Here is a 121,912-nt window from a genome sequence, read left to right on the forward strand (position 1 = left end):
GTCCAAAATTCCAAAGTCTCCCCCCAAACAACACAGCACTACCCTACTCTCTGGTACCAACTTCTGTATTAGTCACATTTGGTTGCTATTATAAAATACCATAACCAAAAGTAACTTACGAAGAAAGCTTATTTGAACTTAATGGTTCCAGAAGAGTCCCTAATGTTGGTGGGAGCCATGGCAGCAGGTGGCCAGAGCAAAAAGCTAAGCTATCACACCTTCAACTCAAGCACTAAACAGAGAGTGAATTGGAAGCCAGCGTGAGGCTATAAACTCTCAAAGGCCACCCCCAGTGTTGTACTTCATTCAGCAAAGCTTCAAGTCTCAAACATTCCACAACCTCCCCATAAAGGGTCACCAACTAGCCATCAAGTGTTCAAATATCTGAGCCTATGGGGAGATACTCTTTATTCAAACCATTACACACTGTTTACTGAACCATCTCTCCAGTTCCCCCTACACACATTCTTTTGACCATGTGTTTCTACACATTCTCAAAGCCTATCTACTCTTTTAGAGCATAACTCTTCACAGCAGTGTTAAAACACTTACTCTGTGCCACCATTCATAATGGTCCTTTTTTATTTTTTATTTAGTTACTTGACTCTTTGTTTTCTTTGTCAATTTTGTTGATGTTTTGCAAAAGCCAACTTTCTTTTGTCTTCTATTATTTTTTTTCTATAATCTAATGAATCTGTGATGTAATTCAGTCTTTTTTCTTATTGGTGACTTGTTTTTTTTTTTAGTTTTAGTTATGAAGTTGATTTGTTGATTGAAAATTTTTTTGGCATATGTATATACAGGTAAAAAACTGCTTTTGCTACATACTATAACTTGGTATGTTTTGATTGCTTTCATTCTTATCACATTCTTTAATTAACTATGAGATTTCTCTATGTTTTGTTGTTGTTCTGTGAGTGTTACTTAATGTTGGTGAAAATTTCACTTTCTGTCTACCATTTTCTAGTTTTCTTATAGTGTGATCAGAAAAGATACTTCATATCAGTTCAATCTTCTTGATTTGCTGACATTATTCTTAGTATAAGCTGAAAATGTATTTTGTAATACTATTGAGGTTGATGTGTCATATGTCTGTCATATTCAGTTGTTTTAAACTGTTCTCCAATTCCTTTATTTTTCTACTTGTTTTTTATTTCTTAGTTCATGAATTGAAAGCTTGCTAATGAAAGTATACTACTGTTGTTATGTAACTAGCTCTTCAACTGTGAAAAAAATTGTGCCACAAAAGAGCCCTTAAGAATAGAACATATTTGCCAGGTGTAGGGGAGTATGCCTGTAATTCCAGCACTCTGTGAGGCAGGGTGGTGGATCTCTGTGATTTCAAGGCCAGCCTGCTCCACAAAGTGAGCAGATATCCACAGAGGCCAGAGTTTTCAGATCATACCAGGAGCTGAAGTTACAGGTGATTGTGAGCCATCTGATATGGGTAGTGAAAACTGAACTCAGGGTTCTCTGAGAAATCTCTCTAGGTCCCCCAAATGGAATTTTATTCAGCAGCAAAGAAAAATGAAATTAGCAGGAAAACAAATGGAATTAGAAAATAACCCACATGTCTTCACTCATATGAGGATCTCAGCTTCTAGTTTTTTTTTTTTTGTGTGTGTGTGTAGGAGTGAGTATAAAGAAACTAGAAATGGGGTCATGAAAGGTATAAATGAGGCTCAAAAATAGGGGAGGTAGTAGAACATACGTGATAGGAAAATTGAAAGAAATAGTGACAGTGGAAAGGTTTAAGTGGGGATGGAGTATAGGAAGATGGAAGAAAGAAGGCTGTGGAGTGAGGATCAATCAAAACTATGATAAATATGAAAAAGCCATTAGGAAGTTTGTTACATCCTAAACAACTCACAGAAGACATGTTATTAAAGTAAAATTCTAGTGCCGGTGATGAGCTAACGCTCAATGAGTTATTGGGCAGGGAGGCTCCTCCATCCTACTGGGATACAGGCTATTGCCACTATGTTTTGTTGCCCACCATAACTAGCTGATAAGATTCTATGCTGAAGATAATTCACACTTTGTGAGACATAGAGAAAGCAAGCTGGAACTGAGCTGGGAAGGTCTTCCCTGTGGGCTAGCTTTCATAGTTCTGGAAGGTCCTATAGAAGCTGCTGAGGTGAAACTGTTATTGACAGCCTTACTTAGCAGTCGACCCTCCATTCCATACTACTGATCTGCCAGACAAGATGTACCCATGCTGATGCACCAGTAGCATGACTGACTGCTTTGGGGTAGCCAGCTGCTTTCTGACTGCATTTAAGGTGTGCTTCACAGGTGAGAATTGACATTTGGTATTGTAAACCTGGTCAAAAGCCCATAGCTGTAGAGGGAATAAGCCCTAGAGAATCTACTGCTACTGTTCATTCTATCTAATCCTCCAGAGTGTTGGTTACAAGCATGAACCACTAGGCCTGTGTGAGTGTGCACACACACATACACACACACAGACACACACACACACAGACACACACACAGACACACACACAGACACACACACACACACACACACAAACAACCGTGCATTAGTATTGGGTCAAGTACGGCCAGAGAAGTGGAGTTAGTGAAGTCGTGAGTATGTGCTCCTTCCAAGATTCACTAAACTTTGTTTATCTATATATAATCATCCTGGGTCCCTGTTTATCTATATGTAATAACTCCACCTCCTTGTTACTCTGTATGCAATAATCCTGCTTTCCTAATAAACTGTAATATACACTGAGCTTCTGCAAGCTACCCAATCACAGCACGCAAAAAACAAACTACCTGATTCCAGCTTTTCTGTATTTGTGCTTGCCCTTTCTTCACATCCTCCACACTGAAGTCAAGTCCCCAAAGCCTTGGAGGGGGCACATCAGTTTGGTTTTGCACCAGCCAGCAGTTATGGCAGAGACTCATAACTGGTTACACTGCTGAGATTGTCACTGTTGAATGCCCATCCCTAATGAGACATCTATATCACCCCATCCAAAGCTCAAGAAATACTGCAGAAAAGGGAATGAGGAGAATGTAAGAGATGGAGGAAGGGGTTGTTGTGAAATGCTGTCTTATGGGGAAGACAGGATTACTGCACTCTGGAACTCTCAAAAGCTGTGGGCCTCTGACATTTTATTTTAGATGGCTGTTTCTATTAAGGCCTTGCCCTTCCCTCAGAATTTAGTCAATTAATATTTGCTTTCTTCCCCAACTCCTCCCCTCCCCTTCCTTCCATGTATACAATTCTTTACAAATTATTGAAAAGAGCAGGGCTTATAATGGTGCATTTTAAAATCAGTAGTTCAACACTTCAGTTCATGTGTTGTACACCTGTGTATGTATGTGTGTACATGTGCAGAGGCCAGAAGACTAATATCAGATTTCTTCCTCTATTGCCATCCATCTCATTTTTGAGACAGGGTCTCTCACAGAACCTCAAGCTCACAGACTGGCTAGCTTAGCAGGCCAGAAAGCCATTGGGATCCTCCAGTCTCTGCCTTCCAAAATCAGGATTAAAGGCATACATGAGCACCTCCGAATTTTTATGTGGGTGATAGGGGTCCTAACTCAGGACATTATGCTTGCATCACAAGCACATTACCAACTGAACCACCTCCCCATCCCTGATGGTGCATGACAGTGTCTTATCAAGCGATACCAAAACCATTATAACTTATCTTCCACTTGACTGAATTAAATTTTTGTGCTTTCTGATGTTAATTCTTTTACCTTTTGCATTGCACTGACAGGATTCTGAACAAAGTATTTTGAAAAGCAAAGTCCAACTTGCTTTTCAAAACTTACCTCATTCTCAATATAGCTCTTCAATTTATACTCATCCCACCTAACCCAGGAACGTATATATATATATATATATATATATATATATATATATATATATATGTATGTATATATAGAAACACTTTTTCCTACCTCATGCTTTTCTCATTATCCTGTCAGAAGCTGTATTAGAGTAGAACTTATAGTCCTTTCTGAGTATGCTCTGAGTTGCAGTCCATTTCAACCTTTAAGATTTAATGCTGAGAAAAAAAAAATTTTGTAACAAGCATATTACTCATACATTATCTGTGTGTGTGTGTTCATGTGTAATTATATCTGTATTTTACAGTGAAGGGGACATTTCTGCTAACTTTAACAGAGAACTTTATTGAAGCACAAGACTCAAATATACATGAGAACAACAATTAGGAGGGTATCTTATTTACAAAGGCTCAGTTCACTTTAAACTCACATGTTGAACATCACAATCAACACAACAAGTATCATCCACAAATGTGTTCTCAGTTGTATATTCATTTGGCATCAGAACAATGATACAGATTACACAGAGTTGGGTAAAATTAAAGAGGTACACTGAAACACGGAATCAACTGTGAAACCAAAGCATTATTTGAGGGTCGGTCATATGACTCAGGAACACAAGGACAATCAGAGGCAAATGGTTAATCATATTAGGTTTTTTGTTCTGCTTCAGGGTGATTTCGGATTGTCAGTTTTGTGTTTTAGCTCCTTAGCAAGTTTTTCAGCCTCACGGAACGCAGAAATAAGTGGTTCCAGATTTACCACCACATCATCATCATCCTCATCATCAGCAAACAGTTCTTCTTTTTGAATATTGTTACTGATATTCTCAAATATTGCAAAAACAAGTTGAATGTTGTCGTTTGACTCCTCCTTATTAAAGAGGGTCATAAATTCGGACACTGAGCCACAAGCAAGTAGGCATTTTGTCATGAGAACGTTTTCAGACAAATTCAGTAGCAATTTCAGAACATGAAACCTTGTTTTGGCATTGCCTGAACTAAGTAAGTAGAAAAAGCCAGCCAAATAGTCGATAATCACTTTGTGATAGTCAGAAGTAGCAGTGAGGTGTGTAACCATTGTCAATCCAGACAACTGCTCAGAGGAATCCAAGATAGAATCAAAGGTATCCTCACAAATATGACACACATATGTCTCAATCATGTTTAGATCTGGATAAGGTGGAGCCAAGCGAACCATATTTTCCAAAAACCTTGTCCTAGCTCGGGAGGATGGATAGTTAAGTAAAGCTTCAATAAGTGAGACAACACCCGAGTTCCTAATGAAATCTCGGGTGAACTGAGAAGAAGATCTCATGCCCATTGCAATTTTAGATATTTCATGAATAAAAGGGTCACGATTTCTGTCCATCAGTAAAAGAAGTTCCTCAAACTCCTCAGAACCAATTCTAAGATCACACTGGATACAATTGCAAGACCAGTTCTCAGGCTGTGTACTTTCTCTGGCCTTAAGATGCTCTCGAATTTCCTGGACTGACCGGTAAGAGGGATCATACTGAAATGGGAACTCGGGTCCAGACTGATGTGAAGATTCCTGCTCTCCTTCTGGACCAAGTTCCCCAAGCTTAGGTTTCCCCCCAAACATTTCGGCAAACAGAGATGCTGCTTCTTTTGGAAATATGAAGGAGCTTAGAGATGGGAATCCAGCCTTTCCCCACGGACCAGGCTTAAACTGAACAGTGACCTCATCCCAGCTCTGAGGTCTGCGGGAAGGATCAGGTTCCTGCTCAGTTGAAGGCATAGGCTCACAAGCGGCCTTGCACACTGGGACAGGATTTGGCTCAAAACTAGCTTCATCTCCTTCCCAGAACCAGGATCCCACTATAGTTTCAGTTTCTGTACCAAGTTTACAATTATCTCCAGTGCCAGTCTTGTTAGTTACCTCATCTTTTTCTCTGGACCCAAACTCAGCAACTGACCCTTCCTCCTTTTCTGGATTGGACTCACTGATAATCACAGTTCCAGATTCTTCCTCCTTTTCTGGATTGGACTCACTGATAATCACAGTTCCAGATTCTTCCTCCTTTTCTGGATTGGACTCACTGATAATCACAGTTCCAGATTCTTCCTCCTTTTCTGGATTGGACTCACTGATAATCACAGTTCCAGATTCTTCCTCCTTTTCTGGATTGGACTCACTGATAATCACAGTTCCAGATTCTTCCTCCTTTTCTGGATTGGACTCACTGATAATCACAGTTCCAGATTCTTCCTCCTTTTCTGGATTGGACTCACTGATAATCACAGTTCCAGATTCTTCCTCCTTTTCTGGATTGGACTCACTGATAATCACAGTTCCAGATTCTTCCTCCTTTTCTGGATTGGACTCACTGATAATCACAGTTCCAGATTCTTCCTCCTTTTCTGGATTGGACTCACTGATAATCACAGTTCCAGATTCTTCCTCCTTTTCTGGATTGGACTCACTGATAATCACAGTTCCAGATTCTTCCTCCTTTTCTGGATTGGACTCACTGATAATCACAGTTCCAGATTCTTCCTCCTTTTCTGGATTGGACTCACTGATAATCACAGTTCCAGATTCTTCCTCCTTATCTGGATTGGACTCACTGATAATCACAGTTCCAGATTCTTCAGTAGCCTTGTCACTAGCCCAGAGACAGGACTTAACAGTCATTTCACCTTCATCCTCTGGCTTGGAAACACGGTTTACTCCTGCGTCCATATTGCCATTTTTTGCAGCCCAGATCAAGGACTCAAAAATTGCCTCCTCATCAGTTTCTGACCCAGTTTCAATTGTCTGTGACCCAGCCCCTATTTTGACTTTTTCAGTCCAGAACCATGACCCAATAACTTTCTCTCCCTTAATTCCAGGAGTGGACTCACAAGTGCCCCTTCTCATTGCCTCTAGACTGGCCTCTTCCTTGCCCCAGAACCAAGATCCAATTGTATCTTCCTCTTCAGATGTTTTCTTGTTGTCTTCATTAATCCTAGTGGCTGGCTGAATTGTGTCCCCATCCCCTGCCCAAAACCAAGAGCCAATTATATCTTCCTCTTCTACTTCTCGCCTGGATTCCTCTCTTTTGGTAGTATTTACAATGGTTTCTTCATTTTCCTCCCAGAACCAAGAATTGAACACATTGTCTTCTAAAGTTGGTAGTTTGATCTCTTCTCCAGTCTCATCATCTATATTTCCCTCTTCTGCAGCCCATAACCAGGACCCTACACTGGCCCTTGTTCTTGGAAAATTATTGGACCAGAGCCATGAATCAACAGTATCCTCTTTCTCTCCCAGATTAGTTTTCAAGCTTTTGCTATTGGTAGGATAAAAGCAGGGTTCTTTTGCCCAGAAGCAAGACCTTTTATTAGCACCCTCAGCTTCTGCCAAAGGCTTGCATCTAGCACCAGCTGCATAGTTCATATTGGGTTGTTCTCTGGCCCCTAACCAAGGTGATGTGAAGAGCTCTTCTTCGTCCTCTAGGCTAGACTTACTGTCAGCTTCAGCCTCCACACTATTATCTACTTTAGCCCAGAACCAGGGTCCAATTATAGGCTCCTCCTCAGCTCCTGCCATGATGTCAGGGCAAGGTTCAGTCCCTAAATCCATATGTGCCTGCTTTTCAGACCAAAACCAAGGCACAAAGATTATCCCTTTTGTAGATGCTGACCTGGCCTGTTCTTCAGCCTCTGCACTGACTTCTCCAGCCCAGAACCAAGAATCAGTAATTTCTTTTTCCTCGGACTTTGGCATCTTCTCACAACTGACTCGTACAGATCTCAAGCTGTTATCACCACTGCCCCAGAACCAAGATCCAAAAATAGACTCTTCATCAGCCTGTAAGTCGACATCTTCTTCATTATCAGTGCAGAACCAGGACCCAACAATGACCTCATCATCATTAGTTACTGGCACAGATTTAGAGGTAGCCTTAGGCCCATTTTCCATATTGGTTTTCTTCCCAGACCCTAAACAGAAATTAACTTGCTGTTCCTTAGCCCTTGGTCTGGATTTATGATAGGTGCCAGAGTCCACACTGGCTTCTTCTTCACTCCAAAACCAATCTCCAACAAAGGGCTCCTCCTCTACATATAGGGTGGGCTTCATGCTTACCCTACCCATCACTGTGGGCTCCTGGGTATCCCAGAACCAAGGTCCAATGAGGACTTCTTCCTCTGGCCTGGCCTGTTTGATACTTGCTCTGGTCTTAGTTTTGACTTCTTCCTTTGGCACTGCTCTGGTTCTGAGTTCTTTCTTTGTCTTAGACTTTGAAAAAGCATTAGTCTTATCTTCAGGCAAGAACCAAGACTCTTTTTTGCTTACATCTACAGATCCATACATGACATCACTGGAAGCTTCTCTCTTGGCTTGGTGCCTGGCCCTCATATTGACCCCTTTCCTGGCTCTGGGTTTGGACCTGGATTTGGCCTCTTCTCCAGACCAAAACAGAGATTTTGAATGATTTTCGCATTCAGACCCAGAAGTGGATTCAACATGGACTTCTTTCTTAGGCCTAAACCAGGGCCTATTATTGGGCTCTTCTTTGGGCCTAGACCAGACTTTGGTCTTTTCTTTGGGCCAGAACCAGGGAGTCTTAACAGACTCATCCTCAGTATCAGAACTAGAAATATTGTAAAACTCTTGCTTGTTTTTGTGCCTGGGCATAGGATTTGCCTCCTGTTTGGCCATGTGCCTGAACCTGGTATTGCTCTTCATGCTTTTCCTAGGACGGAATCTTGTACTGCTTTCATCTCTATTCCAGAAGGAAGAACTTCCTGAGGGTTTGTCTGCCCATTTGAAATCAGAATTCTCATATGCCTCTCCTTTGGGCATAGGCCTGGGACGGTACCAGGAACCCATATTGCTTCCCTCCTCTGACCCAAAAGAAGGCTGGAATCCTGCTGGAGAATTAGCCTTCTTTGGAAAACTCTCAGTGTCCATATTAACAAGTTCTCTATCTACAGACAGGCACTTAGCTTGAGCAACCACCCCAGAATCAGTACTGACCAGTGAAGAATCTGCAGTACTGAGCTGACATTGCTTTCCCACCTTTGACATGGAATCTGCCCTAAACTTACTCGGGGCCCAGGCCTGAGCGTCATTCTTTGACCGTGAAATAGGCATTGCCTTGGGCTTATATTTAGCATATGCCCCACCTGGTGAACTGGTTTCACTTTTAGGTTTTGTACAAGGTGTAGACTTAGGCTTTACTTTGGGCCTTGCTCCAGTCATTATCTGTGTCCTAACCTTAGGTCTGACCACCATTGGCACTTCATTCTCTGCTTCAGCAACATTCACATTCTCAGCCCCAGGCTTATTTTCTGCCTTTGCCTGGGCACCAGGCTCAATCTCTGCACCAGTCATAGTGTAAGATGGAAATAAGCCTCAATGTATACCCCTTACCAACAGTAAACTTTCAAAAGAGACCTGTTATATGACTGATCTTCACAATGCTTTTCGGAAAATGAGGCTATGAGATTCAAAGGAATTAGACTGGAATGACAATCCAGTATTCAAGAAAGCTCCTACCCAAGCAGTCTCAGTCAATAACACAGATACAGTGCAGAAGAGGTAAAAACCAAGCTGGAGGAAGATGGACAGGTCCTAGGTGGGGGCAGACCAGTTGACTGCAGTGGTCAGCGGCAACCCCAGCACCACCAAGCAGCCACTGCAGGTGATCTAGAAGAAAAGAGAAAGGGGCAATGAGGCTTACACAGCTCTGTTGCCTCCTGTGGAAACTTACACAGAGACACGAGAGCATGATGCTGACTGGCACAGCTCAGCCATGAGAAAACTCTAATGTTCCTTTTGCCTGCTGGAAAACAGGTACAGGGTGGAGAAGAAAGCACATATGCTTTGAATGGGGGAGGGAGGAATCCCTAAATCCCACAATAGTCACTGAAGGGTAACCTCTACTATCCCCCCTTAAAAGTGAACCCTCTCCCATACCAACCTTCACTGATGTGGCACGACTCTCCCCTCTTCTCTGTGTTCAAGTAGTGTTAAGACCAACAGCTGACTGCAAGAAATCCTACAAGAGCATAAAACAAAATGGAGTCTCAATGTGTGTTAGAAGGGCGAGGATCCCTGAGCCCAACAAACAACGAAACCATGCCTGCTGTCTGTCTAAAGTTTCTGTCCCTGGTCCCAGCACTCAGGTCTTGTCCTATGGATCACAGTCTAACTCACACCTATCTCAACACTCTTAGTATCTCTACAGGAAATAAAGGATGCTATAGCAGTGAGCAAATTTAGGGGACAGTAAACCTTCTTGGGTTGCAGCAATCTGAATTTGCCTCCTCAGTAGCTGGCTCCTGCCTGCACGATCCCTGAGTTTCACCAACCTCCAGAGATCAGAGACGGTCTCCTCGATGCTTCTTTCCTTTCTTGCAGAAAGGACCAGCCTTAAAGCAGGCCTGTGGACAAAGAAATGAAAATGTAAGACATGAGGAATTGATGGCAGCAGCTGCGGGGAAATTTAAGGGACAGTAAAGACATCAAACATCCTCTTGGATTGCAGCAATCTGAATTTACCTCCTTAGTAGCTGGCTCCTGCCTGCACTGTTCCTGAGTTTCACCAACCTCCAGAGATCAGAGATGGTCTCCTCGATGCTTCTTTCCTTTCTTGCAGAAAGGACCAGCCTTAAAACAGGCCTGTGGACAAAGAAATGAAAATGTAAGACATGAGGAATTGATGGCAGCAGCTGTGGGGAAATTTAAGGGACAGGAAAGACATCAAGCACCCTCTTGGATTGCAGCAATCTGAATTTACCTCCTCAGTAGCTGTCTCCTGCCTGCACTGTTCCTGAGTTTCACCAACCTCCAGAGATCAGAGACGGTCTCCTCGATGCTTCTTTCCTTTCTTGCAGAAAGGACCAGCCTTAAAGCAGGCCTGTGGACAAACAAGTGAAAATGTAAGACAGCAGGAATTGATGGCAGCAGCTGCGGGCAAATTTAGGGGGCAGTAAACACATCAAGCAGCCTCTTGCATTGCAGCAATCTGAATTTACCTCCTCAGTAGCTGACTCCTGCCTGCACTGTTCCTGAGTTTCACCAACCTCCAGAGATCAGAGACGGTCTCCTCGATGCCTTCTCTCCTTTCCTGCAGAACTGAACAGCCTTAAAGCAGGCCTGTGGACAAAGAGGTGAAAATGTAAGACAGCAGGAATTGATGGCAGCAGCTGATCTTATGGAGAAGCACAACTCCAAGGAAAAGAACCAGATCGTGTGTCCTTGCGCACTTAGGGTCCTACTGCTGGAAGGTTCTTGTTTGATTTAGTCTGGCTGCAGGGTTCTTGAGGTAACACCCCCTCTTGATGTCATACTCTTTAGTCCCTTCTGCAATTTTGAGGACTCATCGCTAGGTGGCGACATTTCCATGCCTTGCGCAGCAAAAAATGGGGGAGCTGCTCAGCACATTCTAGAAAGCAGGTTCTGAAGTGGTCCTGGGATTTATGACTCCGTCATCATCCCCAACCCATCTTTTCAGACCCCAGATTTGGGAGGGAGGGGAAGGGCAGGGGGGAAAGGACCCGCAAGGCTGTGAAAATGAGATTAGGAGATACCAATGAATGCCCCACCTGTTCTGGTCTGTCACCCCCACCCTTTTCGCATCTCCACTCACTGTCTGGTGCCCATTGCCACACACCTCCAGAAATCCACGCCATTTTCCTGCTCCTCTTTTCTCAAGCCTCTGGTCTACAGATGCTCACTGTGGCCTGTCAGAATACGCCAAACCTACCCTGCAGACAGGAGACTTTGCCATCAAGCAGGAGCCTGTGAGAAGTGACAGCACCCAGGATGCAGGGTACCAGGACCCCTCTCCTGAACCAGATCAGAGCCCTAGTAACTGAGGCGATTCACCACCCACCAGCTGAGCTGGTCCCGGAGCTGGTTACCCACCCTGCACCCAAACCCCTGGGCTCCCAGCTTGTTGCCCCCCCCCCCCCCCCCCCGCCCAACTCCTGAATCGCCATTTCTCCCGCAGCTGTCTCCTGTGGACCTGTTGACTCCCGGGGTGAACCCCCTCCCCCTCCCCCATCACACACTCCCGCTTCATTTTTTCTGCAGCTACCTAGCCCATAACCCTTACAGGGCCCAGACACTGTGGAGGGCGGGACACAGGCACCTGGAAAACCAACTGCCATGCTCTGCCAGCCTCCAGACTATCACATCCAGCCGCTCCAGCGGCTCCCTGCGCCAGCTCCCCGGCCCGGGATCCCGCCGCCTCCTCACTGCCCGCGGTCTTTGGGGCACTGCGCCCTACTCCAGGGAGCAGCCACGACCGGCGCAGCCACGACCCGCTCGCCTCCACCGGACTGTCAGGGCCCGGCAGTGGTCCGCAGTGCGCGACCGACCGCCCGGAGCCCTCGACACACTCCCACTTGCCTGGCCAGGCGCACGGCCCAGCGCTCTGGGCTCTCCCGCGTCCCCCGTCTGCTCCTGGCTGCCCTCAGTCCTCCGCAGCTCCTCTCACCGGGCTCCGACTGCTTTGAGTGCGTGTGGAACGGCAGAGATGCGTCCCGCCCCCACGCCTCTGCACCAAAGGGGCAGGGGCTGCGCAGGATGCGGCAGGCAGAGCTCGCCTAGAGGGTGTCGGGAAGGGGGCGGAGGGATATGTCGCCAGGCTCGACGCCCCCTCCTGGACCCACAGTAGTTCCGACCCGGAGTGGGCGGAGCCAGAGACAGCCTCACTCCACTTGGAGGGGTGGGTTGCACCACTGGGCTTCAGAAGACCCCTGTTTACACTAACCAGAGACCACCACCACCAATTTTTTTTTTTTGGCGCCACTACACTGTGTGGGATGTCTTGTGAGATAGGGTCTATGAGGGCTTTGGAGGGAGGGGTGGAACTACATGGAGGAGGAGGTCTGCAGTTTGGGAGCGGGAGGAAGCAGCGGATGGATACTGTACATCTTTACTTCAGAAGGAGGCTGGACAGTATCTGCTTCTCCCTGTATTCCCTGTCTGCTCCCGCCTCCACTTCCCCCACTTTTCTGACGCCAATGGAAGGGGAGGGGGGCTGTTAGTACTGCAGTCTGAGAGGGGACAGGTGACCTAGCAACAGCCAGTCATTTGGGTCCTGTTGTTTCTCCTGTGTTTTTTTTTTTTTTTTTTTTTATAAACTGGTTCATACCACCATGTAGAGAAAGGCACGTCTATATCTAAGGGATTCGAGATGGGGGCTTCCATTACATCACCCATCTACATCCTGGCCTTGTAAATCAACCTCAAATTTGAGCCAACAGTCAATTTTTGTCACACTGTGTGTGTGGTGGTGGTGTGTATGTGTCTGTGTGTTTGTGTGTGTGTGTGTGTGTGTGTGTGTGAGAGAGAGAGAGAGAGAGAGAGAGAGAGAGAGAGAGAGAGAGAGAGAGAGAGAGAGATGTAAACATGTTATTTGGCCATTGAGAATTGAGATTTCAGGTGGAACTAAGGCTGTTAACAGTGGAATTTTGCACAAAATTATGCTAGATCATTCTAGCCAATGTAACTGCAAAGGTACTTAGGTGTGTCAGGCAGAGGTGTAAGAGTCTGTATCTCAGGGAAGCGGCACTGGGAAAACAAAATAAAACCAGATCAGGCATTGTTGGTGTACAAAATGAAAAACGCCAGGACCCATGGACTGCAAGCTGTCTGCAGAAGCTATAAAAGATTCTTCCACAGAAATCCCTGAAGTAAAGGAGCTGTTAGATTTAACATAGTAAGACCTTTTCTGCATCCAGTGTTGTGGTAAAAAGTCTGTCACATTCTAAGCCACTAAATTTATAACAATTGTGATAGCAGGAACGAAATATATGCCCACCATTCTTAGGCATAATTTCAACACCCCTTAACTACCTTTACTGTACATCAATGCCCAGGAAAACTCACTTTGTATTTCAGGTTTCACCAGCATTAACACCAACCTTGTACTTTACAGTATAGCTAAACATTTGCTCACATTTGTGAAGGTTTAATGCTTTTTTTGTTACTGTGGTGCTCCTGAGGATTGAACTCTGGTCCTTAAGTATGTTAAACAAGCAATCTACCAGGAAACTACATCTACAACACTGTTCAAACACTGGGGAAATTGGTCTCATCAAGTTCCCCAGATTGACCTTCAGTTACCATGCAGCCCAAGCTGTCATCAAACTTAGAATTCTGTTTCAGATTCCAGAGGACCTGGAATTATATGTGCCCTGACACCATCTGGCCCTGGGCTTTTATTGGAAGGGAGACTTTTGATAACTGCTTCTATTTCTTTGGGGGATATAGGATTATTGAACATTTCCCTGATCTTGATTTAATTTTGGTAAATGGAATCTATCAGGAAAGTTGTCCATTTCCTTTAGATTTTAAAATTTTTGTGGCATATAGGCTTTTGTATTAAGACCTAATGATTGTTTGGATTTCCTCAGTGACTGTTGTTATGCCCCACTTTTGATTTCTGATTTTGCTGATTTGGATAGTTTCTCATTGCCTTTTAGTTAGTTTGGCTAAGGGTTTGTTTATCTTGTTGATTTTCTCAAAGAAACAGCTCTTGGTCTCATTTATTCTTTGAATTGTTTTCTTTGTTTCTAATTCATTGATTTCAGCTCTGAGTTTGAATATTTCTACTCCTCTTCGGTGTGTCTACTTCTGCATTTTTTGGTGTCCCATAATTTTGGATAAGTTGTGCCTTCATTTTCATTGAATTTTAGAAAGTCTCTAATTTCTTTTTTCATTTCTTCCCTGACCAAGCTGTCATTGAGTAGAGAGTTGTTTAGTTTCCATGTGTATGTAGGCTTTTTGTTGTTTCTGTTGTTGTTGAGGTCTAGTTTTAGGCCATGGTGGTTGGTTAGGAGACAAGGGATTATTTAGATCTTCTTGTATCTGTTGAGGCTTGCTTTATGAACGACTATATGGTCAATTTTTGAGAAGGTTCCATGAGGTTCTGAAAAGAAGGTATATTCTTTTGAGTTTGGGTGATAAGTTCTGCAGAGATCTTATTAGGTCTTTTTGATTTAGCACCTCTGTAAGTATCATTATTTCCCTATTTAGCTTCTGTCTGGATGATCTTTTCTTTAGTGACAGTGGAGTGTTGAAGTCTCCCACTATTAAGGTGTTGGGATCAATGTATGATTTAAGCTTTAATTATTTTTCATTTACAAATGCAGGTGCTCTTGTATTTCAGACATAGATGTTCAGAATTGTGATGTCCTCAAGGTGGATTTTTCCTTTGATGAGAATGAAGTGCCCCTCCTCATCTTTTTTGATTAATTTTAGTTAAAAGTCTATTTTATTAGGATATTAGGATAGCAACCCTAGCTTGTTTTCTGGGTCCACTTGCTTGAAAAACATTTTTCCAGTGTTTATCTTTGTGGCAGAGGTGTTTCCTGGATGCAACAGAATGTTAGATCCCGTTTCCACAACCCTTCTGTTAGTCTGTTTCTTTTTATTGCAGAGTTGAGTCCACTGATGTTGATAGATTATAGTGACCAGTTCCTTTTATTGTGGAGTTGGTGGTGCTACTGTGATTCATTGCTTGTTTTCTTTTAATTCTTTGTTGTGGAGTTATCTGTATCCTATGTTTTCTTGGGTATAGTTTTTTGTTTTTTTGTGTTTTTTTTTTTTTTTTTTTTTTTGTTTGTTTGAATGGAGTTTTCCTTCTAGTATCTTCTGTAGGGCTGTTTGCTGTGTAGATATTGCTTAAATTTAGTTTTCTCATGGAATATTTTGTTTTCTCCATCTATGTTGATTGAAAGCTTTGCATTTGTGGTCTCTTAGTCTGCATGACATATGCCCAGGCCCTTCTGGCTTTCATAGTTTCTGTTGAGAAGTCTGGTGTGATTCCGAAAGGTTTACCTTTATATGTTACGTGGCCTTGTTTCCTTACTGCTTTTAATATTTTTTCTTTATTCTATAGAGTTAGTGTTTTGACTACTATGTGACGTAAGAAGTTTCTTTTCTGGTCTAGTCTATTTGGTGTTCTGTAGGCCTCTTTTATGTTATGGAAATCTCAAACTGGGAAAATTTTCTTCTATGATTTTTTTGAAAATATTTTCTGGACCTTGGAGCCTGGAATCTTCTTTTTTGTTTATTCTTATTTTTCTTAGATTTTTGTCTTTTCATGGTGTCCTTGATTTTTTGGATGTTTTATTTTCGGAACTTTTCCGATTTTACTTTTTCTGAATTTCAGTAAGTGTGTATGCTGCACCTGAGATTCTCTCTTCCATCTCTAGCATTCTATTAGTGATGCTTACCTTTGTGGTTCCTGATCTTTTCTCTAAGTTCTCTAGCTCCAGGGTTTTCTCTGTGTTTTTTTGTATTGATTCGAATTCTGTTTCCATGTCTTGCACCATTTCCTTCATCTGTTTGAATGTGGTTTCCTGTCTTTCCATGATAGCCTCTATTTTTTGTTCATTTCCTCTCTCTATGCCACTACTTGTGCCTCCAAAATTGGTGAGTGGAGGGGCAGTTCAAGCCAGAACACTGACATTGAGGCTTCCTGGGCAAGAGAGGATAACCCTTAAGCTGAGACCATTTGGATCCAGGTCATCCTGGATGTCTTAGGATGACTCAAGCAAATATTCAATCCCCCCGCACTTCCCTTTGAAGGGCCTCCCTCCTCAGCAGAGGGTGCCCTCAGTGGCTGCTGCTCCAGGGACTGCTCTGTAACTGAGACAGCAGAGGCAGGCCTCCCAGTTCCTCAGCAGGGTTACTATAGGGGCCTCCCAGGTCTTTGGGTGGCTGTACAGGCTTCCCAGAGCCTGTGAGTTCTGTGGCTGTGGTGGGTGGCTGTACGTACCTCCCAGTAGGCCGCTGCACTGGCCTCCCAGGTCTGCATGCCACTGTACAGGCTTCCCAGGGCCTCCCAGGGGGCAACTGTACCAGCTCCCAGGTCTGTAGCAGCAGCAGGCAGCTGTATGGGCCTGCCAGGACCTCCCAATGGGCAGCTGTATCAGCTTCCCAGGTCTGTGTCAGCTACCCTAATAGAAACCTCCATGCTCCCTAACTGAAACAACAGAGGTGGCTGCCCCAAATAAGGGTGTCCCTGCCCAGTAGACAAACAGTGGACACCACCGAGCTTACAGATCTCCCACATTCTCATTTACCCCTGCAGGCCCAAATCTGAGAGTTGAGAACAAGGGGAACCCCTGTGTTTTCTGATTAAGCCTGCTAGTGAGTAAGTGCGCCTTCAAGTGAGTGCTTGCATAACCCCAGATCCAGGGTCCCTCTAAGCCAGCAGCCAGACATCAGATCCCTCCCACCCACACACCCACTGTGGGCAACATAGAGATCCTTGGGACAGCTTCTCAACATTGAAGTCCCTGTTCTGTAGGTTTACCAGTGGAGTCCAGGCAAACAATTCCTGGAGCCCAGACAGATCTGAATACAAGGAAGACAGTATGACAAGCCTGTACTCAGGGCACCTACACATGCACATTGATCCCACAAACAATGCCAGCACCTGCACCCCTTCCTGTGCTTAAGCCCCATATTCCAGGCATCTACACGCTCTAACACCTGGTCTTTCAAGGCACACTTCCATGCACAATCCCGTGCTTGCTTGCCCACACTTTTGCAGCTGTGCCTGAGACCAACAAAAATCAGGACATCATTGCTTCACCAACCCCCAAAATCAGTGGACATGCTCATTCATTGGAAACATAGGAAAATGATCTCAGTTCTAGGCTTATCCAGATATTAGAGGCATGTTGGTATAATATTCTTATGGAATATACCCTTGTTAATTCAAATGCTGATTTCTCTACCCCACTATCTGGATTCAATCCAGATATTGCATTCCTTTCTTTCTCAAGTTTATGTAAACATGACACAATTTGTTCTCTGTATTGTCAATAAAACAACCAGCCCCAATGCTGAGCAATGGAGAAAGGTGGGACATCTTATTCCAAAGGGGAGGAAAAAGAAGAAGGAGAATAGAGGAGAGGTTGGCAGGGGAGAATTTGGAACCACATGGAGAGATGAACCAGATCTAAGATATGACTAAAAGCAAGTATAATGGGTAAAATCTGAATAGTAGAAAACTATGCGGGTTTGGAGGTTTAGGATGGAGTAATCATTGCCCAGCATTGTGCTCTAGGTTAATTAAATAAATCCTAGTCTCTGTGTGGTAATTTGGGTATACAGCTGGATTAAGAATAACTGCTGTTTTACTCTAAATAAATCAATAATAAGGATTTATATCCACAACAAATGGCACCCAACTAATCTAAGTATCCACACCCTTTAAATCATAACATAATTTGATTGGGGGAGTGAGCTCCCAGTGATACAATCCAACCTTAAAACTCCCAGGTCAGTTCCTGTGTCTTTAAGAGAGAATCTTAAACAGGCCTAGGAGCAAAAGACAGCCTCCTGTAGGCAGACCTGAGATTTAACATAACAAAACTGGCTGCTGCTACTGTCTAACAGGAGGGGGACACAAGCATGGCTCCCCTATACTATGGCTGCCTCAACTCATCTCAGAAAAAAAGGAACTGGAGGTACAGACCTCTATACAGATCATGGCCTAAAACTGCATCTAAAATAAAAAATGCCATGGCAGAGGATGTTTTAATCCCTTTCAGCTTTGTTTTGGTTGTCATAGTCATAGATCTGGTTGCAATATGTTTAATGGTGATGGCTCTTCTCCATGCCTTTTCCAAGAAAGTTCAAGGAGAAAATGAGGGAAAATAAAACAATGAATAGAATACTAAACTACAGACAAAACTCTTCCTAATAAGAATTTGATTAATAATGGCTAAAAATCAAAGCTCTGGTTGCAAGATACTTGTCAGCTCTTTCTGGTAAAGGGTCCACCACGTCACTGTAACAACAACTAAATTCCAAAATATAACCACCTGGGCTTTGCTTGTTACAACCTAAATTGGCACAACTGACTCCAAACTTAAAATTTTCTAGTCTCTTTGCTTGATTTTCATTTAAAGGTTTTGAATTACAGTGATATTGATTTCAGAAAAATATTTGAACAAGTTGATGAAGGCACATGCCTTTAATCCCAACACAAAGTAAAAAGAAACAGGCAGATCTCTGAGTTCCAGATCAGCCTAATTTATATAATAAAAGCCAGGGTGGCAACTGCTGCTGTTTAGCCATTTGCAGAGATAAGGCTAAGATTCAAAATGACAAAATTTTCCTTAAGATTACCATGTAAGTTCTTTCTCTTAGTAATAGATGTTATGTCCTTACTCTTCTAAAGATTGGATTCATATCAATTTTAGGTTTATGTAAGGAAAGGTGATGTCACACTGCTCTAAAAAGGTTAGCCAATCGCAAAAACTAGTACTTCCACAAAACTGGTACAAAAGGACATTTTTGGCTTAAGAAGTATGTTCTTTTGGTCAATGTAAGAACTAAAATTTAGGCTGGGAGACAAACATGCAAACTGCATGTCTCCCACATCAAAAAAAAAAAAAACTTTTAAATGCTGACTAGATTAAGGTGTCACACTGCTCTGGAAACTGGCTTATCCTTTCGAAAGTGAGACATTTTCACGGGGGACAAATGTTGGTCATGCCTGACGCAAAAAAGACACAGGAGGCTTACAGGTGGCAAAGTACACTCCAGCCTATTTAAGTCCTAAAAACTCAAAAATTATAATTCATATGTATAAAAGGCGGAACTGTCCATCCCATATAAAAAAGGGAGCAACCCAAAGATAGCCACAACCAGTGTAAAAATCCAGGTACAAGATGCCTAGGATATGCTTAAATACTAAAGGTAAAAGGGAGTTTATACAAAGTTTGGCTATAAAGGCATAACTGCCCGTTTTGTATAAAAAAGGGGCAAGCCAAAAAATAGCCACAACCAATGTAAAAACCGAGGTCTAAGATGTCTAGGGTATGCTTAAATTCTAAAGATAAAAGGAAGTTTATATAAAATGTGGTTATACAGTGATAACTGCCCATTCTGTATAAAAAGGGTGATAGGACAAAAATAGCTACAACATCTATAAAAAAAACCTAGGCCTAAACCTCTAAACAGGTACAAGATGCCTAAGGTATGCTTAAACTCTAAATTAAAAAGAAGTTTATATAAAATTTACTTAAAACATGCATTTTCTATTGCTCAAGACAACCAGCTTGTCTCTCTAATGGGAGATTTGTCTCTCCCTCTCTCGGGAGACAAATAACAGCTAGGCCTAATACAACAGGAGCCCAAGAAACCAAAAAAGATATTTTGATCTATACAACCTTGTTTTGATTTCAACATGATAATGACTGTATTCTCAATAATAATGGTAACAACTTTGAAACTGACTGAGACAAAAAATGCGTCTAGCCAGAACTCCAACAATACATGTCTAATAAATCCTTGGCTATAATGGCCTCAAAATTTATTATGCCATTCTTTTAATTGGCATAGATAATACTGGTTTACAGGTTAGTTTCATCCTGAGCACCTCATACATTTATAATTTTAAAACTGTGTAATGCTTGTGAGAAATTATATGTTTGCAGAACAAAAGGACTGGATACCAGAGACGCTGGATCAAACCTCACAAAATTCATCCTTCCACCATGCTGAGACACTGACATATCTGTTCCAAGATCTTGCATGTTCCAGCATTCTGCTTATTCCTGCCTCAACTGATACCTATAATCTCAGCACTTGAGGCAGAGAGCAAAGGCAGTAGGATCACCACATGTTTGATGTTCAAGACCAGCCTGACTTATTCACTGAATGCTAAACCAATCAGGGCTACATAGCATGATTCTCTATCTCAAAATAACAGAAAGACAGAGAACGGGAAGAAGAAGAAGAAGAAGAAGAAGAAGAAGAAGAAGAAGAAGAAGAAGAAGAAGAAGAAGAAGAAGAAGAAGAAGAAGAAGAAGAAGAAGAAGAAGAAAAATGGTGTGAAGTGATTCTTCACAGGGAAACAGCCAGAAAACAATGTCCTTAGCCCATGAACAATGCTTTATCCTCGGGAAGCACAGCTGTTCTAATAGCAGCACTGGGATTAGGAATCTTCTTTGTCCTATTTCCAGCAAAAGTCCTCAACTATACATTTGTCATAATAAAGGCATATTTCTAAGTAATCTCAGAAACAACTATTTCCAAATAAACTCTAAAGCACTTTACTGTGTAATTGACATAAGGATAAAATGTATCCTAAACAAAAGAAAACATTCTCTTCTCCAACATGGCTTAAAGTATTGACTACTACTTAGTTCTGCAATCATATAGACTCTGTATAGGGGTGTTGTTTGGAAAATACAAGGGAACAGATGGAGGCACTTAAGTGCCTGGCAAGAAAGCTAATAATGGCATCAGCAGCTGCAAGAATCATGGCAAAAATCACTGAAATTCCAAACATGGGAAATACGCCTTGAAAAGTTTACAATTATAGGAACTGAGGAGGTGAGTTAATTATCTTTGTATGGATAAGAAATTCTAAGTGTACACAAATTAAAGAAAGTAATATAAATTAACAGAATGAGAAATTACTTCTCAAAATACAAAGTGTGAGAAGTCTCTATTACTTTTTTGGTGGTTCTTATTATCTAACTGTGACTTTCTGTTTCTTCATGAGAAGACCACATAATGGCCTGCATTCAGCAAGCAAAATGGGAAAAGATAGAATAGAAGTAATTCTCCTTAAAATCCTTGGTCAGGAAATGCTCTTATCATTTCTACTCACATTCAACAGACTGGATCTATTAATACCCTTTCCATTTTCATGTCACATATATTATCCTGTTTTTAATTCTCCCCAAACCTTTCATTTTCTCATGTCTCCCCTTCTTGTTTACTACCCTACGCTCCTATCCTCCCCAAACATTGATGTACACAGATAAAGAAATTTAAATCTGGAGTCCACACAGGAAAAAAAAAAAAAACACAACCAGTAGCTTTCTTGAAATAATTCAATTTTAAAAGATAACATATAGGGCAGCAAAATATCAGAAAGTAAAGACACTTGCCCTTGGGCTTAAGGACTCGGGTTCCATACTTGAAATCCACATGGTGAAGGGAGAGAATCAACTATGAAAGTTGTGCTCTAACCTTCACTGATTAACTTGCTCTATACCAGGCTGGCTTTGAAATCAGATCTGCTCGCCTCTGTCTCCTGGATTAAAGGTGTGTTTGTATTCCAGCTGGATCACACAGACCTAGAAGGTTTTTGGATGGGATCTCTTGCCAGAGCAGCCGTATCATGAATTAAAATTCCACCCTCTCATCTCTCTTGCTCTCTCCCTCACTCTCTCAGACAACATGCTTGAATCTAATTACATGACATCTGGAAATGGTAACACATGGAGACAGAAAAAGTTAGTGCTTAGGGCTTGGGGTAATGTTTACTTAGCATACAAAGTATCTTCAGTTCTATTTCCAACACATCAAGAAAACTGAGTATTTTTCCAGGCATGAAGATGCATTTCTGTAACACCACAGAAACAGGAGGATCATTACAAAGCAAGTTCCATGCCAACTAAGTCTACATAGTTAGGTCTTCCATGTTTCAATAAAAATAAACAAAACAAGCAAAAGGTAAGTGGTACCATGGATCCACTTACAGAAAAACAAACAGAAGTATTTTAGATAGAGCAGTGAGGTATTCTGTATGATATTACAATGGTAGACATATGTTGCTATATTATGTATTTGCCCAAACCAACAAAATGTATAAAACCATGAGTGAATCCTAATGTAGAGTTTGGGTGATGATGCTATTTTAACATAGAGTCATTAAGTGTACCATGTGTACCCCCATAGTTGTCATTTGGGGATGAATATGTACAGAAATACAAGGTGTATGGATATTTCTGTTCTTTCCACTAACTTCTGCTGTGAACATAAAACTTGTCTTAAAAATAATTTTGAAATAAACTCCTTTCTACCAAAATAGTTTCATCAGTACTGAAACATGCTAAACTGGCTCCCATATGAAAATAAAATTTTCCTATAACCATATCATTCAGTAGCTACTTGTCCCATTCCTCTTATCTCTTTTGCTGCAAACATCCTAGCATAGCTTTTGTAGTGATACCACCTTCTTTCTTTTAAAACTACTCAACTAATTGATCTCCAACATCAAACAGTTTCACCATTCCATTGCAAGTGCTTTCATCCAGACTGTCAATAGTCTTTACGTTGGGAAAGCAAAAAGGAGGATAGATCTACCATCATAGTCATCACATAATTTACAATCTGAATCATGACCCTTCTGAGAGTAAAATGTATGTTGTTAAATAAATACTTGTTAAACCAGCATAAACTAAAACCTAAGCTATCTGGTCACTTTATTAGTCACTATTGTTAAATATCATTGATTATTCCATCTTTGAAATACCTTCATTTAATTTCCAAGAGAGCAAAGGTTTCTCATATATTTCTACCTTGTTGGCTATTCCTGGCCACACTAGCTTCATAGCTTTCTTTGGCTTTGCTAGTTCATTCCCATCTTGTGTACTTCAATGTTAAAATGCCCATTCTTTGAAAGTCTTCCCTTACTGTCCAACATTATTTACATCCTTTAGTCATTACATCCATTCTTATAACTTTAAATATACTGTCTCTACTTTGGTGCTTCCTAAATTTCTATATAGTTTGGACCTCCCTCAAAAAGCTGAGAAGCACATGCCCAACTGACTATTTTCAATTTGCATGTAGATAGCTAAAAGGCATTTCAAACTCAGCATGTTCTGAACTGAGCTCCTGATCTCTCCAATGTCTGTTCCTGGCAGTCTTCATCCGTCTCATTAAGTGACTTCCCTATTCTGAGCCATTCAGCATCTGAATTAGTGATTCCACATTCCGACTTTATATTCAGTCTACTTACAAAAGCCATTTGCTTTCCCTTCAAAATCTTTTTTAAAGGTGGACACTACCACCATTTCTGAAACCAACTCCTCATTCAAAACCGAAATGATCACTGTGTGAAACATTGTTGTTTTATAATTACTAGTAATTCTCTGAAATTCATTCATGTTTTCCTAAAGTATATTGTCTTAGTTAGGGTTTTATTGCAGAGACACCATGGCCACAGCAATTCTTGTAAAAGAAAACATTTAAGTGGCATTGGTTTACAGTTTTAGAGGTGTAGTTCATTATCACCAAGGCTGGAAGCACGGTGGCATGCAGGCAGACATGGTGCTGATGAGGAAGCTGAGAGTTCTACATTAGCAGGCATCAAGAAGTGAATGTCATACTGAGCATGGCTTGAACATCAGAGACCTCAAAGCTTGCCCCCAGTAACCACTTCCTCCAGCTGTACCTCTAGCTTCCTTGCAAGCATAAACCTACTCCAAGAAGGCCTTATCTCCAAATAGTGCCACTCCCTATGGGGGCCATTTTTATTCAAACCACCACATACATTTTTTTTCACAGAGTAGCAAGGATCATCCTTAAAAAAAGTATTGCAGATTAAAGTGATGCGTTTGTCAAAACCTCATAATGGTTTTCAGTAAGTCTCAGAATAAAATCCAAGCTTCTTTTCACAGTGAATCTGTTTGGCTCTTTTCTCACACATTAAAATAAGCTCTGTTCACTGATTTTTTTTTTTTTGCCTTCTTCATTCTTTTCTATAGTGCTGGGGATGGAGTCCAGGGTTTTGTACATGCTAAGCAATCAGTTCTACTATTCACCAGCCACTGCTGTCTTTATTTTAGCCACACCAATCATGTTACTGTTTATAAATGTCCTCAGAAAGACTCCACCCAACAGTTTTTCATAAGTGAAGACTTAGTGTTTGGAAAGAACCCAACTTTAAGTAAAACCAATTTCAAGTGAACCTATTGCAAAGGCACACAAAAATGTTTATCAATTATAATTGTACACAGAGAACAAACTGACAAAATTAGTATCAGAAATCTTAAAGAGGGATGGATATTACAAATGGTCAGCCTTAAAGGACAAATTACATAGCTGAAGCTTAACTAGCAGAGGTCGGTCACTGTAAATTAAAAAACAAAAAACAAAAAGCAAAAAATGATGCATGACAAAATATACAATGAATTATAACACAAGGTTAGACAAACTGGAGACCTATGACAGGGTAGGCTCCTGGGAGGATATGAGCATGACTCTAGCTGACATTCCTAGTAACAGGGGTCACAGAGACTGAAGAGGCCACCCTCTAACTAGACACAACTCCCAATGGAGGGAGGGGATTACCAACCCACCCACAAAACTTCAACCCCAAATTTATCCCTACAGGAAGTGTAGGGATAAAGATAAAGCAGAGATTGAGGGAATGGCCAACCAATGCCTGGCCCAACCGGAGACCCACCCCATGGGAAACAGCCAACCCCTGACACTATTAAAAATACCCTGCTATGCTTTCAGAGAGGAGCCTACCATAGCTGTCCTCTGAGAGGCTCCATCCAGCAGCTGATGGAAACAGATGCAGAGACCCACAGCCAAACCTTGGCGGGAGCTCAGGAAACCTTGTGGAAGAGTGGGCAAAAGGATAGAAGTACCCAGAGAAGATAAGAGTGCCACAGGAAGACCAATAGAGCCAACTAATCAGGGCCTAGAGGGGGTCTATAGACACTGAAGCACCAGCCAATGACCATGCATGCATGGCTTGGACCTAGGCCCCTTACACAGTTGTAGCTGATGGCCAGCTAGGTCCTCATATGGGTCTCCTGGTAAGGGGAATGGGGGCTGACTCTAACAGTGGGCTCTGTTGCCTATTTTTCAATCACTTTCTCCTGGTGGAGCTACCTTGCCAGGCTACAGGGGAAGATGATTTGCTCAGTGCTAATTCAACTTGATATACTGGGGTGGGTGGGTAAGGGGAGCTACCTTTATTTGAGGAGTAGGGGAGGGGGGATAAGAGAAAGAAGGAGGGAGGGTAGGACCGGGAGGAGAGGAGGGAGCTACAAGGATGTAAAATGAATAAATTAAAAAAACCTGAATATTATAGAAAAGATTTATTTTTCTGTATAAGCTGGTTTTAATAAACGATTATACGGTGGTTTGTATAGGAATGTCCCACACTGGCTTATCTATTTGAATGCCTGATCATTTGGGAGTCATGCTAGCTGACACGGAATAGGCAGTGTGGCATTGTTAGAGGAAGTGTGCTACTTGGGAGTAAGATTTGAGGTCTCAGAAAGCCAAATGAGGCCCAGTGGCTGTCACTCTTACTGCTGCTTACAAATCTGGATATATAACTCTCAGCTTCTTCTCCAGCACCATGTCTGCCTGCATGCTGCCATGTTCCCTGCCATGATGAAAATGAACTAAACCTCTGAAACTGTAAGCAAGTCCTGGTTGCTTACAGTTGCCATGGTCATGCAGCCTCTTCACAGCAATAGAGGATTCAATTGACTACGACAGAAGTTGGTACCAGGTACTGGGGTGTTGCTGTGATAAGGCTGACCATGCTGCTGGTTGGTCAAATGTAGACTTTGGGAATTTGGACTAGAAAGGCAGTTTAATATTTTAAGTGGGGCTTGATGGGCCATCCTAAGTAAAAGTATGGAAGACAGTGGTGTGGAGGGTGATGTGGAATGTGGGGGCCCAACTCAAGCTTTTCAGAGGAGACAAGTATTAGTAAGTGGCCTAGAGATCATTCTTGTTACATTTTGGCAAAGAATGTGGCTGCTTTCTGCTCTTGTCCAAAGAATCTTCCTGAGGCTAAATCGAAGTTTTGAAATAATGACACTGACAGAAGAGATGTTGTGTGATTGTTAGTGCCCAATCTAATGCAGATCTATAATAAAAAGGAGCAAGGAAAATACAAAAAGTATTAATTTGAGAAGAAAAGGGACACCAGTGCTTTAAGGAAATAGATGGTTTAAAGAAAAGTTTGATGTTAAATGGACTCAAGGGAGTGGTGACCTCAGAACAAGACCACACCCAAGTCAGTCGTAGTGGAACTCAGTGTTCTTGTTGCCTGTACATCCTTTAGCACATGTGCCTGCATGCTGCCATGCTCCCCACCAAGATGAAAATGGACTAAACCTCTAAAACTGTAAGCAACCCCTAATTCAACGCTTTCTTTCCTAAGAGTTTCTGTAGTCATGGTGTCTCTTCACAGCAACAGAACAATGACTATGACACATTAGATACTTTTTAGAGTACATGATCTTTGGAATAGTATTTTTCCTCATGTCAGATCTAGAAGCAATATGCCTTTCTCAATTTATCATCTGGTGATTTTCTCCCTCATCATCCACACCAAGAAATAAATTTTTTTATTAATGAGTAGCTGTTTACAGAAACCATAAGATACATTGCATAACACATTACACAAGCTATAGTTGAGAAACCCAAACAAACACAAACATTATCAAGTACTTGTGGGAAAAGATGTTGGTTTTAAAAGTATAAATATTACACAAGTTACAATAAACCATTTGCACTCTTCTGAAACCAAAATGAGGGAAAGTCTTATTGCCATTCTGGTATATGACAAGTAACTAAACCCTGGTTAACTTACCTAATAACTGCAGTAAAATAAAACACCAAACTGCTTTAGTGTATCAGTACGACTTTGGAGGTATCATCAGAACAGATAGTAACTTAATTATGGATTGGTCTAGACTGATTCTCATACTACAAAGAATCTCTAGCATCTAAGAAAAACTATGACTCATGTTTCTTGTTATTCCTTAAAGGGAAAGACTTGATGACATGCTTATCTCCCCCTGGTTCTAGAAAGAAAGTCAGTAGTTGATCAAGACATTTAAGTAAAAAGATGACCAAAACAGACCTCAAGCAACACATACTAGGCAGATGGACATTTTGAAAAGACCATGATAAGTGTAATTCATCAACAAAATGTACTTAGGAAGGTACACCTATTTTTATAAAAGAAGAAAAGCTACAGATGGCATACTTACCATACATTTCATCTGGGAAAGCTACTGAGTGGGTTTTCTTGAAAATATTCATTGCAATAATGGTAACAATTATGTGCAAAATTCAAGGGTTCTAAATAGCAGTTAAGAGTCTATATACAGAGAGATGGCACTATCTGATTAAATATGCACGATATGGGATTCCCAGAGTAATTATATAGAAAAGTAATCAGCACAGACTCCTCTTCTATGGCTTCCTTCCTTTTGTGACAGCTTGATTTCTTTGTTCTGGTCTTCACTTTTTCACACTCTGAATGTCTAAAGAATATTTTCAACAACTTCCTAAAAAACACACTGAAGAGTCACAAGTTTTCTACCTTGCCTCAGTGAATAACATGGAATGCTTTCAAGTAAATTTCAGGTCTTCATTTCTATCAACTTCAATATCTACGTCCCCTACAAAGATGAAGCAGATGGGCAGCTTAGGCTCCAGATGGGTCCTCTAGGAAGTGAAGTCAGGACTGCCAGACATAGACTCACTTGCCAGCTTTTTGATCACTTTCCTCAGTAGGACTGTTTTATCAGGCCACAGAGGAAGAGGACGTGTTCAGTCCTGATGCAACTTGATGTGCTGGGATGCATGGGAAAGGGAACTCCCTTTTTCTGAGAAATAATTGAGGAAGGAGGGAGGGTGGAGGATGGGTGGGACAGGGAGGCAAGGAGGGAAGGGGCTACAACCAAAATGAACCAAGGACTATTCATGGAGATAACCTAGAACCCCGGCACAGATGTAGCCCAGGGCAGTTCAGTGTCCAAGTGGGTTCCATAGTAATGGGAAGAGGGACTGCCTCTGACATAATCTGATTGGCCTGCTCTTTGATCATCTCCCCCTGAGGGGGGAGCAGCCTTACCAGGCCACAGAAGAGGACAATGCAGCCACTCCTGATGTGATCTGATAGACTAAGATCAAAAGGAAGGAGAGGAAGACCTCCCCTCTCAGTGGACTTGGGGAGGAGCATGAGCAAAAAAGGGGTAGGGAGGGTGGTACCAGGAGGGGAAGAGGGAGGGGCTTATGGGGGGATACAAAATGAATAAAGTGTAATTAATAAAAGTTAAATAAAAAATTTAAAAAGTGAATAAAAATTAAATTAATTTTTAAAAAGATACATGATGTTAAAGGAGATGAAACAACTGGATGTTCTAAAGTGGATATGTGAATCATTCCACCCTGCAGGAAACTTCTAGAGCACGGGAAGAAAACAATTCAATGGATTTGGGAAGTCCCTGCTACTGACAAGATCCACTAGCACTAGTCCCCATTCCCAAGCATATACAAGGCATAAGGGCTACTGAGAGACACTCTCAGACCAGACAAGTCAGTTAAAAGAGACAGAGACAAGTCTGGAAGATGCTGATCAGCCAAACTGTCTAGAGGAATCAAAGAACAGCCAGGATACTTAGAAGAGGCTCAGACTACCTGAGCTGCCTGGAAAGCACACTCTTTAACCTGTTGTACAGCTGGTAAGCTGTGTACTGTGCTCCAGGGTATACATGTTCTGCAAGCCATTACCTATGTTGAAGTAGGCTTTGGTGAATCAGCTATCTTTCAGTCATTTCTGCTCCTATAAGTAAACCCTCACCCACAGTTTTGAAAATAACTCCGATAAAATTATATATATAGCTCACCAAGATGGATTTTGATGGTGTCCATACTTTGTTTTGTTGTCAGTTCTCATTTGTTCACATATCCCCAGGAATCTGTCACACAGCATATATACCCCTATGTGGGTTGGTGGATTATATTCTATCTTTTAAGTGATCTCTGTACTACTTTCCATAATTGATGTATTCATTTACTTTCTCAACAATGATGTATAAGAGTACCCTTTCCTTTATATCCTCATCAAACCTAGTTAGTACCCCTTCCACCTTTCTCCTCCCCAACCCCACTCTGTCTCTGTCTGTCTCTCTCTTTTTATTTCTCTCTCTCTCTCTCTCTCTCTCTCTCTCTGTGTGTGTGTGTGTGTGTGTGTGTGTGTGTATCTCTATGTACAGGCATGGCTTGGGCATGTATATGGAATGGAGGTCAGAGGACAACCTCCAATGTCAGTTCTTACCTCCCACCTTATTCAGAACAGAAGAACTTCTTGGCTACTACTGCATACACCAGGCTAGGTAGTTTTCAAGCTTTCAGGGTTCTCCTGGCTCTGATTCTCATCTTGGTATGGGAGTTCTGGGACTAAAAACCTACACAATCATGTCAAGAATCACAAGGATTCTGGAGATCTGAAATCAGGTCCTCATACTTGCACAGTAAGCACTTTACCTAATGAGTGATCCAGCCCCTCACAAGGGAGAAAAGGTGAATATACATAGTTGAGGAGATTTTTATGGTAGTGAGGAATTTGTAAACGAACAAGTATGCAAAAGCACAAAAACAAAAATTACATGGATTTTGGTTTGGAAACTACAAATCATTAAGCAAGTATACTAGACTATATAAAATATTGAGGAAAAGAACACACCAATTCCAACTTGAAATCTTGTATCCAGCAAAATGTATAAAATCACATGTAAACGTAAAGTACTTTTTTCAGAAAAAAACTGAAAGAATTTGATGCTGCTAAGCAAAAATGTTAATTCTTCAGAAAAAAGAAAAATTGCAGAAGTTAGCAATTTAGACCTATATAAGAAAATGGAGATTGTTGAAGAATGAGTAAATTAAATTTTAATTTTTATTTAATTTTATTTTTATTTTTAATAGTTGACAAATACGTTTGTCCAAAATAACAGTAGAAAGACAATATATTCCACAGTTACAGCTTATCAATATTTGATATGAATGCCAGAAAGCACGTAAAACACTTATAAAGCAGTATAGTACCACTTGAAATGGATGTAAGATATTTACTACCATATAATTAAATAAGAAATCAATAAGATGCACATATTTTAAATTAATAATTAATCAATAATTAATTAATTAGAGTAATTAATCAAAGACAAAATCAGAATTTTTTAAAGAGTGGGAATTTTGAAAAAAATGATAATAAAAATAAAGCATCAAAATCCTTGGAATATAAATAAGGCAGTGCTTAATAGTAAAATTATAGATTTGTGTATATATATTTGAAAAGGAATGATTTAACATCACCTAAAATTCCATCTTAGAAAACTAGAAAAAGGTAGAGTCTTTCAGAGGCCCTCTGTGGTAAGCTCCTGTCCTGTTACTTGTTTTTTCCTACTTCCAATGTCCATCCCATTTGTCTTTCTAAGTGCAGATTGATCATCTTACCCCTGGTCCTCTTTCTTGTTTATCTTCTTTAGGTGTATTGATTTTAGTATGTTTATCCTATCTTATAGGTCTATATAAGTGAGTATATTTTAGAACCATGAGGAATATAAATTTCCATTGTTTAAAATTTAATCAATATATGCCATTCTGTTCTAGCAGCAGGAAATGATCTAGCACAGATTTTGAAGTACAATAGTAGTAATAAACCTCCATTTAATGGATCATTTCGATTGATGTTTTTTAAAAGGGCATTTGATATGTGATACCCTTTTATAATAAAACTTGCTCATACATATGGACATAGAAAGGAACTTCATTAACGTGATACAGGATTCATGAAAAACCCACATATAACACAATACTAAGTAGTTAAAAACAACAACAACAACAAAAAATTCATAGGAAAATCAGGAATAAGACAATTATGCTCTTTTCGCCATTGTTCGTCAGCACTGTACTGGACATTCTAGCCAGGGAAAATAGATAAGAAAAAGAAACCAAATGTAGCCAAGTCATAAAGTAAGGAGAAAGGACTGGAGAGATGGCTCAGCAGAGTTTGATTCCCAAAGTTCACATCAATTGGCTCGCAACCACCTTAGCTCCAAGAGATTTGATGCCCTCTTCTGCTTCTCAGGACACTCAAGTTCATGAAAACAAACACATGCATGTTCATCTGTGCACAGACACACATAAATAAAAAGAAATGGAAGGAAGAAGGAGCTGGGATGTAACTCAGCTGGTGCAGTGCTTGCTTAGCATTCAGAAGGCCTGGATTCAATCCATAATACCATGTAGTGGCACATACCTATCTTATTTCTAAAAGACAGGTGGGGGAAGTAAGAAGGGAGAAATAGTACTTCTATGTCTAGATGATATGACATGGTCCTACATAATACAAATATTTAAAGAATCCACAAGAAAACTATGAAAGTCAGTAAACAAATTAAAAGTTACAGGGTATAAGCTCAACTTATATTTCTATATGATAGCAACAAATGATCTGAAATGTAATTTTTAATTACAGAAAAGTTGTGACTGGAAGTGCATGACTACAGTTCTATCATTTGGGGCACTTAGAAATGAGAACTACAAATTAAGATCAGCCTAGGCTATGCAGAGGTCCAGACCAGGATAAGTTATTTAGTGAGACCCTGTCTCATAAAAGTGACTCCATATATAAAAACCTAAATAAATTGGAAAATGTTCTGTGTTCATAGAATGGCAACTTAATAGTATATAGATAGTATTGTCTCCAAAGCAATCTATAGTTTCAATGTAATTTGTGTCAAAATCCTAATGACTGCCTTCATCATTATCATGCATGTATGATGTATGTGTGTATGATATATGTATGTGAGTGCAGGAATGCATGGCACTTACATAGAGGTCAGAGGACAGTTTTTCAGGAGTTGGTGGATTTTCTCCCTCCAGTAGGGGTTCCAAGGACCAAACTTGGGTCTTCCAGGTTTCAAGATATATGTTGAAACCTGTTGAAAAATGTCACAAGCTCCCAGTGACTATCTGACGTAAGCAAAAAGCTGATTATATCCTGCAGTGAACCCTAAATGTTACAACACCAATCTGTCAGGCAACCTGTGCTCATAATACAACAATGGCATGAAGGTTTTGGGGACATCCAATTGCTTTCTGATTCGATTGGAAGCCTACTCCACAGGAAGTGATTTTATGACTGTTTTGACTATGATCTGGGATGTAACCTGCAGTTATTATTTTGCTAAATGATAATGTCAAATTGCCTTCCAAATATTTCAATTTATAACAATAGATTAGAGTTTCTCTTAACATAGGCCAGAGAAATTCCTTTTCACAGTGGGAAGCAGGGCATGCAGAGTTATAACCCATCAAAATATGACTTTGACTATTGAGTGCTCGGCTCTAAATGTGACAACTACATCAACCTCCTCCTGGGGCTCAGGGAACATCTAAGAAGAGGAGGCAAAAAGACTTGACTGATGGGGAAAAACTCTGAGAAATACTGTTTTCTGAATAGAACATGGATGTTGCACTCATGTGATTAGTGTAGCTTTGGCTGCCTGCACAAGATTAAGCCAACAAAACCAGTCAACATTACAGTAAGCAGCACTAACTGGATTCAGTGGAATACATGAAAAAGAGGAAAGGACATGAATGTGGGTAAGGAACATGTTGGGGAGCTTACAGTGGTGGAACGGGGAATATTCCAGTGGATAAGATCAAGATACATTGTATACACACATATCTTAATCAGGTCCTTTCCTTGGAGCTCACAAACCACAGGAGAGGGGGAGGAAGAACTGCAAGATCCAGAGGAGCCAAGGACACCAGGAAAACACAGCCTACAGAATCAACTAAGCAGGGCTCATAGGGGCTCACAGAAACTGAAGCAGTAATCATGGAACCTGTATGGGTCTGAGCTGGTTGTCTGCAAATGGTATGGTTGTTAGCTTGGTATTTTTGTGGGACTCCTAACAGTGGTAGTGGAGGTTTCTCTGACTCTTTTATCTACACTTCGAACCCTTTTCCTCCTACCAGTTTTTCTTGCTCAGTGCTAATATTAGGATTTGTGCCCAGTTTTATTATAACTTGTTATGCCATCTTTGCTCTTTTCTGAACAAAAATGGAAGAAGAGTGGATGGCGGGGAAGGGTAGAGCAAAGGTGAAGGGGAACGGATGGAAGGGAAACAATATATATATATATATATATATATATATATATATATATATATATACACACACACATTTTTACAAAAAATGGAGTATAGGTCTAAACAGAATTCTCAATAGAGGAACCTCAAATAGCCAAGAAGTACTTAAAGAAATGTTCAACATCCTTAGCCATCATGGAAATACAAATCAAAATGACTCTAAGATTCCATCTTATACCTGTCAGAATGGCTAAGATCAGTAACACAAACTCATGGTGGTGAGAATGTGGAGCAAAGGGAACATTCCTCCACTGCTAGTGGCAGTACAAACAAACTTGTACAGCCACTTCAGAAATCAATAAGGCAGTTCCTCAGAAAATTGAGAATCAATCTACCTAAAGACCCAGTTATAGCACTCTTGGGCATATACCCAAAGGTTACTCTATCCTATCACAAGAACACTTGTTCCACCATGTTCATTGTGGCATTATTTATAATAGCCAGAAACTACAACCTAGATGTTCCTCAACCAAGGAATGGTACATTTAAAGAAAATGTGGTACATTTACACAATGGAGTATTAACTACACAGATATTAAAAAATATGCAGGTAAATGGATGGAATGAGAGAAAATCCTGAGGTAACTCAGACCCAGAAAGATAAATATGGTATGTATTCACTTAAGTAAATTATAATGAAACAACAATCCACAGACCCAGACATGATGTATAAAGAGAGGGGTCAAATAACAGATGCATGGATCTCCATGGGCAAGGAAAATAGAAGTCATTCTGAAGGTGGACTATGGGCAGGTGGGGGATAGAAGCAGGATGAATCAGGTCAAAGGAGAGAGATGTAAGGGAAGCACTTGGAAAGCTCATTAAAAACCAAGTGGAAAATTTTCTGGATCTATGAGTTTAATCCTAGTAATGGGGGATATGGAGTATGAACTGGCCATCTCTTGTAGCCAGGCAAAGCTCCCAGTGGCTAGACTGGGTTGCATTCAGTTGAGGCAAAGGGGATCCTGTAGAGATTCCTCAACAACCCAGGCTAATACTAGCTTCAGAGGGTCATTCTCTGACAACTGACAGTGGGCTCCCATTGCCAAGATCAACTTCCACACAGCTCATTGAACATAGAGAAGTAGGTGAAGTAGGTGCCTGCATGGACTCTTCACCCATATGTTCCAGTTTATCTGGTGCAAAAAGGTGCTCTACAGGTTACCAAAACAGAAATCTGGATACCAACTCAGCTAGAAAACCCACTACCTACAATCTATCCTGACTATGAGATAGGCTGGCATAGTGATGTCACAGAACTTGTGGGAATGGCCAACCAATTTTGGGTTTAACTCGAGGACCACTCTACGAGAGGGAGGCCATGCCCTACACAGCCTGGATGGCCAGGACCAGGAGACTAGATAGACCAGAGACCTAGGGTAGAAGCATAATAATAATAATAATAATAATAATAATAATAATAATAATAATAATGAGGAGGAGGAGGAGGAAAGATTCCTGTTATTCTGCTATACTAAAAGACAGGTCCTTTGTGCAGTTGTCATCAGAAAGGTTTCCTCCAGTAGCAGATGGGAGCGGGTGCAAAGATCCACAGCCTAACATTAAGTGGAAAGAGAGTCTAAATTAGAGGCCTCCATCAGGTACCACTCCTCAGAGCTCGGGAACACCATGGAAGATAGGGAGGAAAGATTGTAGGAGTCAGAGGGGATAGAGTATACCAGAAGAACATGGCTCACTGAATCAATAGGCAGGGTTCATATGGGCTCACAGACACTGGCAACTTAAGCATGGAGCCTGCATGGGGGTATATGCCAGGTCCTCTGCATATGTTATAGACGTTAGCTTGATGTTTTTGTGGGAATCCTAACTTGGACTCTTTTTCTTGCTCTTGAGACTCTTTTCCTCCTATTGGGTTGCCTTGTCCACTCTTGATATGAGACCTTTTGCCTTGTCTTATTGTATCTTGTTTTGTCCTGTTTGGCTGTTGTTTCCTGAAGGCTTGCCTTTTTCTGAAGGAAAACTGAAATTCTGTTTCTGTGGATCTGGAAGAGTGGGGAGATAGTGGGGAGCTAGGAAGAGTGGAGGAAACATAAACTGTGATTAGGATGTATTTTATAAGAAAAGAATCTATTTCAACTTAAAATAGTCTTAAGTTGTCAAAAGGAAATTGACAAAGAATAAATGATATTTTATTTAATGTTGTTATTAATTTTTTGAGAATTTCATACATTGCATTTTAATCATATTCACCTGTCTCCTAACTCCTCCCATATCTACCCCCTCCCAATTCTATAGCTATTCAACTTTATGTGCTCATTTAAACAAAACATGTCAACTCCAATTTCAGTTGCCTATATATTCTTGGGTGAGTGGCCATCCATCAGATGGTGGTCATGTATCAGGGACTTCATCAATATAGAAAGCCCTTCCTCTCCCAGCAGCTATCAATTACCAACAACTCTTCAGCTAGGGATGGGAATTCATGCCCACTTCCCCTTTCCATGCTGGGATTTCATCTGGCTTGATCTTGCATATATGCATTCACAGCCACGGAGCAGCTGTGCAAGGCAAAGGCAGATCATTACATTTTCACAAAATTGATTCAAATTAATAAAGATATTCTTCAAGCAACAGAACAAAAGGGAGCATCTTCCTTTACTAATTTAAAAACTTATTATAAGAAGGGTATGCTCGTAATTACAGCATTTAGGAGGTAGATGCAAGTGGCCTCAACTACATAGCAAGTCTGAGGATCACCTGGGCCACGTGGGACTGTCTCAAAAAGCAAACAAACAAATAAAAACTCAAAAATATTATAGTGCTACCCAGAGATAGCATTACAGACAGACAGAGAAAAATTCAGAATCTGTAAACATGTCCATGGTCAGTTGGTTTGGTCAGGGTTTCAAGTGTGTATATGGAAGAAAGAATAATCTGTTCAACATATTGTGGTAGAATAAGTAGATTTCCAAATACGAACGAATGAAGTCATCCAACTCCTTCAGTATAACATAAAAACTAATTCAATATGGAACAACAACCGAAATATAAGTTATCTAACTACGAAACTCTTAAAAGAAAATACTCAAAATACCAATACAATTCTTTACAGACCTTGAAAGAAAAATGCTGGAAGTCTATGAAGGTGACCCTACTGAGACTCCTAGTAGCAGGGGATATGTAGCCTCAAGTTGCCACCTATTGTTCCCAGGTGGGACTTCTAATAGAGGGAGGGGGACAACAACCCAGTCATAAAACGTTCAACCCAAAATTTGTCCTGCCCACAAGAAGTATAGGGATAAAGATGGGACAGAGATTAAGGGCATGACCAATCAATTACTGGCCAAACTAGAAACCTACCCTATGGGAGAAAGCCAAACCCTGACACTATTAATGATACCTTGTCATGCCTGCAGACAGAAGGCTAGCATAGCTCTCTTTTCAGAGGCCTCATCTAGCAGCTGATGGAAACAGATGCAGATACTTACAACCAAACAATAGGCTGAGCTTGGGGAGTTTTGTGGAAGAGTGGGAGGAAGGATAGAAGGAGCCAGAGTAGTCAAGGACACCACAAGAAGACCTGCAGTATAAACTAGCCTGGGCCCATGGGGGGCTCACAGAGACTAAGCCAATAACCAAAGAGTGTGCATGGGCTGGACCTAGATCCCCTAAACATATGTAGCAGATGTGTAGCTTGGTTATCATATGGACCCTTCAACAATTGGAGTAGGAGCTGTCTCTGACTCTGTTGCCCTCTTCTGGATCCTTTTCCCATAACTGGGCTGCCTTATCTGGTCTCAGTTAGAGAGGATGTGTTTAGTCCTGCTGAGATTTGATGTGCCAGGGTGGGTTGGTACCCATAGGGGCCTCCCCTTCTCTCAGGAGAAGGATAGGAGGGGAGGGGGGAAAGTGAATAGGAGAGTGAGACTGAGAGGAGAGGAGGGAGGGAGCTGTGATCAGGCTATAAAGTGATTAAATTAATTAATTAATAAAGAAAAAAAAACATTTGGCCTGTGACATGGCTCAGTGAATAAAGGTATTTGCTGCCAAGCCTGATAACCTGATTTTGATCTCTAGGACATACACAGTGGAAGGAGAGAAATGACCAAGGTGTCTTCTGACCTCCATCTATGAGTGTACTGTGGTGTACAGGGCTTGTATCTAGGGTATAAAAAGAACTCCTATACTGCAACAACAACAAAGACAAAAATCCATTTTTAAAAATGGACAGAGATCCTAAATCAGGGGATAGTAGTCTGTGATCTTAACAGTTGAGAAGTAATAGCAGAAGAACCAGAAGTTCAAGGTTACCTCCAGATTCACAGTGAATTCAAAGCCATCACTGATAGAATAGGTCCCTATATCAAAAATGAAATAAACAAAATTGCCTTTATTACAAAGAACATATGAAAATAGCCAATATGCATACAAAGTTGTTTAACATCATTAATATTTAGGGAAGTTCAAATTCGAACCACAATGAGATTGTACCACATACTAAGTGTATGGCTATCAAAAATTAATGGATGGAAGTAAAGCAAGATAGTTCCTAAGATCCTCCAGTGATCTAATTATGATTTCCTCACAGCCAGCCAAACAGGACAGCCATTCACAAACCAGTCAAAAGAGCCAAAGAAAGACCATAGCACCATTTTAGCAATAATTAGATGTGATAAATAATTTAGTAAAAATAATTAGACATGCACTGAAGAATATAGGAAAGAAGCTGAAAGAGACCGTTCATGACTTGTGATAGGAAAGGGAATTACAGCCTTAAATCCCAGTACCAGACTAATCAGAGTGAAATCAAGAGGGCAGACAGAGAGCCACAGCTTTGTGAAAAAGCCATTACTTGTAGACTGGGTTTCTAGACCCTCTTTAGCCATGTGTATAACAGACAACCTGACTCCCAATATTCATTCTCCAACACTGGACAGCTGATTAAGAAGACTATATCCTCTGTAGAATATGCTATAAAAATGAGTACAAATCTTTGCCTTGGAGTCCAATGCTGAGCCCACAATGAGACCATGTACTAAGCAGATCCCAAAGGCCACCATCTCCAGGCACTCACACAATGGAGCCTCTAGGCATATGTGGGCATCAGATAGACTCATTTATGCTCAAATAGATTAGACTTGGACTTCCTGTATTAAAGACAAACAAAGCATGGGTCTGTGCAACCCAAGCATGCCTAAGACTGTGCAGGTCTTGCAGCTGTGAGACTTGGGTGTATCTCAGCTTAGCATCAGCCTAGGCAACAAAGAGACCATTTGCATCACCCTTCCTCTAACGTTGGGTGACAGCAATGGGAACTATTCCTCCCAGATGTGGGCTAAGAACAGGTAGGTAAGCCAAATATTTTGCCTTGCTAATATTCAGTGCTAGGCTGGGAACTAGACAAATCCTTACAAACTGTATTCATAAACCAGAGGCCATATACACAACATAGAAAAGACTTGTGGCCCACCAACTGAATTTCTACTCTGACAAACTTAACCTGTGGCTGATTACAGTATTCAAGGACCAGTTTACCTCAGTAGTAAGCAACCCATACAGTAGTATGCATCTGAAGTCTACTCCTATATTGGGCAGGTCTGAGTGGCTAGTGGACTATGAGTGAGAACAAACAATGTGACACATTGGTGGCCACAGGGCAGGCAACTGTGTTCCTTCCCTAATGCAGACAGCACAACAGAGAGAGAGAGAGAGAGAGAGAGAGAGAGAGAGAGAGAGAGAGATTTTTCAAGAGAGATAAAAAAGGGATGTAGGTGACAAATCACTGTACAGGAGATAGAGATGGGATGTAGGTGACAAATCACTGCACAGGAGATAGAGATGGTCCTTGCATAGTAATTTTCCTCTAATGAGGATAGAATACCATGGTGTTTGAACACAGAGTAATGATGTGGATGTGATATCTGGGACTACCCTGGCTCCTGACACAGACTTGTAGGGACAGACTGCTAATTTTAGGCACTCCTCCAGTTCATTCTAAACAAATCCAACAACTACAGATTTAGGACAAACTGGAGCTTGTGTCACCCTGGTGTTCATCACTATAAAGTGCTAAAATGGTGGAAGGTACCACAGGCTCAGAGAAAATGAACAGACTGCTTAGGATATCTAAAAAGACATAAAGTAAGATTATGGAGATAAGAATAAATACACAGTCTTTTAATGTGCAAATATCTTCATATGCCAACAAGGACATGTTCAACCAAACTGATTGTGACTGTGGATGATTTTGTTCTGTCTTTGTATACTTTTCCTATAATGCACATCTTAACTTACTGTGTGTGTATGTGTGTGACACACACATACATCCATTTGTATGAATGCAAGAATGCATTTTTTAAGACTTGGAAAAAAAAGAGCTTTCAGAAAACTGTGACCACACTTAATGGTTAAACATAAGATGCCAGAAAACATCTATGGAACAACCAATATCTGCATGTCTCAGACGCAGATTCAAAAGAGCTGTTTTAAGGAATCTCAATGACAGGAAGAAAACATACAGAAATATGTCAATAATCCAGTGAGAAACATAAGAGATGGAAGTAATTCAGAATTGGCAAAGAGAAATTTTTGAGTTGCAAAATACAGTTAATGAAATTAAAAATCAGAAAGAAAGCATCAATAGTAGGGTAGCTTAAACAGAAAGAAGAATTAGTGAGCTCGAAGACAGGCTATTTGAAAATACAGTGGAATGAAAATGGAGAGAAGAAAAACAATGAAGAGAAATGAAAACAATGCTGGAATGATGGAACATTAAGACATTAAAAAAAAAACATTATAAATAGGTACAAAACTTATTCAAAGAAACAATAAACAGAAACCTCCCAAACCTACATACAAGGATACACTATCCAAATACAGGAAGGTCAAAGGCTACCTTCCTTCCAGAGTTAACTCTGTTAATCACCCAAATACATCTTGAAATCAAGCTCCTACAAATAAAAGAAAAAAAAAAAAAGATATTCAATGCTCCAGACAAAAGAAAAAAAAAAAAAAACTCAAAGAGGTGTGCCAATTTGTCTAGCAACATACTTAAGAAGAATCCATATATGTAAGCAGATGGTGGTAACAGATTTTTATAGTAGTGATTTTATAGTAGTGGCCCTCTGTGGTAGGCTCCTATCCTGTTCCCTGTCTTTTCCAAGTTCCAATGTCAATCTTGTTTGCCCTTCTGAATGAGGACTGAGCTTCTTTGCTACGGTCCTCCTTGTTGTTTAGCTTCTTTAGGACTATAGATGTTGGCAGGGTGGCCTTACTAGGTCACAGAAAAAGAGGACCCTGACAGTTATGATGAGACCTGATAGGCTAGGGTCAGTAGGGGAGGAGGACCTCTCCTGTCAGTGGACTAGGAGAGGGGCATAGGGGGGAGGAGAGATGGAGGGTGGGACCAGGAGAAGATGAAGGAAAGGGGCTACAGCTGGGATTCAAAGTGAATAAATTATAAATAATAATAATAATAGTAATAGTAATAATAATAAAATAAAAGCTGTCAGCAACTGTCAATCATGACTACTAGTTTGGTTAAGCTATTCTTTGAAATAAAGGAGAGATTAAAGGTATGCCCAGACAAACAAAAGTTGAAAAAACGTATTTTTATCAGACCTACTATACAAGAAATGGTAGAGACATTTCTTCAAACTGGACAGAAAAAATATTTATGAGCAAAAAGAAAACCTGGGAAGGTATAAAACACTATGATTGCTTATGATTGGATCTAAGGCCCACTCTATAGGAGGGAACTCATACCCAGTAGGCTAAGTCCAATTAACAACCCATATGTGAGGAAGTCATATGTCCAATACCAATACCAATCACTGGTATTTAACTAAATTGATGTAGAATCAAATTGCCTTCTAAATATTAATGTTTACACCTATAGCCAAAAATACTCTTCAGTCTTGGTAACAAAAGCTTCTCTTTGCAGAATAAGTGATAGTTGATCCCTAAATAAGAAAGACATTTATACCATACCTTCTAAGATTCAGAGAACATTTTGGAAGATGGGTCAGGTAGTAGTTGGAAACAGAAGATAAGGTAAAGAACTGTGAAATGTCATCCTCTGGGCTCTACAAAACCACTACAGTCATGAATGTAAACAACTATGGTTACCTGAACGGGGCCTGCACAAGACTAGCCCTGAGAAAAATCAGTCATGGATGAGTGAGGCACTCATTGATAGACTCTGGAAAAAGGGGAGTCACTGTCTTCAGTTGTATGGTGACTGATGAGGATGCTAGGGTCCAGCAGATAGCTCCACACCCATGGTGCAGGTTAAACTTAGAGAGCTGCAAAACAAAACTAGTAGACATGAATATGAGAAAGATTTGTAAGGAAGTGGAGGGGTAAAACAGGGTTAGTAGAAAGACAGGAGACAATAAGGGTGAGTGTGATTAATATATATTAAGTATGTATAAAATTTTAATTTTAAAAACTGGAAATTTAAAAACTCATTATATAATTATAAAAACAAACTCAAAATGCTCTAATCTGTAACAACAATAAATAAACCATTTATATCTTTAGTAAAATACTGAAAACAAAATAATTTAAATGATAACACATACATGACTAGGGATAACAAATTTAAAAAGAGTATAAAATGATATATCAAAAACTGAGGTAATCTGTCTGAATAACTGCTTCACTTCAAATGTCATGGCCAGGGCTGGAGTGCCAGAGTGCAAAGCAGCGGACTATATCCTGAACAAGGACTTCTGAGACTGTTTTATGAGTACGCACTTCTGGGACCCAGTTGTCAACTGGGGTCTCCCCACTACTGCTATCAATGACATGAAGAAATCTCCAGAGATTATTAGTGGGCACATGACTTTTGCCCTTTGTTGTTATTTTTTGATATTCATGAGATTGATCTACAAGGCACAGCCTTGAAACAGGCTTTTGTTTGCATGCCATGTAACAAATGAAGTAACTCAGCTCATTTAGAGAGGACGGCTTATCAACTATGAAATGAGTAAGCAGGCATCTGTGTAGCAGTGCAAGGACCAGCTCTTGAAAGGGACAGTGCCCCAGATCACAACAACATAAAAAACCTGAAAATGGGAAAATAGATCATAATTGTAATTTTCACATTAATATAGTTTCTCTTCCTTTCTTTATTTCTACTGTTATCTTTATGATCATGTTAAATTGATACCACTTAAAATGCCTTGTTTTAATCAAAAGGCACTATTTCTAAAGTCTCAAGCTACCCACAAATCAAAAATCCATACGGAACAAAAATAAACAAGGAATCAAAAATACGCTACTACAATAAATCACAACTACAGAGCAATACCATGATAGAGAAAGAAAGGAATTACAACAAAAGTAGAAAACAAGTCATAAAATGGCTGCACCAAAGGTTTCTCAGTATTACTTTGAACATAAAAAAAATTAAATTATCCAATTAAAAGAAAGAGTTACTGTATGGATTAAAAAGTACCAGGGCCCAACTAGTTATCCATTGTCCCAAACCCACTTCAGTTCTAAGTATACGTGTGGACTGAAAGGAAAAGTATGAAATAGAATATTCTTTACACACTAAATCCATAAAAAGCAAAAGTAGCATTTTATTAAATAAAAGACTTTAAATCAAAGCACAAGAAAGGTCTTTAAACCATGATGAAATGATTACTTCCAAAACAGAAAATAATATTTAGTACCCAAATACATAAAGTAAATATCAAGGGTCCTAACATGAGAAAAAGCAGTACACCAACATGAAACTTTAACTCTTTACTTTTAGAAACAGACAGCCAAACCAGGAAAGCACTACCACTTTTCTATTCTCTACCTAAGCTTTAATGACCCATCCTATTCACAAGGTATTCTATATTCAATAGACAGAGTCACTATAAATCTTCTTCCTCTTTTCAGTTCATAACAAGTAAACTGAAGAGAAAGTAGTATGTTTGAAAAGAAATTGTAGGTGCTGACTCCACAAGGCTAAGAGCTGAGGTTTGGATGTCCTTTATTTTTTAATTTTATGCAGATGGGTGTTGTGCCTACAAGCATGTAAGTGCACACAATGGCGGTGGAAGCCAGAAGATAGTGACACAGGGCTGTGACTGTCCATGTGGGTGCTGGGAACTGAGCCCAGTAGGTTCTGCAGGAGTACCAAGAGTTCTTAACCACTGAGCCACCGCTCCAGCCCCAGGATCTACATTCCAAGAGAACATGTCTCTGGGGATCTTGCCTAGCCCTGGGCTTTCTGCTGCCCCAATATCACACTGCAATTCCTTTTGTTGCATTAGAAAAGTTACAATGATTAAACTCCTCAAGATTTAGATTTGAAACATGAAATTCTCCTGTATTTTCCACAGGACTGGCCTTGAGTAAATCTACAATCTCTGTCTTAGACAAACGTGGTAGAGTGGCAAACAGTACAAACCTTAGATTCTGGCAAAAGAAAATGAAACAGAGCTAAACTGCACACTAGATCAGATTTATCTAAGAGTTATTGCTAGAAAACTCTATCTTACAGCTTTTGAATATACAATATTTTTCTCAACAGCATATAGAAAATTATCCACAATATATTGATAGATAAGACACAAAAAAAAGCCTCGGAAATGGAGATGCAGTTGAATGGATAGAGTGAATGCCTGTTTGATCCTCAGCACTGCATAACCAGGCATGGTGGCACAACCCTCTAATTACAAGCATTCAGAAAATGAATTGAAAATAAAGGATCAAGAGATCAAGATCATCTGCAGCTACTTAATTTCAGGCAACACTACACTAAAAAATAACTTGTCTAAAAACAAACACAACAACAACACCCACACGTGTCTTAGTGTGCCTTTAGTGGTAGACTACTGGCCTAACAAGAGTAAGACCCTGGGTTCAATCCCAAGCACTGCAAAAAGAAGCCTTGACAAAATTTTTAAGAACTAAAATCATACAGAGTATCTTTTCTTATCATATTTAGTAAAATTAGAAATCAATGACAAGAAAAAAACTTTAGGAACTGTACAAATATATTGAAATTTCAGAATACCACCTGAGCAACCACTAGGTCAAGGAAGATTTCAAGAAGGAAATTAAAATACTTCTTGAAACCATGTCTAGATCATGGTATCTATGAGATATGGGAAAAATAGTATTAAGGAGATTTGTAGTAATCAAAGCCAATAAAAATACAGAAAAATCTATTTTAAAAACCAGAAAGAATGTAAATAGACAGCTAACTACTCACCTAAGCTAGATGAGAAATAATAAATCAAAGTACAAATTAGCACAAAGAAACAACAATAAGTGTTAGAGTATAAATTGATATAAAGTGAAAAAGATCAATGAAAAAGTTGGCTTATCCTCTGAGAAAAAGGTATCGGACGGGTCTGATGCTCTTTGGGTGGATGACACCTAAATGAACATCGGTACAAAGTCCCAATTTATTTCTAATATCAGAGATCAGACCTCTACTCTTGCCTGATGCGTCTAAAACAAAAAGGGGGAACTGTAGAGAGCTGCGTAATGCCGCGCCTTAAAGAAGGAGCTGGTTTCCGCCTTCCACCTTCCCGATAGTGAGTGCTCTCTGTCACGAACAACTCCACATTTGGCTAAGGCTGAGGATCTGGCTTGCTTCCATGTATGTGGACCTATCTGCATTGCCCACGTGGCACGCTGGGGTTGGCTACCCAGAGGCTATTTAAGCTGTGGGCTGGCTTTACCCAGGGTCAGATGATTGTTCAAGGTTCCTGAATAAACTGCATTGAAAAAAAAGAAAAGAAAAAGTTGGCTCATTAAAATAAAACAAAATGGACTAACCTTTATTTCAACTACGGAAGAGAATTTTCAAATACTATCAAAAGCAAAAAGGAAAGCATTACAACTCACACCACAGAAATAACATGGCTCATTAAAAGTATCAGGAACAAATATATGCCAACAAATTTGATAATCTAGAATAAATGGAACAATTTGTAGACGTATACACCTTTGCATAATGAAATAATGGAAAACAAAAAAGAATAGATGAGTAGAGACTGAATTACTAACAAACAGCCTCCCATAAAAAAAAAGCCTAGGTGACTATTATATTCATATTACATATTAGATGACTATTACATTCCATGAAATGGTTCAAGAATTCATGGCAATTCACCTTTTTATTTCAAAACGTACAAGAGGAAGGGATTTTTGTGAAGACATTATTGTAACAGGCCCCCAGACCTTAGCACAGCTGATGGAAGTGACATTCAGGTTGTAAAGCCTAGCATGTAGACAGTGTGACCTGCTAAAGTGAAAACAAAAGCCCAATCCATCATAGTCCATAGTTCTGGGAAAGTCTCTAAATGTACTAACTTGCTTTTTGGCTTCTGTAGTTCTGCTTCTGAATAACTGTCCTTGTTAACTGAAGTATGTCAACCTAGGACATGGTTTTCGTGCTTAAAAGATCACCCTGAGAAAGGCTCAGTGTTACTGAGATCCTAAACATTCAGTGTAGTTGCCAGGCAGCTAATAAAGATTTCAATTGGCTTAAAGCGAAGTCTCCTCTAGTGGATAGCCTACAACATTTCTGGAGGTTCCACCAAATTCCCAGAGACCAGACCTCATGCCACCAGGGATTTCAGAGTCCCTTGGAGTGAAGAATAGGGTAGGCAAGGGGCTTCTAGAATGTGCATAACCTGAGATGTTCCAGGACCTAGGAATCCCTTTGATGAACTGCAGTAATCTACCACTTTGGAAGAATCTGACACCTCCACCCCCAAAGAAACAAATTAGAAAGCTGTCTGGTCTGTCATCTCCAGAGTTAAGTTCTGGTTAAGGAGATTTCTGTTTGGACTCATAGGAGTGGTCTGACATGGCTGCTGATCTAGGATCCATGTGGAACATCAGTGGATAATGAATGTGTGGTGGCCATCCTGGTTGTGTTTACTGTGTGTCTCAAGGGGGGGGGGAGAGAGAGAGAGAGAGAGAGAGAGAGAGAGAGAGAGAGAGAGATTCTTTGTGTTTCTGTCACTTTTGGGATCCGAATCCTTTTGAGTCTGGTCTGCCAGGTCATTCAGGGAACACCCCTGATCCCGACCCTACAAAAAAAAAAAAAAAAACACCTCCACTTGTTCCACTCCTCAAGCACTCAATTGTTTCATTGTTCATTGTCCTGGCTCATTCCTAGTGAGTCCCAGTACCTGTGTGGAGTCAGAGAGGGCCGGAACCTCTCATCTAGGGACTGCTCTTGTGAGCAGTCTATTTCACCATGACCAGCTGAGAGTCATCATTTATTCTGGGGAAGGAAGGGCTCCCCATTACCCCAAAGAATTCATCGCTGGACAAACACCCACTCCACCCACACTTGAGAGCTTCCAAACTTCTGTAATTTACCATCTACTATTCAGGTTGAAATCTGGCATTTCCAGATAGCCTTTGAACTAAGAACAAGGTGAAAGACTCCCTTTCTCAGTAGGATTCCCTCTTTGCCTGATCTGGGGAACCCCAGAGCCTCTAAGAAGCATCACATAGCACTCAGGGAGAATACAGGCCCAACACTTTCCTGATAAGAAACCTATTTAGCTAGCTAGCATCTGGGGATTCCCAGAAATATCCATCCTATGCTAATGAGATGTCTTGGTGTCTTGGCTTTCAACCAATGACCTTTGACCATACTTGGAGCTCTTCCCCCACCCATGGGTAATTAAGTACTGTGTTACCCTTCTTATGATACAGCTGTGCGAACACAATCGCCCTCAAATCCCCTCCCATTGCCCGTGGTTTATAAGTGCCTGTTCCACCCCAAATAAAAGGCGCCAGCATCATCTATTTCACCATGACCAGCTGAGAGTCATCATTTATTCTGGGGAAGGAAGGGCTCCCCATTACCCCAAAGAATTCATCGCTGGACAAACACCCACTCCACCCACACTTGAGAGCTTCCAAACTTCTGTCATTTACCATCCTGTCACCAGCGGCAATCTTTCTAGCATTGCTTTGTCCACTGCAGTGCCCATATGTGGGAGCAAGCAACTGGCTGTTCTGGAAGTAGCCATTTTGCTTGCCTTTACAAAACTAGGCTCCCATCTCTGCCTCTCTCAGATTCAGAGCTCCAAGCAAACCTCCATTACTCACGAAGCAGCCACCCGTACCCACCCAAGTCAGGCTGGGCCCTCAGTATTACTTGACTCAGGTTCTAGAGTTCTGAGCTCCTTTGCCTCCAGTGCCTCACTCTTTTCTGACTGAGAATGGGCACATCTGTTTCCCACATCTGTTACTACTAGCAGCCCAGTGATAGGAACATACACAACTACAGCTGATTCCTGGGACAGTCCAGGATCTCACCAGACAAGGAACAACACCCTATCATCTCAGTGGAATGCACACAAGGAGGTAGTAGTCGTTCTCTGAGGTGTGCATTCCCTCCACTTCCTTGCCTGCTCTAAGCAGTCCCAGGGAAATGGAAAAGAAGTTCCGCTCCTTCTTTCACAATTTATGTCACCTTTCTAGCCAATGATCTATATAATTGTAAAACTCAAACCCCACCATTCTCTGTAAAAAAAAAAAAAAAAAAAAAGTTGAAAAACCACCCCTGGGCCAAGCAGGGCAATAACCACTGGGTAATACAGCCACAACAAAACATATTTCTCTTTTGTCCAACACTGACAAGACTTTATAAACAATTTCATTAGGTCCTTTTTACAAGGATTAAAGTCAGCTGCTAAAAAAAATTTCCTTTGTCACTCAGTTGGCCCCATGTATTAAGAAAAAGCTAGAAAAATTTAAAGGTATGAGGTAGGTCTCAGTTTCTGGAGGTAGCACAAAAGGTGTTTAACAACAGAGAACTGATTGGGATGAGACTTTTTGCAAATACTGGGAGTCATCATTACCTTCTCTGATGTTAGACTTACAGATACCAAGAAAAGTTTTGGCGCCTGGACCTCTGTCATAAGAATATCTCTTAACTGAAAGTCTTGCCTCCAATCAAAAAACATAGTTGGGCTAGCTCTCAGATTGACAAAGATTCCCTGGGGGTATGGGCAGAAACCAACATCCCAAGACTGGCCCTCTTAGAGGGTATTTGGCTTCCCCTATGAATTGTCTTCTACTGCTGGGCCACTGACCTGGCTCTCTTGCAAACAGTCCTAAGACGAGTGGGGCCTATTGATATTCTAATGACATACCCCAACCAAGTGTTGCCTGAGAGTACATGGTAAAGAAGAAGTAGACAGCTCAAACCCACAGGTTGATGAAGATCATCAGAAGGAAAGATCATTCTTTCAGAGATAACTGGAAGGTCTCTGGTAACTGACTTTGACCAGGCTACTCCTCTGGGATCCACAAAACTTTCTGAGTTGCTCAGAACCAGGTGTGTTCTTCTGAGACTATACATACAAAGGAGGACTATGCACAGCTTTTGGAAAAAACTGTTGCATCTAAGTTACTTGATGAGCAATAATTAGAAAAAAAAAATTTCTGCCATGGTTGGGGAAAACCTCAGAAAGAGGAAGAGACAAAGACATATATCACATAATTAGTTTTCTTGGTTCTCCTGGCTAGTTACTCTGCTATCAGCATTGGCTGGACTTTTAATTCGCATTCCGACTGAATTAGTGGCAAGGCCCTGCAACTTAAACTATTATGTATCAGTTCAGTAAAGTTAATGGTCCTTAGGATGAACCACACATCTTTAGAGCAAGGTGAGTCTACAGTTTGACACATTCACTAAGACCAGTGGGGAATGTAACAGGAACCCGGACCTTAGTAGGACCCCAGACCTTAGCACAACAGACTCTATGATTGAAGTACCATTCAGGCTATAAAATTCGGCATGTAGACAGCACCACCAGCCGAAACTATAACAAAGGACTAATCCATTACAGTCCATAGTGCTGGGAAAGTCTCTAAATGTACTAACCTGGCTTTCTGGCTTCTGAAGTTCTACTTTTGGCTAACTGTTCTTTTTAACTGAAGTATGTTACCCAAGGCATGGGTTTTGTGCTTAAAAGCTCACCCTGAAAAAGGCTCAGAGCTACACTGGGATCCCAAATACCCACTGCGGTTACTGCCAGCTAATAAAAACTTTCTATTGGCTTAAACCCATGTCTGCCAGTACATTATTATGTCAGCATTATCCAGACAATAACATTCAGAAAAAACTATAGGTCAATATATGCTTGATCAACAGGTTAAAAATTCCTCATCAAAAGAGCAGCAAACTAAACTCTACAGCATATTTTCTATGACCACATAAGACTCATTCCACAAATGCAAGATGGTTCAATGCATTCAAATTAATAAACTAAGAAAAGACACCAACAAAATGAAGGACTGTAAACCAAATGATCACATCAATGTGGAAAATAATTTGATAAAATTCAACACCCCTTCATGAAACAGTACTGAAAAGTTGGGAATAAAAGGAAGATATTGCAGCATAGTAAGATCTTTAGAATAAGCTGGGAGATCACATTAAAGTTAAAGGAAATAAGATGAAAAGAATTCCAAGACCTAGAACAAGAGAGGGATGCTCTCTTTCACCACTCTTATTTAATATGGTGCTAAAAGTCCTAGCAAGAATAACAAGGACAGAGAAACAAATAAGCATTCATTCTGCTTGAAAAAGACGTTAAACCATTACTGTTTGGAGATAACATGATCTTCTATATGGAAAACCCCCAAGAACTCCACCAAAAAAAAAAAAAAAAAACCCTACTAAAATGAACAAGTACATTCTGCAAAGTTGAAGAACGTAAAATTAGTGTGCAAAATTACCTGAAATAAAAATCAAGAAAGCATTTCTATTTGCAATACCTACAAAAGTAAAATATTAAAAATTAATTTAAGCAAATATGTGAAAGCTCTCTATATAAGATTTATAAAACACTAATGAAAGAAAATAGAGGAGGATGTAAAAATATGAGAAGATACTCCGTATCCATGGATTGGAAGAATCAGCATTGTTAAAATGTACAAGTAAAAGTGATTTATAAATGTGATTCAATCCCTATAAAAATACTAAAGATGCTCTATACAGTACTAGAAAACTGCAGTAATAGAATCACATGGAACCACAAAAGTCCACAAGAAAACAAATGAATAGTGAATAAAAGAACAAAAAAAGGTACTATATTTTCTGACTTCAAAACAAATTGCAGAGCTAAAGTGATTTAAAAAAAATATAGTATGATATAAAAATCACACAAAGACCAAATGCAAATAATAGAGCACCTAGAAATAAGCCTATGCATCTACAATCAACTGTTTTTCAACAAAGTTGCTAAGAACACATATTGAACAAAGGACAGTAACCATAATAAATGATGCTGGGGAATTCTTATAGACACAGCAAAAGAATCTCTTGGAAATTACAAAAATTAACTATTACTCACCAGTTATAAAAAAGCAACTCAAAATATATTAAAGAACTAAATATAATAATTAAAACTATGAAACTACTAGAAGAAAACTGAAAAAAATGCTTGAGAACATAGGGGCTGACAGGGAATTTTGTACAGGATCATAAAAGTGCAAGAAATAAAAGCAAACATAAAATGGGATTACATCAAACTAAAGTTTCTACACAGTAAAGGGAACCACAGAGTGCAGTCTACTAAATGGTAGAAATACTTGCAATTCATACATTTGAAAAGGGTTTGCTATTCAGACTATATCAGGAGCTACAAAAAAAAAATAATAATTAGAAAATTCTCCAAATGACTACAATAAAAAAATAGCACTATACTTAAACAGGCATTTAACAAAAGAAGACAAACATACAAATGGACAACAGGTAATGAAAAAATGTTCCACACCATTTACCTTTAGCAATAATTGCGAGCATAATAAGATGCCACCTTACACCCATGAACATAGCTATTACCAAAAAGACTAACAAGAAGAGGTGCTGGTGAAGGTATGGAGAGAAAAAAAATTTACTCTGTTCATGCAAATGCAAATTAATATACCAACTATGGGAGACAGTAAGGAGGATCCTAAAAATATAAAAATACAACTACCATATGATCTAGGAATCCTACTATTAGGTATATTTCCGAAGGAAATAAAATCATCATGCTAAAGAGCAATGTGTATTCACATACTCAATGTAGTATCATAATTCTCAATAGATTAGAAATGGGGGGGAAATCTAAGTATCCAAAAATTAATGACTAGATAAAGTTTTAGTACAGATATAGGATAAAATATTATTCAGTCAAAAAGTATGCCATTCTGCCATTCCTAACATAAGAACTAGAACTGGAGATCACTATGTTAAGTGAAATAAACCAAGGACAGAAAAGCAAAATGCCTTATCATCTACATGCATATGCATCCTGAAAAGGCTGCTCTCAAAGAAGCTGAGAGTAGAATGACTGTTATAAAAGACTAGGGAGATTGTAGGGGAAAAGCTAATAAATGGTTACTAAGTTTCATTAGGAATTGGAAGTTCTGGCATGTTCCTATATAGCAGGTAACTATAGATAACAATAATGCACAATATTTCAAAAACATGGAAGAAAAGACTTTCAAAGTTTTTAGCACCAAGAAGAGATAAATGCTTGAGATGAATGTGTTTAACCCCACTTGAAAAGTACAAAAACAATACATATATCAAAATACAGCATGTCAGTCCCTTAAAATATAAAATCACTTTTTTATGTATTTCTTTTAAAATGAATGCTTAAAAGGTAGAGGAAAAGAACAAGTATTTTAAAGGATGTAGACAATTCAAATAATTGTGTGCTGATGATGGGAATGTAAAATGTTACATCCAGTGTGAAAAGCAGTTTCACAATTCCTCAAAATTCAGAGAGAATTATCATCACATTGCCAAGCAATTCCACTTCTAAAGGCATATGCAAAAGAAACTGGGGACTCCAACAGGTACCTGTACTCCAATGTTCACTGTAACACTGGTCATAATAGGCCAACTGTGGAACAACTTAAGTACACATCAATAGATATGTCAGAAACTATGGGAGATGATTTTGACTCTCAAAGTTACTATTCAGACAGGAAGAATGATTTCTTGCTTTGGTACCAATATATACATGTCCCAAACTCACCCTTCTTAGCAGATACTGGAAAATTCCAAGCCATCACCTGATTAAGTGTGTATTCCACAGGGCATTTGAGATACATAATGTTTCCAAAGGATTTGGTCCAATTGCACTGTGAAGATCTCCACTGAGAGAAGTATTCATAGATGGTATAATAGCTAGGGGAGATCTGTGAATTAAAAACAGTTACATAGAACTTCAAAAATCTTCTAAATTAAAGCGGCACATTTCAAGAAAATAAAAGACGTTGCTTCCCCCTTCCTAAATTACAAATATGGACAATTATCCTTCATTTTTATCTCTAGAAATATTTTTTAAAAAAAGGTTCACATCTGACCTTCACAGAAATTAAACCAGGATTAGTTGTTAAAACTTAGGATATATTCCAGTGTGTTGATTTTTTTAGACCTACACACACACACACACACACACACACACACACACACACACACCAATATTCCTCCAGAGACCAATATCTCTATCATTAATTGAGAATAACAGCAAAGGATCTGGGGAGGAGGAGAGGCAAAGATGGTAACAGATCCCAATATTTTTCTGTTGCTCTAGGCCACAGCCCTCTGCTCTGCTTTTGTTATATCAACAGGCACCTGAGGTAAAATAAACAACATGGCTTCAATGAAATGAAAATAAGCAGGACAGTAACAGTGGGGAAATTTACTTATTATCTACATAGTCCTAAAATCAGCCATACTCTGTCCCTTTAAGAATCAATACAAACAAGAGGCTGCCATCAAGAATATGTACAAATCACCAAGTCAAAAGTATTAGCAAGAAAACAAAAGCAAGGATGAGAACCAATCATTACCAAAGTAGAAGAGGTGATATAAATATTGGTTTCTGTAGGTGATCCCAAGCCCTCCTCTGAGGCTCGGGACAGCACGGATATAAAACATCATTGGAAGTAGTAAATCTGATATTCCTGGACAGGGAGGGGGCTAATAAGGATACAGTGTGGTTGCGTCCCTTTAGATCTTGTACTGCCTACTGTCTATAATTTAATTGAATAGTCTGAAAACCAGAAAAAGTCTCTTGGGGATTAAAAACCCCACAACATCCTGGTGAGGCATCGGATGAAGGCTAAGTACAAGATCTTAGACTCAGAGTGACATGAAGGTATCTGCATTCTTGTCCTCCTAAGTCTATTACCCACTTCCCCAGAACTATCCGGATAGAGTACCTTTCCTCACTTGAAATCTGCCATCTACAGCCTCCAGACAGCCAGAAGCATAGTTCTGTCTTCTTGGTCACAGAATGATTGACTGCATTCCTGGAACATGTTGAAACTAAAGGATCTGCCAATTTGTGATCCTGTTTGTTTAAGCCACCCCATCAGTAAATGGACAGACAGTGATCATGGCTGTCTTTACATTATTCATCTCTGACTACATTCCAACTAAAGAACTGGGACAATGCTTTCATCAGGTTTTGCATGCAACTTTATTAAAAACACGTAAATAGAATACGAAAATACACTTATATCAAGATAACGCACAGAAATATACCTTATTTAGGGTGAATAGGTTCAGTACTAGGTTACATTACAGAAATAACAAAAATACCTCAATTTATATTATATATAGTACAATAAATACCAGCAAGAGTTCAATCTCTCAAGATGAGTTGCATCCACAAAACAACCTCCCTCAACAGAGAGCATAAGTATCAAATTTATAATTATAATAAGCATTAGTTTATATTGGAAAGACAAAAAATGTTCAAAGCTTTGTGAGACTATACAGCTATCTAGAGTTTGAGTATTAATCGAATAACTTTATCTCTCACATCAGGATCACTGTGCTCTGCTAAGTCTTGGAGTCTCTGGTCAAACTGTTTTGCCTCCTGGAATATTGAAACAAGTTCAGATTTAGTGAACATATCCTTGGAAAATATCTTTGCCCTTTTTTTGAACTGGAAATTTATATTCTCAAATATTTCAATGATGCGAAGAATATTAGCCTTTGACTCATTCTTGTGAAAGAGAGCAATCAGTGATGATAATACTTCAGCACTGATCAGTTCTCTTGTATTGGCTTGATTTTTTGACAAATAAAAAATAACTCTTAAAATTTGAAACTTGATTTTGACACTCCCTTTGCTTAACAATGTAGTGAAATATCGGACGTAATTGATAACTACGTGGTGAAACTCAAATTTCACAGTCAGGCTCGCTAACAGTTTCAGTTCCTCCACTTGTACAGAACAGTTCAAAGGACAAGAGAGTATGTCCTTACAAATCTTATTGATATGTGCTTCCTTTTCTTTTACTTCTTCAGAGGGTTCAGGTTTGGGGTCCAAAATTAATTTTTTAAGGTATTTTTTAGCATTTGGATTATCGATAAAATTTTCAATCATAACAGTAATACCAATATCATGAATGATATCTTGGGTAAATGGGTAAGCAGGACTGATGCCCATTATCATTGTAGCCATCTGATGAATAAAAGGATCCCTAGTTAACCTAAGTAGGGCAACAAGTTTATCAAACTCTTTAGGCTCTAAACTAAAGGTGCGTGATTTACAGCGGCAGTTCTTTGGATTGGGTCCATACTTTTCTCTTTCCCGGACTTGGTTTTTTAAATCAGCTAAAGTCTGGATGTAAGGTCCACCGTAAGGTGGAATCTTGGTCAAAGGTCGAATACCCAGAGGAGTTTCAATTAAGGTCGCAACCAGAGTCCAGTTCCCTTCTGGAGGTAACGATTGCTCGGCTTCCTCAACTGGGACTAGGACAATAAACCTGCTCCTTGCCCATGCCTCTGCTTTTCTTTTTAAAGTAAAGTCGAATGTCTCTGTGGGTTCAGGTTCTTCCTCAACCTTAGGTGGGGGCTGATAAACTTGAAGAGGGGTTTCTTCTTTAGGCCAGAACCAGGACCCTACACTAGGCTCTTCTCCAGTCCAAAACCAGGAGCACACATAGTCTTCATCCTCATCAGTAGTGTTGATGACAATACTAGTTTTGTTCCCAGACCTGGATCTGATACAGGCCTCTTTCTTTATCTCAGATTTGTGCTTACTACTGCCCTTATCATTAGCCTTGGCAGAACACTTGGCAGATTTCCCAATACTAGTGTCAACTTTGACTTCAGATTTGGTTACAGTAATGACCATAGACGTAGGCAAAGTATCTGACTTGGTGTGAGGCACTGAACCAGGATTTGCCAGTTCTGTCTTAGTCTGAGCCAAAGCTCTGGTATTAGTCTTATCTTTCTTTTTTTTCATTTTCCATGTCACAGCCTCGGGCTCAGTGTAAATCACGGTTTGTGTCCTGGCCATTGCCTCATCTCTAGCCCCAGCCTGGTTCCCCAATTCTTCTTTTGGTTCTGTCTTAAATACTTTCTTGGTCTGACTTTTGGCTTTTCCTTTAGCATTGGCAGGGCTATTGATTTCAGGTTTGAAAGAGGCCCTGGACTCTTTTCTACCTTTTCCTTTAGTTGTAGAGCCAATCATGGTTAAAGAAAAAGGCAAAGCCAAATAAAATGCACCTATATCAACCCTGTCTGGAAGTCAGCCCCAAGTTGCTGTGTTTTCATATAAAGTCCAGTTAGTCATTCAACTCCCTTTCCAACTAGTTTCTGCCAATGATATAGACAGCATGCTGAGGAAGCTCACTCAAGATAAAGAAGGATAGCTGTGCTTGGGCGCAGGCCTGTGGAGGGTGGTGGTCTTCAGCCACTCCAAGGCCATCAGATCTGTCACTGAAGTTGGACCTAGGGGTGGAGGAAGGAAATGGGGCTTTAAGTCTCTTCCAATTTTCTTTCTCCTCATGCTGATTAGCACAGAGATATTTAAATAGGGAAATTCAGTGTTCTATGGGGAAACGTAGACAACTGGCAAACTCCTTCCTTCATTTCACCCACTGTGTACACCTCTATGTGCTACCAATCATCTTATACCAATCACACTAATAAAAGCAGAAAGAATAGGAAAGCTGGATGGACATGAGAGGCTGCAGAATTTCTAGGTTGTATCCTGACCTGGCTAGAGCCAACCAAATCTTGCCTATTCTATCCTATAGGTCTTACTCAAGGATTCCCCACTTTCATACTAACCTGTACTTATGTGAAGTAGTTTTCTCCTTTCTTTGTTTGCATTGGTGACAAACCCCACAGCAGATCTGGCAGACCTACAGTCAGATAAAGAGGACAGAGAAACTAAGCCCTTGGCCCTTATTCTTGCCTTTCAGACAGTTTGCTTTGCTTTTCCCTTCTTGGTCTTCCTCTACTCCCATTACCCAGCTTCAAAGCTGTTCCTCCTCCTCCTCCTCCCTTATGGCCCACCATTTTAACTTTTCAGTGATTGTTCTGGTAATTCCGTAGTTAGAAAATAGATAATAACGAAGTATTAGAGCAGGACAAGAAAGAAGGTATGAAAGGAAGATGTTTGTATCCTGTATCAATTTCCAAAGTACACCAAGACTCCTCATGAATCCATGGACCAAATAGGGGTCATTGATAAACTGACAAAACAGAAGGATAGAATGTTCTAGTCTCAGTGACCTTTGTCTCTCTATCTTCACACCAACCTGAAAAACTGAACAATTTTCTCTTCATTATTTACTAGCTACAAGCTGAGTTATTTTTCAAACTTTCACAACAGTCAACAGTTATAGAAACCTATAAATATGTCTATGAATGTAAATCTACAAATAAGAGAACATCAGTACTCAGTAGTTTAGAAAACAGCACCAAAGGAATAAATGCTTTCTGGATATAGACACTTGTTTGGCAAATAATTCTTTGATTCCCTTTCTTTTGCCACCCCGAAATGACACCCCCAAATCTCCATGTTCCTCTGCTATGTGCTTAAAGCCTGATAATTTCCACGAAGAGACAACTAAATCATCTTTGCACAGTCGGTCGTAGTGGTGTCAGTAGGGATGAAACACCTGACAATAGCAGGAAGCTGGGAAAATAATGAAAAGTATCATTTTCAATTTTCTTACAAGTTATGATTATTACAAACACACACACAAACCTATCACATTCTTCAACATAGTTAGGGTAATGGAGGGTATTTCTGGAAGACTGGCAAAGAGGAGATCTAGAAATTATTCTAGATCCCTACCTATTATTGGAGCTTTTCAAACTGTACAGATACCAAGTAAGTTTTGTTTATCTTCTCCCCTCCCCTTTTGATCTGATGCTCTGAAATGTGGAGAATGGCAAAACATTTACCTACACAAATAAATGTTTGATAGCCCCAAATCAAATGAAAACACAGTGAGCAACATATGGCTAATTAATGGTCAGATAAGCAACCAGAATGTGAAACAATGTTCAAATCTAAGACTTAACATTCCCACGTTTACAACCTTTTTGTATATTTCTTCCCTGATTCTCAAAGCTCCTCAAATAATTGTGGTGTCAGTCCTGCTTCCTCTGACAAGTACGCCATCTCCCCAGTAGATGATGCCATTACATCTATCTCACTTCCCAAATGTAGCCGGAAGTGAGGTGAGTTTATGGAAGCCTACACAGCTTTTAATCATCACCCCTCCCCCCCTCCCCCTCCCCCCCTCCCCCCCGCCCAGTTTGTCTTCGCAATACTCGCCTCCTAAAACCAGGTCCAAGCAACGCCCTCCTTATTAACCTGTTCTGTTTGAATCCAAGGCTTTTTTCTTACCTGCGTTATCTTCCGAGGTGCCTTGCCTTACAGGAGACAGGCAAACGCAATCAGCAGTCAGGCACTGGGAGCAGAGACAATGGCGGCGACTCTAGGCTTGCCAGACACTTGGGACAAGATGCCTGCTTTATCACGTGAAGGGTTGTGATAAGCAAATGACTATCACTTTTCGATACTCTCTCCTCTCTGGCACCTAACGCTTCCGGGGAACCACCAGAAAGCGACTGAACAACATCTGCCTGCCTCCGCCTGGACGCAGTAGGCGCGGCTAGGTCGTCACGGAGGCCCGCAGCAGGAGGAGCTAGAGTTGTTTAAAGAGATCCGGCTTAGGGAGGTGGAGTGATATTACTGCCACTCCCGCGCACTGCGACACTTTTAGGTTCTACTGCGGGAAAGGGAAAACAGGTCTAAACACCGGGAAGCAGATGGTTACCTAATGCCCCTATTAGCTTCCCTCTTAGGAGTGCCTCTCACCAAGTCCATTATGTCTTTCCATTTCAAAAAGCTTAAGGTTTTTACGCTGTGGTGAAGGAAAAAAAAATGTGGCCATGCAGTGCGGAAGGATAGCAATAGAATTCTAGTGCTTACAGGTCACTAAACTCCCCAGGGATGGGAAGTGAGCTGTTGTATAGGGACGAGACCCAAAGTAGAAAAGTTGGGGGTGGGGAGATTCTCAGTGCTGATTTAGGAATAAAATTCGAATTTAGTCCAACAAATACTGAACTGTTCGTCTACGAGAAAAATTCTCCAGTGACACACTTGTAAGCGCTTGTTTACATTGCAGCAGAGCCTATAGGAAACTGCCCTGCTGTCAGATAGTTCTGAATCTCCCTTTTTATTTTTCTTGATGCCATCACTTGAAATCTTTTGCTCTTGTTATCCGGCATGTTTCTTGTTTTGAAATAGTCTTAGATAACATGAGGATATAGGGAAAAACTGGTGGTAAAAATGCAGATGAGTTCCATTCCCAGGGTGAGCTTACCACCTAAAGGTGAATGACCTGGATTTAATCTGGGCACAAGGAGAAGTATCTTTTTACTAAGAGAAGTAATACCAAAAATATCTTTGTATCCATGAACCAGCACCAGTCCCTGCTCTGTGGATTCCTTTCAGGCTTGTTCTATCATGTTTCTTGGCCCCCAAATCTATGACTATATATAAACTCCTTGATTTTTGAATGTTGGGTCCCACTTTTGAATTATCTATTTAAAACTAATTTTAATTAAAACAATCCTTAGAATCAGAAAGTATTTCTAATATGTAGACCATATATCCTTAGAAATTCCCCAGCTCATCAGTCCTATAAATCTCAACTCTAAGCTGAGCTGCCATATTAGGAGTCTATGGTGAGAGGCATTTTTCCTGTTTTAAAGATGTTCATAATTTTGAAATTGCATTAATAGAAGTAGATGGTTTCCCTTCTATGTTTGAAAGACAGGTGTCTGAGACTCCTTTAATTCCTCACTCCACAATCTACATTACTATAAAACCTGATAATGTTATTAAGCAGAAGGTTAACTTTTGGTGATACTCACTCCAGACTGACCAACTTCATAACACAAGAAACAACATGTAAATATTTTTGATGGGAGGCTCAATAAAACATAATTGGTAGTAAAATAAAAATAGGTAGTAAAGTAATGGTCCCTCCAGATAGGCCAGTTCAGGGCCCTAAAAACCAGACACACACACACACACACACACACACACACACACAGACACACACACACACAGAGAATGAATATAGATGGTAGTGGTCAACTCTGGATGAGTCTACTCAAACCAGTTTCAGGGACTTGGCCATAGGAGCATATACAGTGTTCTTACCTTTTCCCCTAGCAAACCCTTTAACTTTCAGGTGTCCTTAAACCCTTAACCATGCCTGCATCTTCAAAAGCTTTTGGTCCCAGTCATTTTCTTGATGAATCCCAGGTGAGGATATGAGGGAACGAATGCTTATTTATCCACTGTTGGTAGAAGTGTAAACTGGTAAAGCCACTATGGAAACCAGCATGGAGATTTCTCAAAAAGATAAAACTAGAAGCACCATATGACTCACTTATACCATTCCTGGGTACATACCAGAAAAACTCCATATTTCACTACAGAGTTTCTTGCAAACCATGTTCATTGTGGCTATATTCACAATAGCTAAGAAAGGGGATCATACTAGATATGTTCAACAATATATAAATGACTAATGAATATATAGACACATTTTATTCAGTTGTAAAGAAAAATTAAAGAGCCAGGTGTGGTGATGCATACCTGTTCTCCCACCACTCTGGGAGGTAGAAGCAGATGTATCTCTGTGAGTTTGAGGCCAGCCTGGTCTACAAAGTGATTCCAGGACAGCCAAGGTTAAACAGAGAAGCCTTATCTTGAAAAAGAACATTTTCTCAAACATGTTCATAGCAGCTTTATTTGTAATAGCCACAACCTGGAAACAACCCATATGTCCATCAATGGAGGAATGTGTACAGAAATTGTGGTACTTTTACACATTGGAATACTACTCAGCAATTAAAAACAAGGAAATCATGAAATTGACAGGCAAATGGTGGGATCTAGAGAAAATCATCCTGAGTGAGGTATCCCAGAAGCAGAAAGACACACATGGTATATATACTCAATTATAAGTGGGTACTAGCCCTATAGGATAAGACAAACATACTAAAATATGTACACCTAAAGAAGATAAACAAGAAAGAGGACCCTGGGTAAGATGATTAATCCTCACTTAGAAAGGCAAATAGGATTGTCACTGGAAGTAGGAGAAAACAAGTAACAGGAGAGGAGCCTACCACAGAGGGCCTCTGAAAGACTCTACCTAGCAGTGTATCAAAGCAGATGCTGAGACTCATAACCAAACCTTCAGCAGAGTACAGGGAATCATATGAAAGAAGGGGGAGTTAGTATGACCCAGAGGGGACAGGAGCTCCACAAGTACCAAGTATACCTGGGCACAGGGGTCTTTTTTGAGACTGTATCTCCAATCAAGGACCATGTATGGATATAACCTAGAACCCCTGCTCAGATGTAGCCTATGGTAGCTCAGTATCCAATTGGGTACCCTAGTAAGGGGAACAGGGACTATTTCTGACAAGAACTCAATGGCTGGCTCTTTGAACTCCTCCCCTCCCCTGAGGGAGGAGCAGCCATACTAGGCCACAGAGGAAGATATTGCAGGCAGCCCTGAATACACCTGATAAGCTAGGGTGAGATGGAAGGGGAGGAAGACCTCTCCTATCAGTGGACTTGAGTGGAGATGAGGGAGAGAGGTTGGGATGGGGAGGGAATGAGGGAGCGGGCTACAGCTGGGATACAAAGTTAATAAACTTTAACTAACATTATAAAAATAAAAATGTAATTAAAAACAAAACTAAATAAATAAAACAATTAAAGAATATAATTGGAACAATAATGGATATAAATAAAAAATATACTACATAGCCCCTCTCATTGGTGGACCTTAGCTTTGGATTTTTGTGTATATTTAAATTTGAGTGTCTCTAGGGGCCAGGATGCTAGAAAAAGCATGTATGGAAATGAAGAAAAGGCCTTAAATGAAGTGTATTGGGGGGAATACTGAGGATCCAACAATTTAAGGGGGGTTTGGAAGGGGTTAGGAAAAAGTGGACTAAGTAAAACTACAGTTGCATTAAAAAGCCATGTAGAGGCATCTGGGTTGTTTCCAGGTTCTGGCTATTACGAATAAAGCTGCTACAAACATGGTTGTACAAATGTCCTTGTTGTATACTTGAGAATCTTTTGGATATATGCCTAGGAGTGGTATAGCTGGATCTTGAGGAAGCACTATTCCTAATTGTCTGAAAAAGTGCCAGATTGATTTCCAGAGTGGTTGTACAAGTTTGCATTCCCACCAGCAATGGAGGAGGGTTCCCTTTTCTCCACAACCTCTCCAGCATGTGCTGTCACTTGAGTTTTTCATCTTGGCCATTTTGTTAGGTGTAAGGTGAAGTCTCAGGGTTGTTTTGATTTGCATCTCCCTGATGGATAAGGATGTTGAGCATCTCCTTAAGTGGGATTACTTGGTTTGTTGCTTTTCAGCTTCTTTAGTTCTTTATATATACTGGATATTAGCCCTCTGTCAGATAAAGGGTTGGTGAATATTCTTTCCCAATCTTTGCTTTACAGAAGCTTCAATTGAAGAATGGATACAGAAATTGTGGTACATCTACACAATGGAAAATAAGGAAATCATGAAATTTGCAGGTAAATGGTGGGACCTGGAAAGGATCATTCTGGGTGAGCTGTCCCAGAAGCAGAAAGACACACAGGGTATATACTCACTCATATAGACATATAATATAGAATAAACCTACTAAAATCTGTACATCTAGAGAAACTTCTCATGAGGGAGGACCCTGACTAAAATGTTCAGTCCCCATGCCGAAAGGCAAAGAGGATGGACATCAGAAGAAGAAGAAAACAGGAAACAAGTTAGGAACCTGACACAGAGGGCCTCTGAAAGGCTCTGCCCTGCAGACTATCAAAGCAGACACTGAGATCTATGGCCAACTGTTGGGCAGAGTGCATGGAATCTTATGAAAGCAACGGGAAATAGTAAGATCTGAGAGAGAGGACAGGAACCCCACAAGAAGAGCAACAGAACCAGAAAATTTGAACACAGGGGTCTTCCCAGAGACTCATACTCCAACCAAGTACCAGGCATGGAGATAACCTAGAATCCCTGCACAGATGTAGCCCATGGCAGTTTAGTGTCCAAGTGGGTTTCATAGTAATGGGAAGAGGGACTGCCTCTGACATAAACTGATTGGCCTACTCTTTGATCACCTCCCCCTGAGGGAGGAGTAGCCTTACCAGGCCACAGAAGATGATAATGCAGCCACTCCTTATGAGATCTGGTAGACTAAGATCAGAACAAAAGAGAGGGAGACCTCCCTTATCAGTGGACTTGGGGAGGGGCATGTGTGAAGAAGGGCGAGGAAAGGTGGGATTAGGAGGGGAGAAGAGTGGGGCTTATGGGGTGATACAAAGTGAATAAATTATAATTAATAAAAGTTAAAAAAAGCCATGTAGAAATCTACTATTTTGTAAGCTAATCTAAAAACTATTTTTGAAAGTATTTAAAGAGAGATAATCTGTTCAAATACTTTATGAATAATACAAATAATGCTATTACTAAAAGCCATATATTATTAAAGGAAAACCCCAAGGGCTAGAGAAATGGTTCAGTGGTTAAGAATGCATACTGTTATTCTAGAAGACCAGAGTTCAGTTCCTAGCACCACCTGTTTTGGAAAGCTCACAATGCCTGTAACTCCAGCTCAAGAGGAATCTGACGCTTCTGGCCTCCACAGGTACCTGCATACACCTACTCTTGGGTGACACACACACACACACACACACACACACACACACACACACACACACAATTAAATCTTTTTAAGTACTCTTCAAGCACAGGGAAGTCAAAATCTGAAAAAAATGGGTTGGGGGCTAAACTAAATGCGACAAACAATCATGACCAAGGATTTTTGAGGTCAGGGGTTGTCTTGTAGACACCTGAGCAGAGCAGTTGCAGGGCAGGGTGGCCTCACCCCGGCAGCTGCCCCCAACCAGCAGGGCCATGGAGAAAATAGAAACTATTTGATTTGCTTCCCTGTGCTTGAAGAGTACTTGAATGTTGGAGTCTGGTGGGGGCCAATGCCGAGCACCCTCCTCCCCAATCTCATAGGATTGTTACAGTGGGAGAGGTGACATGCAATCAGGTCTGCCCTGCTTGCCTCTGTGGACACATTTCCAAAGACTCCCTGGAGGGTGGGGTCCTGCCAGGCACCCTGATTCTCACTCATCAGCATGACTCAGCTGTTGGGCACCCTGACTAGATTGTAAGCAGCATTGGTCTGTCCCCCCAGGTAGGACTGTCTTTTCCTCTGTCGCTCCAAACTTGACCTGGAGGACAAGTCAGACCCTTAACTGTGAATAAGATGATTCTGCTTGGCTTGGCCATAGACTGTGTTGAAACCGAAAAACCTGTTGTAGAGTGGGGGCATGCCAGCACTTCCAACTCCATTGAACCAGGTGAATTGACCACTGTGGAGTCCTTTCCCACCACCTGTGAAAGCCAGGGTTTTGTATTTTGTTTTGTAAAGATTTAAAAAAAAGCCATTTAAAAAATATTTTTTAAAAATGAAATAAGTAACACCTCCCCCCAAATACATCTTAGTGCCAGACATTAGGCACCTCACTTTGAGTTGTTGATCAAAGAAGCCCCAGTGTTTTCCCAATACACCCATTTTCTATTGCTCTTGGTTATTCACCAAAACAAGACATTATGACCCTACTGGTAAAGACATCCCAAACTTTGATATTTTAGCCACAGAATCTAAAGAAATCAAGCTGGCAATGAACTGAAAGCTTCCTACCCACTATCTACCTTTTGTAGTACCAAAGGGTGCTATTCAGGCTACTGGAGAAGGAAAAGCTGTTAGTTGTCTTTGGACGCTGTGAACTCTGTGATCTATATTATTGGCATGTCAGAAAATATTTACCTAATATTGCAAATAGCAGAATGACAGCTACTTGAGTAATGAACTACTTTGCATTTGAAGCCTGTTTCACAGGAAGGAATCCATTCCCCATGTTTAGGAAAGTAAGGAGACAGTGTTCTGAATTAAATAAAAATATTCTGCCAGCTATTTTTTACATACAGGTTAATATCCAGAATACATAATAAATTGAAAAAATTAAACACAAAAATCCTTAATCTTCTAATCAATAGGGCTAATACATTGAACAGGTAATTCTCAAAGGATGAAGCACAAATGACCTATAAATATTTGAAAATGTGTTCAAAATATTTAGCCACCATGGAAATGGAAATGAAAACTACTTTGAGATTCCTTTTAACCCAATCAGAATGGTTCACATTAAGAAAATAAATACCCCTTCTTTTGTAAGATTCCCTACAGTCTGTCCAAAGTTGGGCTATGAGTCTCAGCCTCTGCTTTGATACCTCAATCAGTAGAGTCTTTCTGAGGCCATCTGTGGTAGGCTCCTGTCCTGTTCCCTGTCTTCTGTTTCCGACGTCTATAGGGTTTGCCCTTCTGAATGAGGATTGAGCAGCTTCCCTAGGAGATAGAAAGACCTGGAGGGGACAGTGGCTTCAAAAGGAGACCAACAGAAAAAAAAAAACAGACCCCCGGGGGCCCTGCAGAGAAAATTACCCCAACCAAGGACCATGCATGGAGAGGACCTAAAACCCTGGCTCAGATGTAGCCCATAGACTCAGTCTCCAAGCAGGGTCCCCAGTAAAGGGAGTAGGGGCTTTCTCTGGCATGAACTCTGTGCCAGGCTTTCTGATGACCTCCCACTTGGGGGTGCAGCCTTGCAGGTCACAGAGGAAGACAATGCAACTAGTCTTGATGAGACTTGATAGGCTAGGATCAAATAGAAGGAGAGGAGGATCTCTCCTATCAGTGGACTAGGGGAGGGATGTAGGAGGGAGGGTGGTATTGGGAGGAGACGAGGGAGGGAACCACAGCTGGGATACAAATTGAATAAATTGTAATACACGGTAATAATGATTAAAAATACATTAAAAAAGAAAATAAATACCCCGCAAGCACTGGGAGTAACATACGGTTGGGGGGAAGAACCCTTATATACTGTGGATGATAACAGAAACTACTAAAGCCATTTTGGAATGCAGTTGCTCCAAAAACTAAATGGAGAACTAAGATATGACCTAGCTATACCACTTCTTGGTATAGACTCCAAAGGATTCATCAGTACTACCCCCAGGACACTTGCAAAATGTTCACAGTTGCACTATTCACAATAGCTAGAAAACTTGCCTGCTTAGCTTTTCACTAATAGATTAATGGGTAAAAAAGTTGTAGAACATATACAGAGCAGAATTTTATTCAACTCTAAGCAAAAACATAATATTTTCAGGAAAATGGGTAGAAGAGCAATTATTGCTGATTTTGTTCTTTGACAGTTTTACACATTTATTTAATAGATTATAAGCATTTCTCCCTCCTCATCTCCCTCCCTCTCTCACTGAAATCTCTCTTTCCAACAAATCATCCTCCTACTTTCATGTCTTCTTTTCATGTATGGGCTTTACTTTCATGTCTTCTCTTCATGTATGACCCACTGAATTTAATATAAAATACCAATCTTTCTTTCAATAACCATTAACTGCTAACAGTCTCTCAAAGAGGCCCTCATGGGCCCTTCCAACATCCATGATGATATGTTGGCAGGGGCTAACTTTGAATGTTTCCTGTGCCTGTAACCACAGCTGCAATATTTTCATTAATGTAATGACTGTGTCATGTCAAGATAATGTCTTTCTGCTGTACATCTCCCCATCATCTGACTCTCCTGGCCTTACTTATCCTTAGCACTTTGGCTGGTTGTGGGTTTCTGTGTTAACTTCTTCCATGACCATAAGAAGTTTCTCTGACCAAGGGTGGGCACAGAAGTAAATATGAGTGTTTAGAGGACAATATAGTAACATGACCATTTGGCAAAAATCATATTAGCAGGAAATTTAAAATTTTTATATTAAGCAAAGTAATTTAGATTCAGAGATTCAAATACAGAAGTTTTTCTTATAGGTAGGCCCAAGTTCTTAATTTTGATATGCATTTATTATATGTGCATGTGCAGGTGTGATCATATGATTGCAAAATAGAAAGAAGACCAAGGGAGGGTAAAAACAGATCTCAGGGGAGAAAAGAAAGAAAGGGTGCAGAAAAAGTAATGGAATGCATGTGGCATGAAAATGGAATGGGGTTACTTTGAAGAAGAGCAGGCCAGCACAAGGGGTTCAGGGGTTGGAGAGGGAAATGGATCAACCACGTGTGGTGTGTGAGCATTCTATACTGAAACCCATTTCTTTATTTTAAATAAATCACATGGTTTTAAACTTTTGAAAGTGAAAAACAAAGAACTATGAACAGCAATTGATGGGAAATCATGTCAAACACAAGCAGCTGCATGCATAACATGTCAACTGATGGGACAACACCTGTGTCTTCATTTTAAGTTTGTGTCTGTAATTAGAAGGCTTTGTGCTACTATTAGTTGAATTTAAAAAAATATGACAGTTTGTTGTCTAAAGTACATGAATTACAGAAACAGTGGAAATCCGTGTTTTGGGAAATATTTTGCAGATTTCCCATTTAACACCTGCCTGGAATCCAGAACTGCTAATTAGCCTCTTTGTGAAAGGTCCACAGAACTGGCCCAAAAGTGAGAGTGTGTGCCTCTGCCGTGAAAATGAGTGTTTCAAGGCCCGACCTCAAGAACATGGGCATTGCTAGGTAGTCGTGACACACACCTTGAATCCCAGGTCTCTGTGAGATAGAGGCCAGCCTGGTCTACAAAGTGAGTCCAGGATAGCCAAGGCTACACAGAGAAACCCTATCTCAAAAAGCCAAAAAAATAAAACAAAACAAAAAGCACATTGGTATGGACTGCCCTACATATGTTCTGAGAAATGCTTCCACAAACAGGACGACTCTCCAGATCCCCAGCAGGGGCTAATTGTTGTGCCACTCTTTGAACAACTTCCAGAATGGGAGGAGGCAGGAAGAGAGATGGAAGAATGGGGAGCTGTGAAAAGGCCCACTTGCCACCCACTTACGTGCAAGTCATAAAACACATCAAGGCATACGCTAAAATGATGAGGAAGAAGTAAAATGTGTGCCCTCTTACCACCTTTCCCTTCTTCACAGACCCTTTAACCTGGTGGCAGTCCCTTTGAGGCCATGGTTGTACCAGGTCACATGCATAGTACTTGCAAGACTCCAGACAAAGAATCTTCACAGATTACTTGGTCTCCAAAGGCTAATCCCTGGCAAGTATCATATGTCCTTTGCTGTGATGATTTATTCAGAAGTTTCTATGGAAGCAAGCCTGGTAGACAAATGTGGTAAAGGTGGGAATACACAGGGCCATTAGATCCTGGCTCATCTGTAGCAGGAAAAGTGCATTTCAGAACAAAAAATGCAGCAATGATTTTTATTATGCAAACAAAATGCCACTTAATGGGGAATACAGAACCTTTGGATCTGGGAGTGGTTATTATGGGGCCTAAATGCTGTGTAGGCTTTATGGTCACCTGGTCTCTAATTTCATTCATAAGCAAGGGCTGAGAAAAGAACAATATGGATGAAGAAGAAGATGGCCTCCTGGGGCTTCTTTTAGAACATTTTTCTGAAGAGTTCATTTGAGAATTTGTTCTCGGTCTGGAGGAAAAGAGTGGGGATATTAGAAGAGCCTCCTTCTCTGAGTTCCATCCCCAGGCACTGGAGCTTCATTTTGGTGAAGGCCTAGGGACATTTATCTTTCACCCCCTTGATTCCCAGGCCTTACATGAACTGTATAGAAGGCACTCCCACTCATCTTCAAGAAACCTGGGGTGGGAGAAGGACAGGTGACCTCCATTACTATAAGAATGTTGCACAGACCACAAAGTACCACTGCTTAACCTATACTACTCATTTGCTGCAACATGTGTGCCAGACTCATCACTATTGTAAAGGTGAAGAAAGACGTGCTAGAACCCACAATGTTTGTCGCCATTTATGCCCAAAAGGAATTCAAAGCATTCCTAAGAATAGTGGACCTTAATTTTTACCCATTAAAAAAAGAAGTTAAAAAAATGGAAATTTAAAACTACGACAGTTCCCATTGTTTTAAAATTAAGATATTAATCCTATCCTCGAATTTACTACTTTAAGATGTACAATTTAGTGGTTTTCTATATATTAAAATATTATACTACTATCACAGTTAACCAATTCCAGAACATTTTCCTCATCTTAAAAAGATAAAGAACAGATTTCCTTATCTTTTAGCAGTCACTCCTATATTTCCATTTCTAGATCCGACAGTAATCACTAACCTACTTTGATAGATCTGCCTTTTTATTTAAGATAGTCTCATGTATCTCAGGCTGTCCATAAACTCATATGTAGCCTATAAGGATTATGCTAAGCCCCTGTTCCTCCTATCTCTACATAGCAAGTGCTGCAACTATATACATGAATTACAAAGCTCAGATTTATTTCGTTTATTTATTTATTTTGTTTCATTTGTTTTGAGACATGATCTCACTTTGTAGTCCTGATGGACCTGGAGCTCCCTATGTAGACCAGGCTGGCTTTGAACTGAGATCCACCTGTCTCTGCCTCCCAAGTGCTAGGATTAAAAGCATCTACTAGTACAACTGGCCTGCAATTTTGATTGATGACTGACGTGGAGGGACCAGTTGACTGTGGGTGGTGCACCTCTGGGCCGTTGGTCTTGAGTGCTCTAAGAAAGCAAGTTGAGCAAGCCATAGGGTGTAAGCCAGTTGGCAGCACCCCTCCATGGCCTTTGCTTGAGATCCTGCCTCCAGGTTTCTGCCTTGAAATACAGCCGTGAGTTCCCTCACTGATGGAGTGTGACCAGAGATTTGCAAGCACAAATAAGCCCTTCCATCTATAAGCTGCTTTATGGTCCCAGTGTTTTAGCAGAGCAATGAAAATTTTAATAAACATATTTGGTAAAAGGCACTGCCACCAAGTCTGACAACCAGAATTCCATTCTGCTAGAACTGACTTCTGAAAGTTATCCTTCAACGTCCACACACTACTCATAGCATCCATATACAAAATATACATAAGTGTAGTTAATTATTTTTAAATGGTACAGGTTTTTAGTTACCAAATTCTAAGAATTTGCCATGTATTTTAGACACAAGTTCTTTATCAAACATACAAATATTTGATTCATTGAATTAACTTCTCACTTCTTTTTTAGAATTTTTTAGTTTTTAAAAAAAAAATTGAGGAGGTGGGGGTCAAGACAGGGTGTCTCTGTGTAGCCTTGGCTGCCTTGAAACTCACTTTGTTGACTAGGCTGGCCACAAACCCATCTACCTACTTCTGCCTCGTGAGTGCTTAGATTAGAGGTGTGTGCCACCACAGCCTAGTGATTTTTTTAAATTTTTTTATTGAAATTTCACGCAGTATTTTGTTGTTGTTATTGTTTTGTTTTCCTAAACAGGGTTTCTCTGTATAGCAAGGGCCCTGGATATCCTGGACTCACTTTGTAAACCAGGCTGCCCTCAAACCCACAGAGATCCACTTGACTTTCCTTCCTGAGTGCTGGGATTATAAACCTGTGCCACCACACCAGGCCACACAGTATATTGTTTTTGTTTGCTTTTTTTTTTTTTTTTTTGAGGCAGGGTTTCTCTGTGTAGCCTTTGCTGTCCTGGATCTCCTTTCATAGACCAGGCTGTCCTCAAACTCACAGATCTACCTGCCTCTGCCTCCCAAGTGCTGGGATTAAAGCTGTGAACCACCACCACTACTCTGTTCACACAGTATATTCTTATCATGGTTTCCTGCCTCCATCTCCTCCCATAGCCTTCCCACCCATCCTTCTTCATGCCTTCTTTTTCTACAGATTTAGAAAACAAACAGGTGCATTTAAAAAGCAAACAAACCAGAATAAAAAGAAAACAGTGAAAAAGCACAAAATATACACACACTCCATAAAAATACAAAAATTGGGAACCACAATATACCAGCAATAGACTAATGAGATTTTTAAAAAAATGTCCAAACAAAGCAATTTGAGACAAAAAAAATCTTCAAAACCACCATTGAATTTATTTTGTAATGATCATCTACTGCTCACTGGGCACGGAGTATATCCTTAAGTATGGTTCATATAGTAAGTCATAATAGTAAGACTCTATTGCTGATTTTTTCCTTTGCAAGACATTGTCAATTGGAGATAGCTTCTATATCACTTTTCATTTCATTCATAACATTTTTTTGAAGCAAAAGATTTGAAATTGGATAGAATCTACTTTATCTGATTTTCTTATTTTTATTGCTATGTGTCAGAAAACATTGTCTAATTAAATAACACAAATCCTCTTTTTTCTTATAAGACTTTTATATTTTTATCCCTGTATTTTAAGATGTATGCATCTCTCTAAATATGTATGTATGTAAATATATAAGCATGTGTGTATGCTTTTCTCAGAAAGGTTCTCATGTAACTCAGACAGATTTTCTTTTTCACTTTGTTTTTTGAGACAGGGATTTCTCTGTGTAGCCTTGGCTGTCTTGGACTCCCTCTGGAGATGAATGGCCTCAAACCAAGAGATTCTCTTGCTTCTGCCTCCCCATGTGCTGGGATTACAGGCATGGAACCATCCAGCCTAGCACCCAGACAGATCTTGGACATTTTCTGAAGAAATTGAGACTGAACTTCTATGAACTAGAACTTGAGATGTGTACAACTATGCCGGTTTTATGTGGTGCTGGAAATTGATCCCAGGGCTTTGTGCTCAGTATGTAAGTTCTCTATCAACCGATCTAGGGAACCAGCTCATATTTCCCAAAACTGCAAAAACCTGAGCTGTTTTTTTTTGTTTGTTTGTTTTGTTTTGTTGTTGTTGCTGTTCATTTGTTTTTTTTTTTTGTTTATTATTAGTATTTGTGTGTGTGTGTTTGTTAGTTTTTGAAACTAGGTCTCATTATGTGGTTTTGGCTGGTCTGGAGCTCATTATTTAGACCAAGTTGGCCTTTAACTCATGGATCTACCTGCCTTTATCTCCTGAGTACTGTGTTTACAGGCATGCACCACTATACTTGGTATCAGCCTCATTTTTATTCACTTTTATATGTGATATGTGATAGGGTAAAATCTGATCCTTTTGTGCATGGTATAACCAGTTGTTCCTGCACTGGTTGTTGAAAAGATATTGTTTCTCTTGGTATCTTTGGTACTCTGTTTGGACATCAATCAATGTAAGAATACATATATGAACAAAAATTTAAGGAGTTTTGCTCTTATAATATTAAGTGTTTTAGGTCATTTGTTTAAGTTTTATTTATTTCTTCAATACTTTTCCACACCTTTGCTAAATACATCCCTTTGTACTTGTTTTTCATGATGTTGCAAATGGAATTTTTTCTAAACTTATTTTTAATTAATTGTTCATTGCTAGAATAGAATAATACAATTGAATTTTGCATATAGACTGCAAACTGTGAAATAAGAGTGATACATATTATTATTTATAATACCATCAAATGTTTTCCTTATGATTTGACATATGGGATATCATGCTTTCTGATATGAACATTACATTGTTTTAAAATTGCTTATAATGTCATTATAAAATTAATGCATATTTTAAAAACTTGGTCTATGACTTGGCTTCACAGCATCTACATAGCTGTAAATTTCTTTTAAATCTCTACTTCCTTCAGATAAAAATTATTGCCAGCAATTGCCAGAACTCACTTACAATCAGTCTGGGTAGAGGAATCCTTCATCTTCCGACAACAACTCTGGGTAAAGGAAGTTGTAGGCATGGTGGTAGAGAAAGCCTTCTTGGTCTCTTCAGGGCTGGCATTCCTCAGAATCATCTCATCATTCACAATGCACAGCCTGGAAGAAAGGTGGCTTTTTAGAATAAACCCCTACTTTATTTTCATGCTTCATTAGCTGGTGTCCATTTCCCCTGCCATAGGATTACCTTTTGAGAGACTGCCTACCAACTTCATTAAATTATAGATTTAACTCTAGCTTGTTTAGCCTTTAATAAAAAAGGATTTTCAGAGAACAGACTCACAGAGTAGACTTATACCTTGGCCAAGGTCACACAGCTAATCAGTGTCAAGAAAAAAAAATAATCAGTCCGTGCCCATAATCAGTTACCAAGAATATTTCTTAGAGCTACCTGTTTGCACTCTAGCATTGAGAAGTTCTCAAGAATATACAATGTGCCACTGGCTCAAGGCTGAATGGGTATTTCTATAGCCACTCACAACAAAGGACTCACCTGTTATGTCTGCCAGAAGTTAAGATGAATATCCGGGTGAAGGCACGAATACATCCCTCAGACTTTCCTTCCACTTCAATGGCAACAAACAAATGACAACAACAACAACAAAACCCAAAATAATACAAAACAAAAAAAAAATGTTGGAGTTGTACATGATTTAAAAACTCATACACCACTTCAAAATAAGAGTCTGACCACATACTCTATCACCCAGAAGGAAACCAGACTGGGGCAATTTTCACTGAGAGTCAAGACAAAGTTTCAGTTTTCCACAGTAGAGCCTCTTCATATAGACTAGTTTCTTTGACAAATTAGTCCACTTCATTCCTATCTCTTAGATGCCTAAGAGACTTGGAAATGCCTAACTGCATTTGGAAAATGAGGGAACTGCAGGGTTAATGGGTCATAGTTCAGAAAATAAGAACTTGAAAAGAGAGAAATCAACCTCTATACCCCTAATGCCTTAACTGTGCAGGCCAGACAGACATGGGTGTAGAACAACATGTGGAAAACAATGAATCAGTACAGAAGAGAAGAGAATGAAAAAGAAACAGGAGAGAGAGCGAGAATGAGAATGGGACTGGGATTGAGAAAGGAGCACCCAAAGTTCTCTAATATGGAGATTATACTTACCTTCCTTGAATACTCCATTGATAGAAAAGCAGATCATTTTTTTTCCTGAAGAGAAAGAAAATAGTAACCTAAGGCTCTGACTAGTCTTCTAACATTTCTTACTTACTCGCACCTTTCTAAGGGAAAAAGCAGGTATTTACTGTCTGCGTACAAAAATGTACTACATAGGAATTTAAATCATGCTGAGATTTTGGCAGTTCATGGAGGCAGGTCACAATGTTACTTTTCCAGTACTTCAGCAGCTGCATCCGCAAAACTGTATAAAGTAGAGAAGCAAACATGGTGGATATTATCCCTCACTGGGCCTTCTACCGTTTTATTTCCTTTTTTCCTACTTTATTACATCCTTACAGGAGTCCTTGAGCTTCTTTATGTTCCTGCTATCCTTGAAGTACACTTCTAAGCTGCTCCTAGGAGAAAAAAAAAAGGATCAAGAGGATATTTCAGTCATTATGGGTGCTTTTACCCCTGTGGATGCTAGACGCAGAACTTGCTGTTCTAAAATAAAGCTTCAGCTGTGACATTCACGAGTCTGCCTCATCGGTGTGGAAAGCAGTGGTCAGGGAGAAGCAGACCTCTGCATGGTAAGCACTGAGGAGATTGTGTCGATCACCATAGTCATAGATCGAGTAATATCTGTGGGAGTGCAGCAAGGTGGACAAGTCTTAAATGATACCCAGAAACTTATGTGCAAACTTGTGCTATGATAGCCCAGCCCAGCCTAGTCTTCTCATGCTCCCAGGGCAACTCACTGAAGCACAAATTGAACAGATTTTTCAGACTCTCAGATGCTTTATATCTTTCCTGAAATGAAAGACACTTTTAAACTGTGTATGTGGTTGATAAAAAACCTCCCTTGCAACTCCTTGAATCTTGATGGTCTCTCCTCACCTTGCATGGCTTTATTATTTCCAAAGTGTTGATGTCAATAGTTGGGAATAATTTCCAGCCATCCTACAAGAAGGAAGAAGTTAGGATCACAAAGGAAGGACATAGCATAGGATGACCAAGGAGCTGAAGACACTGAAAGCTTTGGAATAATCAGGTGTGATTTGGCCCAGGAAATTCCATGGGCTGTGAGAGTGCAGTGGATGTCTAAAAGATGACTCCTCATTTTTCCTCCTTCCTTTTTTCTCTGTTTATGGGATATATTTTCCCCAAGGAAAGAATATCCATGTGTTTTTTTTTTCTTTCAGGAGTCAATAACATTTTAAATGGAGGCACATATTTTATCTAGCAAGTCAGTGGGCTTGGGAACAGGAATGGGAGTCTTGTATTTAAAGAAGAAGAGATAAATGATGGAGGCAGGAACTTACCAGGTGTAACAACTCTGAAAAATAGTTCAAAACTGCACTATTGAAAAAGCCAAAGTGAATGAAGTGAATGACAGTTCAAGTCTTAGCATTATTTCTCTTGCCTCTGCCTGCTCCCTCTGTTCTCCCTCTTGTTCTCCTTCCTCTCCTTACCTTCCTCCCATGTCTGGGTAGCTTCCACCCACACTGTACTGGCTCCTTTCTCCAGGGCCCCAAAAAGCCACATTGGCATCCCAGGATTCAGGGATTACTCCTCTCCTTGCCACCCTCCTCTTCCTCAGAGTCTCAAGAGAAGGCCTTTTAGAGGAGCAGGACATTAGACAGGAGTTCGCAGACTGTCACCTTACCAGGTGTCCAGCATTCTTTGGAAAGATGAGAAATGGAGTTGAGGGAAACAGAGCTCAGGAAGCAAAAAGGAGATGACAAGGAATGGTAGATGGTGACAAAAGTGGATGGTAAGGGAAGGAGATATGAGGGAGATATGGAAGAGTAAAGGCAAAAGAGACATAAAAAGCATGCTCTGCCTAGCCTGGGACAGCAGGACTAGGCAACACAGGAGAAAAGGACTTCCCCTTTTGCTGCCTTTTCCTTCATTTCTGGCTAGTCCAGGTACCCAAAGCATGCACCCTACTGAGCCTGACAGGGCATGCAGGCCTACAATTTTCCTGAGTGAGCTGTAGATAAAGAGCATGCTTGGAGATAAGAGCAATTCCCCAGAAGCAGAAGTAATGGGTGAGTCACCAGCTCAGCAAGGAAGGGAGGCTTTATGGCCTTCTGTTATGATCATTTTGCTCACTCCTGATGACTCCTGTGCACTTGTGTCTGAGTGTAGATATTTTCTAAGGAATCAAGTTGCTTGTCTCAGGCTACCCAAGGTTCCTCTTACGTGCTAGGTAGGATGATGAGCAAGTTGGTCCACAGGTAGGTAGGCAAGGAAGGGATGTCCACGTCAGCATTACCCAGGATCTTAGACCACTGCCTGGGGCAGGACAACCTCTAGGGAAGCCTGGGACTCATGGGGGCATGGGCATTCAGGAACAAAATCCAGAGGCTCCTCTCAGGACTCGGGAGGAGGCCTGGTACTGTCGAGGTGCACAGCAGGGCCTGCTGAGGAGACTGAAAACTCATACAAGCTAAGGAAACAAAGCCCATGTTGGGTGAGGCGGGGCAGACAGGACAGAGCAAAGGAGGCCTGTGAGCAAGGCCTAGTACAGAGACAGGGGAGAGAGCTGGCCCTGTGGTCCTCCCAGAGGACCTCCTCCCCCAGAGAGTCAGTCAGGCCACCAGGGGGCAGGCAGGGAGGTGTTGGCATGTATATATGTACCTTACCTAGGCAGTATGGTCTGGGAAGGTGCTGCACAAGGGGTTGTCTTCTAGCCAGAGCTCTTCCAGCTTCAGCCCTTTCATCTTCTCCAACTCCCATTCTGTCTTTAGCTGAGAAAAATGGGAGAGAACAGGCAAAGGTGACCCAGGCAAAGACATCTGTATCTAGGGCCTAGCACCTATAGCCCTTACCCTGAACATTTCTTGCCTCTTGCAGTCACATATCAGAGTGAACATTGCCTTCTACTTGCAATCTAAATCTTAGCTTCTTACCCAATTTCTTGACAGGTTCAAAATCTTGATTTGGGGTGCCTTCTCTATTAATTCAGACAGGCCATCTAGCCAGTGTATTTTGTTGTTGCTCAAGTTCAAAGACAGCAGCTTTTGGGAGTAACAGTTAGCATGATCATTATTAGGTATGCACTTCCTCAGAGACAAATATCCCTGCCCTTCATCCCTTCAGAACCTCCACCCAGATATCATCATTGGATCTATAGCCTCACTTCAGGGAACTCCTCTTGGATGATCTGAAGGATGGCAGTCATGCAGCTTCTTCTATTCAGAAATATGTTAACACCACAATCTATTAAGTCTTCAGAAAGTGGAAAGAAAGTAATTACCAGGCAAAGTGATGTCTCTCTAGACCAGCACCCATGCAGACCCTTCCACAGGTTAGCATTGTCTTCCTCCCAGGAAGACTCATGGCCTACAACTATTGTCAGTCATACTTGGGTTGAAGTTAAGTTTTCTGGGGTACAGAGATTTCTGGGACATATCATAATGTTTCTTCATGCTTAACTGCCCAGACAGATAGGGAGAGAGTGGCTCTGATGCTCTGGGGATCCTGGTGACAGTAAGTTCATTGACAGGGGGAAAAGGTAGATCTGGGGAAGTGGAAACAATGTGTTTTGAGTCTGGCTTACCTTTAGGTTCTGCATTTGTTCTGGTGTTAACTTATACTTAACAAATGCAGGCTCAGTAGATGAATTCAAATAGATAGATATCTGTGGGAAGGGAAAGTAGGGTAAGCATCAGGACTTTCCATCCCAGAAAAGACTCATTCCTGGCCTGAATACATCTATGCAAGAAGTAGTTAAAAGGAATTCCAGCAATACCAACCTTTCTGTTCTTCTCATCACTTATCTGGCAGTTTGTATTTTCTAATTCAAAGGCACTTTTAGGATCTTGTACAAAGAACTGTATCTGGTTTCTGATGTACCGGAACTAATGGAATAAAGACAACAATGATGATGCTGGAGGCTAGCATCCTGTGGTAACCATGGCCTCTCCCTCTCCCCAGTGTGCACACACTGGGATGCAGTGTTTTCTCTTACATCAATTGGTGTGAAGGCCTTACTGCAATGACTCTGAAGGAAATTTATTAACCACATCTTGTTGTACTTTCTCCCATTTGGAATCTGGGAGCAAAAACAAGAAATAAGAGGGAAAAAAGATAACATTAAGACAACAAGTAAAATGTAATGATTTATCCTATTCTACTCTTTGAAAAGACTAGTAATATGGAGACAATGTTCACAATTTCTCTTTTCTTCCTTCCTTCTCTTTTCTCTCTCTCCTTCCCAAGTTTCTTTCTCTGTGAGGATTTCCTAATTATCCATTTTATATATTTCAATGTTGATATTCCAAATAATAAAATGCAGTTCTTAGAGACATAGCTCACTTTTACAGGCTTCTAGGTGATTATTAGCCATTTAAGACTTATCTGGTGGTCTGACAGGGACTTCAGAGCTGTCAAAACTCTAAGTTTGAATCACAATGAGATAACTGGTGGGGAGCTTCTCTATGTTCTCTGTAGTTATTTACACCTTTGACTTCCTCCTGTGACATTTCCTTCTTGTACCAAGCATGCTGTCTTTTTATTCCTATTACTGAACAACTCCTTGGATGTGATCAAAGTAATGCCACCTGACCTGCTTCATTATTCACGTATGAGTACACTCACTGTGATATTTTTTCTTTTTTTAATTTAATTTAATTTTATTAATTATACTTTATTCACTTTGTATCACCCCATTAGACCCTCCCTCCTCCCCTCCAAGTCCCACCCTCCCTCTCCGTTCTTCACACATGCCCCTCCCCAAGTCCACTGATAAGGGAGGTCCTCCTCTCGTTCCTTCTGATCTTAGTCTATCACATCACATCAGGAGTGGCTGCATAGTTGTCTTCTGTGGCCTGGTAAGGCTGCTCGACCCTCAGTGGGAGGTGATCAAAGAGTAGGCCAATCAGTTTATGTCAGAGGCAGTCCCTCTTCCCATTAATATGGAACCCACTTGGACACTGAACTTCCATGGGCTACATCTGTGCAGGGATTCCAGGTTATCTCCATGCCTGGTACTTGGTTGGAGTATGAGTCTCTGGGAAGACCCTTGTGTTCAAATTTTCTGGTTCTGTTGCTCTCCTTGTGGGGTTCCTGTCCTCTCTCTCAGATCTTACTATATCCCGTTGCTTTCATAAGATTCCATGCACTCTGCCCAACAGTTGGCCATAGATCTCAGTGTCTGCTTTGATAGTCTGCAAGGCAGAGCCTTTAAGAGGCCCTCTGTGGCAGGTTCCTAGCTTGTTTCCTGTTTTCTTCTTCTTCTGATGTCCATCGTCTCTGCTTTTCGGGATGGGGACTGAGAATTTTAGTCAGGGTCCTCCCTCTTGAGTAGTTTCTTTAGATGTACAGATTTTAGTAGGTTTATCCTATATTATATGTTTATATGAGTGAGTATATACCCTGTGTGTCTTTCTGCTTCTGGGACAGCTCACTCAGAATGATCCTTTCCAGGTCCCACCATTTACCTGCAAATTTCATGATTTCCTTATTTTTCATTGCAAAGTAATATTCTATTGTGTAGATGTACCACAATTTCTGCACCTATTCTTCAGTTGAGGGGCATCTGGGCTGTTTCCAGCTTCTGGCTATTACAAATAAAGCTGCTACAAACATGGTTGAGCAAATGTCCTTATTGTGCACTTGAGCCTCTTTTGGATATATGCCTAGGAGTGGTATGGCTGGATCTTGAGGAAGCACTGTTCCTAGTTGACTGAGCAACTGCCAGATTGATTTCCAGAGTGGTTGTACCAGTTTACATTCCCACCAGCAGTGGAGGAGGGTTCCCCTTTCTCCACAACCTCTCCAGCATGTGTTGTAACTTGGGTTTTTCATCTTGGCCATTCTGATGGATGTAAGGTGAAATCTCAGGGGCGTTTTGATTTGCATTTTCTTAATGGCTAATGAGGTTGAGCATTTCTTTAAGTGTTTCTCTGACATTTGATATTCCTCTATTGAGAATTCTCTGTTTAGCTCTGTTGAGTTTGATGTTGGCTATAGGCTTGCTGTATATCGCCTTTACTATGTTTAGATATGTGCCTTTTATCCCTGATCTCTCCAATATTTGAAACATGAATGGATGTTGGATTTTGTCAAATACTTTTTCAGCATCTAGGGAGATTATCATTTTTTTTTTCTTTCAATTTGTTAATATGGTGGATCGCATTGATGGATTTCCCTATATTGAACCACCCCTGCATATCTGGAATGAAGACTACTTGGTCATGGTGGATGATATCTTTGTTGTGTTCTTGGATTCGGTTTGCAAGTATTTTGTTGAGTATTTTTGCATCAATGTTCATAAGGGAGATTGGCCTGAAGTTCTCTTTCTTTGTTGGGTCTTTGTGAGGTTTAGGTACCAAGGTGAATGTGGCTTCATAGAATGAGTTTGGTAATGTTGCTTCTGTTTCGATTTTGTGGAATATTTTGAAGAGAACTGGAGTTAGCTCTTTTTTGAATGTTTGGTAGAATTCTGCGCTGAAACCATCAGGTCCTGGGCTTTTTTTGGATGGGAGACTTTGGATGACCGCTTCTATTTCCTTGGGGGATATAGGACTATTTAATTGATTTACCTGGTCCTGATTCAGCTTTGGTAAGTCGAATCAATCAAGAAAATTGTCCAAGTCATTTAGGTTTTCATATTTTGTGGCATATAGACTTTTGAAGTCTGTCCTAATTATTGTTTGAATTTCCTCAGTGTCTGTCATTATGTCCCCCTTTTTATTTCTGTTTTTCTTGATTTGGATGGTGTCTCTCTGCCTTTTAGTTAGCTTGGCTAAGGGTTTGTCGATCTTGTTGATTTTCTCAAAGAACCAACTTTTGGTTTCATTGATTCTTTGAATTGTTTTATTTGTTTCTAATTGATTGATTTCAGCCCTGAGTTTGATTATTTCCAGCCATCTACTCCTTTTTGGTGTGTCTGCTTCTTCTTTTTCTAGGGTTTTTAAGTGAGCCATTAAGTTGTTTGAATGAGCTGTCTCGAATTTCTTCTTGAAGGCACTTAGTGCTATGAACTTTCCTCTTAGCACTGCTTTCATTGTGTCCCACAAGTTTGGGTATGTTGTGTCTTCATTTTCAATGAATTCTAGGAAGATGTTAATTTCTTTATTTATTTGTTCCCTGACCCAGCTGTCATTAAGTAGCAAGTTGTTCAGTTTCCATGTGTGTAGGCTTTTTGCTATTTCTGTTGTTGTTGAGGTCCAGCTTTATTCCATGGTGATCAGACAGGATACAAGGGATTATTTCAATCATGTTGTATCTGTTGAGGCTCACTTTGTGACCAACTATATGGTATATTTTGGAGAAGATTCCATGAGGTTTTGAGAAGAAGGTAAATTCTTTTTTGTTTGAGTGTGAAGTTCTGTAAATGTCTGTTAGGTCCATTTGATTCATGACCTCTGTTAGAGATATTGTTTCTTTGTTTAATTTCTGTTTTGTTGACCTGTCTTTTGTTGAGAGTGGGGTATTGAAGTCTCCCACTATTAATGTGTGGGGATCTATGTGTGGTTTAAGTTTTATCAATGTTTCTTTTACAAATGTGGGTGCCCTTGTATTTGGGGCATAGATGTTCAGGATTGTGATGTCTTCCTGGTGGAATTTTCCCTTGATGAGTATGAAGTGTCCTTCCCCATCTCTTTTTATTAATTTTGGTTCAAAGTCTAATTTATCAGCTATTAGAATGGCTACTCCTGCTTTCTTCTTGGGTCCATTTGCCTGGAAAGCAGTCTTCCAACATTTTACCCTCAGGTAATGTCTATCTTTGTGACTTAGGTGTGTTTCTTGTATACAACAGATTGCTGGGTTTTGTTTACGCATCCATTTTGTTAGTCTATGTCTTTTTATTGGAGAATTGAGTCCATTGATGTCGAGAGAGATTAATTACCAATGGCTGTTAGATCCTATGATTTTGATGTTGGCTGTGGTTATAAGGTTGTGTGCTTGGTTGCTTTTTGTTTTACTGTAGTGAGGTTAATTATTTCCTGTGTTTTCTTGAAAGTAGCTAGTTTTCTTGGGTTGTATTTTCCCTTCTAGTGTCTTCTATAATGTTGCATCTCTGTGTAGGTATTGATTAATTTTGTTTTTGTCATTGAATATCTTGTTTTCTCCGTCTATGAGGACTGAGAGTTTTGCTGGGTATAGTAGCCTGGGCTGACATCTGTGTTCTCTTAGGGTCTGCATGATATCCATCCAGGCCCTTCTGGCTTTCATAGTCTCTGTTGAAAAGTCAGGTGTGATTCTAAAGTGTTTGCCATTATATGTTACTTGGCCTTTTTCCCTAGCAGCTCTTACTATTTTTTCTTTGTTCTGTATACTTACGGTTTTGATTATTCTATGGCGGTAGGATTTTCTTTTCTGGTCTAATTTATTGGGTGTTTTGTAGGCCACCTGTATTCTTATTGGCCTCTCCTTTAAGTTGTGGAAATTTTCAATTTTTGTTGAAGATATTTTCTGGGCCTTGGTGCAGGGAATCTTCTTTTTCCTCTATTCCTATTATTCTTAGGTTTTGTCTTTTTATGTTGTCTTGAATCTTGGACAGTCTGTGTCAGGAATTTTTTAGATTTAACATTTTCTTTGACAGATACATCTATTTCTTCCATTGTATCTTCCACACCTGAGATTCTTTCTTCCATCTGTTGTAGTTTATTGGTTATGCTAACCTCTGTATTTCCTGTTTTCTTCCCTAAGTTCTTTCTCTCTACAATTTCCTCCATTTGTGTTTTCTTTAATTTTTCCAATTCTATCTTCAGATCTTGAGCTGTTCCTTTGATTTCCTTCACCTGTCTGACTGTATTTTCCTGTTTTTCCTTCAATTCCTTTAGCTGTTTGTTTGAACGTTCCTCTGTTTCTTTTATTTCTTTCAGTGACACAAACTGTTTGGCTGCATCTTCCGGTATTTCTTTATGGATGACCATAACCTGTTTGAGTTTATTTTCCTTTAGTTCTTTACACATTTTATTTGTTTCCTCTGTTATCCTCTTCAAGAGCATAGATGTTAGGTCATCTTCTTGAATTTCAATTATGCTGGGGTTTCTAAGGCTACTTGCCCCTGGATTACTGGATTCTGGAGATACCATATTGCTTTGGCTTTTGTTGGTTGAGCTTTTATGCTGGCCTCTACCCATTGGGCTATCCTGGGTGTTTGGAGTTAGTTTCTGGTGGTTCCTGGGATCCTGTGGTGGAGAGAATCCCCTTGGCAGGAAGATGGTTTTCCTGAAGGAAGCCTTCTTAGCTTTTTGGGTATAGTCATTGGATGGCCAGTATTTTTCAGGAGTTGCCGTTGCTCACCTCAGGCATAGAGACCTAAGTGGTAACTGTGGTCCTTGTTAGTTGAGAGGGCTCTCTTCTCACCTGAAGAAATCCTGAAGACAGCTGCCCTGCTTCTTGGTTTCTTGCTGTAAATTTAGTGCTGTAACCTGTGTGTCCTGTGGTTTGGTCAGTTTTGTTAGGGGTAACTGGTTGCCCCTTGGATCAGTATCTGGCGGTTGATCTCGGGGATCCTGGGCTTTTGTAGGTCTGAGGTTGGGGCTCTGTGCCCAAGTACCCAAGCTGTAATCTGTGGTGGGTGGGTACCTCTCTCCTCATTACAGCAGGTTATCTGGCGCACAGCAGCTCCCTGGGTTGGGCTGGTCTGCGGGCCCTTTTCCAGGGATATACTGGGTGGCTTAAATCAGTCCCCTTTGCTTCCTTCCCTGTGAGGATTTCTCCCAACATTGACTTCCAGTTTCTGGTGCTCAGGGGCACACAGCTCTGTCTGTGTCGAAGAGCTGGGCACGCAGCAACTGTTTGTGCTCTCGGCTGGAGCCCAGTTCAGTGATAATTGGTCGTATCTGCCGGTTTGCGAGACTTTTTCCAGGGAAAGACTAGCTGACTGAAGTCAATAATGTTTCCTTCCTTCCCTGTGGGGCTTTCTCCCGACAGAGACTCCCAGGTTCTGGTGCCCTGTAGTGCACAGCATTTTCTGTGCTGGAGACATGGTGTGTAGTAACTGCCTGTGCCTGCAGCTGGAGCCCAGTTCAGTGATGGCGACTCATACCTGCAGGTCTGTGAGACTTTTTCCAGGGAAAGACTGGGTGACCCAAATCAGTACCGTTTCCTTCCTTCCCTGTGGGGTTTTCTCTCGACTAGGACTCCCCGTCTCTGGTGGTTTTTGTGCCCACCAATCAGCCTGGGAAGGTGATCAGGACACGCAGGCATGTGGCTTTGGTCTGGTGACCTAGTGCCTGTGGGACCCGGGATCTCTTCCGGGTTCTGGCTGGGTGACCTGAGCGTGGACCAGACTGATTTCCACTCCGTGGGCATTTCCTTTCACCTGGGAAACATGATTGCTGTTGTTTTAGGGTCCAGAGTTCAGTCACTTGGTCGCTGTACAGAAAATGTTGTCCTGTTCCTCAGACACAGTGTCCTCCTGACGCCGCCATCTTGTCCTGCCACTCAGTGTGACCTTGAACCAGCTCCCTTAGGCTTCATCTGGTCTGTTACTGCACATTTCTTCCTCTGAAAGAATTATATCTTGGCATTCCACATAAGATGTGCCATCCTCTTCTTTGACTTTGAAGGTTTAAGAGTTATTGTAAAAAAATTGAGAGAGCTATTTATAAATATTTCGAATTACCACAAAGTCTATTCAAAAGACCAGTCCTAATTCAATGATAATCATCCCTCTGAGCTAAGTAGGACTTCTATCACTGCTTACTTTTTTTTATTGAAGTAAGAGAAAAATTACACAGTGAGAAAGTTGTACAAACTTAAGGGATACAACATGCAAGCCAGCTTTCCTCTTACTTACTATAGTAATTGAAAGTCCCTACAAACATTTTCTATGTTCATGTTTCTGTAACTGTCCTGGACTTGTAGAGGTAGAAGAATATCCCCATAATTTTCATCATAATGATTCTCCTTTCCATAACCTTCTGGGGAAAGAACTCGCATCTTTCTCTTTTCCTTCTAGAGGATTTTTCTCAGCATTTTGTTCTGGAAGAGATGAAAGAGGCAAGTTTAAACACACATTGATGAGCTATATTCAACAGAGTTTCAAAGAAGAATAACTAAAAACAAAGCAAGAACAAATCAAACTCAAAGTCAGTAGAAGGAAATATTAAAGATTAAGGTATGAATAAAAGTAAAAATGTAAATGTAATGTAGAATGTAGAAGATCAATTAAAAGGAGTTTTTTTTTTTTTTTTTTTCAGCAGAAGGGGAGTTAGTACGACGTGGAAAGGATAGGAGCTCCACAAGGACCAAATATATCTGGGCACAGAGGTCTTTTCTGAGACTGACACTCCACCAAGGACCATGTATGGATATAACCTAGAACCTTTGCTCGAATGTAGCCTGTGGTAGCTCAGTAACCAATTGATTTCCCATAGTAAGGGGAACAAGGACTGTTTCTGACAGGAACTCAATGGCAGGCTCTTTGACCTCCCCACCTCCCACAGGAAGAGCAGTCCTGCTAGGCCACAGAGGAGGACTTTGCAGCCAGTCCTGAAGATACCTGATAAAACAGGGTCAGATGAAAGGGGAGGAGGTCCTCCCCAATCAGTGGACTTGGAAAGGGGCAGGGAGGAGATGAGGGTGGGAGGGTGGTATTGGGAGGGAATGAGGGAGTGGGATACAGCTGGTATACAGAGTTAATAAAATGTAACTAATAATAAAATAAATAAAATTAAATTTAATAAAGGAGTTGATTTTTGAAAGGATACAGATGATAAATATTTAGCCAGACTAACAAAGAAAAAAGACCTAAGAACTGACAAATAAGTAACTAAATGAAAAAAAAGACCTTGGAAACAAAATACCAAAGAGCTTAAGAAAATACTATGGATGATTATATACCCCAAACTGGAAAACTTAAAAGAAAAGGATACATTTCTGAACATATACAAACTATATAATTTGAATCAAGAAAAAAAGTAAGTATAATGAGCAATACTAAAAAATAAAATTATGTAAAAAATGTTCTGAATCATCAAGTTCACAGCTGAAATTCTACAAACCAGTTAAAGAAAAACTCCCCTCAAATTTTCTGAAATCATTCCAAAAATTGCAATGCAAAGAACTTTGCCAGGCCACTTTTACAAAATCAGAATTATCCTTATAACAAATTTAAAGAGTTAAAAATTATACACACACACACACACACACACACACAGATATATATATATATATATATATATATATATATGAGTTTTTTGTCAGCATGGATATATGTGGACCATGTGCATGCCTTGTGCCCTTGGTAGCCAGATCCCCTGGAATTGGCATTACAGATTGTTGTGACCCACTATGTAGGTGCCAAGTATTCAACTCAGGTCCTCTGCAAGAGTAACAGGTCCTCTAAACCACTAAAGATCTATTTTTTTCCTTTGAAGTGTTTTTCACTTGTACATGATGATAAACACAGCTTTGAGGCACTTGTTGGTTGCAAACACAATTTTACATTGTTTGGCAATCATCACTTTTTCTGTAATATTGTCAGCAAAACTGTAATTATTGAACAGATTATCAGTCACACAGAGTACAAATACAACACCTAGGGATATTCACACTAAATCAGAAAACATTATTTATTCTTCCCTCATACAGTATACACCTATTACAGTCCCCCGCACCCTCGCTTCTCCCAGAACCCCACTCCATGTCTCCTCTCCCCCAGATCCATCATCCACCATTTTCCTTCAGAAAAGAGCAGACCTTCCAGGGATATGAACTAAACAAGCATAACAACTTGCAATAAGACTAGACACAAACCTTCATATCAAGGCTGGACAAGGCAACCCAGTAGATGCAAAAGGGTCCCAAGAGCAGGCAAAAGAGTCAGAGACATCCCACCCTGACTATTAGGAGTCCCTCAAAACCACCCAGATATACAACCATAATACATACACAGAAGCCTTAGCTCAGAAGTGTATAGGGTCTGTGTTTGTCTCTTCAATCTCTGTGAGCCCCTATGAGCCCTGCTTAACCACTAAAGATATTTTTAAAATCTACAGTACAAAGGAGATTGAAGCATGAGAAGAGTAGATTTACAACTAATCTACATTAAACTGTGAAGTCAAAAGAAATAAAAAAGGAGGCAGGGAGGAAGGAGGGCGAAAGAGCAGGGAAAGTCAGATGCAATGGAGGGAAGGGGAAAAGAAGGCAAATATTAAGGGAAGGATGTTGGGTGTGGAATCTGTAGACCCATATCCTGATGCCACATAGGCAAATTTACTCAATAAAATACTATCAAATCAAGTCTGTGGCATAGGCCTGTAAGCCCAGATACTCAAAAGGCTGAGGAAGAAGGATCTAAAATTCAAGGCTAGCCTATGTACACAGTTAAGGCCAAGGCTAGTCTGGGCTAAAAACAGTTAGAGAACAGCTTGATTTACATAGTTCCATGACAGTGAGCACTACAGAGAAACCCTGTCTCAAAAAAAAAAATCAAGAACTGAGGTGCAGGGAACAGTAAAAACAGAGGAGAGGGGACATAAATGAGGAAGAGAAGGAGGAATGAAGAAGAGTAGAGGGGTCGAGGGGAGGTGGGGGAAGAGGAGAAGGCATGGGGTGAAAAAGTGATGGAGGGAAAGGAGTGGGGAGGTATGGAGGTGAGAAGGGGAGAAGGAAAGGAGAAAAGGGCATGGGGAGAGGGAAAGGGTTTTAGGGGAGAAAAAGGGAAGAGGGAAAGGGTTTTAGGGGAGAAAAGGGGGAGAGAGAGAGGTGGGGGATGGGAGATGAGGGATAGAAGGACTGTAAGATGACTCTGTAACTCTCAGTGGTAAAGATAGAGAGGGCACCAGAAATGAAATCCAGTCCCTTAAGGAAGGATACAATCTCCAGAGGTTTTCATTCTCCAAAAAGGATTTTCACCTTCTGGCCTTAAATCGCTTATGAGTAAAGTGGCAATTTCAACTGGAATGTTTCTTCTTCTACCCTAAGAATGTATAGTTCTGTCATTTTACATTTCTGTACCAAATCTTCCACACATCCTTATTTATCACATGGAATCACAATAACTCTCTGGAGTCTAATCATACACAGTGAAATAATCTATATTAGCAGGTCAGGGATTTGGGGAAATATTTCATGACAATGAGTATGTATTTTCAACATATTAGGTACACCTATTGAAAATGACAGGTTGAGGGTTCCAAGATGGTGGCGAACAGAGCGCACCGTTTTGGAGAGGTGGAGGACATGAATCTCTGAAATTGGTGAGTGGAGAGAAAATCTAAACTAGAATTTGGACTTCTGGGCTTTCTAAAGGAGAGGGGACACCGCAGAAGCGTGGAGTGCTTGTAGATTTAGATCGGGCACGGATTTCTCTGGGAACAAAGTAGGGTGCTTCCCTTGTCCAGGCCTCCCTCCCATGCAGGGAAACCTGCACACAGCACCAGGTAGCTGAGCACTGACCAAGACAGCAGGCCCCTTAGCGCAGCAGACAGCTGTAACCGCCCATTGAACACCACCCCTCAGACACACATCTGAGGAGCCCACACTCCGGGCCACCTAGAACCGTCTTCCTGAGCTCCAGACCCGAGGACCATCCCCCACCCCACCCCATGGGATTCGAGCCCACCACAAGAAGTGCAGCAGAGCTCACATCCCTCCAGAAAACCCGCCCCGCTGAGTGCACCCACCACCAGAAATCCTGCCCCGCAGTAGGGCACACACCTCTGGAAACCCCGCCACACCGGAAAGCACCCAGTGCCAGCGCCAGAGTACAGGCCCAACCACAGAGCGCCAACCAAAGAGACTCAGTTCTTCAATACAATCCCTCCTCGATCCCAAATCTAAAAAGCTCAGTGCCTGGGGCCCAAGACAGCAGAGGCAGGGCTTCAGGCCCTTTAGCCGCAGCCGAGAGTTGTAACCGCCCTCTGAACAACACCCCTCAGAGCAAAAGTCCTAGGAGCCCAATCCCTGCCTAGTGCCCGCTTGCCGAGCTCCAGACCCTTGGAGCACACCCCCCACCATCACAACCGGGCCCCACTGGAGTGGAGTGCACGTGCCCCCGGAAACCCAACCCTGCCGGAGCGTACACCCAAAGAGTGCAATCCACAGAGACTCAGATCCGCAGTACAGTCCTTCCCAGACCCCAAGTCTGTGTAAGTGGCAGTACTGACTACACAGGGCTGCCCAGACAGTGATTGTATGGGCTGTCCAACTCCTCAGTGGCAGATAACCAGCTGAATAGCCACCAAAGCCTAGCTGACCTGCAAAAACAATACGCGCCCACAATCTTCAATAGACCTTACGATCCCTTAAGCGCTTGCAACACCTTCAGTGCCTACAAGGCACCCCTCTCACACACTGAAGGCCTCTTTATTCTCCAACACCCTGTCCCTTAGGACACACCTACACGCACACGCTCAAACACATGCTACCCCGCATTGCCTTTCTGCGCCTGCAAACTTTCCTCCTACAGGTATAGCTGAATCACCAATGCACACACTAAAACCATTGGACCTCTCTCATTTTCCTGAAGAATTCTCCAGACACCAGAGAAAGACCAGTATGATCTGCAGAATCCAGGAACAAACAGTGAACACTACAGGTAACCAAATGGCCAGGGGTTGGCGAAAGAACACAACCAACATAAATCAAGATATCATGGCTTCACCAGCAACCCCCAAAATTAATGGATACTCCAACTCATCAGAAACACAAGAAAATGATTTTAAAGCTATGATTATCCAGTTATTTGAGGCACATAAAGAGGAAACCAACAAATCTCTCAGAGAAATAACCATACAGATTCAAACAGTTAAAGAGGTAACAAATAAATCTCTCAAAGATTTGGCCTCCCAAATGGAAACAAAGAGAAATGAAGTGAACGAAGCTCTCAAAGAAACACAGGCAAATATAGCCAAACAAATGGAGGTAGAAGTAGTGGCATTAAGAGAGGAAACAAACAAAAAAATAGAGACCATCTTGGAGACACAGGAATCCACATTCAAACAGATGAAGGAAATGGTGCAAGGCATGAAAACAGAATTAGAATCAATAAAGAAAACACAAACTGAGAAAACCCTGGAACTGGAGAACTTAGAGAAAAGAGAAGGAACCACCAAGGTAAGCATCATTAATAGAATACAAGAGATGGAAGACAGAATCAAGGGTGCTGAATATACACTCGCAGAAATTCATACTTCTCTCAAAGAAAAAGTAAAATCGGAAAAATCCCAAACACAAAACATCCAAGAAATCAAGTACGCCATGAAAAGGCAAAATCTAAGAATAATAGGAGTGGAGGAAGAAGAGGATTCCAGGTTCCAAGGTCCAGAAAATATTTTCAAGAAAATCATAGAAGAAAATTTCCCCAACATAAAGAGAGAGATGACAAACATACGAGAGGCCTACAGAACACCAAATAGACTAGACCAGAAAAGAAACTCTTCACGCCACATCATAGTCAAAACACTTAATTTACAGAACAAAGAAAATATTCTAAAAGCAACAAGGGAAAAAGACCAAGTAACATATAAAGGTAGGCCTATCAGACTCACAGCCGACTTCTCATTAGAAACTATGAAAGCCAGAAGGGCCTGGGGAGATATCATGCAGGCCCTAAGGGACCACAGATGCCAACCTAGACTACTATACCCTGTAAAGCTTTCAATCAACATAGATGGAGAAAACAAAATATTCCATGACAAAACTAAATTTAAGCAATATCTGAACAGCAAACCCACCCTACAGAAGATACTAGAAGAAAAATTCCAATCCAATGAAAACAACTACACCCAAGAAAACAGGATATAGACAATTTCCCAACAAAAATCAAAAGAAAACAAGCAATGAATCACAGTAACACCACCAACTCCACAAAAATAGGAAATAACATTCAATGATCATTATTATCTATCAACATCAATGGACTCAACTTTCCAATAAAAAGATACAGACTAACAGAATGGGTGCAGAAACAGGATCCAACATTCTGCTGTATCCAAGAAACACATCTACACAACAAAGATAAAAATTACCTCAGAGTAAAGGGCTGGAAAAATGTTTTGCAAGCAAATGGACCCCCCCCCCCAAAAAAAAAAGCAGGAGTGGCTATCTTAATATCTAATAAAATAGACTTTCAACCAAAAATAATAAAAAAAGACATAGAGGGGCACTACAATCTCATCAAAGGAAAAATCTACCAAGAGGACATCACAATTCTGAACATCTGTGCCTCAAATACAAGAGCACCTACATTTGTAAATGAAACATTATTAAAGCTTAAATCACACATCAATCACAACACCTTAATAGTGGGAGACTTCAACACCCCACTATCACCAAGGGACAGAAACCAAACAGGGAAATAAAGGCACTTACAAACGTCCTAATTCAAATGGATCTAATAGATGTCTACAGAACTTTTCACCCAAACTCAAAAGAGTATACTTTCTTTTCAGCACCTCATGGAACGTTCTCCAAATAGACCATCTATTTGGTCACAAAGCAAACCTCAACAGATACAAGAAGATTGAAATAATCCCCTGTATTCTATCTGACCACCATGGACTAAAACTGGACCTCAACAACAATGGAAATAGCAAAAAGACTACATGCACATGGAAACTTAACAACTTACTTCTCAATGACAGCTTGGTTAAGGATGACATAAAGAAGGCAATTAAAGACTTCCTAGAATTCAATGAAAATGAAGACACAACATACCCAGATTTATGGGACACAATGAAAGCAGTGCTGAGAGGAAAATTCATAGCACTAAGAACCTTTAAGAAGAAGTTTGTAACATCTCATACAAACAACTTAATGGCACAACTGAAAACCCTAGAAAAAAAAGAAGCAGAAACACCCAAGAGGAGCAGGCAGCTGGAAATAATCAAACTCAGGGCTGAAATCAACCAATTAGAAACAAATGAAACAATCCAAAGAATCAATGAAACCAAGAGCTGGCTCTTTGAAAATTAACAGGATAGATAAACCATTAGCCAAACTAACTAAAAGGCAGAGAGAAACTATCCAAATCATCAAAATCCGAACTGAAAAGGGGGATATAACTACAGACAATGAGGAAATCCAAACAATCTTAGGTGTTACTACAAAAGCCTATTTGCCACAAAGTTCAAAAATCTAAAAGAAATGGACAATTTTCTTGATAGATTCCATCTACCAAAATTAAGTCAAGATCAGGTAGAAAGATTGAACAGCCCTATATCCCCCAAGGAAATTGAAACAGCCATCAACAGCCTCCCCTCCAAAAAAAAAAAAAAAAAAAAAAAAAAAAAAAAAAAAAAAGCCCTGGGCCAGATGGCTTCAGCGCAGAATTCTTTTTTTTTATTTATTTTTATTTTATTTTGTTTTTTTTTATCAGTTACATTTTATTAACTCTGTATCCCAGCCGTGTCCCGATCCCTCATTCCCTCCCAGTCCCTCCCTCATCTCCACCGTGCCCCTTTCCAAGTCCACTGATAGGGGGGACCTCCTCCCCATTCAACTGATCCTGTTTTATCAGGTATCTTCAGGACTGGCTGCAAAGCCCTCCTCTGGGGCCTAACAGGACTGCTCCTCCCTTCGGGGGTGGGGAAACCAAAGAGCCAGTCATTGAGTTCCTGTTAGAAATAGTCCTTGTTCCCCTCACTTTGGGAAACCAATTGGTTACTGAGCTACCACAGGCTACATCTGAGTGGAGGTTCTAGGTTATATCCATACATGGTCCTTGGTTGAATGTCAGTCTCAGAAAAGACCCTGTGCCCAGATATATTTGGTCCTTGTGGAGCTCCTATCCTTTCCCCATCAGGCTAACTCCCCTTCTTCTTATGATTCCCTGTACTCTGCCAAAGGTTTGGTCATGAGTCTTTGCTTTGAAAACACTGCTAGTTAGAGTCTTTCAGATGTGCTCAGTAGACTCCTGTCATACGTTCAATGCACATCCCATCTGTCTTTCTAAACGAGGATTGATCATCTTACCCCATGTCCGCTCAATTGATTATCTTTTTTAGCTGTATAGATTTCATTATGTTTATCATATCTTATAGGTCTATATAAGTGAGTATATCCCATGTTTGTCTTTCTCCTTCTGGGATATTTCACTCAGAATGATCTTTTCTAGATCCCACCATTTGCCTGCAAATTTCATGATTTCCTCCTTTTTGATTGCTGAGTAGTATTCCATTGTATAAAAATACCACAATTTCTGTACCCATTCCACCGTTGATGGACATCTGGGTTGTTTCCAGGTTCTGGCTATTACAAATAGAGCTGCTATAAACATGGTTGAGCAAGTGTCCTTTTTGTGTACTTGAACAAACTTTGGGTATATACCTAGCAGTGGTATAGCTGGGTCTGGAGGAAGCACTATTCCTGTTTGTCTTAGAAAGTTCAGCGCAGAATTCTACCAGAACGTCAAAGAAGTGCTAACTCCAATTCTTTTCAAATTATTCCACAAAATAGAAACAGAAGTAACATTACCAAACTCATTCTATGAAGCGACAGTCACCCTGATACCCAAACCACACAAAGACCCAACAAGAAAAGAGAACTTCAGACTGATCTCTCTTATGAACTTTGATGCAAAAATACTCAATAAAATACTTGCAAACCAAATCCAAGAACACATCAAAGATATCATCCACCATGACTAAGTAGGCTTCATCCCAGGCATGCAAGGGTGGTTCATCATACGGAAATCCATCAATGTAATCCACCACATAAACAAACTGAAGGAGAAAAACCATATGGTCATCTCCTTAGATGCTGAAAAAGCATTTGAGAAAGTCCAACACCCATTCATGTTTAAAGTCTTGGAGAGATCAGGGATATAAGGCACATACCTAAACATAGTAAAGACAATATACAGCAAGCCGATAGCCAACATCAAACTCAACAGAGAGAAGCTTAAAGCAATCTCATTGAAATCAGGAACAAGGTAAGGATGTCCACTCTCCCCATATCTCTTCAACATAGTACTTGAAGTCCTAGCCAGAGCAATAAGAAAACTAAAAGAGATCAAGGGGATACAAATTGGAAAGGAAGAAGTCTAAGTTTCACTATTCACAGATGATATGAGAGTATACATAAGTGACCCCAAAAACTCAACCAGAGAATTTCTTCAGCTGATAAACACCTTTAGCAAAGTGGCTGGATACAAAATTAACTCAAAAAAATGAGAAGCCTTCCTGTATACCCAAGACAAAAGGGCTGAGAAAGAAATCATGGAAAAAACACTATTTCAATAGCCACTAATAGCATAAATCACCTTGGGGTGACTCTAACCAAGCAAGTGAATGACCTGTTTGAAAAAAACTTCAAGTCTCTGAAGAAAGAAATTGAAGAAGACATCAGAAGATGGAAAGATTTCCTGTGTTCATTGAACGGTAGGATTAACATAGGGAAAATGGCCATCCTGCCAAAAGCAATCTACAGATTCAATGCAATTCCCATCAAAATTCTTTACAGACCTGGAAAGAAAAATTCTCAACTTCATACGGAGAAACAAAAAACCCAGAATTTCCAAAACAATCCTGTAAAGCAACAGATCCTCTGGAGGTATCTCCATCCCTGACCTCAAGTTGTACTACAGAGCAATAGTAATAAAAACTGCTTGGTACTGGCATAGAAACAGAAAGGTGAATTAATGGAACTGAATAGAAGACCCAGAAATAAACCCACAAACCTATGAATACTTGATTTTTGACAAAGAAGCCAAATCCATTCAATGGAAAAAAGACAGCATCTTCAACAAATGGTGCTGGTCCAACTGGGTGTCTACACGCAGAAAAAGGAAAATAGATCCATACTTATCACCCTGCACAAAACTAAAGTTCAAGTGGATCAAAGATCTCAACATAAAACCAGATACACTAAATTGGTTAGAAGAAAAAGTGGGTAAGACATTGGAACTCATTGGCACAGGAGACAACTTCCTGAACAGAACACCAACAGCACAGGCTCTAAGAGCAACAATCAATAAATGGGACCTCATGAAACTGAAAAGTTTCTGTAAAGCAAAAGACATAGTCATCAAAACAAAAGGACAGCCTACAGACTGGGAAAGGATCTTCACCCTATATCTGATGGATATGCAGAATATATAAATAACTAAAGAAGTTAAAAAGCAGCAAATCAAGCAATCTGATTAAAAAATGGGGAATAGATCTAAACAGAGAATTATCAGTAGAGGAATACAGAATGGCAGAGAAACACTTAGAGAAATGCTCAATGTCCTTAGCCATCAGAAAGATGCAAATCAAAACGACCCTGAGTTTCACCTTACACCCATCAAAAGGTCCAAGATCAAAAACTCAAGAGACAACACATACTGGAAAGGTTGTGGAGAAAGGGGAACCCTCCTCCATTGCTGGTGGGAATATAAACTGGTACAACCACTAAGGAAATCAATCTGGTGCTTTCTCAGACAATTAGGAATAGTGCTACCTCAAGATCCAGCTATACCACTCCTAGGCATATATCCAAAAGATGTTCAAGTACACAACTAGGACATTTGCTCAACCATATTTGTAGCAGCTTTATTCGTAAAAGTCAGAATCTGGAATCTGGAAACAACGCAGATGTCCATCAATGGAGGAATGGATAAAGAAATTGTGGTATTTTTATACAATGGAATACTGCTAAGCAATTAAAAACAAGGAAATCATTAATTTTGCAGGCCAATGGTGGGATCTAGAAAAATCATCTTGAGTGAGATATCCCAGAAGAAAGAGACACATGGTATATACTCACTAATAAGTGGGTACTAAACCTATAAGATAGGATAAACATACTTAAATATGTACACCTAATGAAGATAAACAAGGAAGAGGACCAGGAGTAAGATGATCAATCCTCATCTATAAAGACAAATGGGATGGACATTGGAAGTAGGAGAAAACAAGTAACAGGACAGTAGCCTACCACAGAAGGCACCTGAAAGACTCTACCTAGCAGTGTAGCAAAGCAGATGCTGAGACCCATAACCAAGCCTTCGGCAGAATGTAAGGAATCATATGAAGGAAAGAAAAGTCAGTATCACCTAGAGGGGACAGGGAGCCCCACAACGTCCAAATATATCTGGGCACAGGTGTCTTCTCTGAGACTGTTTATCCAAGCAAGGACTATGCATGGATATAACCTACAACCCCTGCTCAGACGTAGCCCATTGTAGCTCAGTATCCAAGTGGGTTCCCTAGTAAGGGGGACAGGAATTGTTTCTGACATGAGCTCAATGTCTGGCTTATTGAGCTTCCCCTCCCCCCTGAGGGAGGAGCAGCCTTGCTAGGCCACAAATAAGGACATTGCAACCATCCTGAAGATACCTGATAAGCTTGGGCCAGATGGAATGAGAGATGGACACCTGCTCTCAGTGGACTAAGAAGGGGGCAGGGAGAAGATGAAGGAGGGAGGGGAGGATTGGGAGGGAAAGAGGGAGAGGGCTACAGCTGGGATACAAGTGAATGTATAAAATTATTTAAAAATAAAAAAAAATGTTAAAAAAAGAATTGCAGATCCTGGAACAATAGTAAAAAAGCAGACAGGAACCCCATATGGCTAGTACTTTAAAATAAATCAGGCTTAAATGTGAAAAAAAAAGAAAATGACAGGTTAGTTGGAACCACCTTAGCTTTGCTTATGTTCAAGCTTCTTCCATGATGCCACAGCCATTATTTCTTTTGTTTTAATTTCAGGAAAAACAATCCTGTAAATACTTACTTAGAATTTACACTCTCTGACCCCAATAGATATGGTCTTCCAACTGAAACTCTTGCTTTTACATTTGTTCCAGCACTCTCTTTTCCCCAATATAGTAGGAAAAATGACTTATTTTTTCAAAACTGCAAGTCAAATCTTACTCAGAAGATTGAAGGCCATTACTATATTTAAAAGCTGTATTATTTTTAAAAGTGATCAAAAAAACAAGCAAAAGCAAAAACAAAAACAAACAAACAAAAAAACCTCTTGGTGACATTTTGTTAACACAAGACACCCATTTTATTTTTATGAAAAATGTAAAAGAAGAATAAAATATTTACTCTCCTTTTCTTGTATAGACTGTACACAAAGATTGACTCCCTTTTGGTAAGAGTTTTTCTCTACAAGAATATTTCTTCAAGCTGGAAGATGATGGCACATACCTTTAGTGCCAGTACTTGCAAGGTAGAGGCAGGCATATCTCTGAGTTTGAAGCTAGTCTGTTCTACAGAACAAGTTCTAGGACAGTCAAGGCTACACGGAGAAATCCTGTATTAAAACAAAACAGAATATTTTTTCTAATACATAAAGAAATTAAAATTGAATTTGATAGTAGTTATTTAAAATTTAATAATTAAAGGATGTGTAAAACAAAGGATTGCAATAACTGGGTTTAAAAAATTCCTGATAAAACACAATCAGATGAAAGGGGAGGAGGCCCTCCCTAATCAGTGGACTTGGAAAGAGGCAGGGAGGAGATGAGGTAGGGAGGGAGGGTTTGGGAGGGAAAGAAGGAGCAGATACAGCGGGGATACAGAGTTAATAAAATGTAACTAATAGTAAAAAATAAAAATAAAAAAATGAAAAAAAAATTTATGACAGACATCCAAGTACCTACCTTGGACCTCGAGTGAATATGTGATAAAGAAATAGAAAAAAAGTGGGAGTATGTGGTAGTGATGGAAGAAAAAACAAAGCCAAACTGTTTGTGCACTGTAGAGAGTGGTGAAACTGAAGATGCTATGATGGGTGGTGAGGAACTGATATGAGGCTTTGTAACCACTGGCATCCATAGCGATGTCCAGGCTGCTGCCAAGGGCCATGTCTAGGTCTGTAGCTCTACTGTAGCCAGGGTCTACGCTGATATCTACGGTCCATGTTGCCACCAAAAGCAATCCAAATGTCAGTGTTTTGGGCTGCTGCCTGACAGTTGATGCCAGGGGTCATCCTGAGCTTGGGTGCCAAACTGATCTGAGCGGCCTGTGCTGCCACCTCAGGCCATAGTGCCTTTGAGGACCATGTCTGAGTCTATGGTCCTGCTGTAGCTGGAGTCTATCTTCATGTCCATGGCTCAACTTACTACCATGTGTATGTCAGTGGTCTGGACTGTTACCTGAGGCCACGGTTACAGCTGGGCTCATGCTGCCCCTGGGAACTATGTCTGATTCCATGATCCTATCACAGCCAGAGTCTTTGTTGCTGTCTGAGTTCCATGTTACCACCAAAAGTCATGCTGATGTGCCTGGTTTGGGCTGCCATCTGAGGCCATGTTGATGTCTAAGCACTGTTCAGAGCTGGCCCTGCTGCTCACTGGACACCACACTCTGGAGAGCTGGCCCTTCCCCTTGCTTGAAGAGCAGTGGAAGAGCTGGCTCTGGTGGCCTTGGTGAGGGAAAGATAGCCACAGAGGATTGAGTGTGGGAGAGCTGGACCTGCCCCTCACTCTGGAGAACAGGCCCTGTAACTAACCTGAGAAGCACAATAGAGCAGGTTTGAGGTCAAGAAGAGCTGGCCCTGCTCCTTGCCTGAGGAAAGTGGGAGAGCTGAACCTGGTGGCACACACTCAGGAGAGTGGTTGGGCTGACCAAATCAGCTTCCACCTAGGCAGAGATCCAGGTCCTACCCCATCTATGAACTTCTAGAGTGTGTGATCTAAAGCTGCAGGGTATCCTTGACATAGAGCAACAGCAGGATATCTGAGAGGAGTCCTAGTGAGAATCTAGTACTGCTGCTATAGCAGAAGCCTCAAACCAGATCAATGACTCATTGTAATGAACAATTCAAGCAGAGCTGTTAGGGCGAAAGGCTATACTGTGTGACATACCAGGACACACCACAGCTTCCATGGTGAGATTTTCTTTTTGTTGTTATTGTTGTTTATTTTTGTTTTGTTTTCTTTTGTGAGGGAGGTTGCAAAGGTGGAAGGCAGATATGAAGGGATGGGGAGATGAATGGGCTTGGAGTGCAAGATGTCAAATTCACAAAGAATCAATAAAAATCTAAAAAATGAAAAGAAAGTAAAAAAAAATCACATTACAAAAAGAAAAACAACCAAATAGAATGACTTTCTTATGGGTACCATTTATGAAGTATTTGTACCCCAAACATTAAACCTGAATTAGATTAAGTTTTAGCAGCAATTTGGCATTCAATATGATTAATTGAATCAAATGCATGATAAATTATTTAATCTTTAAAAAATTATTCAGCCTTTTAAAAAACTAAACTGAGAGGGAAAGAGAAGATGATATATGAAAATACTAAATGCTATATGTTTGCATTGCACTGAATGTATTATGCATATAAGCATGTTTTCAAGATACAATCATATCATAAAATATTTGTGACTCATTTTTTTCATTTAATAATTTTATATCATGGATGTTCAAAAATAATATTTAATTGAACTTTATCATATGCTTTTCCTTTAAAGGCATTGTAAAAATTAAAGCTACCATCACTTGCATATCACATCAAGAACTAAGAGTGGAGCTTCACCAGGCCGAAAGCTTAGCAAAAAGTGAATATTATTAATCGAAGAGTATCTATTTGCAAATAATCTAAAAGTCTAAATAAAAAGTTCTATAAACAATGGTGAGAACAGGATTATACACAAACTCTATGTACATTTTTACAGTTTATGCAATAATCCTCTGAGTGAGTTTAGGTCAAAACATGAATTTTCCACTATAAGAGGTTTTTAAAATGGCATTTAAAAATGAACATTATGTATATTTTCACAGTAAAAGTAAATATGTATATTTTCACAGTAAAAGTAAATAAGGCATGCAGTTTTCTTCATCAGCTAGCTTACTAACATCATTTTCAAATCTGTTAGCTTTGGAGAGGTGGCTCAGTAGTTAAGAGCTCTGATTGCTCATCCAGAGGACTTTGGTTCTTACAAGTACCCACATGGCAGTTAACAACTGTCCAATTCCAGGGAATCCAATGCCTTCTTCTGGAATCCAATGCCCTCTTCTGGCCTCTGCCAGGCACATCTGTAGCACACATACATACTTGCAGGCAAAATAATTAAATTCATGAAATAAATTAAAAAATAAAATATTCACATTTTTTGAAACAATAATGTTCATTTTTGAAAATTACCTCTTGTAAAAACATTGCCTGTAACACACACACACACACACACACAGAGAGAGAGAGAGAGAGAGAGAGAGAGAGAGAGAGAGAGAGACATTCATTTAAGTTAGGAGAACAGACAGGAGGGTTCACAATTATTTGGGGACGAGCATGTGGCTGAAATCAGAGAAAGAAGCATGAGAAGAGGCATGAGATTATCATATACAAGAAACAAATAGTGAAGGATGGAGTCATAAGATGAAGGTGAACAAGGGCACTACAATAAGAGAAACATTAGAAGTACTGAATATATGATACTAAACAGGCCTGTGCAAAAATCTTGGAAGGCAGATTTCATGTATTTTTTTTATAAGTATAAGGAAAAGGAACAACTGTATATCAAACTAAGCCTTTGAAAAATTAAGCTTGTTTTACAGAAATAAAATACTAGCTAAACAGCATAAAGCTTCTATTTATATCATCTAGAAAGTATGGGATTTTTTAAAAAATAAAGTTGTTCCAAGATATCAAAGAACTCAGTGTAGTAAGTTTGTTATATGCCATAGACTGAGGGAAAATGAAAACTCAAAGTGACCTTAATCCTTGAATCTTTAAAAAAAAAATCAACATTCTGGAGGCTGCACTTAAAAGCACTTGTTCTTGTAGAGGACCCAGGTTCAATTTCCAGCACCTACATGTGGCCCCTAACTGCTTGTAACTCCATTTCCAGGGTATCTGAAGCCTTCTACTGGCCTTCGTGATCACCAGCCAAACATTTGCTCACAGACATGCATACAGGCAACACCCATACCCAACATGCACGCGCGCACATGCACGCACACACACACACACACACACACACACATTTTAAAAAAGAGCAGTAGTCAATTTCCTGGGGAGGCATGGAAGACACTGAAGTGCTGTGAATGTATGCTAAATGTCCAGAGAGCCATCGTGCTCTCTGTGAATTTGGGAACGCCAAGGAAAGCTAAGGGAGCGCAATTCACAGATTTAACACTTAATCTTTGAAGGGCTTGGGAAAATGCTTGCTTTAGCATGTGGGAAGCCTTAGTGCTACCAAAAAACAAAACCGAAAAACAATTAGAAACACATTGGTTCTTCAAGGGACAGACACAATTTTCATCCTTTGGTTTGTTCTTTGTGTAATCTTAAACAAAAAAATTTTAGCACTGCTTCCACCCTTGCCATCTGAATGCCTACATCAGCCACACCAGCCACATCACTGCACTGGCCACACTGGTGGAGGTAGAGCTCAGTGCATGTGGTTTTAAGGGCTGAGCTTTTAGAGACCTGACAACTCAGGGTCCCTGAAATCCTCACTCCAGCACTTAGGCTTAATTCCGCATCCCATGGCAGTCATAGTGGGCAGCAGCAGCAAACAGTTCCTATACTGTTTGTTTGTTTGCTTGCTAGCAAGGACACAACAAAATCTTTCCCTGGTAGAAGATGACTTCGTTCTATATCAACATAAAACCTACAGCATATTATATGTGGTTCCCTGAAAAAGAAATGAATTAGCAATTAAAAACTAAGCAGGAAATCCAGCTAAAGGTATTATTGTCAATAAAACAAAATGGACTAAAATCTTCAGTCAACAATTGTAAAATACATAAAAGGAAAGAATTCTGAGAACCCAAAATGTAATATCTGAAATTAAGAACAACCATCTTAGCATCATAACAACAGATTTACCTGAAAGAGATAATGAAAGGGGATTTGGAAAGAATTTCAAGAAAACATTAACATTAAAGTACATGAAGAGATAAATTAAATGAGGGACTCAGGATGAAATGGTGTAAAATTAAAGGGTTAAGCAAATGAAATATATTTAAGTCCTTTAAAAAAATTGGAGACCAGGTACAGTGACACATGCCTGTAATTGCAGCACTCTGGGAGGCAGATCTTTGTGAGTTCAAGGCCAGCCAAGTCTACAAAGAGAGTCCAGGACAGCCAACGCTACACAGAGAAACCCCGTCTCCAAAAACCAAAATCAAACAAACAAAAAAGTAGGAGAATGCTGTCAAAAAAGCATTTCAAGATTAAATGTTCAAGAACAATAAAAAGGAACAAAAAATACCAGATAATGAAAGGGTTAGGCTAACTTTGTAACCTATATGTCTTCTAAAGCCTATAGTTTTGAGTTTTAGGTCCAGGTTAAGCTAAAGCCTCTTAGTACCTTTCCAGAGAGTGAAGAAATGTGACCCTATCCATGAGGACAGATATAAAAAAAGGGCAAGCAAACCAATGACCTTCACTCACCAAAAGAAGGACCAGACCCTTGTCCTTGAGATAGCGTTTCTTAGCAACGAACCTAGACTTCTTCTGATTAGCTTTTGACCTCCAGCCAAGAGCCCGCAGCCCTAATTTTCAAGGATGAGCTAACCACCCCCACCTTCAATTGCAGCTGCATCCACACTTGGCAGGACTGGCCAAGCTTGAACACCTAAGACTAACCAATTATCTTACTTTATAGCTTCCTCATCCAATCCTAAATTGCCAAAACTAGAACTTCAAATCTCCCGCAATTTTTCTTTTAAAAACCTAAAGGCCTTTGTCTCCCAGTGCCACTCTTTGCTGACCAGCAAGGGTGACCCCGTTGTACAATGGTTAATAAACCTCTTGCTTTTGCAACGAGTCTTGGTCTGGGGGAGTTTCTGGGAAGGGCGCGATTGAACTCCTGAGCTGTGAGACCCCAGGTCTTACAATAACATAGCATAGACTTTAAAAGGGTGGGGCAGTATATCTTTTGCCCCACATTGGGGCAGAAACCCAGGTATGTTGCAGTAAAGCTTTGAAATTCAAACAGGAGTAGTATTTAAAAGAGCATCAAGTAAGCAAGACAATATTTGTGACATTTAAGAATAGATGGTCAGCTGGGCCACAAATTTACTCTGAACAGCACCTGCAAAGATCAAAGGCAACTGTGATTTTCATTTCCCTCCACCATGGTAGAGAATCCAAAAATTCAACGAAATCATCTGAATGGATCTTTCTACTTTTATAAGGATAAAGCTGAAGGAAGCACTTCACTTCTCATTTCTAGAACACTCTGTGGAAAATAACAATATTTTAAATCTCACTCAAATATATAGAGTATGTAGAGAGAATACATAGATTCTAGTAAGTCTGATGGTGCTCTAACACACACACACACACACACACACACACACCCCTTCACTATTAGGATATGCATTAGTGCCTTTGCATTGTAAATGTAAGGTATAGTTATCAGCCTTCAGTGACATAATAAAGAGATATTTTAGAAGAAATTGAACTTAATTGTAAGAAAAAAAAAAGAGAAAAAAGAAAAAAGGTAAGGAAAAAGAAAGAATAACTTCCATTCTAATGATTGTTTTTGTATTTTTCCTTCCCTAGCTATCCAGGAGGAGAGAAAGTTTGCCAAACGATCATAAAATGTGGACCACTTTCAAAGAATAAACTTCAGAAGTGCTGAACAGTCTTGGTTTAAGGCTTGTTTTTGTAAACCTGTGTGTGTGGAGAGATTTATGACAGTTGCTGATGGTTTCTCACATATTAGACTTGACAATTAAATATTAATCATTACCCAGTTAAGCAGTAATCGGGACCCAGTGCTGGCTTTGTTTGTAAATCTCCTCATTTATACATAAATTGCAGACGCTGACAGTGATCTCACCAGCAGTAACCACTGTGTTTTGTTTTGCAGTCCTTGGTCCCTTATAGTGAAAGGCAGTTTGAATCTGTAATGGGTGGCTGCACTGCTCTGTCATCAGGGTGAAGATGTGCACTTTTGCAGTTTCTCGCAGTTTATTTTCATTTCTAAGGAAGGAGTCTTAGTACTCCTAGGGTATCTTTTCTTAATTTTTTTTTTCATTTATTTTGTGTGGGTGTCAGAGCCAAGGTGCCCATACGGACGTGAAAAGTCAACTTGAAGGGGTTGGTTCTCCTTCCACCACAAGGATCAGAATTCAGGGACCAAACTTAAGGGATCAAACTGAGCTCTTTACCATTGTCAGCCAACATCTTTACCCACTGAGCCATTTTGTATCTATCTATCTATCTATCTATCTATCTATCTATCTATCTATCTAAATTTTTAAGGTCTTTAATTATGCTTTGGATCTCTGAGACAAGGTCTCACTGTCCAACTCAGGCTAGCTTCAAATGTCCTGTCTACCTCAGATTGGCCTCAAACTTGTAGCAGTCTTCCCACCTTAGCCTCTTGATGTTAAGATTAAAGGCATGTATCTCCATGCCTGGCTTTGTTGAACTTCGTGTGTGTAATAATGCAATGTATGCATATGTGTAAGGATGATGATGATGTAGGTCCTCCTGTATGCCACGGAGGACAGAGGACCATGTTGGCTGGCCTAGATTCCTCTTCTCCTTATTCATTTGAAGCAGAGTCATATCCTGAAAGCTTCTATTCTTTTAGTAAAGCTGTCAGGCAGCAAGCACCAGAAATCCTTTAGTTTCCATCCCCCATAACACAGGTTACAGGCACATGCACAACTGTTATAAGGGAATTTACCAGAGATGACCAGTCAGACAGACACAATATATAGCCAATTAAAAATCTTTATTCCAGCCAGCTGGGACCACACTAAAGTTTTTGTGGACCAGGGTATAGCTCAAGGTGTCCAGAACATGTTTTGTTTGTTTGTTTAAGGTAGAAACCATGTCCTGGCATCTCATTTGGCAACTGCTGGGGATCTTAGATGAGAAGTTAGTTGGAGGGGATTCTGTGTAAATCAGCAGCTTAATGGAAGTGAAGATAAGTTAGCTGGAGGGTGTTCTACACAGAGTCAGTTTAACAGAAGCTATATTAGCTAGAACATCCTGACCTTGGGTTCCTAGAATTGAGTTGGCTGGTTTTTCCATGGGATTCACCATCAAGGAGATCAGATTTTAATTAAACATGGAGTGGCCTCAGTGAGAAGTCAAGATGGAGTAACCTCTGCACTGTTTTGCTCCATCATATTCTTCACTGGTTCTATAGGTGATGGTATAATGTTCTTGTGAAACATATACAATTTACCCTTGTTCATTCAAATGCTGATGTCTCTACCCCATTATCTGGTTTCAATCTGGACATTGCATTGTGAAGTGTATTTGAATTATCACTGTCTCAAGTTTGTGTAAACATGGTTCCATTAATTTCCTGTACTGCCAAAAACAAAAAAAATAAAAATAAAAATAAAAACAGCCTGTGCAGAGCAATGGAGAGAAGAAAGTGGGAATCCTGGTCTGGAGGGGAGGGGAAAAAGAGTGGGAGGAGAGATCCGAGATGAGAAGACCAGGAAGCATCAGAAGAAATGAACCGGACCTATGATATGACTAAAAGCAAGTATGATGTGGGGAGTCTGAATGGGAGGAAGCTATGGGGGCTTGGAGGTTTAAGGTGGAGTAATTATTGCGCAGCATTGTGTTCTAAGATAATTAAATAAATCCTAGTCTCTGTGTGGTGATTTGGGTATATAGCTGGTTTAGGAATAACCAATGCTTAACTAAAAGGTAAATCAATATTAAATATTAATAATCAACAATTGGTACCCAACGTGGGGCAGAATTTACAGTACTCTAGCAAGAACTTACATAGAAAGTAAAACTAGAGAGCAGTTTCTTAGTTCTGTCCTTAAAAACAAAGCGATGGCAGTTCCTAACCAGGAGCTCACAGATTCCTGATTAGACAGACCCCGGCATAGCAGCAAGGCCTCCAGCAGGCTGCAGAAAAACAAAAAATTGGTACATACAAACCCCAAAGAGGCTGTTTCCTTAGGGAGAGAAAAAAGTGGCTCTTTGGTAAGTAAGCTTCTCAAAGACAGACTTTCCTAGCCAATACAGGAAGCTAACTCCCTTTCAGAAGGGGTTCTTGCCAGTCTGAGGAGCAGATATATGTGAACACAATAACTTCCCAGAGTGAGGAAGGGATCAGGATCCAGTGAAGGAGGAGGGAAAAATACCTCTCCCTAGAAGCAGGAGCCAGACACAGACTGAGAAGCCTTGAACATCTGAACTGGTAAGGTCTAGAAGGGAAGCTCAGTGTAAGAAAGGAAAGTCCTTAGGGAGAGGTTTTGAGATTTAAAAAGAGAATTTTCTCTGTTGAAAAAGGAGGAAGTCATAATAACATAGTGCTTCTGGATACCATTTAAGTTTGTTTCTCTTATTTGTATATATTTTTTTTCAGTGACAGTTGCAGTTTTATGTACCCTCTTTGGGAAAGATGAGGATAAGACAGACTTGGAGAAAGACAAGAAAGAAGAGACAGAGAACCAGGGAGTAGAGATTGAGGGAATCTTTGAATCAAAACAGAGCCTTCAGAGAAATCCAATTTGGAACTTCCAATAACACGAAAAGAGGTAGTTTCGGATGAGAAAAGTCCACAGAGGCTTGAAGAGATTGCAAAATGGAAGCTCACTGAGATGCTGGAGAGGAAGTCTTCAGCTCTAGGCCAACTTGGTCAGACTTGGATATTATATCTGTATTGTCAAGGTTCAATTGACGGATGAAGGTCTATATGCTAAAGTGGAAATGTAGATCTTGTTTAGTGTCGTCTTCGTATAAGGTCATAGAGTGGCTGGGTGCTCCATTTTACAGAGATTGGAGACCTGAGATATATGTACCATGCCATAGATTCATATTCAGAATTCCAATGGCTTTTGCCTTAAATTCTGGAGAGCATGATCCTAAGGTTATATGTTTGTTAGAGATGGTGAATGTTTTGGAGATACCTATGCAAATTGGAGCTGATGGTGCCTCAGCATGTATATCCACTGGACTAAAACAATATTTTAGAAATATTTAGAAAATATGGCTACTACAAACATGGTTGAGCAAATGTCCTTTTTGTGTACTTGAGCCTCTTTTGGATATATGCCTAGGAGTGGATGGCTGGATCTTGAGGGAGCACTATTCCTATTTGTCTGAGAAACCACTAGATTGATTTCCAGAGTGGTTGTACCAGTTTACATTCCCACCAGCAGTGGAGGAGGGTTCCCCTTTCTCCACAACCTCTCCAGCATGTGTTGTCACTTGGGTTTTTCATCTTGGCCATTCTGATGGGTGAAAGGTGAAATCTCAGGGTTGTTTTGATTTGCGTTTTCCTAATGGCTTAATGAGGTTGAGCATTTCTTTAAGTGTTTCTCTGCCATTTGATATTCCTCTATTGAGAATTCTATGTTTAACTCTGTTCCCCATTTTTTAAGTGGATTACTTGGTTTGCTGCTTTTCAGCTTCTTTAGTTCTTTATATATACTAAATATCAACCCTCTGTCAGATATAGGGTTGGTGAAGATCCTTTCCCAGTCTGTAGGCAGTTGTTTTGTTTTGATGATGGTGTCCTTTGCTTTACAGAAGCTTTTCAGTTTCATGAGGTCCCATTTATTGATTGTTGCTCTTAGAGCCTGTGCTGTTGGTGTTCAGGAAGTTGTCTCCTGTGCCAATGAGTTCTAGGCTGTTCCACACTTTTTCTTCTAACAGCTTTAGAATATCTGGTTTTATGCTGAGGTTTTTGATCCACTTGGACTTTAGTTTTGTGCAGGGTGATAAATATAGATCTATTTTCATTTTTCTGCATGTGGACATCCAGTTGGACCAGCACCATTTGTTGAAGATGCTGTCTTTTTTCCATTGAATGGTTTTGGCTTCTTTGTCAAAAATCGAGTATTCATAGGTGTGTGGGTTTATTTCTGGGTCTTCTATGCTGTTCCATTGATCCTCCTTTCTGTTTTTATGCCAATACCATGCAGTTTTTATTACTATTGCTCTGTAGTACAACTTGAGATCGGGGATGGAGATACTTCCAGATGATCTGTTGTTATACAGGATTGTTTTGGAGATTCTGGGTTTTTTTGTTTCTCCATATGAAGCTGAGAATCTTTTTTTCAAGGTCTGAAAAGAATTGAGTTGGTATTTTGATGGGAATTGCATTGAATCTGTAGATTGCTTTTGGCAGGATGGCCATTTTCACAATGTTAATCCTACCAATCCATGAGCATGGGAGATCTTTCCATCTTCTGATATCTTCTTCCATTTCTTTCTTCAGAGACTTGAAGTTTTTCTCAAACAGATCTTTCACTTGCTTGGTTAGTGTCACCCCCAGGTACTTTATGTTATTAGTGGCTATTGTGAAGAGTGTTGTTTCCCTAATTTCTTTCTCGGCACTTTTGTCTTTGGTATACAGGAGGGCTACTGATTTTTTTGAGTTGATTTTGTATCCTACCACTTTGCTGAAGGTGTTTATCAGCTGGAGGAGTTCTCTGGTTGAATTTTTGGGGTCGCTCATATATACTATCAGATCATCTGCAAATAGTGACACTTTGACTTCTTCCTTTCCAATTTGTATCCCCTTGATCTCCTTTAGTTGTCTTATTGCTCTGGCTAGGACTTCAAGTACTATGTTGAAGAGGTATGGAGAGAGTGGGCAGCCTTGTCTTGTCCCCGATTTCAGTGGGATTGATTTAAGTTTCTCTCCATTGAGTTTGATGTTGGCTATAGGCTTGCTGTATATTGCCTTTACTATGTTTAGATATGTGCCTTATGTTCCTGATCTCTCCAAGACTTTAAACATGAATGGGTGTTGGACATTGTCAAATGCTTTTTCAGCATCTAACGAGATGATCATGTGTTTTTTTCTCCTTCAGTTTGTTTATGTGGTGGATTACATTGATGGATTTCCGTATGTTGAACCACCCTTGCATGCCTGGGATAAAGGCTACTTGGTCGTGGTGGATGATATCTTTGATGTGTTCTTGGATTTGGTTTGCAAGTATTTTATTGAGTATTTTTGCGTCATTGTTCATAAGAGAGATAGGTCTGAAGTTCTCTTTTTTTGTTGGGTCTTTGTGTGGTTTAGGTATCAGGGTGACTGTCACTTCATAGAATGAGTTTGGTAATGTACCTTCTGTTTCTATTGTGTGGAATAGTTTGAGGAGAATTGGTGTTAGCAGACCTTCTTTGAAGGTCTGGTAGAAATCCGCACTGAAACCATCTGGCCCAGGGCTTTTTTTGGAGGGGAGACTGTGAATGACTGCTTCAATTTCCTTGGGGGATATAGGGCTATTCAGTCTTTCTACCTGATCTTGACTTAATGTTGGAAGATGGAATCTATCAAGAAAATTGTCCATTTCATTTACGTTTTCAAATTTTGTGGCATATAGGCTTTTGCAGTATGACCTAATGATTGTTTGAATTTCCTCAGTGTCCGTAGTTATGTCACCCTTTTCATCTCTGATTTTGTTGATTTGGATCGATTCTCTCTGCTTTTTAGTTAGTTCGGCTAAGGGTTTGTCTATCTTGTTGATTTTCTCAAAGAACCAGCTTTTTGTTTCATTGATTCTTTGAATAGTTTTATTTGTTTCTAATTGATTGATTTCAGCCCTGCGTTTAATTCCAGCCATCTGCTCCTCTTGGGTGTATCTGCTTCTTATTTTTCTAGGGTTTTCAGTTGGGCCATTAAGTTCAAACAGGACTTTTATTAAGCCTGAAAAATTTCAACATTCAAAGACTGGACCACAGATGTTAATGCTAACTTAACCAATTTTCCCAATCTTCTTTGGGCTCCCCAACAGAATTTCTACATGTCCAAAACTATCAACTAGAAAAAAAATACATGAGAATGACATCCAATTTCCCTTAAAAGAAGTTGGATAGGGTTTTGGTTGTTTTCTGAGGCTACGACTTTATTGTCATTGGGAGATGGTTATAAGTTATTAATAATCATATTCAGAAAGAAAATAAGGTTAGAGTATTAGGTAATGCAAGTTAATTGTCAATCAACTCATATTCATGTCAGACACTAATGTAATTTATCACAGGAGTGTAAATCCTAGATTTAACTGATAGATATGATTGTAGAGATACATAGATTATATAAAGATAGGTAAGTCTTCAAAATCCCCAAATGAATATGGCATTTAAAGTGTCTTTATTATCTTAAAGATTCTTTGACAATGAGACATATCTCTTGGCAGCACCCAGCCTACCTCAAAGAAGATGATGAGCATCAAAGAACCTTCATACGGAGATGGCTTCAAATGTGGCAAACCAGTCACCTGAGTAAAAAATAAAATGCCCTTGCTTCACAACAGACAGAATTCTGCCAAAAACGGGCAAGTTTAAATGCAGGCCAAGTCAACTGCTGAACTCTGCCAAAACAGGATAAGCATGTCCTAAATAGTTCCTCCTTCATGTATATATGAAGCATATATATATATATAATATTCTAAGCCAGAAGGCTAAAGATGATGCACCAATGTTATAGAGAGTTTTGGGTGACTGTTCAGGTAGCAAACTATCTATGTAAATTTTCTATTTTTTGGAAGCTGCTAACATGCACTTCCTATTTACTAAAACAGCTAATTTTATTCCTTCTCAAGTATCTGGTGGGCTTGAAGACCGAACAGTTATAGCTCCACAATTAAGCTTATGTTGTTTAGAATTTAAGAAAATGTTTTTATATAGGTAATCCCAATAAGGACAAAAATTAAATTAGCTATAGAACTCTAAACTTGTTAAGATAGGATAGATGATCAAATACTGAGGTTGCCATTCCATTGGACCTGAGATGGTCATGTGCATTCAAGTCATGCTGGCTCAATATTCTTGTTGTTTTCAGTAGAGATCTCCTGTTTTGCCTAGTTAAGCCCCCTTTTTGCTTAGTTAAGCCTCCTGTTTTGCTTGGTTATGTTTCCTGTTTTGCTTGGATATGTTTACTTGGAAAGGCCCTTGTGATTTACCTGTATAAGTGGTTTACTCTGTAATAAAGATGGCGCCTTGATCAGAGCACTGTCTTGGTGTCACTTCTTTGTGTTCTCTGTCTCTTTTAATTCCAAGACCCTTGTGCAGGTGGTTACTATTGGTGGTTGCAGGCAACTACAGGTGGTGCCAAAGCCCCAGGATTTAACCTGACAATAAGGGACCTGCTGAGGAACGCTGTGACTTAGGATATCCATTGGGCCATAAGGAAAGCACATGGGTGATCGCCCATCAGCGAGAGTGCAAGGTAAAGGCCAGACAGTGCAATGTGAGCCAGAGCAATAGCAGGGGAACATTTATTGAAACGCTCAAACAATTACTCAAAACAGGAGGAGTTGGGTTTGAAAGTCAAACTCTTTAGGACTTTTTTTTTTTCAATGCAGTTTATTCAGGAACCTTGAACAATCATCTGACCCTGGGTAAAGCCAGCCCACAGCTTAAATAGCCTCTGGGTAGCCAACCTCAGCATGCCATGTGGGCAATGCAGATAGGTCCACATACATGGAAGCAAGCCAGATCCTCAGCCTTAGCCAAATGTGGAGTTGTTTGTGACAGAGAGCACTCACCATCGGGAAGGTGGAAGGCGGAAACCAGCTCCATCTTTCAGGCGAGGCATTACGCAGCTCTCTACAGTTCCCCCTTTTTGTTTTGGACGCATCAGGCAAGAGTAGAGGTCTGATCTCTGATATTAGAAATAAATTGGGACTTTGTACTGATGTTCATTTAGGTGTCATCTTTAGGACTTTTTAAATCAAGTAGATGTTAATTGTCCCTGGTTTCCTGAAAGTGAGACTTGGAATATAGCGGTTTGGGAACAAATGGGTAAAAAACTACAGACCCCAGAATTGGCCTAAAGGGCCTACCATTACCCACCTTCAGGGAATTGGGCATTCTCAAAATTCTGAACAAAGTTCTCAAATGCTTACTTAGAAAGATGGGGAGGAAAATTGAGGAACTGTTAAACCTTTCATCATTAAAGGATTGCCTGTTAATATATGGGGGAGAGAAACTTGCATATAAGGGACACACAGGGATTTTGAAAATGCTGCACATCATGTTTTAATGAATTTTTTTTGGTCCATCCAAAGAGTAAATGTAGAACAGTCTACTGAACTGCAGTTTCTGAAAAACATTGTTTCTTCTGAAGTAAAACTGAGGAATAGCTTGTTAGCAGTGACCATCTTGCAACTATGCAACTTTGAAAAGTCCAGATTTGCAGGTTTCAGTTCTGGGGCCACAGTGACGCTGTCCTACTTCATTGTGCTATGCATTTCCAGGCAGTTTTCCCATGTTTGGGTAAAATGTTTAGCAAGTTGTAAACTTAATACATTATGAAAAGGGTGAAATAAACACTTCTGTAGTGGGACTTGGAGTGATTTGAAGGACATTTTATATACTTTTAAAAATTAGAATTTAATTGGGATGCCAGATTTCTAGCAACTTGTATCTTTAGTTTTCCAGATAATCTAGAAGTCAGCATTTGATAAATGATTTTTAAGCAAATATAAAAATTTTGTTAATTTATAATTTATTAATATGTTGTTAGTGTAATTGAAAATGTTGTGGATACTTTTAAATCCAGTCTTTGTAGAAAGAACTGAAATAAACAAAATTATGTGAAGAGATTTTTGTCCCACAGACTAGGCATATAAGCAAATAGTTAACAAAATCTCAGTTGCACTTTGCCTTCAGCACATAATGTGAAGCATTGTACCTGTTCAAGAGCAGAACTACTCTCAGGCTTTATGGTAGTCACCTTAGCTTTTGCAGCCTGAGAGACCAGGGACCAAAGTTTATGTGCCTTCTTTAGTCTTCCTATTTGAGACTAAAGTATGGCAGCTGGACCAGGATGGAAGGGAGCAGGGTGACCATCCTTAAGTGTGGAGGGGCAAGCTCACCAGCTGAGTGAGCAAAAGCAGCAGGTACCACCAGAGCCCAAGCAGCAAGCCAGCTGCTTGCCACAAAAGGAGCTTCCCCACAGCCTGGCATGCTGTCTACCTCCCCAATGTCCTAGGCCATCAAAAGAAAGAACCTGGGCCCCTCCGAGGACTGTGCTTCCTGTGACAAGTGTATGTGTGCTTACGAGATGATGATGCGAGTGAAAGACAAAGTGTGTCACCTGGAGTGCTTCAAGTGTGCCGCCTGCCAGAAGCATTTCTGTGTGGGCACTTTGGGAACCTGAGGGTGAAAGAGGCATTTCTTAGGAAATTCTTGACTCTCCCTGGGTACTAAGACATAGCATCCACTTGCCATAATGCAAAGGCCAAAACTTCAGTGACAACAGGACCAGCCCTTAGAGAGATGAATGGTCACAGACTCTCTGTAGCAGCTGACAAGATTAGTGGAGGAAATATTTGGAAACCAGCATGCACTGTGCAATCATGGTAGGATTTCCAGGATAGGCAGTGTTGGGTCAATTGCTGTTTCTCATCAAAGCCTCCTCCCAAAAGAACTTTGAAGAAAGCTACTACTCTTAATTGGTCCAACATTTTAGACTGTTTCAAACAGTGAGGTAGCCATTCCATTGGACCCGAGATGGTCTCTTGCGTGCAAGTCATGCTGGCTCGCCATTCTAGTTGTTTTCAGCAGACATCTCCTGTTTTGCTTGGTTAAGCTTCCTGTTTTGCTTGGATGTGTTTACTTGGAAAGTCCCTTGTGGTCTACCTATATAAGTGGTTTACTCTGCAGTAAAGGTAGCACCTTGATCAGAGCACTGTCTTGGCGTCACTTCTTCGTGTTCTCTGTCTCTTTTAATTCCCAGAACCTTGTGAAGGCGGTTACTATTGGTAGTCATGGACGACTACAAAACAGGACTTTTATTAAGCCTGAAATTTCTCAACCTTCAAAGACTGGACCACAAATGTTATTGCTTCCTTAATTAAACATTTTTCCCATTTTTCTTTGGGCCCCATTACAGGATTTCTACGTGCCCGAAATATCAGCTAGAAGAAATCCATGAGAACGAATCCCAATTTTCCTTAAAGGGGGTTGCGTAAGTTTTTGGTTGTTTTGTGTGGCTATGGATGTTTATTGTCATTGGGAGATGTTTATAATTGTTAATGATCTTATTCAGAGTGAAACAAGGAATATACAGGGATATCTTATAGAAGTAAGACAAAAGGTAGATTATTGAATTTACTCAACTTAAGGTTTTATTTGTTGTTCTCAAATAAGATTAATTTTAACTATGGTATAGGATTCTGCATATTGATGCAAAAATAAGTATTTTTGATGCATTGGTATAAGCTTTAGGATATTGATACAAATTCAAGGTTACTTCCAATACTTTTAAACAGCTATTAAAAATAGGTTAGGGTATTAGGTAATGCAAGTTAATTGCTAGTTATTCAACTCATAGTCATGTCAAACACTAGTCCACTTTATCGAAGGAGTATACATCTTAGGTTTAACAGAGAGACATGATTTTGTGGACAGATCAATTACATAAAGATAGGTAGTCTTCAAAAACTTCAGAGACCTACAGAATATGGTATTTAAAAAGTGTCTTTATTACTTTAAAGATTCTTTGACAATGAGATAAGTCATCTCCTGGCAGCACCCCACCTAGCTCAAAGAAGATGATGAACATTGAAAAACCTCCATATGGAGATGGCTTGAAATGTGGCAAATGAGCCACTTGGGTAAAGAAAATACCCTTACTTCACGACAGACAAATTCTGCCAAAAATGGGCAAATTTAAATGCAGGAGAAGTCTGCATTTAAAGACTGTGGAACTCTGCCAAGACAGGGTAAGCAAGTCCTAAATAGTTCCTGCTTCACATATATGTCAAATAGTCTGAGCCAGAAGGCTGAATGAAGATGATGCTTCAACGTTATAAAGGGTTATGGGTGACTGTTCAGGCAGCAAACCGTCTCTGTCAATTTTTATTTTTTGGAAGCTCCTAACATGCACTTCCTATTACTCTAATAACTAATTTTATTCCTTCTCAAGTCTCTGATGGGGTCGGAGACCAAATAGTCATAGTGCCACAATTAAACTTAAGTTGTTAAGTTAGAAAATCCTTTCATATCCAGAATCTCCAAAACGATCCTGTACAACAACAGATCATCTGAAGGTATCTCCATCCCTGATCTCAAGCTGTACTACAGGGCAACAGTAATAAAAACTGCATGGTATTGGCATAGAAACAGAAAGGAGGATCAATGGAACTGCATAGAAGACCCAGAAATAAATCCACACACCTATGAATACTCGATATTTGACAAAGAAGCCAAAACCATTCAATGGAAAAAAGACAGCATCTTCAACAAATGGTGCTGGACCAACTGGATGTCTACAGGCAGAAAAATGAAAATAGATCTATATTTATCACCCTGCACAAAACTAAAGTCAAAGTGGATCAAGGACCTCAACATAAAACCAGATAACCTAAATCAATTGGAAAAAAAGTGGGGAACAGCCTAGAACTCATTGGCACAGGAGACAACTTCCTGAACAGAACACCAACAGCACAGGCTCTAAGAGCAACAATCAATAAATGGGACCTCATGAAACTGAAAAGTTTCTGTAAAGCAAAGAATACCGTCATCAAAACAAAACGACTGCCTACAGATTGGGAAAGAATCTTCACTAACCCTTTATCTGACAGAGGACTAATATCCAGTATATACAAAGAACTAAAGAAGCTGAAAAGCAGCAAACCAAGTAATCCAATTAAAAAATGGGGAACAGAGCTAAACAGAGAATTCTCGACAGAGGAATATTGAATGGCAGAAAAACACTTAAAGAAATGCTCATCCTCATTAGCCATCAGGGAAATGCAAATCAAAACGACCCTGAGATATCACCTTACACCCATCAGAATGGCCAAGATGAAAAACTCAAGGGATAACACATGATGGAGAGGTTGTGGAGAAAGGGGAACCCTCCTTCACTGCTGGTGGGAATGTAAACTGGTACAACCACTCTGGAAAGCTATCTGGAGCTTTCTAAGACAAATAAAAATAGTGCTTCCTCCAGATCCAGCTATACCACTGCTAGGTATATACCCAAAGTTTGTTCAAGTACACAAAAAGGACACTTGCTCAACCATGTTTATAGCAGCTCTATTTGTAATAGCCAGAACCTGGAAACAACCCAGATGTCCATCAACGGTGGAATGGGTACAGAAATTGTGGTATTTTTATACAATGGAATACTACTCAGCAATCAAAAAGGAGGAAATCATGAAATTTGCAGGCAAATGGTGGGATCTAGAAAAGATCATTCTGAGTGAAATATCCCAGAAGGAGAAAGACAAACATGGGATATACTCACTTATATAGACCTATAAGATATGATAAACATAATGAAATCTATACAGCTAAAAAAGATAATCAATTGAGCAGACATGGGGTAAGATGATCAATCCTCGTTTAGAAAGACAGATGGGATGTGCATTGAACGTATGACAGGAGTCTACTGAGCACATCTGAAAGACTCTAACTAGCAGTGTTTTCAAAGCAAAGACTCATGACCAAACCTTTGGCAGAGTACAGGGAATCATAAGAAAGAAGGGGAGTTAGCCTGATGGGGAAAGGATAGGAGCTCCACAAGGACCAAATATATCTGGGCACAGGGTCTTTTCTGAGACTGACATTCAACCAAGGACCATGTATGGATATAACCTAGAACCTCCACTCAGATGTAGCCTGTGGTAGCTCAGTAACCAATTGGTTTCCCAAAGTGAGGGGAACAAGGACTATTTCTAACAGGAACTCAATGACTGGCTCTTTGGTTTCCCCACCCCCGAAGGGAGGAGCAGTCCTGTTAGGCCACAGAGGAGGGCTTTGCAGCCAGTCCTGAAGATACCTGATAAAACAGGATCAGTTGAATGGGGAGGAGGTCCCCCCTATCAGTGGACTTGGAAAGGGGCACGGTGGAGATGAGGGAGGGACTGGGAGGGAATGAGGGATCGGGACACGGCTGGGATACAGAGTTAATAAAATGTAACTGATAAAAAAAATAATAATAAAATAAAAAAAGAAAATCCTTTCATATAGGTAATACCAATAAGGATAAAAGTTAATTAAAAGTTAATTTAGGTATAGAACTCTAAACTTGTCAAGATAGATAGGATAATTAGATATTTTCTCCTAAGTTACTAAATACACATAGACTGGGCATTGCACATATAGATTTTACCTAACAGTTTTCATGATCTCATAATTATTATTGTATTAAAAGAAGCCTTATTAGTCTAAATGAAAAAGGGGGAACTGAGGTAGCCATTCCATTGGACTTGAGATGGTCATGTGCCTGCAAGTTATGCTGGCTCGCTATTCTTACTGTTTTCAGCAGACTCCTCCTGTTTTTCTTGGTTAAGCCTCCTGTTTTGCCTAGTTAAGTCTCCTCTTTTACTTGGTTAATAAGTTTCCTGTTTTGCTTGGATATGTCTATTTGGAAAGTCTGTTGTGGTTTATCTATATAAGTGGTTTATCTGTAATAAAGATGGCACCTCGATCAGAACACTGTCTTGGTGTCATTTCTTCGTGTTCTCTCTCTCTCTTTTAATTCCCAGACCCTTGTGTAGGTGGTTACTATTGGTCACAGGCAACTACAAAATACTTTCTCTTAAGTTGCCAAATACACATGGACTGGACATTGCATAGGTAAATCTTACCTAATAGTTTTCATAACTTTTATTATTATTGTATTGAAAGAAAAGGAGCGTTTTATTGGACTTAAAGGGGGAAATGTTGGTATAATGTTCTTTTGGAATGTATACAATTTACCCTTGTTCATTCAAATGCTGATTTCTCTTCCTCAGTGTCTAGATTCAATAGGACATTGCATTGTGTTGCTTATTCTAAGCATCACCTGTCTCAAGTTTGTGTAAACATGCTACCATTAGTTCTCTGTATTGCCAATAAAAACAACCTGCCAATGTGAAAGAATGAAGAGAATAGAGTGGGGCATCTTGGTCCAGAAGGGAGGAGAGTGGGAAGGGAGATTGGAGAAGAGAGGACCAGGAAGCATCAAAAGAAATAAACCAGACTAAAAAGCAAGTATAATATGGGAAATTTGAATGGAGGAACCTATGCAGGTTTGGAGGTTTAGGATGGAGTAATTATTACCCAGCATTGTGCTCTAGGTTAATGAAATAAATCCTAGTTTCTGTGTGGTGATTTGAGTACACAGCTGGTTTAGAAATAACCAATGCTTAACTAAAAGATAAATCAATATTAATAATAATAACCATCAACATATAGGCATGGATTTAACCACTGATTCATTCTGTTCTAGGGGGACATAGTGATTTTAAGGGACAGTAGCTTAACTGAGTTTATTAGCTGATGTAGATGGCCATGCAATAAAAGATGCAGGGTTACCTGAATCAGGATAAGAAGGTCAGTCTAATCCTGACAGCTAAAGTGGTCAGTCACGGAGACCAGGTAAACAGAGACTGATACCAATTATCTGATCTATGTTTCCCTTCCCTTTCTTAGAGGTTTTCCATGACCAGGGGGCAAAGTTTTCCTTAATTATAACTGATTGGTAAGGATAGAAACACTAGGTTTCTCCTAAGCCATATATAATTCTTGTTTCATCTAGAGAAGATCTAAGCCTACTTACTTTTCTAGTCTGGATATGGAGTTTTCTCTTAAGTCCTGGACCACTTGTTTACTTAATTCTCTAATGTTTTATCACAGATTATGAGGGCCGATGCTCCTACTGCTGTTGCCTCAGTAATATTGTTTCTAAACTGGAGCAGAACAAGGTTAGGTGCAGTTCATTTTTCCCGATGCAGCCTTGGGTCCATGTTAAAATGTGCTCTCCCTTCTTCCTCATTATATGAGTACACTGGCAGGATGTGCGCAAGGACATGAAAAAGGGACTTACTGTTTTGGAATACCTCAGAGAAATCACATTGAGCTAAACCATTTGTGCTTTCCCACCAAGTCATCCCAGAGGCCATAAAGCATTGTTGCTGATAAGAAGAATTAAACTGGAGAGTGGAATACAAATCATTGGAGGAAAGTGAGGCTTCTAGATCAGATGTCCTGGACACCAGGGAGGTTCCAGCTTCGTAGGTCCCCACAGTGTTATCTTGGCCTGTTCCCAGTTACACATGTTTCTATTTGCTGGTGGACCAGTGTTCCAGTTGGTCTCTTTTCCTATGTACTAATGGTTGGGGGTTGTCAAGGGTTTAGGCACAGCCAGAAATCCTGACCAATTGCTGAATTGCTGACTGAGAGTGGTTTAAAAAAGTAAGACCTTGTGAATGGTAGAAAATATAGAATAGATATTCTCAGCCCTAATGTCAATAGGGCCCTAGAGCAGTAATGCTTTTGGCACTGGCTGGTGCCAATCTCATGGAAAGCAACATTGGTTAGGGTTGAATCTTTCCCGTCAGTATGATTAAGAGGTCTCTGTTGGGACTTGGAGGTCTGGGGGCCCAGGGAGGTGGCCTGCTCTCAGTGATAAACTTATTTCCCAGGTCTATTTTGGTAGCATAGTAGAGTTTTTATTTCTCAGCTTCTTCCAGTGTCCCATGCAACATTGTTATCCCTATGTTGTCTCCAGTCTTTCAGTCTCATGGTCATGGTCTGGGCAAGGATCCTCTTTATCCAAACCAAGTATCCTAGCTGGAACTGTTAGGTGAGTTCAGAGGTGGGAGATGGCAGGATTCCCTTTACTGTGTGGTCAATAGCCTGGCAAACTTCATGCAAAGCCTGAAAGACTTCGGGAGTGAGTCATTAGACAGTCTGCTTGGGGATATCTGGGAGTTTGTCTCCCAAACATAACTTCAAAAGCAGTAAACCCCTCCTAATAAGGAGGACATCAGGCCCTAGGCAGGGCAAAAGGAGGAGGTTGACTCAGTTTTGTCAGTTTCCATCACCAGTTTGGTCAGGGTCTCCTTAAGAGTCCTATCCAGCTTTTTTTCCTGACCTGAGCTCACACAAAATGTGATTTCCAATCTATATTTAATATCTTTGTCAGATTTTAAGACACTTTGGTAATGAAAGTCAGGCCATTGTTGGACCCCAAAAACTAGAGGCAGTCCAAACCTAGGAATTAATTTCTGAAGAACTTCATTGGTAACTATCCATCCTGAGAAAGTGTCTACAAATACCAGCAGATGTTTATAGCTAAAGCCAGTAGGCCTTGTGGCTGCCCACAGCCACACTTAGATACTACCTGAGGGGAGGGCTGGGAGATATAGAGAACAAGTCGACACAAAGAAGGACATCAAGGCATTGATCAAGGTGCTGATTTATTGAAGGGAGAGCCAGCTATATAAAAACAGGAGAGAACAAGGAACTTTCTTTACTGTAACATCCATCTGCGTCAGCTGGCAGCTTGTCCGAGGATTCACTCAAGGTTGCACGGGACCAGCTATCTGGTTCCCAGGGTAGCACAGAGCTTGCTTATCTTGTTCCCAGGAACTGTGTGGAGCTTGTCTATCTTGTTCCCAAGAACAGAGCTCCCTAATGCAAAGCTTGCCAAGGCCAGTCTTTCAGAAGCTGAATGACTGCCAAAGTCAGAAGGCAAACCTTTATTTACCAGAGACCACTACTCAAGCTCAGCACCAGATACACAGTCCATTTTGGCTAATTCAAATTCACTATGGCTGCCACAAGGCCTGACTTTAGTAAAGTCCAGCTCCCAATGCTCCCCAGGCCTATTTCCTCAAGCCCAGATCTCCTATGAGGTCTTCCATTTCCCCTACCTGAGCACAGTGGCACAGATAAAAGTGGTGTCTTTAATTCCTCTAAATTTGGAGCATAATACCTACGTCTGAGGAGTTCCTCAGTTTTTGCAGCCCCTAGGTGGGTGGACTGATGGAGATCCAAAACCAGATGCCGCCCTAGACTTGATGGAAGGATGAGTCTGCCATCTGACAGAATCCATGATCCTTGTTTATCTTGTGGGCCCAGTTCTCCTTTCACCCAGTCAATCTTACCCGGGCTATATTCCAAATAATCTGGTAAGGTAAGCGACAGCAGGGATATCAAGACTTGAAGAGGCCTCACAGGTTCTAAGCCAATTTCTAGGAAGTCTATCAGCCATTCTTTCACCTCTGGCTTCTGGGGAATCCTTCTGATGTACTTTGCAATGGATACTTGCCATCTTCTTGGGTACCAAGGTAGCTTCCACTAGGACTAAGATTTCTTCTCTGTTTTTTTCCTGCTGAATTTAGCTATCCTCTCTCTGTGTATAGAGCTCCTTGGATGTGGGCCACAGTGAAAACATATCAGATATTAGTGTGTATCATAATAACCTTGTCTTTCCCCAAATCAAAGCCAAAAGCTCGGTTCATTGAGCTGAGAGTTTCCTGCTCAAAGATTGTTCCCAGATAGTCCTATCTTGGGTCACCACCTCTGCTCCTGCATACCTGTTGCCATCTTTGAACAATACCTGTTTGGTGTTGCCAATAGGACATCAGTCAGATTGAGCCTGATAGACTGGATCAGGTCAGTCACCTCCAGACATTCGTGAAAGGTTACTTAGGAGTTGCCATTTGGCAGAAGAGTGGAAGGATTGAGAAGGCTGTGGTATCTTATGGAACTAAACACAGGGCTTATCCCGAAGCAGGGCTTCATATTGGATCACCAGGGCATTACATATCCATCTTTTGTTTCCTCAAGAAGGCCTTAACAGAGTGTGGACTTGTCAGGAACAGTTCCTGTCCTAAAGTTAACTTGTTAGCTTCTTTTACCAGGAAAGCAGTGGTGGCTTTGGCCTTTACATGTGCTAACCATCTGGCTGTGACCAGATCAAGTCTGTAGGCATTGATTTTTCACCAAACAAACTTTATTTAGGGTTTCTAAAAGCTTCTACCTCCCTTCCACCCACTGAACAGAGAAAGAATGTTGTTAGGTTAAAGGGGGTTGTAGAACTTTTTAGAAGTAGTTCTTTGGGATGAGTTCACTCTTGTTGTCTAGATACTATCAGTCCAGTCTAAAGGCCAATACCAAGCAGCAACATGATTCAGCACAATTCAGCAGATTGGGACAAGTCAGCTAAAGCCACAAGATTCAGTTGGACTGCATTGAATTCTCTGGACCATTTCTCTACACGAAGATCAATGCAGCAATGCAGATAAAAAAGCGATGTGGGGGCCACAGCAGGGATACAATTTAAATAAATTGTAATACATGATAATAAAAACAAGAAAATAAAAATGTGATGTCTCACTGTCCGTGGGCATCTATATATCTCCTCTCTTCAGAGTCCACCCACAAATGTTCTCAGCTAGCCAAAGTCATACCCTGTGCATGAGAGAGCTCATGGAAAAACATTCTCTCACAAGCCATCCTTCAAGCAAAACATCACATGCCTCTCACAACAAGACAGCTTCTTTCAAGACATCACATGACTCAACTGAGTCTTCAAAGAAACCAGAAACTTCCAGTTCATAAGTCTCTTAGATTTGCCACTAGTCTTTTCCAAGGTCCCAGGGTTTGCAGGAGGACTCCCTTAGTAATGCCTCTGGCCTCATTCATATACAGGTGGAACAACTTAGTAAAGTTAGGGAGAGTCAGGGCTCCTGCAAATACTAGAGCTTTTTTCAAGGCTTTGGAGCTTCTCCTTCTCAGTCTCAGTTCAT

At 40.3% G+C, this 121,912-nt stretch overlaps 3 protein-coding genes and 1 pseudogene across 9 annotated transcripts; 1 reads left to right on the forward strand and 3 right to left on the reverse strand.

Moving 5' to 3' along the window:
• Positions 1–4,134: 4,134 nt before the first annotated feature.
• Positions 4,135–58,289, reverse strand: Gprasp1 (G protein-coupled receptor associated sorting protein 1). Of its 7 annotated transcripts, none has more exons than XM_060375523.1 (9): positions 58,151–58,214; positions 56,578–56,651; positions 52,517–52,679; positions 10,806–10,926; positions 10,568–10,687; positions 10,330–10,449; positions 10,140–10,211; positions 9,749–9,826; positions 4,135–9,474 (listed from the first exon to the last, which is right to left on the reverse strand). In XM_060375523.1, the coding sequence occupies exon 9, from the start codon at positions 9,157–9,159 to the stop codon at positions 4,486–4,488; it is 4,674 nt and encodes a 1,557-aa protein (XP_060231506.1). In that variant the 5' UTR covers positions 9,160–9,474; positions 9,749–9,826; positions 10,140–10,211; positions 10,330–10,449; positions 10,568–10,687; positions 10,806–10,926; positions 52,517–52,679; positions 56,578–56,651; positions 58,151–58,214; the 3' UTR covers positions 4,135–4,485. The 7 variants fall into 7 exon arrangements, with proteins under 7 accessions (XP_060231506.1, XP_060231503.1, XP_060231505.1 ...); XM_060375520.1 differs by lacking the exon at positions 58,151–58,214 and adding an exon at positions 56,138–56,235 and having other exon boundaries at positions 56,578–56,618; XM_060375522.1 differs by lacking the exon at positions 58,151–58,214 and adding an exon at positions 56,138–56,235 and having other exon boundaries at positions 10,063–10,211; positions 56,578–56,618.
• LOC110541562 (mitochondrial pyruvate carrier 1-like) lies at positions 42,243–42,506 on the forward strand (annotated as a pseudogene).
• Armcx5 (armadillo repeat containing X-linked 5) lies at positions 53,945–56,138 on the reverse strand. The gene has a single exon (XM_060375527.1). The coding sequence runs from the start codon at positions 55,973–55,975 to the stop codon at positions 54,275–54,277; it is 1,701 nt and encodes a 566-aa protein (XP_060231510.1). The 5' UTR covers positions 55,976–56,138; the 3' UTR covers positions 53,945–54,274.
• On the reverse strand, positions 58,201–77,071 carry LOC132649879 (nuclear RNA export factor 2-like). Its single transcript, XM_060374642.1, has 13 exons — positions 77,008–77,071; positions 76,783–76,871; positions 76,553–76,660; positions 76,292–76,390; positions 75,843–75,952; positions 75,110–75,253; positions 74,172–74,279; positions 73,995–74,053; positions 73,784–73,899; positions 73,644–73,719; positions 73,008–73,080; positions 72,471–72,613; positions 58,201–58,451 (listed from the first exon to the last, which is right to left on the reverse strand). The coding sequence occupies exons 1-13, from the start codon at positions 77,069–77,071 to the stop codon at positions 58,201–58,203; spliced, it is 1,440 nt and encodes a 479-aa protein (XP_060230625.1).
• Between the last annotated feature and the right edge of the window lie 44,841 nt (positions 77,072–121,912).

This window comes from Meriones unguiculatus, chromosome X, assembly GCF_030254825.1.
Source record: "Meriones unguiculatus strain TT.TT164.6M chromosome X, Bangor_MerUng_6.1, whole genome shotgun sequence".
Lineage (NCBI taxonomy): Eukaryota > Metazoa > Chordata > Mammalia > Rodentia > Muridae > Meriones > Meriones unguiculatus.

Bases quoted from the DNA above. Each gene is read 5' to 3' on its own strand.
- Armcx5 (XM_060375527.1), bottom strand. From the start codon at position 55,975: ATGATTGGCTCTACAACTAAAGGAAAAGGTAGAAAAGAGTCCAGGGCC.
- Gprasp1 (XM_060375524.1), bottom strand. From the start codon at position 9,159: ATGACTGGTGCAGAGATTGAGCCTGGTGCCCAGGCAAAGGCAGAAAAT.
- LOC132649879 (XM_060374642.1), bottom strand. From the start codon at position 77,071: ATGAAGAAACATTATGATATGTCCCAGAAATCTCTGTACCCCAGAAAA. The intron at 76,872-77,007 runs GTATGACTGACA...CACTTTCTGAAG, and splicing joins AAAACTTAACTTCAACCCAA to ACTTAATAGATTGTGGTGTT. The intron at 75,254-75,842 runs GTAAGAGGAACC...CTCCTCTAAAAG, and splicing joins CTCATCATCCTACCTAGCAC to GCCTTCTCTTGAGACTCTGA.